Source organism: Lissotriton vulgaris, chromosome 3_1 (assembly GCF_964263255.1).
Source record: "Lissotriton vulgaris chromosome 3_1, aLisVul1.2, whole genome shotgun sequence".
NCBI classification, from domain to species: Eukaryota; Metazoa; Chordata; class Amphibia; order Caudata; family Salamandridae; genus Lissotriton; species Lissotriton vulgaris.
This window is the reverse complement of record NC_141689.1, coordinates 1,513,273,895-1,513,418,073: the sequence shown is the minus strand read 5'-3', so window position 1 is coordinate 1,513,418,073 and position 144,179 is coordinate 1,513,273,895. Positions and strand designations below refer to the sequence as shown.

The window sequence follows — 144,179 nt, the reverse complement described above, 5'->3', positions numbered from 1 at the left end:
GCTCATGTTTTCTTAATAGTTAATGTCTAGTGTGTGGAACTGAAAACCTGCTGTGATTTATCTTAACAGGTCTGGGGACAGGTCGTCACCACTCTGGGACATTTGGCCTCTGTCCTGCCAGAGGAGCAACTAGATAAGGAGCTTCCATGGTTGGTCAATTAGGTTAAAAGGCTCCAGCCCCAACTGCCTGCTGATATGGCATTTCGTTTGCTCACGGTGAGTGTGACCTCTATTTGCTGTCCATGCTTGTCACTTCAACCAATCCCAAGTGATACACTCATAATGAACACCGTATCCCATAGTGAGTGATTAGCTGCAATGAAACAATACATTATTGAGAAATGAGGGCTGAATACAAAACTAAAGGGTTCCATTGGTGAGTCAGTTACACCACAGTTAGAGTCTGAGATGGTTCAGGCCTCCATCATGTGACCATTAGGCCATCACATTGGTATTCCACACCTGACAGTACCAATGTTGCGGGTATCAATAATTTGAGATGTAGGAAAAATGCATGATTCCAAGCTTGCCCCTTAGGTACCCGTGAGAAATAGAAATACTATACAGTTCAGACTGTAGTACCCCACTATTTGACACATTCAAGCATGGTAGTTTCTTAAGCATTGAGCTGGTGTATTGTTTGGGGAGATTAAGGGATTAGGGGTAATATAGGGGCATATTACCAACAACTAGCGATAATTATCGCTATGTTGGTTTAGCGGCGATTTTTTTATCGCCGAGCTGCGGCGATTTTTATCGCTTATGAACATTGCTATTATCAAGGTATATCTCCTAAGCGATAAAAATCGGCCGAAATGCATGAATATCGCTGAAAAGTCTCCAAAAGTTGGTAATAGGAGATAGCGATGTTAGCAACTGTTTCCAGTCGCTAACATCTTGGCACGCCCACTTTGCATGTCACTTTGCAAGATGGTCGCTATCTCCTACTAGCTGTCGCTAACTGGTGTTAGCGACAGATAGTTATACGGAAATAATTTTATCTCCGCTGTCTTGGCTTTTAAAGCCAAAAAAGCGGAGATAAACCCCCTTGATAATATGCCCCATAGTTTTCCAGCATTCAGTCTAAACACTGAACTAAATACATTTTGATTTGTACACAATATGTGAAGGCAGCCTGAGAAGCAAACTTGCTTTTTTATTTGTTACATATGAAATTGGGATAAATAAAAAATAAATATGAACCAAACAGTGGTGTTGAAATTTAAATAAACATCAGCATTGCAGTATTTTTCTCCACCTGTTGTTGTGATACTGAGTAAGTAAGATGTGGTTATGGAAGTGAAATTAAGCATACTGACGTTCCATATTGGTGCGTTAATCACAACAAAACAGCAAATCTTCAGACACTAGAGGCCTGAGTTAGGTCCTGAGCAGTTAGGAGGCTTACTGAAGCCTCAGTGAGCTCTTGAAATTATGCTGTTTTAATTGTGCATACAGCAAGATCATTACAGCAGCATTTAACCCTTGTAGTTGATTTTATGAATAGCTTGGATCTGCGGCCAATTTTATTAAATCACGTTATGTACCTGACACTAAAGTACATAAAAAGTGCCACTTTTTGCCCCAGTGCCATATTTAAGTAAGGTGGATATCATAAGTATCATATTAGCTGGCAACCATTAGTTAAAAAGAAAATATGTTTCTTTATGAGAGTCTGTGCAGGTGTTAATGAATTCTCCTACTGTTTGTGCCACAAACCTCTGAAAATTATGCTGGATATATACAAAGGCAAATGCATACCAATTGCAACCTTTGGCAGTGAAATATGAGGTAATCTAATATAAAACAACTAATGATAGCAGAGAATAACAATCTCAGAGGACTTTTGGCATTGGGACAATATATCTCCACTGAAATTATACATGAGGAATTAAGTATCAGTTGCATTATGGATTATATTAGGTCACAGCTCTAACAGCTCTGGTGTAGCGTTTGGTTAATAGAAGTTTTAAGTCTGAACAGATTAATCATACTTGATTGCAGGAAATTAGGCAATATATGCAATATACCATGGCTGGTTTACATCAGAGATAATTTTATAAACTTAGAAAGACCAGGGTTATTTTCTAATCCATCCAACATTACCAAACAAGACATGACCTGGTTAAAGGAAGCTTTTAATGTAAGAATGGCTGCTGGGCGAGAAGCATGTAATCTCTTTATTGTTTAGTTAATTAAAACCATACCAATTTTTTCTACATGTTTCAACTTTGATTAAAAACATACATTGAAATTATTTCATCAACCCAATCTGGGTCAATCCGGTGAACCGGTTGCTGTAGGCATTGTTTCTTCAGTGGATGAACCCTCACATGGTGGCTTAGACTTCAGAGCCTGGTCATGTAAATGAAGAAACGTAACCAGTTTTCAGTTCATCTGAGGGTCAGATGGATCAAGCCTGTAATAACAGCGGACCTGCAGGATCATATTTCTCTAATCCAGAAGGCTTCCTTTAGTAAAGTGACACATGCTGGATGAAGTTTCTGACGGTACATATCAGGTGTGTAAGATCTTCCTGATGACTACCACACAAGCAACACATTTTTAAGCCAATGTTTTTCCACCTGGGAGAGCCTGATAGTGAGGGATAATTTCCAAACCGTAGTGCCATCAGCCTTTTTTTGTGGACTGAAAAAGTTAGGTCTAAATAGGCCGCTGATTTGAGGAATTTATAGTTGTTGAGTACTGTCCAGGAATGAGATCTTTGACTAAAAGTACTTTTGTTCAATCATAAAGAATGGAGTTTTGCGGCTTTGTTTGGTGCTAACTTAATTGTTAAAAAGGAAAGTTTTTATTCCAAAGGTCCAAAGTGCAAGAGGATTTAATTGCGTTGTGCAAAAAAACAGTGTATGGTGATTTATTCCCATTCTCGAGTTCTTGCCACAATGCGTAAAGTCGGCCCAGTGTTTAATTAATTTGGCCAAATTGTAGGCGCATTTGAGCTGGCGAAGCGGTTTAAGGGAGTTGGAAGACCTTTTTGAAAATAAAAGTTATTAAGTTATTTAGAAAAGTTGAGTCTTTTCCGTAAAGGGCGGCACTGGCATACATTAAAGTTGGGAGTGTTTTGGCTGCCATTACTGAAATCAGTGGTTAGAATGATTGGCCCTCCAGTTGTGTTAGACCTGACATCATTGGCCTGAGTCTCTCCTCCATTTTTTTCTGTTTGCCTCCTCTGTTTACGTTGTTTTTGCTGGTATATTGCTTTGGGCACTGTGCCACTGCTGATCAGTGCCACAGTGCAAGTGCTCCCTATGTAAAATTGCTGTATTGATTGAATTCCATGTTTGGCTTATTTGGTTTACTGTCAGTCCCTAGTCTAGTGCACGAGGAGTGCCAGGGCTTGTAAATACAAATGCTGCCAGTGGGCTTGCAGCACATGTTGTGCCACCCACAAGAGCGGCCTAGTAAAAGTATGTCTAAAGGTCTGCCATTGCTAGACCTACGTGCAGTCTGGTACTGTCACGCGGACCGCGCAAGTACACCTACTTGCCAGTCCCCAAACTTTCCCTTAACTTCATGTTAGTCACCCCTATGGTAGGCCCGAGGGCAGGGTGCATTGTAAGCCTAAGGTAGGACAAGCCTGACGAAGTCGGCATGTCCTAATAGTGAATTACCGCCATATTTGTTTTTCACTATTGTAAGGTTGCCTGCTCTCCATAAGTTAGAATGGGCTGCCGGGATTATTAATGGTATAATCCTAGCTGGCTCGGGGAGCATGGTACAATGTCGAGTTTGGTATCCCTGAACTCAGGGTTTAATAACGCATCCATTTGGGTGGATGGTTTTTGGACTCTGGGTTTGAAAATAGCACTTTTAGAAAGTGGCTATTTTCTTGTCTAACTATTACTGGTTTCTGCTGGTTTGGTGTGTGTGTGACAGGGGCTGGGTGGCTCCAGAGTTCTGAATGAGTCAGTGTGGGGTGAGTGAGGCATTTGCATTAAGAGTAGGGGAAGAGTAGCTCCTGATAGCCTGCCCTGCCCGATACAATGCTGGCTGCACCTCCTGCCGGGCGACTGATAGCTCTGCTCCTGCCAGTGACAATACTGGCTCCACCTCCTGCAGGGCGGCTGAGGACCCTGCCCTGCGCAGTGAATAGGCCAGGTGCCTCTGCCTGGCTACACCCACAACAAACCCGGGATGAGGGGAATTCCCCTGCATGGACAAAGGGATCAAAGCAGAAAAGGGGTATAAGAGAAGGACCCCTGAACTAAGACTTTAGATCACTTCTGACAAGGAACCCTGAACCAAGGACAAGAAGGCTGCTGATCCAAGGACTTGCCTACCTTTTCTGCCAGAGTGCTGTTTGCTGGGGGGAATCCTGCAGTCGCTTCTTTATTTTTGCCAAGGAACCAGGAGAGAGGAACTGAGTGTGTACTCTCAAGCTTTGCCAAGGAAATCTCCAAGGGCTGGAAGAGTGCCAGCCTCCCGTTGAAGTCACAGGGCTAAAGGACTTCACCATTTGCTGAAAGTGCTTGTTGCTGAAACCTGAAAGTCCAGCACCTCTGAAGAAATCCAGCAATCCCGACGCCGACGGATGCCGCCGAATTCAGCTCGACATCGTGAGCGCAGCTCCCGTGTCCCGCATCTTCGACGCGGGCCGCTGGGCCCCGATCGACGCTAGTAGCGAAGCCGCTGCCGACGCCTCGACCCGAGCCCTCTCGACGCCGTGAGCGCTGCTCACTCTTGCAACATCATCATCGACATCGACGATGACACCGTATCCCGCTTCACCTCGTGAGCGCTGCTCCTGATTGACATCTGTCGACGCCGCTGCAGATCGCCCCAACTCCGAGGCCTGATCGACGCCGAAGACGCGACGCCGGACATCTCGACGCCGCTGATCATCGTGTGCTTCACTTTTCCAAGGTACTGTGTTGTGGGGGGTCCGTGTGCCTCCGGGCTCGACGTAGCGCTCCTCGCGGTCGACGCCAAACCTTTGGATTAACTTTGCCTCGACGTCGTGTGACTCCTGTGGGGGTTACATTGTTGCCAAGAACTGTGACCTAAAGAAGAAGAGTTGCTTTTGTTACTAAAGACTTTGTGCTAAGAAGAAATTACGCTTGAAGCTTGAACTATTATTTTTCCTTCCAAGAGTATTTATTAAGATTGTGGTATATGTTTGTCGTTATTTGGTCTTGTGCTAAGCCTTATATAAACATCCTTATTTTTATAATACTACTGTGTCGTGTCCCTTTGTAGTGTATTCACTTTATTACTGTATGTGGTCATAAATGCTTAACGCAATGCCTCTGAGATAAGCCTGTCTGCTTTGCCAAGCTACCAAGGGGGTGAGCAAGGGTTATCTAAGTGTGTGATCCCCTTGCCCTGACTAGAGGAGGTGAGTCCCTATTTGTCAGAAGTGTATACCTCTGCCAACTAGAGACAGCCAAGTCTAACAAGTTGCTTTTGCCAGTGAATTATAAGCAAAAGTTAGTGCACTTTCCAGTTGAGCCATATAATTCTTCTGTTCGCAATGAGCCAGTATATTGCCAATGTAATATCCTAGATATTTGTAGCTAGACACATTTTCTAAGGATTTTTCTTCCAGACAGATGTTATACGGGCGGGCTGCCCGATGACTAATAAGCATGGTTTTCGTTTTTGTTGTGTTGGGTTCTAACTTGTTTGCTGTTAGAAATTGTGCAAGTTCAGTTAATATTCTGGTTAGGCCAATCTTGGTTAAGCTGATTAACACTATATAATCAGCGTGAGCAAGGTGTGATAGGGCTAAGGTGCCAAGATATGGGGAATGAGAGTTAATTGCATTAAGGTTTAATGACAGATCAGATATGAAAAGATTAAATAGATGTGGGGCCAGCACATATCCCTGCTTCAGGCCTTTGTTAATATATATTTTTCTTGAGACTCTTGAACTGTCCCCGTTATACTCTTACCCATGTATCAGTATAAAATAACATTTAGTCCATTTAGAATTCTTTCTGGAATGTTCCATGCTCGCAGTTTAGTCCACAAAAGATTACGGTCCACGCTATCAAATAAAGCTTTTAGATCAATAAAAACGAGATGCAGATTCTGTTTTTTTGTCTTGAATTTCCTGCAATTAAGAAGATGGATAAAATGTTAGATATAGTTCCTATCCCTTCTCTAAAGCCCGGTTGATTTGCAGCAATCAGATTGAGTTTGTTAGACCAATTAACCAGATCTCCCAGGATCAGGGAGGCAAGGTAATTTAATTCGACATCCAACAGTACTATTAGCCTATAGTTGAATGGGTTTGTTCTTTCTCCTTCTTTGTATATTGGTGTAAAAATAGATCATTGCCAGCTCTGTGGAATTTGGTTTAGGAGCTCAGCTTAAAAAAAAGTTTCTCTAGTGTAGAGCTCCAGAAAGCTGGGTCATGTTTACCAAAGGCTTGCGGGACACCATTGTGCCCCGTTGCTTCATCTCTTTTGCTTTTTTGCTTTTTTTTAAATACTTTTTATTGCATCTGCTGTGTAAGGGGAGTTGTTTGTATTAGATTCCGTCATTTGGCCAAAGATCTTGTTTGTCTCATTTGCAAAGGTGGGTTGGTTGTCAGCACCTGGTTGCTGTGGATGATTTAGGTGAACCTGCACTGTCTCTGTCTGTTGGGAAATATGGTGCTGTATTCCAAATTTCTGATTTATATAGTTTGTCCATTCCTGTTCCTGCATATTTAATGTTAGAGTGTTCCTTGGCCGATTCAATTTGTTTATTGTTTGCCAACATTTGTTTGAGTTATGATTTCTTGTGTTGTGTAATAGTTTTACCCATAAGTTATCTGCTTTTGATCTTTTGTTCCCCCATAGCTTTTTTAATAATGTTTTCTCTGCTCTCTTAATGCTTCCCATGCAGGGCATTACTGTTTTTTGATTGTAGCTTCCTTAGTGTTTTATATAAGTCTCTTCTTAATTGTGGTACCTCACTTGTTAATCCTTTATGTGGGTTGATGCATGGTATCTTGTGACGAGGTTTAATCCTTACAGTTGCTTGATTAGACTAACCGAGTTGCACTTTCGTTGTTGTAAACTGCAGCTGATTGCTTCCAATTGACGGGGTGAGGCATTTTAGTTTTATTGTGTTCAAGTTGCCTTACTGAGATGTAGAGGCTTGAAATCGTGTCAAGTTCAAGTTTAAAACAATGTGCTGAATTGAATGGTCGCTCAGTGTGGTGTATTCAATATAATAATGATCGTGTAATCAAGTGTCGGTTGTGACATTGGGCCGGATTATGTGTATTTGGGTGGGGTGTCTTCTTCCGAGCTTTTACCAGCTGTCGGCTGATTTTGTCCAGTTGAGTCGGCCTATTTGAGAGCTGTTGCAGTACACTCCAGAAAATATTGTCAGATCCCAGAATTTCATCTTCTTTAGGTGTGTGGAACAAGTTTAGTTGAAATTCCCAGTTAGAACTATATCCCATGCTGGTTCAGCCCAATGTTCCGAAATGGTTTTAAGTAAAAGTGCGTTGTTCTTTTTGAGGGGTATGTACGTTTAATATGTTGAATACTCTAATCTGGAGAATTCAACTATTCAGAGGTAAAGTTTAGAGCTAATACAAACTGTCAGGACCCCATTGTACAGCCATGTTGTTTGCATTTCTCTGCCACCTATGTGTAATGAGCAAATTCAACTATAGGAAGGTCTTCCAATGCTCTTGTAAGGTTAACTATGTCACAGAAGACCCACTCTTGTAGTGGAAGACCTTCTTCAAGAGATGTTTTTGCTCCAGCTATATTCCAGGATAGAATGTGAATCTCGTCCTCATAAGGATTTCTAGTTTTTTTTGTCCTTTGTCATTCTCTGTTACTGGGGGGCTAGTGTACCCGGAAGCCAGTGCCATTCATTTAAGCTTCAGCTTCAGTTGTTTACTGGGTGACGATCTATGGCTATTCTGTCCAATGTCGCATGTGAACTACTGCGTCCCTTAGCACTCTGCAGTATGGAATAAACTTGTTTAGTAACCAGAAGATTGTTGAGATCTTGTTTAGGTTGATGTAAGTGATTATCAATCAGTGGAGAGGGGTAGCAAGAGCTTGTTGGTATAGATAGTTTTATACCGCATCCGCAAATTGTTGGGAGCTGATTATTATTAGCTGAGCAATTTCTGCTGATTGCCATGTAGTTATCGTTTGTTCCCTATAGTCTTTTCGGTCTGCTGTAAGGAACTGGACTGCCAGAATTTTTGTTGTATGTATCAATTGTAGGTCCAGGATTACAGCCATGAGTCTTAGCATATTACTTCTGTTCAAGATATCATGGCTGCCTTGTGAATTATATTCGGGAGTACATATTATCTGCTGAGTTGTGCTGTTGAGCTTAGTTATATCCCTTAAGCTTACCTTAAGTGTACTCTCCTTTGATACTGGGTTTATCTGGCTTGCAATATGATATCGTAGTGGTACTTGTGATAGCTAGGTTCCCTTTATCGTTTCTTTGTTTACGGCAATGATTTTGGAATTCTCTGGTGGGTCTGTACTATTATTTATTTCCTGCTGCTGGGAGCCCAGTGTATCGTCAGAGTTGAGTGAGTATTCTATTATGTCTAAAGACTTGTTTGAATAGTTGACAGGTTAAGGACCTACTGTTATTCTGGGTAAAAGATTCCAAACTGGAGGCAGTGAAACTGCGGTTGATCAGAGATGCTAGTTTAAAGGAGCTTGGTTTCCCCTTTTTCTGATAGATACATCTGCCGTGTGGATTCCTCACCTTGTGAATATCCCCCTTGCGTCAGCAACGTTCGGAAATTTTCTTCGTAGCACGCCGTCGTGGGCGACGTCACAGGAGCACGGCATCGCGCGCGACTCCGTCTGACGTCACCGACTCCATATTAGGCCCACGCCGGCGTGATGACGTCAGTTCCCTTTTTTCCGCGTCTCCGATGCTAACGGTTTTCGGGATCTTCAGCGATACCTAGTATCTTTCTGGCTAATATTTGTCACTGTTTCTCTCTTGCGACTTTGTTCTTCTCCGGAGATGTCGTCGAGGAAAACAGGCTTTAAGCCATGTAGGTCTTGTGCCCGCATGATGTCTATCACGGACCCGCATAAGGATTGTTTGTGGTGTCTTGGATCGGGCCACGACGTCAAGAACTGCGAGTCCTGTTTCAAGATGAATCCGAAGGCGCTTCGGGAGCGTGAAGCAAAGTTGCTCTTGGCGAAGGTGAAAAAGGACTCTGGGCGACTTTCGAGATCTACGTCACGGAGATCGAAGTCGAAGCAAAGGTCTCGGTCGAGGTCGAGATCGGCGTCGAGGTCCAGAGCGGGTTCGAGGTCTGGAGACGACTCGAGGTCCAAGGCGAAGTCGAAGTCCAGAGAAAGGTCTAGGTCTAGATCTAAGTCGGCTTCCGGGCATGCTTCGAGCTCTTCGAGGAGAAAACATAAGAGGAGGAAGCACAGTTCGAGACATCATTCGGGGAAGGATTCCTCTGACTCGAAGAGAAAGTCTCACAAACACCGTAAGGACTTTGTCTCTCCTTCACCTGCTTTGTCAAGAGTGGGTTCTCCGGCGCCGGAGCCGGAGCCGGACCCGGAGCCGGTTTCCTCGGAGCATGAAGAAGAGGAGGTGACTCAAGAACCGGCTTCGGCGGAGACTCCTGTGAATCCAGAAGGTCAGGGTGAGGATGTGTCGGGTCGGCCTCCATTGCAACATCCGGTAGGTCCGTACCCTTCCTTCCCTGGTCCTGGGCAGGATCCCTCGCATTTTCTCAATGCGATGTTTGGAGTTTATTCTAGGGCGATGTACCCCGCTGGAGCGCCTGGTGGCCCCATGGGTCCGTTATCGTACAACCTGGGTATTCCTCAGTCGTATGCCCCTGCTCCATTTATGCCTTTCATGCCGGCGCCTGTTTCACCTTGGCTCGGTACGGCTCCACCGAGGTCCTCGACTCCGCATGCGGCTTCGCCGACTCCGGATCGACCTCGCAGTCGAGATCGAGGTGCCACACCTGTTCTTGACTCTCGTCCTCCTGCTTCGGTTCCTCGAGCGACGTCGGAACCGGCTCCGTCGGAGTCGTTACCGGATCCGTCGACTTCGATTCGAATGGAGTGGTCGAGGCGAAGAGCTCAGCGTCTTCTCGAGCAAAAGGATGATGAGAGTTCAGATGTGGAGGAAGGCGAGCTTCCTGATCATGGTGATGACTTCGAAGAGCTTCGGGATGCTAGTGGTCTGGAACTCTCTCCCGAGTGGGGTCTGCCTTCGACTTCTGATGCACCATCAAGGGACGTGGCTCCTTATCACGTGGTTATTAGGAAGGCTGCTGAGCTTCTTAACTTAAAGCTGCCCACGGTGGAGTACAAGCCCAACATTCTCACGGAAGTCCTGCATTCTCCATCCTCAATTGTGGAGCCAACTTTGCAGTTTACTGATGCCTTGTCAGATCCAATTAAGGAAATTTGGAAGAGGCCGTTGTCTGCTCCTGCAGTTTCAAGGGTTATTGCAAGGCGCTATAGGGTGGCTCCTGATGACCCTGCATTTCTTTCTACGCATCCGTCTCCGGAAAGTCTTGTGGTTCAGGCGGCTTGTTCTAATAGGGCGGCAGGCTCCTTCCCTCAAGTGCCTGCTGACAAAGAGTCTAAGAAAGTGGATCAGGCTGCGAAGAAGACTTTCTCTTCTGGGAGCATGGCTCTAAAGTCGTCAAATGCCACTTGCCTTCTAGGTAGATATGTGCACACGCTGATGGACTCAGTGAAGCAGTTGTCACCGAAACTTCCTGAGGAGGATAGAAAAAACTTTAATGAAGTCATCTCTGACACTCAGGCTGCGGCCCGCATGGTCATCCAAAGCGGCATGGACACTGTGGATTCAGTTGCCAGAATTATGGGCTCATCCATTGCAACTAGGAGAGCCGCATGGTTAAAGTCATCTGATTTCTCAGCGGATGTACAATCTACTTTGTTGGACTTAACCTTTGAAGGATCTGGCCTTTTTGGTAAGAAGGCAGATGTGGCCTTGGAAAGGTTTAAAGACAGCCGTGCCACTGCGAGATCGTTGGGTCTGCAGATGAGAGGGTCTGCAGCCAGAAAATTCAAGGGTTTTGGAAAATCTTCTTTTCGTCCCTTCAAGCAGGGCCAACAACAGCAGCAGCAGCAGAACCCTCTATATAAGTTCTATAGAGGTAGACAGAGGGGTCGTGGTCGTGGACGTCAAGTCTCCTCTTCCTCCACTTCCTCCAATAATGCCCAACCCCCACCCGCATCAGCAAAGCAGCCCTAGATCCACCATTCTGGATCATGTAGGGCCAGTAGGGGGTCGGCTTACTCACTTTCTACGAGATTGGGAATCGGTTACATCAGATCTTTGGGTTCTCAATCTCGTAGAGAATGGGTATGCACTTCCTTTTCAGGAGTTCCCTCCCAATTACCCTCCTTGCCAAGGTTATTGCTCGGAGGACCACCTGCTTCTCCTGCAGGAGGAAGTCCTGGCTCTGTTTCGAAAGGGAGCGATAGAGGTGGTTCCAGAGCAGGAGAGGGGTCAAGGGTGCTACTCCCGGTATTTCTTGATTCCCAAGAAGGATGGCAGGCTTCGGCCTATCCTGGATCTCAGGGTTTTGAACCTCTATCTCAAACAGGAGAAGTTCAAAATGCTCACCCTTGCTCAGGTTCTTCTGGCGCTGATGGAAGAAGACTGGATGGTGTCGATCGACTTGCAGGATGCGTATTTTCACATCCCAATCCTGAAGTCGCACAGGAAGTATCTCCGTTTTACGGTGGGATCGCAGCACTATCAGTTTGCGGTCCTCCCGTTTGGACTTACTACTGCGCCTCGAGTTTTCACCAAGGTGATGGCAGTGGTGGCGGCGCATCTCAGGAGGTCAGGGATTCCTGTATTCCCTTATCTAGACGACTGGCTGATCAAAGCAGAGTCGCCGGAGATGGTGCTCCATCATCTGCAGGAGACAACTCAGTTGTTACACAGGTTGGGTTTTTCGATAAACGTACCCAAATCTCACCTGGTGCCCTCCCAGCGCAACCTGTTCATAGGTGCAGTACTGGACACTTCTGTATGTCGTGCATTCCCTCCACCTCAAAGGATTCGCGACATACAGGAAATGATTCCTTTGTTTTACCCTGGAGCGGTCGTTCCAGTCCTGAAGGTCCTTCGTCTGCTCGGTCTGATGGCTTCTTGCATTCTGTTGGTCAGTCATGCACGCTGGCACATGAGGGCGCTCCAGTGGTGCCTCCGCAGGCAGTGGTATCAGCACAACGGAGATCTCAGGGAGTCTGTGAGGATCTCCAGAGAAACTGCAGCGGACCTGTCCTGGTGGGGCGTGGAAGGCAATCTGTCACAGGGAAAGCCTTTTCAGCTACCTCCATCAGTGGCCACAGTGATATCGGATGCATCCACTCTCGGGTGGGGTGCTCATCTGGGAGACCTGGAGGTCAAGGGTCTTTGGTCTCCGGAAGAAAGGTTGTTTCACATCAACCTTCTGGAATTGAGGGCGATACGTTTGGCGCTCAAGGCCTTCCTCCCTTCCCTTCGCGGTCGTTCGGTCCAGGTCCTAACGGACAACACGACTGCGATGTGGTACATCAACAAGCAGGGAGGAGTAGGGTCGCAGTGTCTCTGCAGAGAGGCTCTGCGTCTCTGGTCCTGGGTTCAGGACCATCAGATTTGTCTGGTGGCAAATCATCTGGCCGGGGTTCTGAACGTGCGTGCGGACAGTCTCAGTCGGCAGTTTTCTGCCGACCACGAGTGGAGGCTTCACCCGGAGGTTGTTCGCAACATCTTTCGGATGTGGGGGACTCCTCGGGTGGATCTTTTCGCCACTCGCGAGAATGCTCACTGCCCTTCATTCTGCAGTCTCCAGTATCCGATGCAAGGAGCATTGGGGGACGCGTTTCAGTTGAGTTGGGGAGGTCGACTCCTTTACGCGTTTCCCCCCATACCTTTGATTCCTCGGGTTCTGAGGAAGATTCGTCAAGACCGGGCCCAAGTCATTTTGGTCGCCCCGGATTGGTCGAGAAGGGTGTGGTATTCGGACCTACTCCACCTATCCTCTCACCAGCCGCTCCGTCTCCCTCACAGGGCAGACCTCCTCTCTCAGTTGGAGGGGCAGGTTCTACACCCCCACCTCCAGACATTACACCTTCATGCCTGGAGATTGAACGGGGCAACTTGAGTTCTTTTTCTCTCCCACACGAGGTGGTGGATGTCATTCTCTCTGCCAGGCGTGACACCACTAAGTCCATTTACTCCTATAGGTGGACAAAATTTGTTTCTTGGTGCAGGGAGAGGGATATTGACCCTTTGAGGGCTCATTTGTCTAATATTTTACAGTTTGCCCTTTATCTGGCGCGGCAAGGTTTGGCTGTGTCCACGGTCAAGGGCTATCTTTCGGCCTTATCGGCGTTTCTATGTTTGCCGGATCAGCCTTCTCTCTTTAAGTCTCCGGTGGTTGTGAGATTCTTGAGGGGTCTTGTGAATATGTTTCCTCCTACCCCTTTTATTATTCCTCAGTGGGATTTGAATCTTGTGCTGACCTTTTTAATGGGTTCTCCCTTCGAACCCTTGCACAAGTGTCCATTGAGGCTTCTCTCTTTTAAAACTATTTTCCTCGTTGCAATCACCTCGGCAAGGAGGGTAAGTGAGCTTCAAGCTCTAAGTTCCAAACCCCCGTTCCTGACCATTCATGCAGAAAGGATGGTTCTTAGGACCAGGGCTGCTTTTCTGCCTAAGGTGGTGACTCCTTTCCATCTTGGGCAGTCCATTACCCTTCCTACCTTCTATCCTCCCCCTCACCCGTCTAAGGAGGAAGAGAGACTGCATTGCCTGGACCCTAAGCGGGCGGTGTCCTTCTATCTGGACAGGACTAAGGACTTCCGGATGGACGACCAGCTGTTTGTTGGCTTTGCTGGCTGCAAGAAGGGCAGAGCGGTGCACAAGCGCACTCTTTCCAGATGGATAATCCTGTGCATCAAGATCTGCTACTCCCTTGCGGGTAAGGACCCTCCTGAGGGTATTAGAGCTCATTCAACTAGAGCAAAGTCTGCAACATCTGCTTTGTCTAGGGGTGTGCCTGTTGAGGATATTTGCAGGGCCGCGACTTGGGCCTCCCTCCACACTTTCGCGAAGCATTACTGCTTAGATACCGAGGTGAGGAGGGATGGCCACTTCGCGCGTTCTGTCCTCCAAGACTTCCTGGTGTAGCAGAGTAGACACCCTCCTCCGGGAGTGGGGACTGCTGTGGGAATCTATTCACAAGGTGAGGAATCCACACGGCAGATGTATCTATCAGAAGAACAAGTTACTTACCTTCGGTAACGCTTTTTCTGGTAGATACTATATCTGCCTGTGGATTCCTCACTGACCCACCCGCCTCCCCGTTTGTCTACTCTGCTATACCTGGTCTTTCTGTATATATGATTATAATACTGTTGTATTGATTTGGTTCTATTTGTACTGTGTACATTGTATATTTGCATATTTGCTATCGTTGGTCCGTCCGTGTGCCTCGAAGGCACGGAAAAAAGGGCGGAACTGACGTCATCACGCCGGCGTGGGCCTAATATGGAGTCGGTGACGTCAGACGGAGTCGCGCGCGATGCCGTGCTCCTGTGACGTCGCCCACGACGGCGTGCTACGAAGAAAATTTCCGAACGTTGCTGACGCAAGGGGGATATTCACAAGGTGAGGAATCCACAGGCAGATATAGTATCTACCAGAAAAAGCGTTACCGAAGGTAAGTAACTTGTTCTTTTGGATCCTTCTCTGTCTGTTCACCTCTTGAGTTTTTGTGCACACAAACCAACTCTGTCACCTGACTTGTGTATTTCCATTTCCTCCTGGAGGTTATAGCATAAACCGAGACAGTGGTATCAGTGGTTTTGTTTTTAAGAGACCCACAACCTTCAGTATTCATTCCTGCGGTCTCTTTAATAGAGTTGGTTTGGATTAGCGGGGGATTTGCAAGTTTGATGACGATAGACTTTCTTCTAAGTTTTTAGTTTGACATGATGTAGTAAAGATCGGGTATAGTTTGGTGAAGCTGGGCCCGATTCACAGAATGAACTTAAGACTCAATCCTAAACTTACTACTGTTTTGGTATTCACAGATTGCACTTACTACTTTTGGTATTCACAGAATGAACTTACTACTTTTGGCATTCACAGAATGAACTTACTCATTTCGGTTCATTCTGTGAATCGGGCCCGATTTCAGTAGGATGTTCCTTTATTCTATTTCTTGCTTTCCTTACTGTCTTTTCTTGCCTTCTGGATTGCAACAGGGTGTTTGGTTGACCTGGATATAGCAATGGTTTTGTTAATTGCTCATCATTTGCATATTCACCTTTTTCTGCGGTAGAAGACTGGGTTGTGCTATTAATGCCAAGTGCGGAGACTGGCACTAATTACTGAGGCTGCTTGTTTGAAGTTGAATTGGTATGATCTGTAATGATACTCTCCGGAAGGGGGTTAAAGTGAACCATGTGTTTGTTAAGACAAAGAATCTGTTCCATTAAAGTTGGTAGAAAGCTTAGCTTATCTAGTATTGGGCCGCATGCACATGAAGTGGGCTGGGTGGAGTCAATGGATTGTACTCTCATTATTAGATTAGTTAAGTTATCCAGTTTTGACTTTATACCTGCAATGTAAGATGCAATAAAGTTCATTAGGTCTATTTGAATGTCAAGCTTGTCTGACTGCATAATCAGAGTTTCTGTTGATGCTTGCAGCAACAGGGGTATGAGTTCTATCGGAATCTGTGTCGTGGTCCTTGCCCCGCTGTCTGTTAGGGGAATTTGTCTGGCATTTTCCTTAGGTCCGAGTGGAAAATGTGTACCTAAACTGGCTGGCAATTACAGTGAGCTCTGGGGGTGGGCAAGACTTAATAGCGCATTTTTGAGGCAACATTGTTTGTTGAACTGGCCGATTGTTATTGCTATGTAGGAATTCTTCCATTTCCTCTCTTCGCCACACCTCAGGAAAACCATCTTGCGAGTTTTGTTTGAACTTATTAGTGTGCGAGTAAACCTTGTCAATTTCTGGGATATGTACGTTTAGCCATAAAAGATCTAGGTCCTCGTTACTCAATTGAGACGTTTAGGAGATAAATATGTGACCTTGGTCTTGAGTCCTAGAGAGTGCCCCAGGAGGCATGTCTTGTTTCTCTTATTTAGTGACTAGACTTACTGGGATATTGTCTCCTTCAGTTTTTATTAGCCTAAGTGGCTGCACATGGGTTCCCCTTATATTGTTTTCTTTGCAGTCTGTGTGTACAAGAGCTGTTGTTGTTGAGATGTTATCTCCTGTTATAATTGGACTGAGTGGCAGCAAATGGCTCTCCATGTTGTTTTTTCTGTAGAATCTATATGTACAATTGCTGTTGTTGTAGATATATGTTGCAAGACAGTACCGCTATCAGGGAGTGTCCTGCTCTGACTGTCCGCTTGGAGACTTATCTCACAGGAGTCCTGAGCTGAGCTTGCAGTTTGTAGTGACATTGTTGATCCTATTGGAGTACTGGAAAGATTCTGGGCTGCTTGGGTAACCATCCGCTGTAAGATCTTTTTACGAGCCAGGGGAGTCACCAAACCTGGAGTATCTCCTGTTGCTGCAAAGATTACTGAACCCGGGTCCTTGAGCAATTGAAATATGAGGTGTTTCGTATTGCCTGAGTGCTCTTATTTGATCTTCCAAACATAGTGGCTATTGATGAGATCAATGGACTCCTTCATGTAGTACTAGCGCCGGTTGTTTTGGACGCTTCCCTAGTGTTTTGTTGTGCTTTAGTTCCTTTTTTGTGGGCTCCTGGTTTGTCACCTGGTCCTTCCTGACCTTGCCAGATCACATATTTATTTAAGGTTGTTACCTTCCTTGAGTTCCTGTTGAGTTTTCGTATTTGCCTTAATCAGGTTATGTTTACTCGTTTCTGTAGGAGAGTAAGATATGCTTACTATGGCACTTTTTGCTGGTGTTTCACTGTTTTTCAACTTAAGTCTAGCTGGGACCCTGCTATTCAGGACCCCAGCCCAGCTGCTTCCTCTCTAACTTGATTGCATGTACTTAAGGTACACTCCAGATTGGTTACTTGGTTACTCTTGTTAGTCCCTAGTATGTGGTACTTAGGTACCAAGAGGCCTACCAGGGGCTGAGGCATGTACTATGCCACCCCTGGGAAGCCTTCCAAAATGGCACCACGGGTCTGCTACTGCACCCTGGGTAAGGTGGTGCTTGCACCCCTTACTAGGATATAGGTTACCTATATCTACCTTCAATCACTGACACATAAAAACCTATAAGTCACTCCTACGGCAAGCCTTATCACTCCTGAAGGCAGAGTGCTTGGTTTTGTGTGAAAGGGTATCCAATCATGAGTAGAGCCACTCTGCAGCTTTCTGAAACTATTCTCTGAGGCTGTTCTGTGATGCAGCATGACCATTTACTCTTAAGTGCATTATAACCTTGCGGTAAATGCTAACTTTGGAATGGCTGCATGGAAACATGTGTCAAACACTTTGGAATCCTCCCCCCCCCCCCCCCCATCGGTCCTGGCGGCGGGGGTAGAATTCCACCCTTCTAGAGGGAGAAGACATGTACACACTTATCTAACCGGTAATAGTTTAAAAGAGCCCCAGCATCACAAAACGGATGCTGCAGCCACAGACACGGGTCTGACCTCCTGCTGCTGGATGAAACTCCGGCAGGGGAGGCCTGGACAATAGGTTTCCTGTCATGGGGAGGTGTAACCACCTTCCAGACAGGCTTTAGTGTATTGGGTCTGGATGGGTGCTTTCATAGAATGCTTTTCAGACAGTGCTGGGGCACACTTGGTGTCCCTGTGCATACCCCGGTTCAAACCGGTTATAGGGGCACTCAGCCCCTGCTCTGGCGCGCAACTGGACAAAGGGAAAGAGGTGTTACCATCCCCTCCCTGGGTCCTCCCATAGGTGGGACCCTAGAGTAAGTCCAACCCCTAAACATAGTATGAATTAGGAAACCATCCTTAAGACTTTAGATTATATCTGGATGATATTCTGCAACATATATCCTGGAACTTTGACATTCTATTTCGACTAGAAGACAGAAGGATCTCTCTTGGGGTCAAGGGGTGACTCTCCTGTTCAATCAGGCACCAAAGAAGCATCTTGCCAGTCTGTATTTCCAAGGCTCCCTCTGGATCCCAATGGATTTGTGACATAATACACAGACGTTCAGACTTCTCCAAAGCCGACACGAGATCCCAGCAAAGCTGAGACCCGCAGCCCTCACGAGTGACGTGGAACCGGAACTCCTGGACACCATGCACACTTGCTAATGCATCGACTTCTCGAGCTTTCCCAAAGTTGAACATTGGGCTAGTTATAGTCCAAGCCCAAGCACCATCTGCACCAAAGATTGTGTGCCTACACTCCATGAGTGTTCCGTGAGCCCGCTTCTAGCATTTCTGCTCGGGCCCCTACGCAATCCCTGGTCCATCGACTGGTGGGTCCCCACGAAGGTAACTCTTTTGTTTCTTGGGCTTCCCTGTTTGCTCTAGACATGCCCTGACTCCCCTCCAAAGGGTGAGTCCCTCAGACCTTGCTGGTCTGCACCGAAGCCAATCTTTGCTTTCTGCGTGGGATGCCAAGGCTTGTTGGGTGCAATCAGAATACTGACGGTGCAGTACTTGACATCCTTCGTGGGACAGCTCCGATCCAGCTCCTGATTGTTGTCGACACCTCCTGGTCCTTGTGGCTAAAGAGTCAAGCTTCACCTTCTGTACCTGAAATCACCCTACATCGGTGGGCATCTGCTCATCGCCTTTCTGGTCACTGGCTAGTGACCCAGACTCTGTCTCCTCTGCTTTCAGGTTCTTCCGATCTCCAATCCACCCTTGGATCAGTTCGGACACTCTCTACTTGGTTGCCTGCAGCACTTTTCATTAGCTCGCCATAGAAAACGGCGCGAAACCCGACATGAAAAGACACCTATGCACCCGGCTTCCCTGGGTGAGATAACTCGAGAACTCTCGTGCTCCCATGGGTATTGACTCTAGAACTGTCTAGTTCTGAAGGAGTTTGCTCCAAGTCCACTTTTAAGTGACCCTAATCTTTAAAAGTCTAATCACAACTTTCTCCATAGAAATCAATGGTGATTCTCTCCTGTGTCACTACCTTGGGTGGTTCCTGGTTGCCCCAGAGGTTATACAGGCCTGAGGCCTTGTCCCTATGTCTATCGTGGTTCTTATACTACTTTCTTAGTATATGGTTTGTTACGCCCCCTAGGGATAATCATATATTGTGCTAATTTACTCTGTGCTAAATGAATTTACAGAGTGTACTTTTGCCACTAGCCTCACAAGGAGACTAGAGGGATGTGTTTAGAATAAATGCATATATTTTATATACATATGCCTTGTGTGGTTCTCCTTTCATTTTGTCCTTCATGAGATTATAGACTGGTAAAACAAGCTGCTTTACATTCCTTCACGACTTAGCCTGAAGGCTGTTCCCCACAGCTACCACTAAGATAGCTTTCTATATAGGTTGTCTTTAAATCTACCATCAATAAGGGTCGCTTGGACTAGTGCAAGGTGCCCAATAGAATAGTGGACGGCATATGCCAGGCCAACTTCTCACATTGATGTGCAGCGTGTGGGATTCCAGCTTGCCATTGTTATACCAGAAAATCATAATCATTTGAAAACCACTAAAGGTACCAAAGGTACATATAATGCAAACTTAAATACAGTAAGTTCTACTGAACTTAGGGTTGTGTGTCAAGGGCTTAAGTACTCCCTTTCTACAACTCAAGAGAGGTTTAGTAGGTAAACAACTAGAGTAGGTAGTGCATACACCACACCTCACTAGTCATGACTTCAAGTACAGGACCTAGTGGGTTTCTGCCAGATGTCAATCAAGTCTAGACATCCAAACATGACACATTCCCTATTCAAGAGTTAAGGGCTCTGTGTGCTATGAGGAAGTTGAAGCCAGGACAAAATCTCAACACCCAACACCCAACACCTCATTGAGGCATTGCTGCTTGATGTCTTTAGATAGGCCTCAGAGCCTGAAAGGGTAGTCAATGGGATAGGGACAGCAGAGGCAGAAGGGCCCAGTGGGACAAACCAAACAGGACCTAGACTCTGATGCTGACCAGGCAGGTAAACATGACCTTGACCTGGACAATCCAGCTCCAACTGGAGATGTGGAAGGCCAAAGTGGCCCTCTCTTTGTCCCCCCAGGAAGAGCTGAGGGTGTGCCTAGAAGACCCAGATCACTTTCAGTGGAATCTTACCATTCTGACACATCTGTGGGGACTTCTGTCTCTTCTCATAGGAGGGACACCTCCCAGGAGAAGAGAGAGACAGCTGAGGCTTAAAGAAGCTCATCTGAGAATAGGGGGACAAAAGGTAGCCTTAGAAAGGGAGTCACTAGAGCTTGAAAAAGCTAGAAAAAAGATGGGACTAGAGTCCCATGGTGGCAGCAACTTCCCTAGTGGTAGGGAAAGGTCTTATGAACATAGACACTTAAAGAGATTCTCCCTCCCTACCAGAGTGGGGATGACATCCACAAATGGATACCTGCACTGGAAAGGGCCTGCAAAGTACAGAAGGTCTCCCAGGAGCAGTGGACAGGAATTTTGTGGCTCTCCTTTGCAGACAAAAGTAGAGACAAGCTCCTTGCTGTAGGAGAAGAGGATGCTGATATTACAAAGTCCTGAAGAGTGCTCTAATAGACGGGTTTGGCTTAACCACATAGCAGTATAGAATACAGTTCAGAGATACCCAGAAGACACAGACACAGGACTGGGTTGACTTTGTTGATTGTGCTACTAAGGCTCTGGAGGACTGGTTACTGGGCAGTAAAGTGTGTGATTATACAGGATTGTATAACTTGATCATGAGGGAGCAGATCTTTAATAACTGTCAATATCAGCTGTTGCATCAGCACCTGGTAAACTCTGATCTGACCTCTCCCCAAGAATTGGGAAAGGCAGCAGACAAACGTGTCAGAATCATGGCTACTGATGAGGGACAGGAGGAAGAGAGTGACCCTCTCCCAGACCTGTTCTCACAGAACCCTGATGATGGGTCAGTTGATGGTGTAACCTTGGCAGGCAGCCTCACTGACCAGCAGCAAACTGATTGCAGACAAGTTCTCAATCAGTTCAGACATATGTTTTCTCTGACTCCAAGTCAGACCACCTGGTGCACTCATGAAGTGGACACTGAGGACAGTCTGCCTGTTAAAAATAAGATTTACAGGCAGACTGATCATGTCAGGGACTGTATCAGGACTGAAGTCCAGAAAATGTTGGATTTGGGAGTTATTGAACCCACAGATAGCCCTTGGGCTAGTCAGTAGACTTAGTACCTAATCCTCACACCCAGGGTGGTAAGAGAGAGATGAGGTTGTGTGTTGACTACAGGGGTCTCAATGCAGTCACTAGGACCGATGCCCATCAAATCCCAAAAGCAGATGAGTTTATAGATATGTTGGCCTCAGCCAAATTTCTGAGCACATTTGATCTTACAGCAGGCTACTGGCAGATCAGATCAGCTGATGATGCGAAGCCAAAGAAAGCATTCTCATTCCCTGTGGGCACTATCAATTTCTGGTAATGCCCTTTGGTCTGCAGAATGCACCTGCCACTTTCCAAAGGTTGGTGAATAAAGTCCTAACATGCCTGGAAGACTATAGTGCAGGATATCTAGATGATATTGCTGTCTTTAGCTCCACCTGAGAGAATCACCTGGTCCACCTATGAAATGTTTTTGAGGCCCTGCAAAAGGCAGGCCTAACTATCAAGGCTACTAAGGGCCAGATAGGGTAGAGTCAGGTTGTGTACTTGGGCCACCTTGTAGGTGGAGGCCAGGTTCAACCATTGCAGAGCAAAATCCAAACCATCATTGAATGTGTTGCTCCTGCTACCCAGACTCAGGTCAGAGCTTTCTTGGGCCTGACTGGGTACTACAGGAGATTTGTCAAGCGGTATAGTTCCATTGTGACACCCCTGAATAACTTTTCTTTAAATCTTTTTATTAGGGTTTTACTTTACAGATTCCCATGTGGGACGTCAGACAGGTCACAGGTTAATCATCACATAAGTTATTGATTACATATCATCTACAGTTATAGCACATCATTATCATTCGGTTTCCATTCCTCCAAATATGGTTGCATATCATCTCTCAGGTATCTGTTAATAAATTGTCTCGCTACATGATGCTGTGCAGTATTGCGTCCGGTCCCTTGTGTTGTATAATGATGAGGACTGGTGTAACTTCCTCCCCTCTACCTGTGTATGATCACCCTTTACTGCATGTTCAATCAGTAGTACTCTGTGAATAGGTCGGCTTCCGAATCGCCGCCTGGAACTTAACTGGAAACTGTGGGAAGAAACGTCGCACAAAAGAGAGGAGAGGGGGTGTGCAAGGGGCGGGTGAGGACAGGTGGCCGTGGCGGCCGGTATGTGAGCCAGGTACTGGCCTGGGGGGTGGGGTCGCATGTGACCCGGGATGGGGAATGAGTGATCTGTTATGAGGGCAGACGATAGTCTCAGTAGTATTGACTGCCTGTCCTATTCTATCCTCTCACCGGGGGCTTCACTCGGCTGGCATTGAGACCTGTGACCTGGGGTGTTGGGAAGCGTTGCGGGCGGGGGTTGTGTAGGCTCCGGTGCCTCCTCTACTGTTGTCTCTTGTTTAAATTGTATTAATAGTTGCGCCCACTCCATAGAGATTGGGTGTTTACGTGTGCCTTTTACCTCTTCCTCTCTCAGGGTCTCTTCCTCCTCTGCCCCCCATTTGCTCACCGCTCCCACCCAAGCTGCTTCTGGGGGTTCTGTAGGGGCTCTCCAGTGCATGGCTATGTTTCTTTTTGCTAGGAGGATAGCTAGGGATGCGAATCGCCACTGCAGCTTATCAGACTTTTTTTTCAGGTAAATTCCTAAGGCGCATGCCTCCCATGTGGTAATGTGTGGCAGGTTGACTATTGTTTGTAGTGTGCAATGTATTTTGTCCCAATAGCATTGTATGGATGGGCAGTCCCAGAACATTTGTCTGAAGTTCGCCTCTAGTGTATGACATCGGGGGCATTTGAATTATGTGTCCGGATAGTACTGATGTAGTTTATCTGGTGTGAGGTATGCACAGTGAAGGATATTAAACTGTATGTTTTTGAAACATGCATTCCTGTAAACCTTTTTAGGGTATTCTAAGGCCTGGGACCATTGTTTGTCGTGGAGGGCTCGACCCACATCGTCCTCCCACGAATGTCTCAATCAGTCCAGGGAGACATTGGTCAATTCGATGATCGCTTTGTAGTGCCATGTTACCAGGTGTCTGCCTGCCCCTATTCGTAATATCGTGTGCAGTACAGGGTGTGTTGGGGGTTCCCCATCTCATAGGTCCCAGCATTGGCGACCGCTATCCAAGAGTTGCCTATGTGTTAGGAATTGCCCTTGCGGGAGGTCGTACCATTCAACCATTTGCTAATATGTTTTTAGTTGCCCTTCGTGGAACAGAGCTTCTACTTCCGTCACATCGTGATCGGTCCATACCTGCAGGGCTCTCGCGGTGTAGTAGACTTCCTTTCGGGGGAGGCCCACCAAGGGAAGCAGTGGGGAGTATCGCAGTCACCCTTTCGACATTCTGTGCACTCGCATCATGGAAGGAACGAGGTGGGATCACTGGAAGATTTGTGAAGTAATATAGCATTCTGGGAACCATAATCATTTTAGCTATAGCTACCCGCCCAATAGGAGCCAGGGGTAGTGTCTTCCAGAGGCCCACCGCTGATCGTAGGCCTGCTAACACTTTGCAATGGTTACCTTCGTAGAGGTCCTCCGGGGAGTGATGTAGGCGTACTCCCAGATATCTGGGGCCGCTTTGCTCCACTTCAATGTCTGTGTACCTATCTCTATGTTCTGTGGTGCCAATTGGGGACCGAGTGGGTAAACTATTGATTTTCCCCAGTTGACTTTGAGACCGGAGGTCTCTCCAAATTCCTGTAAAGCTGCCCATATTGGGGTGAAGCTGCCTGTTACGTCCCGAACTTATATCAGCAGATTATCTGCGTATAGCGATACGCAGTGTAGTGTTTCCGCTATCGGGATACCCCATGCTTGCCCCTCTTGTCTTAATCGTAATGCCAGGGGTTCCACTGCCAGTGCAAAAAGGAGGGGTGAGTGGGGGCACCCCTGTCTAGTCCCCCTCTCCACCGGGAATGGGACTGAGATAAGTTTGCCGACTTTCACCCTAGAGGTGAAGCCTCTGTATAGGAGCTTTGTGTATGCCATCAGTGTGGGGCCAATATCTATTTTACGAAGGATTTCAAACAGATGGGGCCATGTCAGAGTATTGAATGCCTTTTCTAAATCGAGGATCAGGCACCACACAAGTGGGAATCTGTCTTTTACCCTGTCTTGTATATGAAACAGTCTACGTAAATTATGCGAAGTATTACATCATGGCACGAAGCCGCATTGGTCAGGATGTACCAAGTCTGGGAGAATTTGACTAGCGATTGGCCAACAGCTTTCCCAGGATCTTGCAGTCTGCATTCAGAAGTGTTATCGGCCTGTAAGAGGCCGGGAGTGTTGGGTTTCTATGGGGTTCCGGAAATGTCACCAACACCGATTCACGGAATGACTCCAGTAGTATGCCTCTGGTTAGGGCGTCATTGTATGTGGATGCTAGGTGGGGCACTATCTGGGCAGCGAACGTGCTGTAGTACTCTAGTGGGAATCCGTCCATACCCGGCGCTTTTTTATTTGCTAACGGCCCGATTGCAGGCTTTATGTCGGAGGGTGTAATTTTGCTGATTAAATCATTCCTTTCTGCCAGGGAGATTGTGGGCATAGGCGATGGGTCCATAAATTGTGCCAGCTCACTTGGTGTCTCCGGTGTCGGGGTACGGTATACTTCTGTATAATAGTCCTGAAATATGTGCAAAATGTCGATTTGGGAGTGTTTTAGGTGCCCATTCCTGTCTGTGAGCTCTGTGATGGGATGTGACGCCGTGTCCTGTTTGACTACCCATGCCAGTAACACTCCCGTTCTATTGCCCTCCCTGTGTGCCCTGGTTGCATACGCGCCAAAGTTGTATTTGCGTAGGTCTCGTAGCGCCTCTGCGTGTAACAGTTTTGCCGCTGAGAGCTGCGCTAATGTGGCCCTCCCCTGGTCCGTGTCTCGGGACATGTCTGCCAATGTTTTCTCCGCTCCGTTTAGTGTCTGTTCTAGTGTTCTCCGTACCCCCACCACCTATTGGATACATTGTCCTCTGGCGCTGCCTTATATGCATCCCACTCTATTGATCTGGAGGAGCGTTCCGTAGAAAATGTTCCTGGAGATATTCCCCATGGATGTGGCGAAAGGCCTGATCAGTGAGACAGTCTTGGGGTAGTTTCCATGTTGAGACTGGGGGGGTGGGGCGGTCTCCATCTAAGGGTCACTATGTGTGCATCAAGGTCCGACACTATCCTTCCCATATAGTCAGCCTATTGCATCTTGGGTAAGAGGTCTGTGGAGCACAGGAGCCTATTAAGTCTAACTCACAAGTTGTGTGGGATGGAGTGCAAGGAGTACAACCTGGCGTCATGGTTCAGCCCCCGCCAGGCATCCACTAGTGCCCAGTGCTCTACCCATCTATGGAAGCGGTCAGTTTGTTTATGCGCAGGCCAGTATAGTGGTGGGGGATGAGACCTATCTAGGTGTAAATCTAGTACGCAGTTGTAGTCTCCCCCCAGGAGCCATGGGATAGCTGTGTGGTGAGCTAGCACGTTTGTATGTTTGTCCCAGTACTGGTCTTGTTCCACATTGGGGGCGTATATACATCCTATGAGAATAGGTTGACCCTCTAATAGCCCTGTTATGATTACATATCGCCCTTCCCTATCTATGTGTCGAGTTTGTTCCTTAAAGGGCACCCCAGGTCTTATCCATATAAGTGTACCTCTGGTGAAGGCGGAGTACACAGAGGCACAAGACTATGCCCCGACATTTTTTGTGCAGGTGGCCTACTTCCTGTTCTGTCGGATGTGTGTCCTGTAGGAGGACCCCTTGGGCCTGCTGCCTCTTAACATAGGCGTAGACAGAGTAACGTTTCGTGGCTGTATGCATACCCCTGACGTTCAGTGTGACAAATTTTATGTCTGTGTTTGGTGTTTTATGTGTCGTGTCACACGAACAATCCGCGTTCTTCTCTAGTTGTACTGTCCCCTTCCCCTACCCACCCCACCCGCCCCCCACCACTCACTGTCTCTGAGAACTCTGTATTGTCCAGTCTCTTCACATCTCACCCGCTTAATGATATCTGGGAAATTTAGGAAAGAAAGGGGGACAAACTGCAACTTCGGGGAACAATCCCAACTTGGGGGACCTACTGCTCGAGTGAATGTATGTAATTACATCGCATGCTAATACCACGCATGCCATTACAACGCGGGTATTACTATGCGATGTCAATGATATCGCATGCCATTACATCGCATACTTTTACCACGAGTATGCCTTTACCACGCATGCCATTACAACTCAAGGGCATTCGTGGTAAAGCTATACTTGTGGTAAAAGTATGCAAGGTAAGTGGCAACCCTACCACTACACCTACACAACACACTACTCCCACCCCTACACTACGCCAACCCAAAAGAACTACCACACTACGCTACCCACACTACTCCCACCCCTACTCTACCCTAAACTCTAAAACACTACTACGCTACCCACACTACTCCCACCCCAACACTACCCCAACCCAAAAACACTACCACAGTACTACACTACCCACACTACTCCTATCCCTATACTACCTTAAACCCTAAAACACTACTACGCTACCCACACTACTTCCACCCCTACACTACCCTAAACCCTAAAACACTACTACACTACCCACACTACTCCCACCCCTACACTACCCTAAACCCTAAAACACTACTACGCTACCCACACTACTTCCACCCCTACACTACCCTAATACACTACAATAAACAAACACTACAACACTACACTACCTTAAAACCTAAATCACTACACTACATAAACATTACACTACCCTCCCATATACACTACACTAAACAAACACGACAACACCACAACACAGACTAAAACGTGTTTTAAAAAACACACACAACACAAACATTACCACACTACATTTAAACAACCCTAAACCCTACAAAAGTAACCCTCACCCCATGCACAAACCCCCTTACCTCTCTCTTCTCCAGTGTCGCCGTCGGATCCTGCTTCCTCCTTCCTGCTTGCTTCACGTCGTTGTGAGGAAACAGCCTAAGTTTCCTCACAACGACGTGGATAGCCGCCCCCGCTGCCATTACACATTACATCTCATGCGTTGTAAAAGCGCATGCGATGTAATGGTATGCGTGGTTTTACTACGCGTTGTAACATCGCATGCGTTGTAATGCATTGAATGTAAAAGCAACGCGTGGTAAAACCCGCATTGTAATGGCTGTTCCCCGCTCGAGGCAATACGTTCAAACTGGTCATCATAGGTAGACTTTAGTTCGTTGTTGCGGGGTAGAGGCGGTTCCTCTCCCTCACTTCTGCTGGTGCGGCCGCAGATTCATAAAAGACTGCGGGAATGTGCCCCCCCGCATCACAGTGAGTGTTGATTGTTTTCACTGGATTGGAGTGACTCTTTGTGTTATAATCATCGTAATAAGTCCTGACGGTCGCCGCTCTACATCCCGGTGACTGGATGGCATTGCGCCTGCGCGCGGTTCAGTTTCGGGCCTTGCAACTCTCATCAATGTGTCATCTGTTTGAGGAGTCACTAATGGAGGCGTCATTGAGCCATCTCGGGACGCAGGTGCGTCACTGCCCTCATCTTCAGAGCTGAACAGGCCAGGGCCTCCCTCCACGTCCGATCCTCTCTCCGTAGGGTCCAGGGCGCGGCTACCGCCTGCAACGCCTTCCTGCGCTCAGCAATGATTTGTGAGAGGTCCGGGGTGCCGGTCCCAGTCTAGCTGGACCGTGCACTGAGCTGCGTGAGGGTGACTCTTCGGAGCCGCCACCCCAACCGCCCTACTGGTCGCCCTTGTTGTGTGTCTGCGGCATTCATAGGGCGTGAGGTGTGCTGTTCTATCCAGGCGTCTGCGTCTTTCGAGTCCGTGAAGAAGTGCGTGGTGCCATCATAGATAATTTTGAGCTTGGCAGGGAACAGAAGGGCATATTGTATGTTCTTTTGGCACAAGGTGCACTTAATCGCCTGGAAGGTGGCCCTCTGTTGTTGTACAGCTTGGGAATAGTCCGGGATTAGCATCACCTGCTTATCCTCTATTTGCAGCCTTCCATGTTCCCTAGCTGCGCGGAGAATAGTGTCCCTGTCCTGATAATGTAGTAGTTTCGTTAGGAACGGCCGGGGCGGCCGGCCCGACCTAGAACGGCAGGCTGGGACTCTGTGCGATCTTTCAACGGAAAAGTAGGGGGTCAAATCTTTGGCGGGTGTGAATGTCGCTATCCAGTTAGTGATGTATTTGATCGGGCGGCCCCTTCCGCCCCCTCCGGCAGATTAATAACTCGAATGTTGCTCCTCCGAGAGTGGCCTTCCAAATCGTCCGTTTTATGTTCCAGAGCCTTGATCCGGGATTGCAATTCCTTGATAGCGTGATGGTGTTGCTGTACCCTTATGCGTCCCTAGTGTATGTTACTCTAGGTAGCAAGGACATATGTACAACAGAGGCCTACCAGGGGCTGAAGCATGTATTATGCCATCCCTGGGAAGCCTTCCAAAATGAAACCACAGATCTGCTACTTCAGCCTGGGTAAAGTGGTGCTTGCACCCCTTACTAAGATATAGCATACCTATATCTACCTTTAATCACTGCCACCTATAAACCTATAAGTCACTCCTTGGCAGGCCTTATCAATCCTGAAGGCAGAGTGCTTGGTTTTGTGTGAGAGGGTGCCCAAGTATTAGCTGAGCCACTCTGCAGCTTTTGGAATCTATTCTCTGATGCTCTTCTGTGATGCAGCCAGATCATATACTCTTAAGTGCATTATAACCTCGCGGTAAATGCTAACTTTGTAATGGCTGTATGGAAACATGTGCTTGGTGTCAAACACTTTGGAATCCTACCCCCCACCAGTCCTTGTGGCAGGGGTAGAATTCTACCCTTCTAGAGGGAGAAGATATGTACACACTTACCTAACCGGTAATAGTTTAAAAGAACCCCAGCATCACAAAATGAATGCTGCAGCCACAGACACTGGTCTGACCTACTGCTGCTGGACCAAACTCCGGCAGGGGAGGCCTGGGCAATAGGTTTCCTGTCACAGGGAGGTATAACCACCTCCCAGGCAGGCTTTAGTGTATTGGGGCTGGGTGGGTGCATTTATAGAATGCTTTTCAGACAGTGCTGTGGACACACTTGGTCTCTGTGCATACCCCAGTTCAAACCGGTTGCAGGGGCACTCAGCCCCTGCTCTGGCGCGAAACTGCACAAGGGGAAAGGGGTTTAACCTCCCCCTCCCTGGGTCCTCCAGTAGTTGGGACCCTAGATTAAGTCCAACCCCTAAACTTAGAATAAGTATAGGAACCCAGTCCTTAACACTTTGGATTATACCTGGATGAAACTCTACAACATATATCCTGGAACTTTGACATTCTATTTCGACTAGAAGATGGAAGGATCTCCCTTGGGGTCAAGGAGTGACTCCCCTGTTCAAACCGGCACCAAAGAAGCATCTTGCCATTCTGCATTTCCAAGGCTCCCGTCAGATTTGCAACACCAGACACAGACTTCCAGACTTCTCCAAGGCCGACATGAGATCCCAGCAAAGCTGAGACCCGCAGCCCTCACAAGTGACGTGGAACCGGAACTCCTGGACACGTGCACATTTGCTAGTGCATCAACTTACCAAGCTTTCCCGAAGTTGCGCAATGGGCTAATTATAGTCCAAGCCCGAGCACCATTTGCACTGAAGATTGTGGGCCTACACTTCACTAGTGTTCTGTGAGCCCGCTTCAAACATTTCTGCTCGAGGCCCCTTTGTGATTCCTGGGCTGTCAACTGGTGGGTCCCCTTGAAGGTAACTCTTTTGTTTCTTGGGCTTCCCTGATTGCTCCAGATGTGCCCTGACTCCCCTCCAAAGGGTGAGTCCCTCAGACCTTTCTGGTATGCACCGAAGCCAATTTATTTGCTTTCTGCATGGGTTGCTGTTGCCAAGACTTGTTGGGTCCAATCCAGATACGGACACCACAGCACTCGACATCCCTCATGGCACAGCTCAAATCCAGCTCCTGATTGTTGTTGAGGCCTCCTGGTCCTCAAGGCTGAAGAGTCAAGCTTCACCTTCTGCACCTGAAATCAACCGACATCGGTGGGCATCTGCTCATCGCCTTCCTAGTCACTGGCTAGTAACCCAGACTCTGTCCCCTCTGCTTTCAGGTTCATCATCTCTCTGATCCACCCTTGGATCCGTCCGGACACTTTCTACTTGGTCGCTGCAGCTCTTTTCCACAGCCCACCATAGAAAACGACGACGAAACCCTACACGAAAAGACACCTATGCACCCCGCTTCCACGGGTGAGGTAACTCGAGTACTCCGGTGCTCCCGTGGGTATTGACTCTAGAACTGCCTAGTTCTAAATGGGTTTGCTCCAAGTCCACTTCTAAATGTCTCTAATCTTTAAAATTCTAACCTCAACTTTCTCCATAGAAGTCAACGGTGATTCTCGGCTGTGTTTAGACACTGCACGTGTCCCCAGTTGGTCATCTCTGTCACTACCTTGGGTGGTTCCTGGTTGCCCCAGCGGTTTTACAGGCCCTAGGCCTTGTCTCTATGTCTATTGTAGTTCTTATACTACTATCTTAGTATATGGTTTATTACGGCCCTAGGGCTAATCATATATTGTACTAATTTACTGTGTGCTAAATAACTTTACCAAATGTACTTTCGCCTCTCCCCTCATAAAGAGACTAGAGGGATGTGTTTAGAATAAATACATATATGTTATATATATACCTAGCGTGGTTCTCCTTTCAATTGGTCATTCATGAGATTATAGACTGGCAGAACAAGCTGCTTTACTTTCCTTCAAGACTTAGCCTGAAGGCTGCTCTCCACAGCTACCACTAGAATAGCTTTCTATATAGGTTATCTTTAAACCTTCCATCAATAAGGCTCGTTTGGACTGGTGCAAGGTGCCTACTAGAAAAGTGGACAGCATATGCCAGGCCAACTTCTCACAGTTTCACTTCCTGTAGATCTGCATGCTGGCTCTAGTTGCATCTTTGTGTACCAGACAGTTTCACCAGTAAAGAGAAATAGACGCTGGGATCAGAGGACAGCTGGTCAGCCACCACTAAGTGGACTGAGAAACACCTACTGGAACCCCTCTTGGACTAGGTGCAGTAAGAAGCCAGGGGCCCGAGTCTCTCAACCCCCAGCGACAGGACAAGAAAGAACTCTTAACCCCACAGAGCTGCTACCGTCTCTGGTTGTCTTTGTACACCGTTTTGCCCTTGTTTTATTCTCTGCTCTTAATCTGCTCTCCTTTCTGTTTCTGCGATGCTGCTCCTGAACGCAGGAGGAGAAGTGGGAGGCAATCGGGGCCAACAAGTGGGGACAATGCAGCTTGCTAACAAGCTGCACCCAGTCCTGTTCGGCCCGCTTCTGCTGGCTACCGGGTCACTCACTTAGCAGCTACCTACGAATGGTGGCTGCGCTTGTGCTTGGCTTCCCAAGTTGCTGGTCCCGTGACCCGTCTAATAAGCCTGACGGCCGCTGGACTGCGGCTGATGCTGCTGCTGAATCTCTGGATTTCAGGGGACTTAGTCCACCTGACTACCGTTTACTCCTCTGCACGGGCCCCCAGGCAGGAATTGGTGAAGAGTTGAGGCAGCAGGACGAGATAGAGCAATAGGGCCTTATTGCCATCAGGGTTTGAGGAGGGGCTGGGCAGAGTCAAGAGGGTCAAGTGGGAGTCGTGAGGGGGCCGCAACTAAGCGAAAGTAAGTACTTGACCACGGCTCTCCCCTCAGCTTAGCTCTCCCCTCTCCTCTCCTCCTGATGACATTGGTGCTCCGTGTTCTTTGCCGGCACAAGGGCTCTTGGCTCGTATCACTTCAGCTGCAACTGCAATTGCTGCCGCAAGAGGCTGCAAAAGGCAGTGAGCGACCGTGGCACACCACGCCTGGTTCTTGAAGGAGAAGCACCAGCAGCGGGAGCACCCAACACAGCCCTCAGAGGAGTGGCAGAGGAGTTACGGCTAAGGCTACAATGAGGCAAATTCCGCAATGCCACTTCCTAACGGCCGTTCCACTCTCCAACACCGCAGCCTCACTCGCTTGCTGACAAGAATGCACATGACCCCAGGGAGGAGTCCAACAGACAGTTAGTTCCAGGCTGCTGAGAGAGAAGCTCTATCACTGGCCAAACCATTATTTAAAAAATGTATCATGCTTAAGACAGTTCCAGGGATAGAGTCATACTTACTCTATGGGATGCCTGTTCACCAGTACTGTCTTTTAACTTTTTTAGGCTGGGTCTCTTTCATCAGTTTATGTATACCGATTCTCCATTTTGTTCCTGTAATTTGTCTTTTAAAAGTGATATTTTGCACATCGTGATGATATGTCCTATGTTTGAACAGCTCCGTCACAAAATTTTAAATCCCCTTCTTTTAATTGATTCCTTTGATTGGGTCAGGGCGGCTTTTTTTTTTACAACTTCTAAATTCACAATTAATATGTTATAAAGTATCAATGTTTCATATGAGGGGTTCATAAAGTGGTACAATAGGAGACAATACCACTTGTATTGTATGCCGTATAAATCTATTCATATACTTTTTTTTTTACCTTGATGGACTCTCTTATGTACTTGTATGATTGTATCGCAAAATCGAATATAAGTCTCCTATCATTATATTAGGATGAGCTGGGTGAAATGTATCAGTATAATGACATTCATTCATGTTTTATTGCTTGAAAATTATATTATTTCAATCATTGCAGGGCTCATTAGTACCCCACCTATTTTAGTGAATATTTTTGACCTGCCCATACTAGACAATAATATAGATAACACAGGTAACATAGGCGACCCCTAATGAGCCCAATTCCTAGAACTTTTTTCTGAGGTTTTTGTCTGTTCGGTTTTCATCTTAGTATTGTTTTAGCATTTTCACAATCAATGTATTATTAACGTAATTGTTTTATATATTACACTGCTATGACCCGTGATTCGTATCTATTGTGCTTTTATGTATTTTAATTGCTTTTGTCCTGTGCACTTTTATGGTTTCTTGAAACTAAATAAAGTCGGTTGAAGAAGAAGACCTCTTGGAACAAACAGTGTGCCATTGTATCTTCTCTAGTCTGAGGGGCTGCATACACCCTTTGAAATAAAAGTTAGACGGTCCAAGTAAATGTATAAATGACCTTCACTAAAGATCACAATGACTTTGCATTACACTCCTGGCGACCAAACAGGTAAAACAAAGCAGTCTTAAGAGGAGCCCTTGAAATGTACCATGTTGGAAATCAATAATGTGTTTGCATTATTGAATACTGTTTGTGTTGCGATGTGAACTTAAAAAATATTTTTGCAAATTAAATAGTCTACAGTTACTGGGGTGCGAATTGTATTTGCTGGAAAAGAAAGAGAGACAGACCTTGGTGGACTCGCTATAGGAATCATTACTTCTTGAATCTGCCAATTTTCATTTGCACAGAAATATTCTTTTATGAGCCTTGAGACTAGAAGATTAATGTTGAGGTCCTAAGTGAGTCAGTTTCTGCCTGGTCTGAGCTCTTACAGTTCAAAGGACAGGGTGTTACGATTCCCTTATGGGCCTTCTTTTGACAGCCTCCACTTAGAATAAAAATTTGAAAGCCAGCTACAAACCGAAAGCAAACGACAACATTTTGGTGTAAGCCCTACTGGCCATGCACATTTGAGGCTGTTCCCCTGATGAGTCTTCTGAGCCTTCACTGCAGGTGATCATTCTCCTCATTAACATCTGTGAACCTAAATGTGTTCCTAAACCTGCTTTCAGTCACCCATCTTATGTGCTGCAGCTACTGCCTCTAAGTCACCTTGGTGTCTCTTCTAAGCTACCCCTCCCCCTATTAGGCACATCTGCACTCCCTTGGTTCACAATGTGCAGGGCTGCAAGAGGGACATTGAGAAATCCCTTATCCACTAATGCTAATACTGAAAGAGGTGTAGTGGCACCTAGATCCAGGGTTTAGAGGAACATCCAAATTATGACTGCATTTTACTGTCTAAATGCAAACAAGGGGCTAATTTCCTTTCAATAGTGTCCATCTACCCATTCTCAATATTAGTGTGTCCTCTGACTGGAGGCTGTAACTGGTTGACTTTGGATGAGGATATATTGGTGAAGCACTTGCAGAATCAGGCAGATACCCAGAGGACCTGAGGGATGAAGAGGGAGAACTAGGGGGTGAAGAGGTTACACAGATGAGGAGGACAAGGGTACAATTATCTCACGAAGGACCAGCAAAAGGGCCAGTACAACCGAATGGAGGGGAGGCGAATTACCAGGTCCACCAGTAGGATTAGGAACTGGATGTCCAAAAGAAGGAAGAGAAAGCAATATCAGTAGGACCATGAAAAAGACCTGGAGGATCAGGCACCAAAGTCCAAGTGGGCCAGAATGACTAAGACCACAAGGACATGAGGACCAGCATGCCCAAGACAAAGGGGAGGATCAGAAAAACCAGGAGGAGAAGTAGAATGAGGAATACCAGAACCAGGAGGCCAAAGAGGAGGAGAATGATGGTCAAGTGGAAAACGTGGGCCATCAGGAGGACTAGGACACAAGAACAAGAAGGAAGAAGAAGGCCAGATCCACAAGGAGGACTTAGACCACTACACAGATCACACACAGGATGAGGAGAAGGAAGATGGCCATGTGGATGACTAGAGGAGTTGAAGGGGGTCCAGGACCACTAAGAAGTTTATGAACTCCAGGACCACCAGAAGGATTTGGGTCACTTGACCAACAGGGGGCCAATACCTTGTCCAAGTACCAGGGAAACCAAGAAGATCAAGACCAGGAAGACTAGGAAAAGGACTTCCAAGAGGGCTAGGAGAATAAGGAGGAAATCCAGGGGGAGCAGGACCAGAAAGAGGAGGAGAATTAGGAAGAGAAGGAGAAAGAGGAGGCCAGGAGGTACAGAACAGCAGTCACCATCCTGACCACCATGAGGGTCAACATCAGGACCGCTAGGAGAATTGGCACTAGAGGATCCAGAGGACCAGGAAGAGGATTACCAAGACTAGCTGGACCATGAACACAAGTCAAGCAAGATCATGAGGATCACCAGGACTGGGAACAGAAGGATGAAAAGTCCCAAGAACACCAGAAGAACAACAAGGAGGGACACAGCAAGAAGCACCATAGTAAAGATAATATTTACCAACAGGACAAGGGTCTCAGGAGGATAAGAGCCACTTATGACCAATTATCAATACCCAGAAAATCAGGACCAAGAATATGTGGATGAAGACCAGAAGTATGAGTTTGAGGAAAACTACGAAGTGGGACAGGGTAAAGTAGATTTAGAAGATGATCAGGAGGAAGAGATCTAGAAAGAAGGATAGCTTGAAATCCAACATGAAATTAGGAACACTAGGAAAAGGAAGAGCTGGTAAACCAGGAGCATGAAGAGGAAAACCTGCTGGTGGAAGACCAGGAAGAGGAGAATGACCAGAGGGACCAGGGTAGCCGAGAAGACCAGGAGCACTAGGATTCCCAGGTTCACCAAGAGAATCAGTGGACCATGACCAGGAGGACCAGGATACAAGCAACTAAGCATGGGCGGAAAATCCGTTATGCTCGCGGATTTTGCGGATTTTCGGTAAATTCGCAATCTGCGAGATCCGCGAATTTCCCGCAAAATCCGCAAATTCGCACGCAGCGGATTTTTTGCTGCGTGCGGTGTAAGTTCGCAATTGCGAACTGGTACAAAACCCTCGCGAACTGGCAGAAATCCTTGCGAACTGGCAGAAATCCTTGCGAACTGGCAGAAATCCTTGCGAACACAAAAAAAGCATTCAGCAGGTTCAAAAGTTCAAACTCATCATTAGTAACCATTCCCTGTAGTGCTTCCTGACAAGGGCCCCTCCAGAGTTCAGTTGCTAGTTGCAACAATTATATGACCCTGCTCTGACCCTCACAGCAGGCTCATAGAATAGCTACAAGTAGGCCACAAAGGTCCTGGAAAAAAAAATTGCACTGCAACAGAAAGCAAATTACAGATAAGGAAGCAGGTGCCAGACTGGAATTTTAAAACAGTGACACATTAATAAATCAACCCCAAATTAATTCATGTCAGTTGAAGCAGGCAGGTGTGCTTGCTTTCCCCCCCCATAATCTACAGTGATGATGAACCAGAGGGTGGCATTGATGCACCAGAGGATGGCATGGGTAAAACAGAGGGTGGCAGGGGTGAAACAGAGGGTTCTGGGAACCTGTGATGATGAACCAGACGTAGAAACAACATAATCGTGACCGTTGCGAGCCGACATGTAAGTTCGCAATTGCGAACTGGTACAAAACCCTCGCGAACTGGCAGAAATCCTTGCAAACTGGCAGAAATCCTTGCGAACACAAAAAAAGCATTCAGCAGGTTCAAAAGTTCAAACTCATCATTAGTAACCATTCCCTGTAGTGCTTCCTGACAAGGGCCCCTCCAGAGTTCAGTTGCTAGTTGCAACAATTATATGACCCTGCTCTGACCCTCACAGCAGGCTCATAGAATAGCTACAAGTAGGCCACAAAGGTCCTGGAAAAAAAAATTGCACTGCAACAGAAAGCAAATTACAAATAAGGAAGCAGGTGCCAGACTGGAATTTTAAAACAGTGACACATTAATAAATCAACCCCAAATTAATTCATGTCAGTTGAAGCAGGCAGGTGTGCTTGCTTTTCCCCCCCATAATCTACAGTGATGATGAACCAGAGGGTGGCATTGATGCACCAGAGGATGGCATGGGTAACACAGAGGGTGGCAGGGGTGAAACAGAGGGTTCTGGGAACCTGTGATGATGAACCAGACGTAGAAACACCATAATCGTGACAGTTGCGAGCCGACATACAAGTTCGCAATTGCGAACTGGTACATAACCCTCGCGAACTGGCAGAAATCCTTGCGAACTGGCAGAAATCCTTGCGAACACACAAAAAAAATCCGCAAATTCGCGAGAATTCGCGGATTTTGTGGATTGCGAGTTCGCAAATTCGCAAAATTCGCGAACGCCAGATTCGCAAAATTCGCCCATGCTTACAAGCAACAAGAGAATAATGAGAACAAGAATTAGGAGGACTAGGGATGGGTGTAGCAAATGCAGAATAAGGATTTGAAAAAGGAAAGGGAGAGCAACAAAACTGGTTAGTACCATCAAGACCAGCAGGAGGATGAGGAACAAGAAGACCATGACCGGGGCAGGGACTAAAATGGCCAAGAGGATCTAGACAAGAGTGCCATAAGAGGCAGGCATAGCAGACAACCCAGAGAACTAGAATCACCAAGAGAACTAGGACAACCAAAACAAGGGCCTTTAGCAACTGTGGTTAAGAATACAGGGCCCACAATGACAAGAAGTGATTCTAGGCTACATGCGTTAGGGCATGCCCCAGTTAAATGCAAAAGAAACAATTGATGGACAGAATGCTGGACAATCCAAACATTCACCCAAAGTCACAAGGACCTGGGTTAAATCCATCATTCTTTTGCTCACCACACCACCACACTTTGGACCCAGCCATATGCAAGTCAGTCTTAGACCTGTTCCTTGTGGGAACAGTCCAGCCTGAGCTGCCAAGCAAGGTCCTTCCTGGACCGGAAGCAACCATCCTAGGACCGGTTTCAGGGCATCACCCTTCATCAGCCAGGCTAGCTTGAATCCAGTGGTGAAGTGAGCACGGCACCCACGTCTGGGCATACCCTTCCCGCTTAGGGGGACGTTTGCAAAGGAACAATTGATGGGCGGGCTGCCGGGTAATGCAAACCTTCAACCCCACTTACAGGGATCTGGGTTAAATCCATCATTCTATTGGTCACCACACCACCCCAGTGTGGACCCAGCCATAAGCAAATCAATCTTCACCCTGTTCCTTATGGGAACCATCCAGCCCGAACTGCAAAGCCTATCCTCCCTGGCTGGAAACAAGCATCCTGGGACCCGTTTCAGGACATCATCCTTCTTCAGCCAGGCTAGCTTGAATCCAGTAGTGTAGTGAGCACCAGACCCACGTCTGGGCATACCCATCCCACTTGGGGTGACATTTGCAAAGGAGCAATTGATGGACGGAATGCTGGACAATGCAAATATTAACTCCAAGTCACAAAGATCTGGGTTAAATCCATCATTCTTTTGCTCACCACACCACCCCAGTTTGGACCCAGCCATATGCAAATCAGTCTTGACCCTGTTCCTTGAGGGAACAGTCCAACACGAACTGCCAAGCCAGGTCTTCCATAGACCAGAAACAAGCATCCTGGGACCGGTTTCAGGGCATCACCCTTCATCCTCCAGGCTAGCTTGAATCCAGTGGTGTAGTGCACACGGGATCCACATCTGGGCATACCCGTACTACTTAGGACGACATATGCAAAAGGAACAATTGATGGATAGAATGCTGCACAATGCAAACATTCACCCCCAGTCACAACGATCTGTGTCAAATCCATTATTCTTTTGTTAACACACCACCCCAGTCTGGACCCAGCCATATGCAAATCAGTCTTGACCCAGTTCCTTGTGGGAACTTTACAGCCCAAACTGCCATGCCAGGCCCTCCATGGACTGGAAACAAGCATCCTGGGACTAGTTTCAGGGCATCACCCTGCATGAGCCAGGCTAGCTTGAATCCAGTGGTGTAGTGAGTGGGAAACCTCATACTTAGGGCGACATATGTAAAGGAACAATTGATGGACGAAATGCTGGACAATGCAAACATTCACCCCCAGTCACAAGGATTTGGGTTAAATCTATCATTCTTTTGCTCACCACACCACCCCAGTTGTGACACAGCCATATGCAAATCAGTCTTGACCCTGTTCCTTGTGAGAACCGTCCAGCCCAAACTGCCAAGCCAGGTCCTCCCTGGACCGGAAACAAGCATCCTGGGACCGGTTTCATGGCATCACCCTTCATCAGCCAAGCTAGCTTGAATCCAATGGTGTAGTGAGTATGGGACCAATGTCTGGGCATACCCTTCCAACTTGGGGTGACATATGCAAAGGAAACCCAGATCTCTTGACTGGGAGAGAATGTTTGAATCATTCAGCATTCCGTCCATCATTTGTTGCAGTTACACTTATCGCCCTAAGTGGGATGGGTATGCGCCAGACGTGGGTCCCTTGCTCACTGTGCCACTAGATTCAAGCTAGCCTGGCTGATGAAGGGTGAAATAAAACCGGTCCCAGGATACTTGTTTCCTCTCCAGGGAGACCTGGCTTGGCAGTTCGTTCTGGACTGTTCCCATGAGGCACAGGGTCAAGGCTGATTGCATATGGTTGGGTCCAAACTGGGGTGGAGCAGTGGGCAAAAGAACAATGGATTTAACCCAGATCTCTTGACTTGGGGAGTATGTTTGAATCATTCAGCATTCCGTCCATCATTTGTTACAGATACACTTTTCGCCCTAAGTGGGAAGGACATTCACAGACATGGGTCCCTTGCTCACTGTGCCACTGTATTGGAGCTAGCCTGGCTGATAAAGGGTGACATAACCTGAAACTGGTCCCTGGATGCTTGTTTCTGGTCCAGGGAGGACCTGGCTTGGCGATTTGCTCTGGACTGTTCCCATGAGGCACAGTGTCAAGACTGATTTGCATAAGGCTGGGTCCAAACTCTGGTGGCATAGTGGGCAAAAGAATGATGGATTTAAACCATATCTCTTGTCTGGGGGAGCATGTTTGAATCATTCAGCATTCCATCCATCATTTATTACAGTTACACCAGTTAAATGCTGCATATGTTCTCTTGTGGTTCCTTGAAGGACTATAATCCAAAATCTGACTCCATTAGGTAACCTCTACAGAAATCCCTATGGACTTTAGAGATCTTGATTACTGACAGGCATTAATTATAAAAGGGTACTCCTGTGTGAGGCACTGTGAGTCATAAAAACAGAGGCATCAATGAAGAAACAATTAGACATATTAATGGTCACCTTTCAAAAAATACTTGTGGTCATGCGTATTTAGAATTAGTACATAAGAGAGCTTGTTCACACACAAACTCACTCTAGTATTCATACAGAATTTATACTTTGACGTTTGTCATTTACCACTGACCCTCACCATGTCCTCAATTTTGCCCTTTGGCCTCATCTCAATTGTCTTATCTCCTTGCAGACCCTTGAGTTATGCATGAAGGCAGCTGTTACCAAGAGTTGCAGAGCACTGAATGAAACTGTGCCAACCGTGCTTACGGCTCTGCACCACCTGGTAAGTATATACATGAGGACATACAAAGTATTTCAGCAGGAGACAACTGACATTTCCTAACAAAGAGGGTCCTGCATTAATCCAATTTATAGTAAGAGTATTTTTAGAGGGGAACATTTGGGAACTCGCTTGTATAAAATATTAAATTATCATCCATAAAGAGCCTACATGAACCAATTTGCTTCAAGGATGCAAAGAAAGAAGACAATGCAAATACCTCTGTCAGATCTTTCAGCGTTGAGAGGTCATCAGCAGGAACCACCCATAAGTCTACCTCTCAGCAACTCTGGCTCTGATAATAGGTAGCAGAGGAACAGCGTGGCCTGACAAGGGAAGGGACACAGGGAGGTACACCAAGGATGGAGACATGAAAAAGGAAAGATTTGCCCAATAACAATGGTTTACAAACAAAGATATAATCACTAACAATGATTATATCTGAGGGTCAATTGTCCATCTAGACTTTACTATATAACATATACTTATATATATAATGATAAATAGTATATATCATATACATCTGATTAATGTCATTGATCAAAGAAAATTCATTATTTATCCAGCTGGGGTTCCTAAAGTCAATATGTACAGAAACTACCCTACAAATGAGTTCAAACTATCAAAGTGCATAATTTTTCTGGAATATCCTTACAAACCAAACTTGGAGCTTTCAACACCTCGGACTACACAGAAGAAAGACCTAAGAACAAGCATTGAAAATGTAATCGGTCTCGCCTTTTATCAAGTTAAAGCCATTCGCTTTGCTATACAATATCATTACCAAAGCAAATGGCTTTAACTTCATCAAAAGCGAGACCTATTGCATTTTCAATGCTTGTTTTTTTTATTGTTGCTATAAGTACTTTCCAAGAGACTGGGAGCATACTACATTTACTCAGATCCTGCTAAATATCTTTTACTAATGCTGACCGATTATCAGGGACCATCTTTGGCAGTGATGGGGTGATGCAAATCCTTAATATTTAGTGTAATAGAAGTTATTTTTTAAATCCCTTCACTTCTGTTTGTGCAGGCATCAGTGCTAGTGTTTCAGATTTATTTATATTTAGACAAAACCATGCTATCCCATAAACAGTCTACTTTTCCGAGAGTCGTGTATCAAGTCTTGGAAAACCATTCCTTTACAGGTTCCTCTTTGAATAGTCTTCTGTTTGCTCCTCTCTGCAAGAATTAATTTATTCAGATGGTATGTGGATATCTTGGCAAACACAAGGAGATCTTTGTCAAAATGTCCTGAGGTCTAGCTTCGTCATAGAGATCTCTCTCTCCCCATTTATGGGCTCTTTCAATCCCTATAGGGAAGTCTAAAGAGCTGTTCAAGCACTCCACCACATATTCTCCTTCTTCTCCTTTTCCTTTTCCATATTACAGCCTCTTAGATTGCCTGTCTGGACCTATTTTCTAGGTCTTCACACCTATGAATTAGTTATATGATCTCGGTCACCAGAGTAACTATCGACATGGTGGCAACCTGGCTCATGTTACATGGGAATTGCATTTCAAAGACATGCCTCCAGCCTGGTATTATAGATTCTACCATCTAGTGCAGTGGTTCTTAACCTGGGTTTCGCAACACCTACTCAGGCTGCCCACAATAGAAAATCAAATCAAATATTAGCAATTTAATTAAGCAAACCTAGCTAAACATCGAAAATGTATTAATGTTCTATAAATTAGTAGGAATTTGCAACTGGGAGTCTAAAATTTAAGTTGGTACTGTTAGCACTATGCGTGGGAGCAGCACAAGAACAGCAACTAGAATCCAGTTGGACAAATGGTGGCCTCACTGGAGCACTGCTAGACACGAAAAAAGCAAGCAGTAGGAACAAAAAAGAAAGTGATTTGCAACAGTCTAGCATATTGTTTTGAATCTGGGAAATAAAAACACATTTTGAAAAGTTCCAACCTTCCAATTCAAATGTTAACTTTTCCATAGTTTTTTATTTGTAAGTGAAAGAATTGCATATGTTGTGTATTTTGTTTGATGTACACTTGTTTATTTATTTTTCTGTATTGTTTGGATGTTTGAATCGCAGCAATCTGAAAGAAACACGTTAGTGTTAGATTCCTTACCTTAGAATATCCCCAGGCGTCAGTCTGAATCCGGAAACTTTTGCGTAGCAGTACCCCTGCGCGTCGGTAGGCGTCGTCTGCAGGCGTCCCCTGCGGCTCCGCGTTCGTCGCCGGCGTCGTGCGCCGTGATGACGTCGCTGGAGTATATAGACGCCGCCTCCGCGCGCTGACGTCAGTTCTTCTTTTTTCCGCGCCAGTAAGCGCAGATCCGAAGAGCAGTACTCCGGTCTTTTGACCAACTTTGTTAAACTTTTTTGGTGCCTGGTAGGATGCCCGGTTTCAATTGTGATGGGTGTGACCGCACGATGTCGGTCACGGACCATCACCGACTCTGTCTCCGGTGCCTGGGCCCCGACCACGACGTGGACGCCTGCGTCGACTGCCGGGCTCTCACTAACAAGGCTAGACGGGAGCGGTCCCGCAAGCTGCTTGAGCTCCGGGTGTCGGCCCCGCGTCGGGAGCGGTCTCGGTCCGGCCGGAGGTCCAGGGAGCGTTCGAGGGAGCGGTCGCGGAGCCGCGCCGAGCGCTCCGGAAGTCGTCACCATTCGTCGGGCTCGTCAGGTAAGAAACACAAGAAGTCGGGGCGTCGTCATTGTACCCCCGACTCTCCACGACGCGGCCGGGGGTTCGGGTGACCCCAACCCCGCGGCTCCGCGAGAGTCGCCGGCGCGGCCTGCCCCATACCCTCCGGTCCCTGGGCACGGTGCGACGCCTGAGGAGATTGAGGCGTTCCTCATGGCCATGAGGGCGCTCAGTTCTCCGACGGGGCCTACGGCGCCTTCGGGCCCAGTGCTACCGTCTGGGGGCCCTAGCGGGTCGGGTGTCCCTGACTCGACGCCATCGGGTGCTCCGGCCTCGGTGCCGCCGACGGCTCCGACCCCGGTGCCGCAAGGGCCTTCGGGGTCGGCGCCGGCTGGCCTCCCGGCTGGTCCGGCACCGATTCCATCGGGGTTACCCCCGACGCCGCCCCCGCGCGGCGCCGGTTCTCCTGTGCCGGATTCGGCCGGCGCCGGGGCTCCGGCGCCGGCTCCGGGCGGCGCCGTCCCCATTCCCTCCCCGAATCCGGACGCGGAGTCGAACCGGCGTCGATCGACACCGGGCTCGACGCCGATGGGGCCTGTGAACCCCGAGGAGCCGGTCTACATCGTTGACTCCGAGTATGGAGATGATGAAGAGTACGGGGAAGGTTGGGAGGGGTCTGAGGACCCTCTGTCATGCGAGTGCCAGTATGACTGGGACTGGACAGGTGATTTGGGGGACGCCAGTGGTCTGGACGACTCTCCTAACCCTGGCTTTGTCTCTCCTCCTTCCGTGGCGTCGGAGGAGGGAGCTGCATATTCAGTGGTGCTGATGAGGGCTGCCAAGGCCTTACACCTTGAGCTCCCCGTCGCGGCCGTGAGGCCTAACATCCTCACTGAGGTCTTCAAACCGCAGTCATGCACACAGGAGCCACTGCTGCCGTTTAACGAAGCCTTGTCAGACGTTCTGTTGGGCACGTGGTTCAGGCCTGCTTCAGGTTCGCCTGTTGATCGGAACGTGGCTAGACGCCACCGTCCTTGTCCGGACGACCCCAAATTCCTGTCCACCCATCCCACCCCCGAGAGTCTGGTGATCCAGGCCTCTACCTCCCAGACTGCATTCCCGTCGGCCCCGCCCGATCGGGAATCCAAGAGGTATGACCAGTATGGTAAGAAGGTCTTCTCGTCCCTGAGTCTGGGACTGCGGTCTTGCAACACCGCATGCCTCTTGGGCCGCTACACCCACTCTGTGTGGGACACGGTCGCGGAAGTGCTGCCGGAATGCCCCATGGAGGTGCGGGCGAAGCTCGGCAAGGCTGTGGCTGAGGGCCGAGACGCAGCTAAATATTCCATACGGTGTGGTCTTGATACGACCGACTCGCTGGGCAGAGCTATGTCAACGACGGTGGCGATTCGTCGCCACGCCTGGCTGAGATCCGCCAATTTTTTGGCAGACGTCCAAAATGCCTTGATGGACATGCCGTTCGATGGCTGTCGCCTCTTTGGTGACAAGGCGGACCACGCGCTGGAACGCTTCAAGGACTCCAGGGTCACGGCCAAGTCCTTAGGTCTTTCGACCCAGCGTCAGCAAACGGGTTCGTTTTGCTCCTTTCGTGGCCAAGGAAGGGACGTCCCCACACGTGCTGCCAGCCACGCGCTGCAACAATCTTTTCAACGCGGTGGCGGCCGTGGAAACCGCCGTGGCGGCGGTCGGGGTCAACGGCGGGGTCAGGCCACACCTCCCCCCGCAGCATCTGCCTCCAAATCCTCCTAGTCCGTGCTTTCGGCCCCATGTGACGCCAGTGGGTGGCAGGGTTCGCCATCACCACGCTCACTGGCGCACAATTACATCGGACAGGTGGGTGCTGCAACTCGTCCGAAGGGGCTACTCCCTCCCCTTCGAGACTACTCCTCCAGCCATGCCACTGCAGAACCACCGTGTGTCGGGGGACCACTTGACACTTCTGCAGGAGGAAGTTACGGCCCTCTTGGCCAAGGGGGCCATCGAGCGCGTTCCTGGGCCAGAAGTAGGGCGTGGTTGCTATTCCCACTACTTTCTGGTACCCAAGAAGGACAAGGGGGGCCTACGTCCTATCTTGGATCTAAGGAACGTCAACGGCTTCCTCCGGAAGGAGAAGTTCAAGATGTTGACGTTAGCTCAGGTCTTGGCTGCTCTAGACCCGCAAGACTGGATGGTAGCGTTGGACTTGCAGGATGCGTATTTTCACATCCCCGTCCTGCCGGCCCACCGGCGTTACCTGCGGTTCACGGTAGGCCAGGAGCACTTTCAGTTTATCGTGCTCCCCTTCGGCCTTACCAGCGCCCCACGGGTGTTCACAAAGGTGATGGCGGTGGTCGCAGCCCATCTGCGAAGGTTAGGGGTTTCAGTCTTCCCCTACCTCGACGACTGGCTGTTGAAGGCGGGCTCGCCCCAGACAGTCGTCCACCACCTTCAGATGACGGCAGACCTCTTGCACGACCTGGGGTTCTCCATCAATGTGCCGAAATCACACCTGTGTCCCTCTCAAAAGCTCCTTTTCATCGGAGCGGTGCTGGACTCGGCGCAGTTTCGGGTTTATCCTCCGGAACGGCGGGTCCGGGATATACAGGCTTTGATTCCCATCTTTCAGCCGCTATCCCGGGTTTCGGTCAGGTTGACGCTGCGGCTGCTGGGACTGATGGCTTCCTGCATCCTTCTGGTGCATCACGCCCGGTGGCGGATGCGGGCTCTGCAGTGGGACCTGAAGTTTCAGTGGGCCCAGCATCAGGGCAACTTGTCCGACCACGTCTTGATCTCGGAGGGCACTGCGAGACAACTGCAGTGGTGGCTTACGGACCGCGATTGGGTCAGTGGCAGATCCCTCTCCCTTCCCCAACCGGAGCACGTTGTCGTGACGGACGCGTCCCTCCAGGGCTGGGGTGGCCACTTGGGAGAGGCAGAGATCAGAGGCATCTGGTCTCCGGCAGAGTCCCGGCTCCATATCAACCTGTTGGAGCTACGGGCGATTCGTCTAGCACTGAAGGCATTCCTCCCCTTTTCAACTGGAGTGTGGGGCAGGTGTTCACAAACAACACCACCGCCATGTGGTATTGCAACAAACAGGGCGGGGTGGGGTCATTGACCCTTTGCCAGGAGGCTCTGCGCCTCTGGCAATGGCTGGAACGTCAGGGCGTGACTCTGACGGTTCAACACCTGGCAGGTTCTCTGAACGCCAGGGCGGACGAACTCAGCCGTCGGTGCTCGATGGATCAGAAATGGCGTCTGAACTCGGACGTGGCGCAAGGCATCTTTCTGCAATGGGGAGAGCCTTGGTTAGATCTATTCGCCACAGAAGAGAACGCGCAATGTCATCAGTTCTGCGCGTTGGAGTTTCCAAGACGGCACTCGCACGGCGACGCCTTTCGGCACGAGTGGAGTTGCGGTCTGTTATACGCCTTTCCGCCTATACCACTTCTGCCCAGAGTGCTGAAGAAGATCAGGCGCGACCGGGCCCAAGTTATCCTTGTGGCTCCGGACTGGGCTCGAAGGTACTGGTATCCCGAGCTACTCAGCATGTCAGTCGGTCCCCCGATCCGCCTGCCCCTTCAGAAGGACCTTCTGTCGCAGCAGCAGGGGACGGTCCTCCACCCGAACCTGTCCAGTCTCCACCTCCATGCTTGGAGATTGAGCGGCGGCAGTTGAGGCCATTTGACTTGCCTCCTGAAGTCTGTGATGTAATTCTGGCAGCCAGGCGTCCCTCCACTAAGTCGGTATACGCCTGTCGGTGGAACAGATTTGTGGCATGGTGCACAGCAAAGGCTGTGGATCCTCTTTCTGCCCCTCTTTCAGAGGTTCTTCTGTTTCTTCTTTCTCTTGCCCAGCAGGGCTCTGCTCTGGGCACTATCAAGGGCTACCTTTCTGCCCTTTCAGCCTTTCTAAGGCTTCCTGATCAGCCTTCTTTGTTCAAGTCCCCGATTGTAACGAGATTCTTGAAGGGCATCACACACATGTATCCACCTGTTCCGTTTGTGATGCCTCAGTGGGACTTGAACCTGGTTCTTACCTTTCTGATGTGTGCTCCCTTTGAGCCCCTTCATTCTTGTCCTCTTCGTCTCCTGACTTTGAAGACGGCTTTCCTGGTTGCCATCACCTCTGCCAGGAGAGTGAGTGAGCTCCAGGCTCTTTCTGTCCAACCTCCTTTCTTGTCCATTCATCCTGACAAGGTGGTTCTAAGGACTAGACCTTCTTTCCTGCCCAAAGTAGTTTCTGCTTTTCACATCGGGCAGTCCATCACCCTCCCCTCCTTCTTCCCGCCTCCGCATCTTTCAAAGGATGAAGAGCGGCTCCATCGTCTGGACCCAAAACGTGCGCTTTCATTTTATATGGATCGCACACGCCAGTTCCGGGTGGATGACCAACTGTTTGTTGGCTACGTGGGTGCGAAGAAGGGACGGGCGGTGTGTAAACGAACCATCTCTCGGTGGGTCGTTCTGTGCATCAAAGCGTGCTACTCTTTGGCTCGAAAGGACCCTCCTGTTGGGCTGAGGGCCCATTCCACTCGGGCCACGGCTGCTACTACTGCCCTGGGCCGGGGAGTCCCTTTGCAGGACATTTGCCAGGCGGCTACGTGGACCTCGCTGCACACCTTTGCGAGGCACTACTGCCTGGACAGTCAAGTCCGGAGGGATGGCTTCTTTGGCCGTTCTGTCCTCCAGTACTTTCTGGTGTAGGAATGTATTGGTTCGCAGACCCACCACCGGGGTTGGTATTGCTGGGGTATCTATTCTAAGGTAAGGAATCTAACACTAACGTGTTTCTTTCAGATGAACAAGTTACTTACCTTCGGTAACGATATATCTGTAAGAAACATTAGTTAGTGTTAGATTCCTTAGCGAACCCACCCATCCTCCCCGTTCTGCGAACTGATACCTGGGTTAAGGACATCCCTTTCAGGGCCCTAGTTTCAAATGACACCAGTGTTGGTTCTCTCATGGCTCTGCGTTTTCTGGCGCGGAAAAGCTGTGTACAAAGAACTGACGTCAGCGCGCGGAGGCGGAGCCGCAGGGGACGCCTGCAGACGACGCCTACCGACGCGCAGGGGTACTGCTACGCAAAAGTTTCCGGATCCAGACTGATGCCTGGGGATATTCTAAGGTAAGGAATCTAACACTAACTAATGTTTCTTACAGATATATAGTTACCGAAGGTAAGTAACTTGTTCATTGTGCTCACTCAGGGGCTCCAGCTTCTAGTAGTGATTCAGTCGGTGTCTGTTTACAGATGTCAAAAGTTTAAACACCACTTAATTGTAGTGTCAATTCCGCCTCACTTCAACGTATGCAATGTTCCTAACCCCTTCCTACTAGTGTCATGCTTACCACTCACTTAAAGTTGTTCAGTATTTTCATGTGTCACGCTGTGTCTTCCCGGTAGCAAGCCTCAATGTGCAGGTGTTCCGCTACTAGCTGTTGTCATCATGCATCAAGCCGTCTCCCTTACGCCGTGTCAAAGTCCTCATGCACTAGTCTCTCTTCCTCCACCTATAACAATACATATAACCCTCATACACTGCCCTGTCATTCTTCATAACCCACCTTGTCGCACACCATACCCGCATGGTGTCAGGCTTCAATTGTGGTAGAACGCATTTGAGCTGGGTTTTGCTTCTAACATCTGAAGTCACAGGTTTCGCCTTTTCAGACGAACAGCCAAGGCTATTGTGAAATATCCTTCAGGCTTAAAGAGCATCTTCATTTGTCCCAGACATACCAACTTTCCATGCATGTACCTGTCTTGTCATTCTCTATATCTCCTATTGTGTCACAATCCTTGTCCCGGTCTCGGACTTTAACCTGCAAGCAGCATACCTACAAGCCAAGTTGTCAAAATCCCATGATGTCAAACTCCTAGAATCAAGTTCCCTGCATGGAACCTCGAACCACGTGTATCATAGGGTTTTACCAATTGTCTCTAGAAGGAAATGCCACTGTTCAGTGGAGTCGTCTATTCATTACTGTTTCGGTTTCATCCAATCACCTACGAGATGCTGCTTTAGGTTTCACACATGTTCAAAGATGACTTACAAAGATGTCGTGCTCATGCCAAAACATATCTGCTGTTATCATGGAATGTATGACCTTACTACGCGGTCTTTACACAACGATACGTTTACAACGCGGGCATTGCACTGCAAGTCATTACAACGACTTGCGCTAGAGGCGCTGGACTTAGGAATAGTATGATTTACTATTCCAACTCCAGCTATGTAACTGTAGGGAAGGTATTGGAATAGTAAATCAAACTATTCCTTACTATATAGCGCCATCCAGCGCAAGTCGTTGTAATGACCGCGTTGTAAACATATCGCGGTGTAAACACTGCGTTGTAATCGTTGTCTCCCATTATCATGTTCTTCCCTACTAACAGACCTACATAGTCATCTTCCGTGCGGCTTCTCACCCGCAATTATGACACCAACCAGTCATCACAGTGGCTGGAGTCAAAGACCAGTGCCACAACTCCTTAAATGAATGGTTCAGGTGTGGCACGTTCAGCCAGAGTGGCTTTTTAAATAAGAGCATTTAACATAATACTTCGACACTCAAGATTTAAACATTTACGGGGTGAAAGAGCTACTTAGCAGCTTAGTTAAAGTATCGTAGTGCAATGAAAACACCACAACTACACAAACTACTCAGTCATAGACCTAAGAAACGTGAAAGTGATTAATGGGTATGCACCCACTCATACTCGCGCTGTCGCACAGGGACCCTTGGGTCCCAAGTCTCACCCCAGGTCCAGGCTCAGCAGATAGGACTCCAGATGCAAGTCGCTCCAGCCGCTGCGACCCTGCAGACCTTACTGGCTCTGCCACCCTCCTCCTCTCCACCCGAGGCCTCGCTACCCGCCTCAGCCATGGCCCAGTAAGCTTCCATTCCTGGAGGCAAGATAGGCCATGGACTGGGCACAAAAGACTAGAATGGTAACGTTCAAGCTTGTAATGTCGATCAAGTAAGGCAAGCGTGGACGCCATGTTGCTTGAATAGAAGCAGAATAATGCCTGGGATTTGCTAGAGAGCAGCCTGCAGGAAATGAGTAATTAAAGGTTTGATGTGAAATGTCAGGATCCCTATTTCAAACAGTTTGTTAAAACAGGAGAGGAAAATGTGTTTTATTCATTTTTAAATGGCCAAACATAATTGATGACAAATCACCCTTAAAGTAATATTCAGTATTCCCTTCTACAAAAGTATGTGTCCCCAACACTCTGTCACTTAATAGCTCCTACATAAAACAAGCTTACAAAAATAAGTGCGTCAATGAACAAAATAAATAATTATGAGAGGCATACGCTTACTGTCATGGCGGCAGGGAATAAACAAGCTTACAAAAAAAGTGCGGCAAGCTGATAATATACCTACTGTGTCACGCCGCGGGTAAGAGATCCAATCCCGCTGGGCGTGGCTAAAAGGAGACAGGATGGCAACAAGTAGCGATTCACATGCCTTGCATGCAATCATTGCACTTCTATCGGCATAATTTGTGACGCCAAACGTCGCGCATGAATCAAAGCTGAAGGTGGAGCTAGGACGAGGCTTTTGGAATTGTATCAATTCCAAGAAGATTCGTAAGACGAGAGCAGCTCATGCGCTGCTTACGTCACAAGACCTAAAAAAGGAAGTACACAACTTGATGGCCATGGCATGAAATTCTAAATAGCAATGCTATTGTGCGGAATTTGCAATGAACAGGAACCAAAAAGACATGCAGCTCTGATGGGGACCAATCTGCGAGAACTGAATGCCAGCAAAGAATAAAAAATAGAAATTACTGCTAGTGGTATGGCAGAAGCAGCGAGTGGCGGTGAGAACAGAAAAAGACCCTAATGCAGGCACCAACAGAAACACTCGCTCCCTACTCTGCCGACCAGAAACTGGGGACGCAAAAGGGGGGAAAAGTGCACAAAAGAGGCCCGCTCTGAAAAGCATGCAACCCACCTTGCTAGCCAGACACTGTGCGATGCAAAGGGGGAACGCACTTACAGTCCCTGGAGATAAACAAAGTTGAAGTGCATCAACAGCCTCTGTCTTGATTTCCTTGAACAGCAGACGCTGTCACTAGTGCCAACTGTGTTAATTAGCATTCAGTACGACTGCCTGCTGCAATGTTGTGAGACTTCAGTCTCCAAACTATGCAGAAACCATAGGAAACTAAGGCGTTAATCTTAGAGTGGCAACTGAGAATTTGCAATTCCACCAATATCGGGCTCCCTGAATATGCTGTTTTCCACGTAATTGATTTTGCTGTAGCATTGTATTGATCATGGCCCCACAAATCCTGACAAACTCTTATGCTGTCTTTTCCCCACTGATTGGAATTTGCTTTCCAGATGTATAGGATTGGCTTTCAAATAGCCTAGCTTCCATTAATGTTTAATATGGCTTTGTTATTGACAGATCTGTGCACCCTACTGCGGAGTTTCAGATGAAAGGGAAGTGTCAGTCAAGGTGTCCACGGCCATTATCCTGTCACTGGGTGAGTTGGTCATAAATGTATATATGTATATATGGATCACTGAAATAATATTGAATTCCAAAATATCGACCTGCAAAAATATCGTGTCAAAAATATCGACTGACAAAATATCGAGTTTCTATCTACAAACAGGTAAGTACAAAAATATCGAGTTTAAAATATCGTTTACTAAAATATAGCTGTAAAAAATATCGACTTTACTAAAAACACTATTAAATTAAATTAATATTAAAAACTAAGTACTAAAATATACTTAAGAATACTTAAATTAACTAATGATAATTAAATAATTAATGAAAGTACAAAAACATTTTTTTTATCATATTTCTTAAAACATATATATATAGTAACTAAATATAATTAAATAATAGCCAATATTATTAATGTACAATAACAATAGAGTAAAAATTACTATTCCCACTCCAGTGAGTGCAACAGTAGGGAAAGCGTTGGATAGCGTAGGGGTTAAAACTACTATTCCCACTCCAGTGAGTGCAACAGTAGGGAAAGCGTTGGATAGCGTAGGGGTTAAAATTACTATTCCCACTCCAGTGGGTGCAACAGTAGGGAAAGCGTTGGATAGCGTAGGGGTTAAAATTACTATTCCCACTCCAGTGGGTGCAACAGTAGGGAAAGCGTTGGATAGCGTAGGGGTTAAAATTACTATTCCAACTCCAGTGGGTGCAACAGTAGGGAAAGAGTTGGATAGCGTAGGGGTAAAAATTACTATTCCCACTCCAGTGGGTGCAACAGTAGGGAAAGTGTTGGATAGCGTAGGGGTTAAAATTACTATTCCCACTCCAGTGGGTGCAACAGTAGGGAAAGCGTTGGATAGTGTAGGGGTTAAAATCACTATTCCCACTCCAGTGGGTGCAACAGTAAGGAAAGCATTGGAAAGCGTAGTTGTAATAATTAAATTAGTAAAAATCACATATTAACCAATTAATATAAAATTTGTAACAATTACTATTAAATTAATTAACACATATAAATTAATTATCAATTATTTACTAATTACTACCAATAAATATATTAACATATTTAATTATTATTAATTAAATTACTTCCCACCCTATTCCCCTATAATCCCACAACCCGCTACTGCATTAAATTAGTAAAATTTACATATTTACCAATTAATCAATTATTATTAATTATTTTGCAATTACTATTAAATTAATTAACACATATAAATTAATTAACAATTATTTTTAAATTAATATCAATTAATTAATTTACATATTTAATTAATTATAATTAAATTACTTCCCACCCTATTCCCCTATAAACCCACAACCCGCTACAGAATTACATTAAGCAATTATTATAAAAACAAAATTCATTTAATAAAATTTTTTATAACATTAATACACACTTTTCACACATATTATTACATAAAAATACACTATAAAATATTATATATTATTAAAATTTCGATATTTTTGCTATCTATATTTTATACAGTCGATATTACTTCACTTACCTTAAAAACAATATTTTTGTAGTCGATATTCTGTCCAGTCGGTATTTTGTCCAGTCTATATTATTTACTCGATATTATGTCCAAACGATATTTTAGACTCGATATTATGTCTGTGCACCGTATATATTTGTGATACTGCAAGTATATTACAGTCTTTACCAGTGATCGGGTCCTCCGAAACATTAATTTCTGTCCACTGCTCTGCACATCACTTGATCTTCTTAAAAGCTACTGTTGCTTCAGTAATTATCTCCCTTCCCAGTGCATTTGTTAGCTTGCTATTGGAACATGTTGTCCAATTTACTATATACAGCTATAGTAGTCACATGAGTACCATATGCTCCACCGATCATTATTAAATGTTGTAAACCATTGATATTGTACCTCCTGAGTATGCGTTGAACAATTTCCTTACATTTGGCCTTGATGACCTGCTCCCCTGCGTTTAGTTCCTCCGTGCGTGATTTTATTGTATGTAATTTTTCATCTATGTCTATTTTTCTCTTCACTTTACTCTTGCAGCCCATTCTAGCTCTAGTGAGGTCCTCAAATATTTTGAAAGTAGCTTGATCCATATGTGTGCAGAGTCCCGTGCCACAACAATAAAGCTGCTCTGCAAGCTTCTTGCTGAAACTGGTAAGCCTGTCAGTGGGTGGGTGGCAGCATGTGATTTCGATAGACATGGAAGGTAGTTAAAGTACTTAAATGCTTTTCATGGAATGTGGAGACCTAAGTTATAAACTAACTTAACCAACATGGCGCAGCTATGAGCAATTCACCTCAATTTCATATTCCTCAGCTACACTGACTGCCAACAGTTCCTGGTAGAGCACTGTAATGTAAGAATAAATCCTCCCTCCGTTAACATGAGTCGTGGTGAAGAAATAAAGTAGTGGTCAAACATTGCCACATCTGTCTTTTTGATAAATTGTTCCCACTGTGAGCCAATAATGGGACAGGGACACTGTGGAAAGAGATCCTGACATAGACTTTGGCCAGGAACAAAAAGGGACATAAAATATGGGGCAGGAAGACACAGACCCACTCAGTGGTACATGATGACACAGACATGCACAGTAGAACAGGAAGACATTGATAGGCCCATGAGGCTCTCAGTCACAGACTCACACACCAACACTTGACAGGACCCTCAGGTTGGTAGGCACAGTTATTAGTGGAAGCTTCATCTACTTATCTATTATTCCTGATCTTACTAGACAAAGATAATATCTATGTGTTATGAACATTTGATGTATGGCTTCATTTCATAGATTCAGAAGGTGCCTCTTATCTGGATGCTGTCTGTCACGTGCTTGAGGATGACAATCACAAGGTACCATCAAGTTATTATGTGTGCAGCATTCTGTGCTCAAGTAGTTTCATAATTAGCAACGCAATCTAATTTAAGTTATGCACTTTTTGAATAGTGCATTATTCTCTACTTACAAGGACTCATAGCAGTGTTGCGTATACCACAGTCTGTTGTCTTTTTCTAAGGCTGGTCTTCCGTGGAGGTATTGGGTCATGCAACCTCCATCCATGTGTGTCTCCTCAGTGTCTTGTGTTCTACTGTTTCCCTGTTCAAGTGGACATATCCAAGTTTTCCTGTCCTTCTCAAGTCAAATCATTTTCAGACCCAACCCCATAGAAAGTCCCTGTTCCCTAATTGTTGAATAAGTGTGTGTTAAGAAACAATTATTGTGCGCTGTCCACATGTTTGGTCTGTATTTCACATAGAGTTGATCTGTAATTCCCCTCACTGAAGAGAATGTTGATGATAAGGACGGGGGTTTTGAAGCTTTGTATATGAATATCTACCCAATCTTCAACAACCGGGGTGTAAGATATTTTATTGATGAGACAAATGTCTCTTCCAAGAATTATATCTTCAATATGTTTCAGCTAATTCTCACCAAACATAGTTCAATAATACAGGATAATATTCATTGTGCACATTTGAAAAGTCTGATTGTGATATAAAAGATGTATTGTGTGTAGAAATTGGAATATATGTAACTCTGTTGACTCCATGTATGTCCACAATGTGCCCAATGTCAGTGCAATTGAGAAAACAGGCAACTTCACCATCAGCATCACTGTGTTCAGCATGTAAGCAAGCACAGGATATATGCATGAAGGAAAATCAACAAAGTCATTTTGTTTGGCTAACCAACAAAAACTTGTATTTCCATGACTGGGTCTCTAGTGTATTCTCTTTGAGAGGTTTATTGGGTTGACCATTTTTTAACGTCAGGGCATGATATAAACCTTAGATTCTTGGTAGACTGAACCAGAAACATCAGACACAGAACTCTACCAGGAATATAAGAACCAAAAAAATAAAAATGGACGTATTCTTTTGAGGTTGAAGCCATTGGGTCCATCCTATGCAAATATGCTGCGTACAGAGCCATGTTAGGGATGTGAATTTTAGCCTGGCTACTAGAGGAGACTGTGACTATTTACAGTCTTGAGCCAAAATGATTTCTCAAAAGTGAAATGGATCAACCAAACAAACACGGTGTGGGACAATGGACTCTGAGTACTTTAACCCATTTGTTACCTGCTGGTCGTGTTGGGATGGTGTAGGTCTGCTAAATCCTGCAGGTTGAGTTAGACAGTGTGGTACAAAAGGGGTTGGTGATGGACGGAGCATCTGAACCAATCAAACACTCACACCCAGTCAACAGATCTGGGTTTAATCCATCACCGTTCTTTAGCCCACTCTGCCACCCCAGTTCAGACATGGCCATATGCAAAGCAGTCTGACCCTGTGCCTCATGAGAACAGTCCAGCCCGAACTGCCAAGCCATGCCTTCCCTGGACCAGAAACAAGCTTCCGAGGACCGGTTTCTGGTATTTCAGCCGTCCTCAGCCCGGCTTGCTTGAATCCAGTGGCAAAGTGAGCAAGGGACTCACGTCTGAGCATACCCTGCCAACTTAAGGAAAACAAAATGGTACAAATGGGGGTGGTAATGGACGGAGCATCTGAACCAATCAAAAACTCACACCCAGTCAACAGATCTGGGTTTAATCCATCACCGTTCTTTAGCCCACTCTGCCACCCCTGTTCAGACATGGCCATATACAAATCAGTCTGACCCTGTGCCTCATGGGAACACTCCAGCCCGAACTGCCAACCCATGCCTTCCGAGGACTGGAAACAAGCTTCTGAGGACCGGTTTCTGGCATTTCAGCTGTCTTCAGCCCGGCTTGCTTGCATCCAGTGGCAAAGTGAGCAAGGGGCTCACGTCTGAGCATACCCTGCCAACTTATGGCGAACAAAATGGCACAAAAGGGGGTGGTGATGGACGGAGCATCTGAACCAATCAAACACTCACACCCAGTCAACAGATCTGGGTGAAATCCATCACCGTTCTTTAACCCACTCTGCCACCCCAGTTCAGAAATGGCCATATGCAAATCAGTCTGACCCTGTGCCTCATGGGAACAGTACAGCCCGAACTGCCAAGCCATGCCTTTCCTGGACCGGAAACAAGCTTCCGAGGACCGGTTTCTGGCATTTCAGCCATCTTCAGCCCGGCTTGCTTGAATCCAGTGGCAAAGTGATCAAGGGACTCACGTCTGAGCATACCGTGCCAACTTATGGCGAACAAAATGGTACAAAAGGGGGTGGTGATGGACGGAGCATCTGAACCAATCAAACACTCACACCCAGTCAACAGATCTGGGTTTAATCCATCACCGTTCTTTAGCCCACTCTGCCACCCCAGTTCAGACATGGCCATATGCAAATCAGTCTGACCCTGTGCCTCATGGGAACAGTCCAGTCCAAACTGCCAAGCCATGCCTTCCCTGGACCGGAAACAAGTTTCCAAGGACCGGTTTCTGGCCATATGGCCATGTCTGAACTGGGGTGGCAGAGTGGGCTAAAGAACGGCGATGGATTAAACCCAGATCTGTTGACTGGGTGGGAGTGTTTGATTAGTTCAGATGCTCCGTCCATCACCACCCCCTTTTGTACCGCTTTGTTCGCCATAAGTTGGCAGGGTATGCTCAGACGTGAGTCCCTTGCTTACTCTGCCACTGGATTCAAGCAAGCCGGGCTGAAGAGGGCTGAAATGCAAGAAACCGGTCCTCGGAAGCTTGTTTCCGATCCAGGGAAGGCATGGCTTGGCAGTTCGGGCTGGATTGATCCCTTGAGGCACAGGGTCAGACTGATTTGCATATGGCCATGTCTGAACTGGGGTGGCAGAGTGGGCTAAATGAGGACGGTGATGGATTAAACCCAGATCTGTTGACTGGATGTGAGTGTTTGATTGGTTCAGATGCTCCGTCCATCACCAGCCCCTTTTGTACAGCTTTGTTCGCCATAAGTTGGCAGGGTATGCTCAGACGTGAGTCCCTTGCTCACTTTGCCACTGGATTCAAGCAAGCCGGGCTGAAGACGGCTGAAATGCCAGAAACCGGTCCTCGGAAGCTTGTTTCCGGTCCAGGGAAGGCATGGCTTGGCAGTTCGGGCTCAACTGTTCCCATGAGGCACAGGGTCAGACTGATTTGCATATGGCCATGTCTGAACTGGGGTGGCAGAGTGGGATAAAGAATGGTGATGGATTAAACCCAGATCTGTTGACTGGGTGTGAGTGTTTGATTGGTTCAAATGCTCCGTCCATCACCACCCCCTTTTGTACCGCTTTGTTCTCCATAAGTTGGCAGGGTATGTTCAGACGTGGAGTCCCTTGCTCACTTTGCCACTGGATTCAAGCAAGCCGGGCTGAAGATGGTTGAAATGCCAGAAACCGGTCCTCGGAAGCTTGTTTCCGGTCCAGGGAAGGCATGGCTTGGCAGTTCGGGCTGGACTGTTCCCATGAGGCACAGGGTCAGACTGCTTTGCATATGGCCATGTCTGAACTGGGGTGGCAGAGTGGGCTAAAGAACGGTGATAGATCTAACCCAGATCTGTTGACTGGGTGTGAGTGTTTGATTAGTTCAGATGCTCCGTCCATCACCACCCCCTTTTGTACCGCTTTGAGTTAGACAGTGGCCATCATTCTTCCCACAGACTACTCTAGGTTTTTTCATTTCCACACTATTGGAATCCACAGCCTACTGATTTCTCATTTGCATTTTTGTAATCAATACAAGGTCCTGAGAGCTTCTTTGCTAGTTGTAACCTACCTAGACATATTTTGCAATGTATCTTTCAATCTTTTACCAAGTTCCAATCACCTATAGAAGGCGTACACCACCTGGAATGTTTAAATATTCCCTCAATCTCGCTTCGGTCAGACATTCTGTAAAAACAGTTTAATTAAATTGATTCAAGTTTTATTCTAAGAGTGTCTTAATAACCCTTTTCCAATATTTTTTAAAAGGCTGTATCCAGGTACTAGCTTTCCACACATACAAGTGTATTTGTATTTCCTCTATGAACAAAAGGGAAGGAGAGATTGTATGGTTTTCTCACACTCCCGTGCTGCTCCCTCACCAGAATGTGGGATTTGGTTTTATTTATACATCAAAAGGGTTTCTCACTAACCATGCTTACCATTTTTTGCTTCATCACAGGTTATTCTTGCCACTTTAAGTTTAATATCCAATTTAACAACCAAAGGTTATTATGATATGAACGGAAGAGCTTTGATGGAATATGTGCTTAGGAAAAACAGTCTCATCATTGAAGAACAGGTAAGTGGCAGGTGTACATATTTGGGTGGGTGAATGTGTTAGGGGAGCAGCGACCACAGTCAGCCCAAAATAAATAAGTGGACCTTTTAGCCCCCTTGTGCCCCAATGTAGCTTGTTTGCCATGTAATACAGATCTGCAGTGTCGCATATTTGCCCCTGGTGTTGGAATATAGACCTTATGTACCTCTATTTAGTTTGCATAGGCCCACTTTAACATTCCATGTTCTCCATTTGAGCCTGATGTTCCCCACTTGTATTCCAGTGCGCCTTTCACCCTCCCTCAACCTTATGGGTCTCCTTTGCTCCATCTGGCTGCTTACATTTGAACCTGAAATTCAGCTGCTGACTGCCAGTGTTAACACTGTATATGCCTTTTCTTTATGTCTTGTTCTTTCAGGGTGCCCATGACATGAACCAAGCCACTCAAGTGCACTCCAGTATATTTACTTGTAGCTTCACTTGGACAGTCATCCTTTCAGTATACCTAGGCTTTCCTGTTTTCAGTTTCTATTTGTGGTCCATTCTGGTGGGGTTTTTTCAATGTTTTCAAGTGATTTCAATACCTTTAAAAAACAAGCATTGGCATAGCCAATGGATCTCGCCTTTGGGACCTTATAAGTGTTTCGTTATCCAGCACAATATCCTGGTGCAACAGCAAGTGTTCATGGCTAAACACTTATAAGGTCCCAAAGGAAACACCTATTGGCTATGCCAATGCTTGATTTAAAATTCCTTCTCAACGGTTTATACAATGATCAAAATTACAGCTTTCCTAGAAAATCTCATATCTCCACAATTTTCCCCAGCAAAACACCCGGTAAGTAGCGGTAAATGTCAATTCTGCTGTGCAAAGCACCAATATCCCTGTTATGCCCTCTTTTAAAGGGCACCACTTGTAACAGGCAAAAATGATGGCACCTTTTAATTTCCGATCCCCGTGGTGTCAGATGTAAAAGGATGCCATAATTATCACATCCCCAGCAGGCCACTCGCAATGAGCTCCTAAACCATCCTTTCCGATTGGGATGTTTAAGAACTACTGATAAAAGGGTTTCCAAAGGGAGTAAATGTGCTAATTTATTGAACAGAATGGAGCATAATGGTGGAAAGAATCATTCGAATTGGCAGAGGTGGGCTGCAGAGTTTCTCACAGAACGTTAGCAGCCTATAGCCATCTGTGGCTACACCAGGACTGGTAAAGGACAGGCTGTTGACGAGATAAAACTGGGCAAATGTGTCGGAATTATTATGATTTATGGAGTCCTGCAGCAGGGTAGCAGCACCGGCCCGGCTCGGAAACAACTATCTTGCACTTCCATGTAAACGAAGATGTGTGCCCACACTTTGCATCAGTTGTTCATGATAAATGGGCAGATAGTGCGGTTTTAATATTACATAAAGTTCCATGCAGCAGGACCATGACTCGCATAAGGCGAAATGAGGCAGCAACGTCAGGGTATTAGCACTAGGTGGAGCAATAAAGCAAGGAAAGGGCACTAAAATAGACGGCTTTCCTGCTACGAAATGCTTCTTTGCCTGGAGCACCCAGTATGCTAAACAACATGGACTACTAGTGAGAAACGACAGTGGCTTGTGAGTTACACTGCTACAACAATGCTTGTGTTCACTTTTAACAATAACGGGAAAATAAGAGACTATGGAGTTACGGAAAACAATATGGTTTATCTGTTAAACTTTTGTAGATCAGAAGTCTGTGTTGCACCTATAAAGCACTTCAAAATCCTAAAAAGGCGCCAAGATGCGCTTTGACAGACTGTTACCCCAGTACTGATTTGCTTGGGCTTGGTTGGAAGCTCTGTGGAATGCAATATTTAATTACTTCCAGGGCTTACAAGCCAAGCAAACACATTACGAATCTACGGTCACACACCCTGCACAGCTACAGTAAATATCTATTGCCAGTCTTTTACAAGACATACGTTAAGCGACGAGCGACCACGTTTACCCAGTCAAATGCAACGTTAAATAATCCAAACATACCAATGCTCGATTTAATAGGCAGGTTCTCTCTGCTTGCTGCCTCCACTAGGTGGAGCCTAACCTCGATCACAGCTTCCTTGTGCTTCAGACTGAGCATGGACTCCCACAGGGCCTTCTCGCCAAAGAATGTAAGAAAACTAGAAACAACCAGAACTAAACAAAACCATGCATTTGTATTCGACCATTTGGTATAGAATCCGCTCGGCACATAACAGAGAGCATACAGCTGCATGCTGGAAGAAACAGAGACGCCACATGTATCTCACTTGGTTTCATTATAGATGAACATTGAAAGTATAATAGTGAAAGAAACAGAAAAAAATACAAGCTTCAGCAGCACGCAAGTGGTGCGTGCACACGGCAAGAAGTAAACAAGAGGGAGGGGTGGGGGAGTGCCCGCGCGCATGCTAAACATCAAAAGGACATTTTTTAAAAAGCACGTGAGAGGTGCCTGCAAAAGTATTTTAGGTGCAAATGATATCTAAACATGAAGCACAGCAACCTAAAGTGGGTTATCGCGATCACGATCGCTGTGAAAGCGAAAGTGATCGCAATGACGCGCTAAAACACGCAAAGGATGCCCGCGCAGCAGGGCACGTGCTTGTGAGCATTCTAGCAAGCTGGTGGCCGCTTTGGGAGGGACATTTCAATGGATCGTTGCAAGCCGTTAGTCGTACATTGTAAAATAAAAGTTCCCGAATTGCTCTTCAACATTGCTTTGTTTACCATATGGCAAGCACTCTAACATGGAACATGTTGCAGTGCCAAACTCGGGTGTTTTCAGACTCTAGTTTTTTTTTTATGTCCACCACAGCAGTTATGTTTTCCTGTAAAAATATAAAACTTTAGTAGAGTGTACTTCTTTTCACATCACTAGTAATTTGCGAACGAATAACCTCACATTTCTTGCCTTTGGCATCATCATTCAGCAAAAATGTTGTAAACGGTTTCCACATGGGTACTATAGCATTTCACAGCCCCTTGGACCAAATACCATCAGCTAAGTGACACAGTTGTCATGATTTTTTCTTTGATGCCACACACAGCACAAAATGAGAAATATTTGTGTTTTAGTCCCCTCGCATAACAAAACAGTGCACACGGATGGACTAAAAAGTCAATAACATTCTTCATTAACTCTGAAGATTGTAAAGATACTTTTAGCATTCCATCTAACAAGTGGAACGGATCTCTTACAGGTATCAATTTTGAAAGGTCATTACACAGCTTTTTCATAAACGTAGCTGAATCACTGCAAGTACAATCAAAATCACTCCAATCTTTGTTGAATTTAGAAAGAAACATTTTGGAGCAGCATACCGAGTGACACTGCGATCCATGTTTCATCCTGTCATGTTTTCACCACTATCCCAGATGCTTGGCGATAGCACTATTTTCACATATACTTGTCACTATACATTGCATTAAATAAAGGGGGTAGCTTGGTTCAAGTGTCAAGGCAAGTGAAGGCTATTGTGTTCAGCCGGCTTCGACCCAATAATATCTCCTTGAACAACCACCAAAAAGAAGGACACCACACCACTGTTGTAGAAAAATATGATTCCTTTATGTAAAAATTCTCTGTTGTGAATGGGGATCAATTAGGAAAGCACAATTACATTTCTTTTGGGTCACAATTTGCTGGGTTTCGATTTTGGAATAGATTCAATAAATAAGCTTAGGAGTACAGTTCATCAATAAATAGATTAAATATCAGGCATAAATATTGTCAATAAATAGAATAAATATCGGGAATAAATATCTTCAATAAATAGCATAAATATCACTGTCTGTGTAGCAGAGTAAATACTGGTTCAGTTCAAGAACATCTACAGATTCATTCTGGTATCGCTGCCACCAATTAAATACTTCAGGAACACTACATTTGCAAATACATTTCAGGTTGGAAAGATTACTCTTACAGTTTATGACGATTTCACCATTAGTGTACACAGGCTTCTCTGGGCTTAACAGGGAGTGCTGGGACTCTTTAAGAACCACCCGGGGGTTATGCGCGTATATCTAAAAGGCAAGGAAAGACAGTGAACACTTCATTTACACTCGGCTGCCACCGGGTTGAGATCTCTGTTTGCCGGTGGGGGTCTAAGCGCGCCTAGAGGTTTCTGTCCCCGCTAGCACTCAGGCAACACCAGTTCCAAGTCTTTAGACTGCCGAACGGGGCTGCCGAAGAGGTCACACAATCTTCGCGCTCAGTCAAATAAATGCCGGTTCACAGTTCCTTTATAACAGCGCTTCCCACCTGAAGAAACGGGCCCACCTCACATCGGCTGCAATCGAAAAGCGATTCAGTCGGGTTCAGCACTTCTCTCGCCAGCGACGGGTTCTCAGGAGCTCCACGGACCTCCCTCCGACTTCCTCAAACAGGGATGGTTCCCGCCCACAGCTACAGCCGCCGATCAACTGGGGAGGGGCAGAGACAGTAGTCCTGCCCAACGAAGGCCGGCCTTTCCCCGCCCCGGCGCACCACCTCACCTCAGTCTGCGCAGGAAGCACTCTACGCCGGTGGAGCTCGGAGACGTCCGAGCTCCTCGCTGGAGGCGCCTGTCACACAAGGGGCACAGAAGACGCTCGTGGTCGCGGCGAACTTGCTCTCGCCTCGCGACCCGAGTCAGTCGTAATTCGCCACCGGGGGGGGGCGGAGAGGCACACGAAAAATCGGCCACAGTCTCTTGGGGGTGACGAGGCACTCGCTGGGCAGGCGCTGTAGGCGCGAGGTCACCGCACACACAGCTGACTGGAACGCCAGTCAGGATCCACGCCAGTGACTCTTGCTTGCTCTACTGCCACACTACCCGCCGCCTCAGGGGTCAACAGGGCAGGTGTCAATCTGGTGTCAAGTCTGGAATCTCCTTCTTCACCTAGATCTGGAACATCATTATCCTATCTAGTCTTTTGGTCATCTAAAATGGCCGCCAGGGACTGGACCTTATATAGCCAGTGCCCTGAGGTGCTGGCTCGTGCCAGTAGGTTCTAGAACCTTCTTTGGGTTAGGTCAATGACATGGCACTACTGGGGTATTTGGGTCTCTAACAACCACCATACTGGGGTTCTAGAGCAGCCATTTCGTGTACCTGAGGGAAATAAAGTAATTCCTGTCAGGAATGCGCACCAAGTAAAAGGGCGCCAAAACCTTGAAAGGTCAGGGTTCATGGAGGCTCCACAGGGAGTCACTCTCATGAGGAAAATGGATGGCCACCATTTTGAGGTCATTCATACAGGTTGCCAATCCCAGTCTATAATGTCACAGGTTTCGCCAGGTGTCTTGTGAATAGGTGCCAAAAACCTTGTGAACAACTGGGCGTCAAGGAACATCTAGCCCCATTGAAACAGCACACAAAAAGGTCCTGGTAGACAAAGAAAAGCGACAAATTTTGGGAGGTACAGGGGAACAAAAGAAATCATAGTGGTGAGGGGACTCTCAGAAGCAGACGGATCTAACACCCATTCTCTGTGTGTAAATGTGATGGCACATTTTGGGACAGATTTGTATGAAACCAGCCATTTTACCTATCAGTGAAAGAATCAAACACAGCTAAAATATCAAATATGATTTTGATATTTCCTGATTCTCTACAGTTTATAAAATAATTAAACACAACCTAAAACATGCTTCTAAACTCTGCATCTTTAGACCAAAGACCACAAAACTGCAAAAAGCAAAAGGAAGCAAAAACATTATTTCAGTGACATCCCTCAACAACAAAACTCAAGCAGAATAATGTTAGCCCAGTCTTTCTTGCTGCCACCTTATATAACAAAGTTATATTGTATAGGCCCCCTCAGGAAAAAATGACACTTTCACTCTCCTTTTCCTATCTTTGAATGGCATTTAATTAGTGTTACGCAGGTGTTTTTTCAGTGTTTATAAGTTTACACTGGTGAGGGCTATATACCTTTTGGTGGGGTTTTATCTGGTACTATAGGTTTAAAACTAAAACTGGGCAGCCAAAGTATACCCTATCCATGGTTTTTCAATTATTGCGAAACGTTTAACACAGTGTACCCTTACTATTGTGGGGTCCGAGTTTTGATGTCAAACACAAGTGTAGTCAATGTCCCCAAATAACAGTCATTGCAGCTGGTTTGAGTAGGACTTTGATCCTTTGATGGTTTTCATCAAGCTCTTGTGGTGTGCAAAATTGTTCAATGTTGTGAACAACGCACATCAGAAAAGGGTCCAATAATATCCTTTAGTTATTCTCATTCTACTTCTTTGCCCTCTTCTTCCTCCACAGAACCAATGTGTGATTTTGTATTGGGCACGTCTTCTGCCTCTTCTATTTTCTTGGACCTTCTCAAGTCCTATGGACGATTACACTTTGATACTATCTCTAGTCGCTGGAGGAAACACCTGTCATCTGACTAGGGGACCGGAATGAGTTTTGGATCAGTGCCGTTCACCAGTGTTTGTGGGGCTGCAGGTGATGTTGTGGAAGCATGGGCAATGGGAGGTGGCATGGTGTCTGAAGGCTGCAGCACTCTTGGCTTTGTCGGTGTCCCTGTAAGAGTCGGCCACAGTTGCTTATGCTCTCCCCAATCCCTCCATAACAGCAAACGTACCATGTCTTCCTTGATCACTTCCTCAAGCTTGGCCAATGCACCCATGTTAGGGACTAGTTGTACTAGGACACATAGCTCAAGTCAATGCCCGATAATATGTGTGGGGATTAGGTACCACTGTTGACATATGGTATACATCTACTTTGGGTCAAGCCATAATCTAGTGTCTATCCAGTCCACACATAGTCTTACTCTTGGATTCAAAATAAGCACAACTAACAGATAAGCCAGACACTGTCCATTGTTTTTTAACACAGGCCAGAGGTTGAAGGAAATAACCCGATTCGGGTCACCCAGGTCACTCACAACACCTCTCTGCCTTCTACCAATTAAAGAGTGGGTCAGACAGTAGAGAATACAAACCAATAATCGTTTTTTCAAGTACAATTAGAGCAAAGCCCTATCTGCCCAGTCACTTAGGAATGCTGCAGAGGGACTAAAATCGATCAGCATAAAGACATATTAGGTACATTTCATAACTGGACTAAACACACCCACAGTGGAATTTTCCAAGCAGGTACTGCTTAAGCACTGGAGTACAAAGAACATGATCTCAGCACACTTATCATTACATATTTTCAAAAGTTCAAGGCTGTTCTAGTCTGCCACATCACCAGACTAGTGGGAGAGGGCCTCTATCTAACAAGAAAGGTATTCACTAATAAGAACAGTCCATTCATTAATTAAGCAAGGAAGCCCGTTGAAGCCAGCCAGCCAGCCTTCACAGATGGGGGACTCTAAGCCCCAGGGTCCATAGCGCCTGGAGGCGCCGACAAACGCGATTGTGCCAGGAGCTTCTTAAGAATGCTCTGGGGCTCCCGCGGCTCGGGAGCCCATTGAAGCCAGTCCCCCAGCCTTCACAGTTGGGGGACTCCAAGCCCAGGGTCCATAGTGCCAGGAGGTGCCGATGCCCACGATTGCACCAGGAGGTGCTTAAGAATGGTCTGGGTATCCCACGGGACGTGTGTGGGCACACCGGTCAGAGTCTGGAGGAGACTGGGCTGGGCCCACTCTCTTGGTCCTCCAGCACTTTGCCAGACTCTTTGGCCCTGGAACTTCTCACCTCACAGGGCATAACCAAGGGAAGGTTGTGATAAGACCCTGTTTGTCAGACAGCTGCCTTTGCACACGGGACGGCAAGCATTAATGAAGAAAGGGCCCTACAATCTCCCGAGCGCCCTGCGGCTGGCACAACACTATTGACGTTGACCCACATGCTGCTAAACCCCAGAGGCCCTCATCGCTGCCAGTTATAGCCGGAAGGAGGCCGGGCTGGGCTACCTTCAAATATTCAATCAACTTGTTGCTCCCAAACAACTTAAGGTACTGTGCCCCCAGCAGTACTTAATTGTAAACCATCAGACGGTCCCTTACCTTTTGTAGATTCTTACGTTGTTTTATATAGGTTTACTTGCCCTTTTTTTGCAATGATAGAATTGCTTGTCGTCAGGACAGGATAGCAAACATCAAAAGAGGGTGGTTCAATGAAAATTTCTGGCAAAAAAGGAAGCAAAAGACAACGAGTCCGATGGCGGGCGAGGGCGGGGGGGTCTCAACCGCATTGATGATCTACTGGCTGAATGTGAGGTCCTTCTTGACCCCCCCCCCTAGTTCCACTTCTCCACTCATATCTGCCCTTGGGCATTCTTCAACAAGTACTGCAACACCACGCCTGATACCAGCTATGTTAAGAAAAGGTGGAGGTAGGAATTGAGCATCTGATAAGCCCCCCCTGCCATCTACTAGCCCAGAATGTGGGGTCAGAATTATGCCATCCACCACTGTGGATCTGTCTTTGTTTCCTTGTCATATTAATTTTTCACCATTGCTAGAACAAGATGATACAGATGAGGCTTCAGATAGTTTAGCTAGTTCAGTACAATCACCAAGATCACCGACTGATACAACTAGATTGTTGGCTGACTCATGCCTAAATGTGGATGCTTTAGCATCCTATAGGATAGCTATGAATTCCAACAGTGTAGCTGTAAAGCGTATGGTTAGTCCACCTAGTAATTTATCAATCCATGCTAATGAAGTCACAACACGAAGACCACTAACAATACAGATCATCGGCTTAGCCCAGGAAATAAAATAAATTAAACAGCTGTAGGCAACCTCACAGCACCCCTGAGTAAGGTTCATACTGATGTCCAGAGTATCCAGAACTAATTATGGGCAAAATCAGAAACACAGAAAGGCACCCACGGTTGCACTAGCACCACGAGGCAGCGGAAAGGGGACCATAACAGCTATAATAGTTTCGACCCAGGAAGGGCAAGTAGCGCCCCTGTAGACCAGACCCCTATTATTGCTCGATTCACTAACAGCCATCCCAGCTGTGGTAAGGGGCAGGCCAACTTATGCCAGGCAGAGCAAAGCTTGTTAACCTAAGTAATACTGAAAGATTAAGGATAGACCCTGTATGTCATATAACAAACTGCACCTGAGCACTAACAAGCTCACACACAAACAGACACAAGAAAGACAATCTATCCAGTTAATATCCCAAAGAACTAATCTATGACACAGACAGAGGACGAGTGCTCCTTAATTAATAAATGCACTCACTGGATATGGAGATTCAGAGGGTGCTGGTCTATTATAAGGGAAGGCATAACTGGGGCCAAAATGTTACCTGACCTGGGAGGATCTAAGGACGTACATGACGTGATAGCGCTTACATTACGGACGTGATCTGGTGGAAAACTTGGTGGCATTTGATTTGCGCACTGAACATTTGGTTAATACTAAATTATGATTCAAGTATAACTACTTAGAGTCGCCAGCTGAAACAAATCGATCATGCTGTGCAGCCCTCCAAAATAATGAGTCCCCATTGAATGAGATCAATTGGCCACCCACGCTTCCAGTAGCCCCCAAGTCCCAGGCCAGTGTCTTAGTACGGGACATAATACACCACTAGTTGCACCACGATGAAAGCCACTTAGTTGAGGAAAGCACCCTTGTAAATCTGGTGCATGTGCCAAATCATTCTGTAAGGCCCGCCGCCCCTATGGCTGAGCCTATATTGTCCATAAACCAGTCACAACGAAGTCTATCAATAGTATCATGGAACATTGCTGAGCTGCGGTCTAATGGGGTGTCCCCCGACTGGACTTCCTTTGTTGAGGCAAACGACATATGTATCTTTCAAGAAACATGGTCAGTTGAACCTTACTATTACCTGGGTTATTTACATTTTTACAAACCAGCTACCTAAGGCGACAAGGATGCCCTTCGGAGAGCCTCACAATCTGGGTCCGGCAAGGCATTGGCCTTACTATAAAACCATTACAGATGGCTAGCAATGATATCCTTGTATCCGTCTGCAGTGCAGGCCATATGGTGACATCGATATTTATAACATCTATGCTAGAGGACACATAGGAGGTTGTAGGTCGGAGACAATTTCTGGCCTAGATGAGCTTTTACATAACATCTCGTGGTCTTCCTCTGTATTTAGAGGAGATTTTAAAAATACCTTTGAGCCCTTTGATAGTGGGGAACTGGACCTAGCGGGGGTGGAGGACGAGCAGTGGGACATACCTAATCTGGAAATACCCCCAATCAGAAAGTGGACGGAGGCTGCTCTACAGATGAAGGCTTTAAGCCTCGAACATGGTCTAAGGGCAATTAACGGAAGAACAAGGGGGCATATTACCAAGCATGAGCGAAAAAAATCGCTCAGCTTGGTTAGCGGCCGAAATTATATCGCCGAGCATCGCCGATTTTTATCGCTTAGGAGCCTTGATATTATCAAGGTTTATCTCCTAAGCGATAAAAATTGGCCGAAATGCATGAATATCGCTGTAAAGTCAGCGTTATTCATGCATTATCGAGCAAATGCTCTTAGCCATGTTATCCACCTACCATTGGATAACATGGCTAAGAACTGCTCAGGGGCAGGTGTTAGCTTTTGGAGATATTCGCGCTTAGCGCGAATATCTCCAAAAGTTGGTAATAGGAGATAGCGATGTTAGCGACTGTTTCCAGTCGCTAACATCTTGGCACGCCCACTTTGCATGTCATTAGTGATAAATATCACTGACATGCAAAGCGGGGCCCAAGATGGTCGCTATCTCCTACTTGCTGTCGCTAACTGGTGTTAGCGACAGCTAGGTAATAGGGAGATAAAATTATCTCCGCTTTCTTGGCTTTTAAAGCCAAAAAAGCGGAGATAAACCCCCTTGATAATATGCCCCTAGATCGGATAAGCATGGGGCATATACGTTGTTGGACTTAGCCCGCAGGGCAGGTTCACCCCTAGACTTTTTGCCTTATTTGTGACCCTGTGTCAGTGATTTTTGGGTCTCTGCGCACTTTCCCCTGAGTCCCAGAGTGAAAGTGCGTGTGTGTAGTATGGCTGGCCTGCCCTCCCATAGGAATGCATGGGGAATGTGTGTGTCCCTGGTAGTTCCTGATGCGTGGGGAGTGCAGGCTCGAGTTTGGTATGCTTAAACTCGTGAGAGTGAATGCTGCAAGATGGTGTCTGCGGCATGTATGTGTCTAGTTGGGAAGTGCTACTTCTGGACATTGAGATATGTGTGCAGTGAGGGTGCTGGAGCGTGATTGGCTGGAGCTGGCTGGCATGCCAGGCTCCAGGAAGTCTGGATGGGTCTGCCCGGTGGTGAGTGGGAGATTAGCATGAGTGATGTGTGGGAGGAGTGTACCTGTGTCCTGGATGGGCTGGGTTTTCCCCACACAATGCTGGCTCCGCCCCCCTGTGGTGTGTCTAATGACCCTAGCCTCCCCAGGGAAAGGAATGGGTGGTTGGGCCATCAAGAGTGCTCCAGAACCAGCTGCGACTGGTTTTCCCCCCACCCTGCACATTGTAACAAAGGAATTTACAGTATAAGAAGGGGCTGTGTCCCCACTGAAGTTGTTCTACTTTGGAATCTTGCCAGAGGGGGCTTGTGCCGCTGCTGGGGCCAGAAGGACCGCCACTTGGGGAGTCTCCCTGCCTAGGAGACCCAGTGTGCTGGCTCTGGCCCAGCCTTGCCCCCCTGCCTGCCTCCAGCCCTGCTGGAGCCCTGTCCTGTCCTCCAGTGCTGGGGAGCACTGAGGACTTCGTTGCCTGCGGCCTGAGAGCGCTGCTCTCTGCCCTTTAGCGCTAGGAGCGCTGAGATCGCCTGCCTAGCGCTTGAAAACGCTGGATTTTGCCCGAGCGCTGTGAGCGCTGTACTTTGCCCGCCCCGTGTGGTGATTTGACGGCGCGGGTGCCACCCCGCTCATTGCCGCTGTATTTTGCCCGGTTTTTGGGTTTGATCTACGAGGGAGCCCACTCCTCGGATCATCTGGGAGCCCGCCTGCCTGCCTAAAGCGAGCCGCCGCGCTGCCCGTGGCGACCCGGAAGTAGTGAGGAGGCCCGGCCAATCACAGCGCGGCCCAGGAAAGGCCGACCGGAAGTCCCGCCTCCATCGCCGAGCCGCGAGAGAGCCTGCCGAGGCTCCCCGAGTGGAGAGGAGAGCCCCGGGACCAGCGGGAGAGACCCGCCGTCGCAGGAGAGCCCAGCGCGAACCCGGTGAGTGCAGGTGCCTGCAGAGGAGGGGGGGAGCGTCGGGACACATTGCCGGTGTCCGTCCCGCCCCCTCCCTGTAGCGCGACCTCGCGCCGGTAGCTGTTAAGAGCCCAGAGAGGCTCGGGGGCATTGCGTGTGGAAGAGCTAAGAGAGGCTCCATCGACGGGCGCATTTCTTGTTTGGTGAGCCAGAGAGGCTCACGAGCACATTTACTACGAGCCCAGAGAGGCTCTGAGGGGCATTTCGTCCGTGAGCCTGCGAGGCTCTTGAGGAGCATTTGTCTCTAATCCGGGTCCCCAGAGCGAGGGACCCCCCAGCCCAGCGAGGCTGCACCTGTTCGTTGCTGGAGCCCTGAGAGGCTCAGCAGCCCCCCCTTACTGGTGAGAGAGCCTAAGAGAGGCTCACCAGTGCCACAGTGGTGGTTCTTTGAGCCCAGAGAAGCTCCAACTTTGCGCTAACTTTCCCTGCTCCAGTTGCCCAGCACTTTGTGGGCAACTGCCACGTTTAGGCCCTGACATTGGGACACTGGGACAGTCACAGGTGGTGACTTGTGAGGTTGGGGAAATGGTTATTGATTCTGCACCTCTGAATGTATTGTTTATGCGTCATGTGCCTTTACACCTCTGAATGTTACGACATCATGTGTTTTGCTTTTACACCCCTACAGGTAGTGTGACATGTAGGTGGTTGTTTTCTCCCTAGTACAGGTGGTGCTAGAGAGGTCCTGTTACCAGTGATTACTGGTTGTATGCTCTACTTTTATATTGTGTGCTACAAGTGCTATTTTTGAAATATTATTCCTAAAAGTGCTGATACCCTTGTCAGTGGTCCAAGTGGCCCTGTCCTGTACAAATATCCCTTGTAAATTCCGCCCGTGCCTGTTGGCACAGTGTAATAAGATGTGTGTTTTATCTGATGTATATTTATTATAATACAAAGGCTATTTTCATATAACCTTGTGTGGAGTTTTCCTTTGTGGTGGGCCTTTGGTAGTTGTTGCTGGGGTGCGTGCGCAAATACTTAACCTACATCGCCTCCAAGTTTAGCCTTGACTGCTCGCGCCACGTTACCTAGAGGGCGAGTTGGGGTTGCCTTGGTGTGTGACTCCCTTGCCCTGACACCTAGAACTGGCGATCCCTGACTGACCTCGACGCGAGTCTTGGCCGGCCAGGGTCCCGGTTCTAACATTGGCGGCAAGCGGTGGGATAAGGATTTGTGTTTGCGTTGTACCACAGTAGCAACTGGCCACTACAAAGCTCTGCATTTTAGATGACCACATTTTTGGGGATTATTGTGTTTTTGGTAGAATTCCATTGTTTCTTCTCCTGAAAGGTATCATTGTGCAATTGTGTCCAGTACATTTGTTCCCCTCCCCCGCGCCCAGAGTTTGGTACCTGTGTCACGTGTGGTCAGGTTGAGGAATCAGGGGTGGTAGAAACTGCCTTACCAGTCCGAGGGGGGGGTTGTGTGTGAATGAATGGTGTGTGGCACTAGGCAAGTGAGTGTGAGTTCTCTGAGAGAGGGAACTTGCTGAACCTTTGTGAATTGTGTACTCCTGTGTAAGCTCAGACCCCTAGGTTCCCTGTGTAATCTCTTCTCTAGAACGTCCGCCAGAATGGAGCCTGCTTTTGATTTCTGTGATCTGTTTGGATACAGTATGGGAGAGTTGGTAAGGTTCTGTGGAGAGAGAGGCATAGGAGTGGATGAGTCAGATACTCAGTCTGAACTTAGGAGCAGCCTGATCCTATGGCAAAAGGGTCAGTGGGATCTTGCGCGCAGTGAGGAAAGGGCCCGGGATTCACACCAGGAGGGTGGTGGGTCTGTGGGGAGCCCTGAAGATTCAGAGGAGGAAGAAGATGATAGCACAGGGACGCCAGCAGAGAGCGAGTACCCCCGAGATAGGGAGTCCCTTGCTGGGTCCAGTGTCAGATGTAGCACCCCATCCCTTTCCCTGTCCCCAGAGGAGTGGGTGGATAGGAGAGAAGAGAGGGAGCACCAGCTGGCCATGGAGAAGCTCAGGTTAGAGCATGCCAGAGAGATGGCGCAGCTGGGTGTGAATGAGCGGACTGCAGAGGCTGAGAGGGCCTTGGCCAGGGAGAAGATAGCCCTAGAGTGTAGGTTATCCCCTGCCCGCATTCTTAATTTTCTGGATCCCCCAGGGAGGGTGGAGTCCAGTGGTGGCAGCTTTTTAAGTGTTGGTGTTGACAGTCCCACTCCCAGTTCCCAGAGTATGGTTTCTGTTTCTCCAGAGGAGGAGAATAGGTTGAGGTTTAGGAACCTTAGAAAATCGCCTCACCAGGAATGGAAGTATTTTGTGGATGACTGTTCAGATGCAATGTGGGACTGGCTGAAGGCTAACTTGAACGATGAGGTGGATGATGAGGTGGACAGTGTGGTAAATATGTTCCTCAAAGAGCAGTTGCTCAGTGTTGTCTGTCCAGAGTTGCGTCAGCACCTGCTGAAGTTGAAGTGTTTTTGTCCTTGGGGCCTTGCAGATGAAGCAGAGCGCTGGGAGAGTGCCAGAGGTTCTGTAGAGTCATTAGAAAGTGAGTCCAACAGTAGTGGTACAGGGAGCTTCCAGCCCAGCGTGGTGGAAGAGGCTCAGTGTAGCCCAGCTAGGTCCCAGTATAGTGAGAAGGGTGGAGGGGCTGACTGCCTGGCTCAGTGGAGCAGGAGTCAGTGGGTGGCTGAGAGCCCCCAGAGGCCCGAAGCCCTGTCTCAGAACTTGGGTGGTTTCTTGAGGGAACACCAGGTTGGGGACCTAGGCTGTCCTGTTAGTACACTTGAGGAGGATCTCCTAGTGTCTAGGGAACCTGGAGTGTCTGTAACCAGAACTCCAGGGGTTCCAGTGTCCGGCAGTGTCGCTCCAGTTGGGAGGGCACAGAAGTCCGAAGCGAGGAGTGATTGGGGGACGAGTTTCCCAGTGGATGCACCAGTGGACCAGAGACTAGCCAGTTGGGCTGGGTCTTGGGTGGACCCGGGTGGCGCCACTTCTGGTCTGGGGGATCTTTGCGCCCTGTCAGGTGGACAGGAGGCGGGAGATCTGCGCCAGACAGACCGTCACACGACACATGGGTCATGTGTCAGCCTCAGGGGGATTGCGTGTGAGTCCCCAGAAGTCCTGGAGTGCCAGGCAATTATTCCACCAAAGGTTTTAGACCGGAGGTTGGGAGGCCAGGTTCAGGTTCGGCCTGACCTGAAGGGTAGGACGACTGTAACCAGTGTCCTGACCGGTTCTTCCAGAGGAACTTCTCCAGTTGGGAGAGGGCAGACCTCTGGAAGGGGGTGCAGAGGGTGGGAAAGCCCACCTCTGACCCCGGCGCAACCTGAGGGGTTAAACCCTGGGTTGGAGTGGCGTTGTAAGGGTACCCCTCGCAGGAGAAGGAGGAACCCTGGAAGAAGAGGTAAGGGGAGGAAAGCCTTCTCTGAGACTCCTGGTCCGCCTGAGGTTGTAGACCAAAGGCTGGTGAACCAGTGGCAGTCTAGTCCTGTCTTGCAGACAGGGAGAGTGGAGAATGGACACTATGTGCCAGGGGTTACTACCCCCCGCTCTGCGAATTGGCAAGGACCGGTGGCACCTGGGTGGCCCAGGGCCTGGTCCTGGCCGCGGACAGCTGAGGAGTACCAGTGGGGTAGCCCAGTTGGTCCTTACAGTAGCTTTAGAAGGAACCCTAGGGGTTCACCGTGGCATAGAACAGGAGAGTGTCCCGGCAGTGGCGGGCCTGCGTCCGTGTTCTATCGCCCCAAGCAGGGAAGTACATCACGGTGGTGATTGTTCTCCCCTGCGTTTTGGCTGGAAGGGGGTTGTGTTGGACTTGGCCCGCAGGGCAGGTTCACCCCTAGACTTTTTGCCTTATTTGTGACCCTGTGTCAGTGATTTTTGGGTCTCTGCGCACTTTCCCCTGAGTCCCAGAGTGAAAGTGCGTGTGTGTAGTATGGCTGGCCTGCCCTCCCATAGGAATGCATGGGGAATGTGTGTGTCCCTGGTAGTTCCTGATGCGTGGGGAGTGCAGGCTCGAGTTTGGTATGCTTAAACTCGTGAGAGTGAATGCTGCAAGATGGTGTCTGCGGCATGTATGTGTCTAGTTGGGAAGTGCTACTTCTGGACATTGAGATATGTGTGCAGTGAGGGTGCTGGAGCGTGATTGGCTGGAGCTGGCTGGCATGCCAGGCTCCAGGAAGTCTGGATGGGTCTGCCCGGTGGTGAGTGGGAGATTAGCATGAGTGATGTGTGGGAGGAGTGTACCTGTGTCCTGGATGGGCTGGGTTTTCCCCACACAATGCTGGCTCCGCCCCCCTGTGGTGTGTCTAATGACCCTAGCCTCCCCAGGGAAAGGAATGGGTGGTTGGGCCATCAAGAGTGCTCCAGAACCAGCTGCGACTGGTTTTCCCCCCACCCTGCACATTGTAACAAAGGAATTTACAGTATAAGAAGGGGCTGTGTCCCCACTGAAGTTGTTCTACTTTGGAATCTTGCCAGAGGGGGCTTGTGCCGCTGCTGGGGCCAGAAGGACCGCCACTTGGGGAGTCTCCCTGCCTAGGAGACCCAGTGTGCTGGCTCTGGCCCAGCCTTGCCCCCCTGCCTGCCTCCAGCCCTGCTGGAGCCCTGTCCTGTCCTCCAGTGCTGGGGAGCACTGAGGACTTCGTTGCCTGCGGCCTGAGAGCGCTGCTCTCTGCCCTTTAGCGCTAGGAGCGCTGAGATCGCCTGCCTAGCGCTTGAAAACGCTGGATTTTGCCCGAGCGCTGTGAGCGCTGTACTTTGCCCGCCCCGTGTGGTGATTTGACGGCGCGGGTGCCACCCCGCTCATTGCCGCTGTATTTTGCCCGGTTTTTGGGTTTGATCTACGAGGGAGCCCACTCCTCGGATCATCTGGGAGCCCGCCTGCCTGCCTAAAGCGAGCCGCCGCGCTGCCCGTGGCGACCCGGAAGTAGTGAGGAGGCCCGGCCAATCACAGCGCGGCCCAGGAAAGGCCGACCGGAAGTCCCGCCTCCATCGCCGAGCCGCGAGAGAGCCTGCCGAGGCTCCCCGAGTGGAGAGGAGAGCCCCGGGACCAGCGGGAGAGACCCGCCGTCGCAGGAGAGCCCAGCACGAACCCGGTGAGTGCAGGTGCCTGCAGAGGAGGGGGGGAGCGTCGGGACACATTGCCGGTGTCCGCCCCGCCCCCTCCCTGTAGCGCGACCTCGCGCCGGTAGCTGTTAAGAGCCCAGAGAGGCTCGGGGGCATTGCGTGTGGAAGAGCTAAGAGAGGCTCCATCGACGGGCGCATTTCTTGTTTGGTGAGCCAGAGAGGCTCGCGAGCACATTTACTACGAGCCCAGAGAGGCTCTGAGGGGCATTTCGTCCGTGAGCCTGCGAGGCTCTTGAGGAGCATTTGTCTCTAATCCGGGTCCCCAGAGCGAGGGACCCCCCAGCCCAGCGAGGCTGCACCTGTTCGTTGCTGGAGCCCTGAGAGGCTCAGCAGCCCCCCCTTACTGGTGAGAGAGCCTAAGAGAGGCTCACCAGTGCCACAGTGGTGGTTCTTTGAGCCCAGAGAAGCTCCAACTTTGCGCTAACTTTCCCTGCTCCAGTTGCCCAGCACTTTGTGGGCAACTGCCACGTTTAGGCCCTGACATTGGGACACCGGGACAGTCACAGGTGGTGACTTGTGAGGTTGGGGAAATGGTTATTGATTCTGCACCTCTGAATGTATTGTTTATGCGTCATGTGCCTTTACACCTCTGAATGTTACGACATCATGTGTTTTGCTTTTACACCCCTACAGGTAGTGTGACATGTAGGTGGTTGTTTTCTCCCTAGTACAGGTGGTGCTAGAGAGGTCCTGTTACCAGTGATTACTGGTTGTATGCTCTACTTTTATATTGTGTGCTACAAGTGCTATTTTTGAAATATTATTCCTAAAAGTGCTGATACCCTTGTCAGTGGTCCAAGTGGCCCTGTCCTGTACAAATATCCCTTGTAAATTCCGCCCGTGCCTGTTGGCACAGTGTAATAAGATGTGTGTTTTATCTGATGTATATTTATTATAATACAAAGGCTATTTTCATATAACCTTGTGTGGAGTTTTCCTTTGTGGTGGGCCTTTGGTAGTTGTTGCTGGGGTGCGTGCGCAAATACTTAACCTACATCGCCTCCAAGTTTAGCCTTGACTGCTCGCGCCACGTTACCTAGAGGGCGAGTTGGGGTTGCCTTGGTGTGTGACTCCCTTGCCCTGACACCTAGAACTGGCGATCCCTGACTGACCTCGACGCGAGTCTTGGCCGGCCAGGGTCCCGGTTCTAACATACGTTTAGCAATGGCCGTAGTTCAAGCAGGATAGATTATATGCTAATTAGCCTACAAATTTGGCATACCCTGCAGGATATGGTCGTAATGGATAGACTCAAGAGCGACCATAACCCAAGCTGTACAACACTTGTAATTAAGGGCCAAAAAGAGCTTTCACAATCTTCAAATTTTTCACAGACAGGTGAACTGGCATTGACCAATGATATGCAACATCTTAAATGGGTAATGGTATTTGAACTCCCAGATATTCTATCAACTATTAACTCAGACCTGGAACATACTTTAACGCAGATGTTGTCTCTTCATTGTGACTCTTGCACACTGAAAGATACAATACTTTTACATAATACCCTTTTTGATATAAGACTCACATATTTTGAAACCCCTTCCTGATCAAAGGCCGAGGGAAGTCAGCAACATCCTCACAGGTATAATCGTGATTGCAAAAAAGCGCATAGAGCCTGGGGGAGTGGGGGGGCAATAAGATCAGGAGACTAGCTTAGAGTCCAACACCAACACTCAAGGAAGTTATACAAGAAGGTGATTTTGTCTGACAAAAAGGCCTGGGATGAGAAAAGATTGCGGGACCTTATTGAAGCTTGTAAGGAGAGGAACATGCACCACTTTTGGAGCCTAGTAAAATGATGGGGTGCAGGAGGCAGAGGTAATCACCGCAAAATCATGTGGAGCCTGCTCTGTAGGTTAGGTTTTTTTCAGATCAATATGCAACTAATCATAAAATGGATTATGACCTTTCTTGGGTTTGTTTTAAATCGTCGGATACTGTCTTCAACTTAGCTGATGTGACAATGGGGCTGAGCACTATCACCATTGGGAGAGCGCCAGGCATAGATAAGGTCCCCACAGATAATTTTCTCCAGGACAAAGCCAATGGAGTCAATACATAATGTTTTAGCAAATGCAATTGCTCATGGAGCTCCGATCCTGGATACCTGGAGAGGGGCAGAGATCAAACCGATTTATAAAAAAAGGAGATACATCCTTATCCGGGAACTACAGCAAATAAGCCTGATAAACTCAATCCAGAAAGTCGTAGCTCAACTTGACTTGGCAAAAATTAAAACCTGGATTGATGATAATGGCATTTTGAGTCCTCCTCTGGGCTAATATGAGCACTATTGATCAAGTATTCCGATTTATTTAAACTTATTGGCGGACATTAAAACTTGGAAAAGGAAGCTTTTATGCAGCCTTTGTTGATCTTAAGTCTGCTTTTGATTTGGTATCACAGCCCAAACTGTGGAGGGTACTGCAGGAACTCGGCTTGCCCTGACCTACTTTTCCTAATTGTTTGCCTCTACGAATACAACTATGCCCAAATTTGTTGGGGGGGGCGCAAGGAAAAAAGACTGACCAGTTCCCAGTAAAGATGGGAGTACGTCAGAGTTGTGTTTTAGCACCTACATTATTCTCACTCTTTATTAATGGTATTCTTAGCTTTTTGGCTTCCTTTTCCACAGAGGCTCCAGTTTTAGCAGGCACAAAAATTCCCATATTAATGTTTGTGGACGATACACTTACACTGTATAAAACACCGAGTGGGCTAAAGCATACTCTGTTGCATTTTGAAGAATTTTGCTTATTGCGCGGCCTAAAAGTCAATAGCTAAAAAAAAAGTTAATGACTTTTAACCAACATAGGTCATTTAATGGTGATAATGGATGGGTAACCCGTGGAGCAGGTTGATGCATTTACTTATCTAGTCATCACCCTGCATAAACGACTTAGCTGGACGCCGCATATTGACACTATGGCCTTAAAGCACATGCAGTTGGCCGGAGCCATGATAAAGGAACATAAAACATCACTGACTAAGCCCCTTTACCCCAGCGCTGCACATCTATAGTTCAAAGGCACTGAGCTTAGCTCTGTATGGTGTCGAGCTATAGGGCTTCGAGAAAATGCATCCTCTAGCTGTCTCCGAGAATCAGTTCCTGAGTGGCATAACAAGCCTACCTCAAAGTACCCCCTTGCTCCCCCTGCGCTATGATTTAGGCAGAAAGCCATAGTAGACCTTGCAAGGCTACGCCCTACTCTCTTGTGGCGTAGAATCTGGCGAACCCCAGAATTGGCCATCTTTGCAGACGGTCTTAAAGATAAAATGGTGGCAGATCACTTCCACAAGAATGACTGGCTACGCAACATCAGATCATTACTAATTAGCATGGGTATGCCATCACTGTGGGATGACCCTAGAGCTACTGAGTTCCTGCCAAAACATTTAATTAACCAAAAGTACTGGTGCAAGAAGCAAATAGAATGACCCATGCCACCTCTCTAACAGGGAAGTTCTAACAAATTAAACCAAATCCATGTATTGAGGACTACTGGGACGTAATTACTAAGCTACTAGATCGCAAACTATATTTTCAGTTTAGAGCAGGCTGCTTACTTTTGAAGTCCTTTACAGCTGCATGGTCCACTGCGGCCGATGACAAATGTCCAAACTGCACTGACACTGAAGAATCATACGTGCATGTGCTGTTTGTCTTTCCGGCGTACGCTGCTCCCCGCAAAGCCTGACTGACACCTATTTGTAAGAACATGGGTACTCGCTAGTCGAGTGTAGCAATGAGAATATTGTGTTCTGATCCATCAGTCCCGTGCGCAGTATCAGTGGCAAAGTTTTTTAGATGGATGTGGACAATTAGATCTAGGCTCCTTTAGTACCTCTGTAAATTAAGTCTCCTACCGATAATAATATTATGCTATATTTTAATGCTTGTACACTTTTTTAAACTATCTATCAATTAGTAGCATTCATTTTGTCTATTAACATATAGTATATGCTCTTTTAATGTGTTTGATTCTCTCTTTTTATTCAAATTTTTAATATATGTATTTTTTTTATAACTTGGAAAATCGTTTTGTATGTGAATTGCTTTTATGACATCTGTCAAATAAAGCTCATGTTGACTGACAGTTAAGCAAGGCCCAACATTAAAAAAAAACTTATGAAAAGCCGTTTTCGGAAAGCCAAGGGTCAGTTTCGGTCATGATTCAAAATGGTGGCCAAAGATAAAATGGTGCAGCGAATGTACATTTTTACATGAATAAGTGCATATTCAAAACAGCAACAAAAAAAATTATTCTAACATGGTCTGATGCCGGGGACAATTCAGATGCCTGTCCTTGTGTTGCATCGCACTGTAAGAATGATGCTTGAACACCTAGATCCCATCTTAGTTAACCTGATGCACATGTTGACTGGCTTGAGTGCAAAGAAATAAAATTCTCAGACACTTTGGGAATGGGACTGGCTCAACAGCAGTGCTCACAGGCAGTACAGAGGCGAACCACACAATCCAGCCTATGAGAGCCAACTGCCCCTTAGACTTTACCAGGGCTAACTGGGCTATTTCTGGGGTGATTGGGGAAGGCACATGGGCATTCAGCTATTGCACTGATAAGCTGGGCTTTTCACCGATAGTGCATTATCTAGTGAGTTCTTTTCTGTTGCATACCCCACTTTACAGTTTAAATGCCTAACAGGGCAAACCAACAAATCCAGCACAAAGTAGCACGAACATACTTCAAATCAGTATTTCATATCAGAACTGCCACCCATAAAGTTAGTTGCTGGTATTCTTTAGTATTTATTGAGTGTAATAAGTCCCATAAGGTATCACATACTTCTTCATCAAGTCATAGGGGAAGGGCAAATCTGTGTGGTGAGCACAAGATACTACCTTGTAGTGCCAGAGGCGCAATTTCTCAGGTGTAGTGTCCCATATATCAGAACATTATATATTATAAGTGAGTCCACCAGTATTTTGACAGTATATGAATGCTATACCCTCCCATGCCTAATGACTGGTTACTTTTATACTCAACAGAGCGGAGCATGAGAGAATAACCACATTTGTACATTTCAATTTACATGTTTGAGGCTAGTGGTTTTGCTTTCACATTTGGATTTATCAAGAGGTTCTCTTTGTGCTTGACACCCTTAATTAGAAAGTTGTGATGTTTTAACTCTCAAATTTCTTGTTCCTCCATAAGGAGAGAAGAAACAATTAAAATGATGTGAAAATCCATCGTATTTTACTTTGCTTGCTTTTCCACATTTCCACAGTTCGCTAGTCACATGGATGATGAATCTGATGTTGAGGAAGAGACCATCCTCATCCAAATCGCTCAGCTCCTGAATACATTTGCATTACGCCATAGAAATACTGATGAGGTAAGCGAGGAGGATGTGAAACAAGATGGGTCATTTAACTAGGTGTATAGAAAATATAAATTGCAGAATGTCCAAAGACTCCTAAATTCCCAGGTGATTTTCATTATCCTCCGGCTCACATACAAGCACATTTTTGTAAAGCTCTCTCTGCTACAGGGTTGGATGTTGGAACCATTCAGGCATTTATCACACCTGCCTTAACAACTTGTTCTGAACCACGATTGCATGTTTGAAACGCATTCCTTTACCACAGAAGTCCTTACAATGAATTGCCTTAGGGAAAGCGCTGGAGTTTGGAATAGTAAAATTTACTATTCCAACTCCATTATGTGCAACAGTAGGGAAAGTGTTGACCTTAAAGTCTAAAATTAGTCCAACAACCCTTTCCTTTAGGCAAGTCATCGCAACTATCTGTGTGGTAAAGGAATACATTGTAAAGACGCATTAGTGAGTTGGATCACATTGTTAACGCACACAGTGGTTCGAGACACGATGTAAAGGTTGTGTCCTCTGATGGAGGAATAGAGGTCTGCTGTCCCATGCAGAACTTACCAGGGTTTGGAGCATTTGTACAAGAGCACCAATTGAATCCTACCTCATTCATTTGAATGAGGCAGGAGGGTTTGCAACTACTTCTAAATAGACTGAAATGAGACTTAATGGTACATCAGTCATATTGCACAACATTGCTACTCAATTTGCATCTCCTATTTGCTACCTGCCCCATGATACATCAGGCACCAATATTTCATATCAACAGGGTTTTTCATTCCCAGCCATTGCTTTGCGTATTCTGGCACATTCCTAAAGATGATTCTATGAAGATTCCAACAGATAATGAGCTAATTTGCAAACTTCAGCTCACTTGTAGGGTTTTTGGAAAGTAACATGTTTCACACATTCTCTGCACATAATGGGTTCATTTTGATTGGATGCTGAATACCAGATTGTAGCATTAAACAGGGTTAGTGCTACATCAGTGTAATACTAGGCATCTGCCTTGGACCTCATCAGCGAGGAATTGTATCAGCAAGAGGATGAATCAAATAAAGCCCCATCTCTTGGAGAGGGGAGCTTGCAAAATGCCCCATGAACTAAATAAAATGCCAAAAACCCTCCCACCAGCCATGATTGTTTATCTGTAGGAATAAAGCCTTATTAAATGCTAATGATACAAATAACACGTTCACCACTCTTTCTTGCAGGAATTTTGGAAAGAAATTTTGCTCTACATGCTGGAAGAGGACTATACTTCATCTGTGCCAGCACTGTGCCAGATGGTACTTGTTGTAGATAAGAAAGCAAGCATCAACTTTGAGGAATGTGGTGAGTCTTAACCATCCTATTCATTGATACTGTGGGAACTAGCATTGAAGGTGGTTAATGCTTCCTCCACCTCTCCTCAGATTCCCTCATATTTAGTAATGATCTGGCATGAGGTGAGAAACCAGTCCATTAGCTCAGGAGTTTTGGTACTATGGTATGTGGGTGTCATCTTTTCAATAACAGTTTTTGCTCTCCTTTTAGTGATATATGTATCTGTGTTGATGTTGCTGCTATCTATATAATAATAAATCTTCATTCGGTAGTAGTCACATCCATAAAAGATTTAAAAATATATCAAATATAACTATAAGAAGAACTTCATTACATTTAAAGAGATATTGTTCAAATTTGCATGGTCCATGCTGACGTCAGTCGCATCTTGAGCTTCTTGATCTAAAAGCAGCCCTCGGGAAATTTGTGGCAACAAAAAGGGTATGGTTGTTAGGCAAAAGCTGCAAATACATTACTACAACCCTGGCTTGTCTAAATTTCATGGCTTTTAAAAGGGGCCTAAGAATCAATCTCCTGGGGTGGGGAAAATATTTACATAAGAAGAAAAAGTGTAAGGTGTCCTGTGGAGACCTGTCGTTGCAGCCTCAGGACCCTCTCATGTTTGCAGGTAAATAACCAGACTGGGTCAACAGTAGATGGTGGAGCAGATTGAATCTAAAATGGGTTACTAAAAATCTATCTAAGGGGTTTATGAGGGTAAATAGATAGTTCTCCCATCCATGCACTGACTTATCAAAACATGTCCTCTCACGGTTGGTTGCATAAGCTCAGTATTTTCGCAATGAGCAGCGGTGTGTTTAAAAAAAGGCTCCTTTACTATTCTCAGGTCCTGTGGCCACACTGCTTCACATTTCAGAAAAATATACGCCCTGCCAAGAGCCATAAAGGACTTTTTTACATACTGTAGCAATGGGATTTCAAGTGTATGATCTAGTGACAAACAGTATAAAATAATCAAGAGGTTAAACTCGGCCTCAACCCTAGATGTTGCTTAAAAATATATTTCGCTAGTTATGAAGACCCTATTTACGAAAAAAGTGAGTTTTTAAACATGAACTGGGAATTATTACTGCTCCTGCCCTAATGACAATGCTTTTACTGAACTAAGAGGCAAGCCAGGCATCATGTTCACCCTATTAATGGCCTTGATTATTGTTATACAAGGAGAAAACATTTTGTCTAGTGAATAAAACGTTTTTTAGTACATCAGAAAAAGGGAGCTTGCATATTTGAAGGTGTTTTCTTATGTGATAATAACGGAAAAGGCGGCTCCTTAAGACAAAATATTTGTCCAGGATCACACAATTTGAGACCAGTTCCCGGGTCAAGTACATTACAGTTAGGTCGAGTTGTTTATTAAAGTTACTTGACCTGTAGTTCTAGTAACATTTTTATGATTTTGTGAGCCCTGCTAGACCATATCTTCACCCAACACAGCAAAGGTTTCACTGCCACCAAATCCGCGATGTAAATAACTCCTAGTTTTTCATGTGTGGCAAATGAATGGGTGCCCTGTGGGACCTTCAAAATTTGTCTCAAAAACTTATTTTGAGCGACCTCTAACTTGCTGGCCGCAGTACACCACCAAACCTCGCTACAGTAAAAGACCTTGAAGACACATATAGACTACTATACCTTTAAAATCACATTAGGGGACCAAGAACCCAATCTGTGGACATAGTTGGCAATAGCTCCCAAAGCTTTGTGCATGTCGAACAACTTTCCCTCCATCAGTTGTCTCCAGTTGAGTTTTGCGTCCAATAAAATTCCCAGGTAATCAAAAGCCGGGACCTTCATTGAAGTGTGAACACCTGCCTTAAAAGTTTTAGATCGAGTTGCCAGAAAGCCAACTTCCAAAATGTACCATTGATAAAGACTTGGAGGCCCATTGGTGTGCGGTCCTTCAGCACTGCATTGTCAGCGCATAAAAGAACTGCCTGCTTTCCTGCCCACTGGCAGGCAATTAGGCAGTAATGAGGACAGGGAGGCTTATAAACGATTAATATAGACAGTTAAAAAAAAGGGGGGCAAGAACTCAACCTTTGTGGACCCGCCTACTGCAGTTAACATACTCCTAGAGGTTCGCTCCCTGTGAATATCTGACTGCTGCTATAGTGTGGGCATGAAGGTTCATTAGTAAAGTTCCGATAGTGGGCTTGACTCCCAAGGAACTAAGTTGACCCGGTCAAAGGTAGACGTAAGGTCCATGAAGCCTAAAAAACTGCGCCAGGTTGAGCTACCATGTATTTGGACACTAATAAATAGAGGTTAAGACATTGAGCAGTGGTTGAGTTTCTCGAACTTAAACCAAACTGCACCTCAGAGATTATTCTGTTTGTATAGGCCCAAGCAGAAAGCCTAGTCAGTAAAACCCGACCCAGGCCCTTAACTGTGGAGTCAATGAGGAAAATGGGGTGATAGCAGTAGGGGTTATCCTTATCCCCCTTCTTAAAAATTGGTATAATGGTGGATGTTGGCTAAGAAGGCGGCATCCCTTTACTTGATACTGCGTTTAACACCCTGGTCAAAACTGGGGCCCACACGTCTATTTTCTCCCAGAAAAGATCTGGAGGGATCAAATCGCGTCCAGGCACCTTTATCCAGGACAATCCCTCGATGCCCAGGCATACTTACTCCAAAGAGAAAGCCCTTGATGTATCACCCAGGCCGGGTTCTATCTCATTAAGGGGCTATTCAATATATCCAAAGAAGTACACCCTTTCAAAGTGATCAACCCATTATTCCGGGGTAATGTGATGGCATAGCACAGGCCTTGATGCCTCCGCAAAACAGGGCCTATTTATGATCGGCCAAAAGAGTTTACTATCACCCAGCTCAGTCAATTGGGCTAATTTGTCCCATGCATGTCTTTGCATTAGACCCCTCCGCTCTTTCAATGACTCCTTGCAATTATTACAGCAATTTGCCACCCATACTCTATTTCATGGAGGACTGCTTAAGATCTTTCTTCAGGAGGCCAAGGGCCCATGAGCACTCAGCATCAAACCATTTCGGGTGTTCTGAGGCAGTGCCGGATATGGGCGTCATAAACAAGTCAGCGACCGACTGGTCGATGCTAATAAATGTGCTTGGAGTCTCTTCACCAGAGGCTAGGGGTCTAAGCAGGTTAATATCTCCTGGCCTCAAGTTTTAAATAGGGTACAATTAAAAGTCATGGCTTCTATCTGTGACCAGCATAGATGCCTCCCCTTGTCGCTTAAAGATAATGTGCCTGGTGATATGGGAGGGTCCGCCGCCTTGTTCTCTATATACTTATTGTAGTTTGCCAGCCATAAAGTTACTTTCTGTTGGTTTCAGCTCTTCATCTGGTTATTACCCTCACCACTTAAATGCAATGTGCTAACTGTCTCAGTTTCCACACTCTGTGAGGCTACTCAGGCCTCTAAAGGTCCTCTTCAAACCTAGGAGTATTCTTGCTCGCCATGGAGTTACCTATCGCTGGTATGGTGATCAGACCTTTCTGGGTATGGTACCTATTTATACGCTTTTACTTTAGTCAGCCGCAACATGGATGTATTTTATTTTTTTATGGAGTTACTTTTAGTTATGATATTTGTCTCTTCAATGTTTTTGGTTCATCATTTTGGACTTCAGATCCAGACTAAATTGCTAGCTATTGGCTTTCACTTGACATATGGACCTGATACGCAGGGAGGACTACTCAATGAGAGTAAATTAAAATAACTATTTGGACTGACTCCAAGGTCAAGAAGTAGATTTGCATCTGGTGGTGAGAACCTGTAACTGAAGTCTACATTTCCAGAGCTCCAATTAGCACTCCCCACTCAACTTTCAAATGAAAATGTTGATAAAGTGCAAACAACCTGGGCAGATGGTATCATAGTCTATTTCTTTGTCACTCATGTAAAGGGTCCTGAGCAGAACAGAAGAGGCAATTATGTATTCATTATAGCCTGCTCCCCAGGTGGTTAAAATGATTAGAAAATGGATATGCAAGAACATGTTCTGGTGTCCTCTTTCTTCTGGGATGTCCGCTGTCGCAGAATGACTTCCTTTAGCATGGTCCATTCAAGATGTCAGGCTTGTCCACGGCTCCTGTTGCATCCTCTTTGGCCCACTGTAGTCTTCTGTTACTCAATGACAGCTGAAGCAGGACCAGTGCATGACAGCTTAGGTAGCACCTCCTGCGGCTGTCATTCCTTGACAGCAATTGTTGGGATAGGGAGGTGGAGCATTGTAGCACAGACCATTGAGGTACTGTATACCATTAGCAGCACCCTTTGTGGTGGGGGTGCCTTTGTCAGTATCTGCAGGGACATTAAAGCATCCTCATGACCTCTAGTGCCTAATTGAAATACCTCCAATCACCCCATCCTCTTCTTTGCAGATACTACTGAGTGTCTTAAGTGTGTGTGTCAGCCATATGTCTTCCTTTGGCAAGTGTTGCTCAGTATTTTATGGACTAAGTATGACATGTCTTCTTTCTTTTGTATCTAAACAGCTAAAGGAATTCCAATACACAGCCTCTTCATAAGATTGCTTGTGAGTATCACATTCCACCCCCACCATATTCCACCAGATCCCTCTCCTCAAGTTCTTTGCTGGCATTTCTATGCAATCTGCCCATAAATGTCTTGCATTCAACTTAGCTTTTATTCTTTTGAACTTGATGCTTTTATTTCTAGTCAATTGGTTATCAGTAAGACATACTACTTACATCACACAGAAACAGCCAAAATGCAGTATTAAGTACTGTATAGAAAAAAAGGTAGCATTTCCAGATGCTTTAAAGACCAGTGAGTATTCACTTGCTGAATTCTTTGTTGTGGGTTTTCAGGTCATTTCTTCACATCCTCGCTGGTATGTCGAAAAGGGAACCGCTGTCTTGGCTCTTCTCGAGCGCCTGATTCCTGCAAACTACCCGTTTTTAGCAAGGCTTATCAGAATGAAGATCCCCCCGCTGATAGCATATTTGGAAGGTGAGTTCCTCAAAGCACAAGTCATTGAGCACCCAATTTAAACAAGCATTAATGGCATTTCAAACAAGCATTGACAAAGCTAGTACGCCTGGTGTTAGGTGCTAGTTTTTAGATCAAGTTCAGGGTTTCTTCCTTATATAAGAGAAAGGCTGTTAACAACATTGGTTTGCCAAAAATCACTTAATTACAGCGCTTCTGCCATGATGCTCTTCAGTTGTCAGACGCAGCCTTGATCACATGAGGAAGCTGCATCTTGATTCAGTGTATATGTGCTAAAAATTCCATAAACATAGAAAAAATACTTCTTCAATATATCCAAAGTCTTCATGATTATTACACTTCCCATTTCTGTAACGTCTTTTATTTTAATTGTGTCTTATTTGAACAACACAGCAATACCAATTCTTGTAATTTTTAGAGCTTGAAACAAAGAACCCAGGTGGCGTCAATACATAAGAGACTTTGCAAACCACATTTATAAACACCAAACACTCTCTCTGCTTTTGTATTAGAAGCAGGTATTAATCAGGGTACATGGTGGTTCGATTAGCCTATTTGGGCATTGCATTGTTTGTATGATGAGTAAGGCTGAACAGGGCATTTCACAGCAATTAATATGAAAGAAAATAGTAGGTCTCTGGTCAACCATATGTTGCAGCTAAAATTAATGTTTATAAATATTGCATAATTGAATCCTACTATGTGAGAATTTCATAGTGAGGAACATTTAAAAGAGTTGGCGATATTATGTTGTTAATGAATAAATTGATACGTATTTCTGTTAGGTTAGACATCCTTATTGTCTTAAACAGAAGACTTATATTTCAGCTTGTGTATACCAGATATCATGCAGAAGTGTTTTAATGTGTTTTTAAGGAAGATTTCATTACAAATTATAATTTTGCTTAGATGAATTATGAAATGTTATAATCATTTTGGTCCTGGATATAATAAAGGAGTATTTTTCTATATGTATGTAATTTTAGAGCAGGTATGCACTTTTTATCTCTGAACTACGACGGCCATCCCTTGTGTGATCAAGGCTGCATCTGACAGCCAAATGCTTAAAGACTAAATCTCTGTAAAAATAGATCTTCTGCAAACAAGTGGTGTGGCAGCCTTTTGGTTATATAAGAAAGGAAACTAAAATATATAAACCTAAAATTACAACCAGATATAAGGATGTAAGAGTGACATAAAGGGCACACGAACAACTGATGACATGGAATTCAAATCCCAGGATAGGCTGAGCCAACAGCCAGATTTTGCACAGTTTGAATTGTGTGACTCCACATCTGCTAGTGCTTGGTATGTAAGCCCATGGCATTTGAAATGTTGCCTGCTGTTCACTTTTACTTACATATATTTATTTTTTCCCAACTGCTATTTCAGCTGCAACTGAAAGAAACTTTGACTTGGAACAGTGGAAATGCGCGCTTGTTTCAGTAAGGATTAATTGCTAATGAATGTCACACATGGCTCTTAACTCATTGTCTTCCATATCCACTCATTTAGAGAGAATATATGCAGATATTAAATTCACCCCATCATAGTGCTGTTCTGCTGTGTGGTTGAAATATTTTCACCATATGCCTATTGTTTCTCTGGATTATAAAACCTTTTTTTGACCTTGATTGTGAATGGGCACAGAGAGGGAGAAGCCGAACTCGGTACACAACATTTTCCTAGAATGCAATATTTACCAGAAGCATTTAAAACTTCATTGGCCATATTCACACTCAGAACCTTGGAATTACCTGCTTACTGCAGATAGTCCTGCATGTATCAGATTTTATCTCCATGTTTTACCCACATAAATTACAGGCACTGCAGTGATTGCACAGGGTTAGAAATGTAGCCCCATGTTGGAAATCAGGTCCTCTGACTCTTTTTGTCCCCAGGATAGTCACTCTAGCACAACGTTCTTCTTTCCCTGGATTGTCACAATATCAACTGCTTTTCACATCATCATAATGTTTATATTCTGCAATCAGTTTGGCATGTGATCAGATCAGTGCTCCCCATATTCATCTGAATTGTTACTCTGTCACTGTTCTAGTTTCACCTTGTAATGGTCATGTTATAACTATCTCTATTCAACCCTTGGTTATCACACTCCTATTTGATTTCTTTGTAACAGTGTATTCTTTGCCAGGTCATCACACTTCACTTTGCTTTCATTGTGCTCCTGTGATGTAATTTTCTTTTCCTTGTGTTCAGTCTTCACCCTTATTGACACAACATTTTCATTCAGCCCTAACTCTGGTGATCTAAGAGTATTTGGAGCCGATTTACAAACCCCTTTCGCCACTTTTGCGTCACTTTTCCCACTTTTCCCATGTTAAAAGTGGCTCATGGGGCTTGTAAATCTGCCACTAGCAGTTTGCATTCTGCTCCTAAGTATATGATATGGCTGCAAAATCCCCATGTGTTTTCTGTCTGGATGGTTGCACTGTAACTCTTTTCACAATAATTTGCAGGCAGCATGCTTTTGGTGCATATGTTTCTGTGTAAATCAAGGCCACTGTAAAGGCCTCCTGTTTCTTCTGACCACTGATTTCACACCACACTATTTACGTGCTGCTCTATGTGTTCTCTGGTTCTTCTGTCCACATATTATTTCATCATTACTGAGGTTGTTGTCAGCTGAAGTTTGTTTACCCATATCTTCTCAAAGTCACTGCAGATATCAGCTGTGGATACTGCATTTATGTTTCTGTTACTGCATTAAAGTCTCTCACTTTTTTCTTTTTAGTTCCTGGGGACTATCCTGAAGCAAGCACCGTACAGAAAATGGCATGCCTTTTTTATGGAAGAACTCACCGCACAGATTGACAGTTTTTCCCATCATGAGAATGAGGAGGTTAGTGCTCTCAATGGTCATTTGGAAACGCAGTTTAACACAAAGTCAGAGAAGGATAGAACTTTGCATTCCAATCGCACTGTGATTGGTAAACTTCATATGTATACTATGGGTGCATAGCACTGGAATTAGACAGTCGGGAAAATCAGGTATGGTTCTCCAACTCCCTGGAAAAGCCAACATTCTTAGAGTCAGATGGAGATAAACACCTAATTCCTCTCCACTTGACTCGTTAGGAGACACCACATGCCAGGGCTATACTCATTGCCCTAGTGGATCTTCTTTAGCCAATAGGTATTCTTCATGTTAGATCCACTCCCCATTCAGTGGATGTAAGGTCATATTCATGCAAAAATCAGTGGAAATATTGTTCCTATTAAAAAGCAAGGATGAAAGAAAGGCAGACAAGAAGGGGGAACTCTAAGGATTATTTCTTGGTGCACTCACACATTAACGAGGATGTCATGCTTCATAGTGGGCGTGCTCCTTTAAGGCCAGCACTGCAATGCTCTATGGGCCCCACGAAGAGTCACTTTAGAGGAGATCTTTTTATTTTTGCTGTCTGATGAAAAGTGTCTGTGTGAGGGCATTTTGAATGTGAGGGGTGGAGTGAAAGTATATAGTGAAGGGAAGGGAGACTAAAACTATCTAAGAGATACCAAACTGGACTTTAATGTGATGGGTCCCTTGCAAGGATTAAAAAACATAACTTAGTAGGGTTATGTACCCAAGTAGCCTAAAGTGTGGGCAGGTCGGTATGTTTCAAGCCCAATGGCCTAAAAAGGATCCACAATGCTTCTCCAGTACCTAAAAAACGTGTGGATAACCCTTTCCCACACCTAGGACGTGACATCCAGTATAGGTATTCCCTCAGAAGAAAATACCTGGTTCAACAAGTTAAAAATTGATCATCCAATCTAGAAAATAAATGAGAATATAAAAATAACACACAGTAAGCAAATGTTTTGTATATACGGTCCAATGATTACCTGGAATCGCTTTTCCAGCTCACTGTATCAGATTGCTTCCAAAGGTACAAATGTGCATGCTATTATTGGTGCTTATCAGTCATCACAACGTGAAAAATGTGAAATACACATTGTACTTACAATATAACAGATAAAGCAAGTGGTCATACGTGGAACAGACAACCTAAAACCAATCTCTGTTGATGTTACACATCGCATCATGAGTGATTGGTTGCCCTCAGGTGTGAGTGCAGGATCTTACACTTTGGTTCAATGTATTATGCCCCATAGTTCAAAAGCAGAGAGTAGCACTCAGGTGCTAACTGTGGAAAGAGAAATGATAGGGAGTATTCTAGAGTAGCAACCATACTCACATGGTTTCTGCACGGAGAGCACAAGAGTCTATCCTCCTCTGCTTTAAGGTGCAGGTAATTGGAGTGATTTTTTCCAGGTGTGGTGTGTGTATTTGCGGGAAGAAGTGATGACTAAATTTCCAATGAGGAGAGGAGGGGTAACCTTGAGCCAATAGGAGCAAGCCCCTCACATGCTGGTGTAACAGAGGTATCGTCCCTCAATGGCCGACATCTCAGAGTGCGTAGTGCTGAAATGCTGGCCGACCCAAAGTCAACCATAGTTTTTGGAAGGTGGCATCTAAGCAGTAAACTAAGACAGTTGACGGTTTTCTTAATGGAAGGTGATGGTAAGAGAAATGTATGGGGCACCTAAGTGCTCACGCATATATAGTTATGGGAAGCAAGTCAGGTGCACATAAGTGCTTGCCATCCCTCGTGGACTAATCTAGGCATATTGGCATCTATGTTCATCTTGTAAATATGGGCTGTCACATTTAATAAGTAACGGGCGGCTAAGTGGTCCACAGCCAATGGATTTGCATGCTTGGAGAGCACTGTTGGGCAAATGGCTAATGAGGATAAGAGAGAAGAGCAGGGGTATGCTGGAAGTCATAGGAGTGAGACCCTCATGTGCTGGTGTAGCAGAAGTATCATCCTTCAGTGGCAGCTATCCTGGAGTGTGTGGTGCGGTTAAATGTGGGCTGGCCCAAAGTCATTAATTATATTAGTAAAGCGCCGTCTAAAACAGTAGACTAACACAGTTAAATATTTTCTTATGGAAACATTTGTAGTAATGAAGAAGATACCCATGGCAAATCGCAAAAGGCTTATCACAAGCACTGCTTTTTGTGGTGTATGAGACTCCAAAGCAGGGTGTTCCATATGTTACATGATCTCAATGGTGAAATGGTAGATCAGATCCCCTGTATGACCGAATGTCAATAAATCCATTGTAAGGGAGTATCTGATTTCGCAGGAGACTGACCTGGGAATTACACCTTGTACTGAGGGATTTCATCATTCAGACCTTTGCTCTTCATGGAGAGGCAGAAAATACACCACTTCTCACTTCTGAAAAGGTTAACAGGGCTACATGAGTTACTTGCCATACATGAAACAAATTTGTTTACAGTGTGTCTTCTTTATTTTATCATTTAGTTTCTAGGTTGGATGATCAATTTTAAAGTTTTTGAACAAGAAATTTTCTTCTAGGGCAATACCTACACTGCATATTACGTCTTAGGTGTGGGGTAGGGTTATCCCTCCCCTTTTAGTTTCTGAAGAAGCACTTTGGATCCTTTTTTGGCCATCATCCGCGAAACATGTTGACCTGACCACACTTACAGATTTAGGCTACTTGGATACATCACGTCCCTGTAGCAACCCCTACCAAATTACGTTTTTTAATCTTGCAGAGGGAACCATCACATTAAAGTCCAGTGTGGAATCTCTTAGACAGTTTTAGTCTCCCTTCATTTCACTATACCCATTCACTCCACCCCACACATTCAAAATGCCATCACACTGGCACCTGTCATCAGATAACAAAACTAAAAAGGTGTTCGCTAAGCGACCCTTCGTGGGGCACTGCAGCACCAGCCCTATGAGGAGAACGTCCTATGATGATACAGTACATCTTCATGGATGTGTGATGGCACCAAGAAATAATCATAGGGATTCTACCTTCAGTGTCAGCCTTTCTTTCTTCTTTGCTTTCTGAAAGGAACAGTACCTCCACTGCTTTTTGCATTAGCAGTTTCGGAGCCTAGGTACTGGACCTTTACTGGCTCCCAGTCCTCCCTCTTCATTGTTTTGAGTCATATTCAAGGCCATATTCAAATCTCTACAATGTCCAGAAGATATAACATGACATAACATAACAAACATTTCGCTCAACTCATTAAGAGCTGTTTCATAATGTGAATTGAAGATGTGTAGAGTGATTCAAAGAGGAATACTCCTCTATAAGTTTTACTCTCATAGGGTAGGCTGGAGTTTCTTTTCATTCTTAAATCGGACTGTCTTTAATTTACTCCCGTATTAGGGTTTTATTTTCCGGTGCCTTGGGAAGTGCCTCGCCGCATGCGATGATATTACGCTTATCTTACGTTACCTTCGAAAGATGTTCAATTCTACTAAGTTTATTGCAACTCCTCACCATGCAGTAAGTATCAAGTGTATTTCTATTTCCCTTAGGTAAAATTTCACCCTGTATGACCTGAACAAACACATGGAGTCTTACGGGACTGAAGAGCATCTGGTTTTTCATTGTTCTGGATTGTAACTTCATTAAAGGAGCTTGATGGTAAATTAAGGAGACACCTTCCTCACTCAGCACATCCTGTCACCCAAAAGTGTGATATCTACCCCATGGACAACCAAATCATATCAGAGTGGAAACCCTCCGCAGAGTGGATGAAGATTAATCTTGCTGAAACTAGAAGTATAGCGCTTTTGTTCAGGTTACCACTGCTGCATTTCATCAGGGATTATTTTTGCCTCTTTAGGTGATCCGTCTTGGTAGACACAAGTGAATTAATTATATAAATCAAGCTTAATCAATGTAGCAGATAAATGGGATGAAGATATAAAGCTTTGTGAAGCTTTCAGAGAGACCCAAATAGATAACAGAGCTGTCTGTTTCTACCTGTTGTCAGAGGGGGGCGATTTCTCAAGGAATGAAGGACAGAGCAGAATCTGTTGTAATCCCTGCACAGTACCCTTGAGGAAGAGAGGATAAGCATTCTTCTAAATAAATCGCACTCCTTCTTCCCAAATGCTTGTGTACTAAAAAGTCCTTGCAATTCCTTTAGGTGAAAACCAGAAAGAACAAGTTACAGAACACAAATAGTGACTGAACTCTCTTCTTATTGTCCATAGATGCTTCTTCAGTAGCATGGTAAGGACACTCCAGCATAGTTGTATAGGGGGTATCCTTACATCATGCTTTCTGGAAACTGAATATATTTGCTTTACTAGTGGAGAACCATTTGTGATTCCCAGTTGTAAACACTGAAGGTCCAATCAAGAACCGTATCATTATCATTTCTTTCTAATATGGAATCTCTATTCCTAAATGCCTGTATTTGGTTAATGTTTCCCTAATGCTGTGAGTTGTTTTTCACTCTTTGCAGGATATAATAATTGGATTTCAAACATGTGCCAAGACTCATCCATTTGAAAGCCGTCGGGTGATTGAAGAGTACAAAGGCTATCTTTTTGCTATTGACCTGGTAAGAACCATGCATCTCTTTTTGTCTCATATTTCCAACTTTCCTTAGCAGTGGCGATTCACATGTATAAAAGTGTAATTTGCAATTAAATAACAGTTTACAAGAAAGAAAAGCAAAAATATGTCTACAGGCGTAGGTGGTCTACAATACCGAAAGCAAAAGAAATTTAGACATTTATTTTGAAGGGGCTTATGATACCAAATGCCACAATGTCTTAAATTCACTATAAACAACAAGAACATTCAACCTTTACTTCCTCCTTTGCATTACTCATGACTTCAGAAGTGATAGAGCACAAAGGGAAAGGCTGCCCTCCAAGGCTACTCGCATTTAGGAATCAATACAAGACCGGGTCTAAGACCGGTCCCTGCACTCCGAGGTGGCGGAGTACTCAGGAACAAACACCAGGCCTGGCTAAAGGCTGGGCTCTGCATCCACAGGATATACAATACAGTTACATTGAGGAAAGGGGAGGGGCTCTGTTCATAACTCCAGTTGAAATAGTGACTGGCCTAAGCCAGGAGGCAACCTTCACTGTCCCTGGTGTGTTGTGATACATTCAGGATATGTTGGGGCCGAATATCAAAGGCAATCTGAGACAAAAGTCTAACTTTATGACTTTTGGTATTCACAGAAGTTATTTATGACTTTTGGTATTCAAAGAGGTCATTTATGAGTCGTATCTATACGTTTGCAGTCGGGCCGGAATCTTCGCCTCTGTGCCAAACTCTCCACACCCAGGCCTTACTCTCCGGCTGGGGCCGTACTCTCCAGCTGGGGCATTACTCTCCATCTTGAGTCGTTCTTTCAAGCTCAGGCCGGATGAAGTGTAATCAATGGGCTGGAATGCAAAATGTACAAAAAGGAACATTAGGAACATGTGATAAATTGTAGAGAAGGTCATTTAAAACAGTCGGGCAGGGAAAAGGGTATGGCCAGACACTGCATCATGACCTAGATAAGTTTGCTCCTCTGTATCATGGTACAATTTGTGCTTCCCTCAGTGTTGACTGTAGTGTAAACACTACAGTCAACACTTAGGGCGCTCCCCTTAGTGTTGACTGTAGTGTTAATACCAGAGTGTGTGTGTGTGTAAATAAGAGTTACAGTAGGAGTAATGGGACACATTAAAGTTAGGTGTAGTGATAGACTCCAGGTTGTGTATATTGTGCCAATTAGGAAACAGTTGTTGTTTAATTTTAGTCTTAGGGGTACCTTTATGGCTAGAGGTGGAGTATGGGTTTGATATAGGATTAAGGTAAATTATTTTCTTAAGCTTAAGGTTACTTTGCAGGATTGAACTAGGTTTAGGTTTATGGAATGTAGGCGTACATTATGCTGCTAGTGTTAGGGGTTTTGTGTTTGGGTTACATTGCATAAGAGTAATGGGCAATTGTTGAGGATAGCGTTATCGTTAGGCCTAGGATTTGTGGTTCGTGTACCTTACAGCAAGAGTTAGATCCTCTAACATCAATTTCTTATATGGCATTTAAATCTTAAATATCAGTTTCTCACTTTTCTTTTTGTATTTCTTTTAATTTAATATTTAATTTCTAAATTTTAACCGAGATACCTGTGGCAGGGTACAAGTATCTTTTGAGCAGACACGTGCAGGAGGTAGTGCTACTAAAAAGGTATTTGACTCCATAATTCAGCCTTTGAGTGAATGGTCTATCTTACCTCTGTCTCCCCAGCTGTCTAGCACAGAAAAAGAGTTGTGTTTAAACTTTATCATAACCAACAGCCATTACACATCCCTCACTTCTTTCACAGTACATTACGTACCTGGTCAAGTGGAAGACGCACTCCAACAAATGTGCCAATGGCAATGAGAAAACATTGGGGCATATAAGCAAGAACCTCGTTCTCATTATCGCCGGAAACTGCAGCTAAAACGGCTATAATGGGCTTGCTAATATGCGTTATAGAATTCCAAATGAAGCCCAGGTTAGATGTCCTGCGCTTCTAACCTGGGTTTCTATTGGAATTCTATAATGCATATTATCAAGCCCATTATCGCAGTTTTAGCGGCAGTTTCCTGCCGCTAAAACAGCGATCATTTTAATGAGGTTCTTGCTAATATGCCCCATTGTTTGTTAAGGCAGGAAACCTATGAGCTACCAGCCTTTAAATGAAAAAAAACTAGCTGGCTAATTTTACAATTGTCATTAAGTGTGATGGAGCACTACCCAGAAGCTGCATGAAGACAGCACTAGATGGATGATTTTACTTTTTCAGACAGTTCAAAGATCCAATTTCTGGCAAAGTTCTTAACTTAGAATAGTGGTTGCTTTTTAGGTCTCGGCTCTAGACGGCACACATGCGTAGTCTCGACCCAACACTGCTATATCTACTGTATGGGCTTCAACCTGCCCTTAGGGTTCCTATTTGCTGCTACAATCGTCACTGTTCAGTTTTAAAACTCCATTCATTCATTGCATGTACTCTTCATGCCTCATCCTGTGTTGAACCCTCTCGAGAGCACTAGCCAATTTACTTGTCTTTTAATCAATCAATCAATCAGGGATTTGTGAAGCGCCCTACTCACCCGTGAGGGTCTCAAGGCACTGATGGGGTTGGAGGGGGGGTTGTTAAAGCAGCATCGTCTCATCTGAAGAGCCAGGTCTTTAGGCTCTTCCTGAATGCTTGCAGTGTGGGAATTCGTCTGATGCTGAGTGGGAGATTGTTCCAGGTCTTCGCTGCAAAGCAGGTGAAGGCTCTCCCTTCCGCTATGGCTCTGTGGATGAGTAGGATTTCTTGGGTGCGTAGAAGGCTCTCCCACCTGTTCTGTGGATGCGTAGGATTTTGGCCAGGGCAAGGTCGGTGGAGAGGAGGCTTCTCTTGGGTGAGTAGAAGGAGATTCTTTTTTTAAGGTATTGAGGTCCGGTGTTGCGGAGGGATTTGTAGGCATGAGTGAGGAGCTTGAAGGTCACTCTCTTTTCGATGGGGAGCCAGTGGAGCTCTTGTGGGGGCTGGGTAATGTGATCTTGACGTGGGATGCCTAGGACAAGTCTGGCTGCAGCGTTCTAGATTGTCTGGAGTTTGAGGAGTAGACATTTGTTGATTCCGTCATAGAGGGCATTCCCGTAGTCCAGTCTGCTCGTTATGAGTGTGTGGGCGATGGTCTTTCTGGATTCAGGGGGGTCCATTTGAAGGTCCTGCGGAGGATGCGCAGGATATGGCGTTGATCTGTCGGTTTACGGTGAGGGAGGAGTCGAGTGTGATGCTGAGGTTGCTAGCTTGGTCCATGGGTGTCAGAGGGTTGCTGAGGGCGGTGGACCACCGGGTGTTGCCCTATGGGGAGGGGGTGTATCCAAGGATGAGGACTTCCATTTTCTCTGAGTTGAGCTTCAGGTAGCTGCTGCTCATCCAGGAGGCAACATCTTTCATTCCTTCCTGTAAGCTGTAGCTGGTGGTGATCTCTGGTTCATCAGTGAATGAGTAGATGAGCTGGGTGTCGGAAGCGTGGAATACTCTCCTGAGTCTGTGTTTTCTGACAATGGTGTCAAGATGGGCCATGCAGATGTTGAGGAGCGTGGGGCTGATTGATGATCCTTAGGGTACTCTGCAGCTGATCTCTGTGGGTTCAGAGAGGAAAGGCAGGAGTCTAATTATTTGAGTTCGGCCGGTGAGAAAGGAACGGATCCATTCCCCTGAATTCTGGCGTCACAGAGTCTGGCGGTTATTGCATGGTGGGAGACAGTGTTGAAGGCTGCTGATAGGTCTACTAGGATGAGGGCAGTTGTGTGTCCTTGGTCGAGGAGGGTGCGGATGTTGCCTGTGGCAGCTATAAGGGCAGTCTCGTGCTGAGGTTGCTACGGAAAACAGATCAGAAGTGTAGAGGATCGAGTTGGATTCTATAAAGTTTGTGAGCTGGTTGTTGACGATCTTCTCAGTGACTTTGGCTGCAAAGGGGAGGAGAACGATGGGTCTATAGTTCTGGAGGTTGTGTGCTCTGCGGAGGGCTTCTTGAGGAGGGTCTTGACATCTGTGCGTTTCCAGTCATCGGGAAACATGCCTGTTTTGAGGGTGCTATAGGGGATGCGGCTCTGTGGAAGATGTATGTCGGGCAGGCATCAGTGGGGGCCCCTGAGTGTATGCTTCTCATGGTCTTAGCTGTGTCTTCTGTGGTGACAGGGGTCCATGCGGTGATGGTAGACTGGTTGGCATTGCTGGTTTTAGGTGTAGTAGCAGTGCCTAGGTTCCGCTTGTCGGAGAGAGTCCTGATCTTGTGATGGAAGTAGGAGCTGAGTTTGGTGCAGAGGCCTTGGGAGGGGGGACGTTGGAGGATTCGCTGGGGAATTTTGCGAATTCTTGTATGATGCTGAAGAGTTGCTGGAGTTGGAGAAGATTCTGTCCTGGGTTAAATTCTCCTGTGTTCTGTCATGGCTGTCTTGTAGGCGGTGCATGCTTCAGGTGTTTTGCTGTTCCTCCAGGCTTTCTCGAGTCGTTGGCACGCATGCTTGGATTCTCAGAGGGCGGTGGTGAACCAGGTGCTTTCGTGGTGCTTTGCCCATCAGAGTTCTGGAGGAGGACGAGTGTGTTTGCACAGTCGGTGATGCATCTGTGGAGTTCATTGGCTGCAGAGTTGGCATCGGTTGTGGTGGAAGAAGGAGTGCGGTTGAGAGCAGAGTTGAGGTACTCTTTGGTAATCTTGCTCCAGTTCCTGGGCGTGGAGTAGACTTTTGTGTGGTGGATTTCTAGAAGGAAAAGTGGATACAGTGGTGGTGTGTCCAGGGGGTTGCGTGGTGTGGCGGAAGCGAATGTTGTTTCCTTTTGTAAAGATGGGGTTGAGGGTGTGACCTGCCAATGTTGGTGAGGTTGTCCAGGAGGGCGGTGGAGTTGGGGGTCGCTGAGGTTGGTGATGTGGAGGTTCAGGTCTCTGAGAAGTATGTAATCCGTGGATGCGAGGGTGAGGGGTACGATGAGTTCACGATGGTAGTGCTGAACGTGGCACGTGGTCCAGGAGGTCTGTAGGCAGGGGTGTGCATAGAGTCATTCTGGTGTTGATCTGGATCTGGAAATGAAGGTGTTCCATGGGGGATGAGGAGTCAGTCGTGCTGGCTGTTGGAGTTGGAGGGAGTTTTTGTGTACAACAGTGAGTCAACCTCCAAGTGGTTGGGGCTATCCTTCTTCCAGCTCTTGTACCCGTTAGGGATGGCGGTTGCGATTTCGGGTGCAGAGCTGGTGTTGGTCCAGGTCTTTGTGAGGAAGGCGACTTCGGGCGAGATGGTGTTGAGGAGGTCCCAGATGTCTACTGCATGTCTGTGCTGGGAGCATATTATGCTGAGGAGGATGCAGATCAGGGGGATGGGTGTGCTGGCGTCCGGTGGGTTGGCGGTAGCAGTGGGGGTCTAGTGGTGGGTGAAGATGCAGCAGCGGTGTCGGCAGGAGGACTGGCCTTGGGTGGTGTTCGCCATTGACAGCTGGCAATTGTTGTTTCTTCCGGGGTCGAGGATTGAGTACGTGGAGGGTTGCTGAGTCGTAGCAGCGGGGGTCAGTGGCCCAGGGTCCTTGGTGCTGGTCGCGCCCAGTCGCAGACAGGCTTGCCTTTGGTGTGCCATCGCGCCCCAACTGCTTTCCTGCTGCGTGCCTACTGTGCGGCTACACAGCAGCTGCCATTAAGTAGGGGTTGAGGAGGGAGAGCAGCTGGGAGGTAAGAGTGGAAAGATGCAGGAGGGAGGGTCGACGGGAGCAGCAAGGGCGGTAAAGGTAGCGAAGCAGAAAACTGGGCTTTTAAAATAAGGCACAGAAAGGGAAAAAAGACACAATAAAGGCACAAGGAGGGAAAAAGAGAAAACAAGGCACAAAGAGAAGAAAGAGAAAATGCACACAATAAAGGCACAGAGAGAAAAAAGACAAAACGAGGCGCAATAAAGGTACAGAGAGAAAAAAGGCACAGAAAGGCACAGAGGGGAAAAAGGCAACAGACGGAGCAGTGCTAGGTGAGAGCCGTTTCCCTGACCTGGAGGCCAGAGGTCTTTAACAGCTGCCATTTTAGATACTCATGTCCAGACTAATTTTTTTATTGCATAATACTGTTGTACACAGTGAGTGCAGACGTTTCTATCTCGTGGATCTTGAAAATGCTTTTTTTAAATTATTGTCTTGTGCTTTTATCCCGACAAATTACTGACTCAGGTTTTTTCTTTTTTACATTTGTGGCGTTTCCATTGTTCAGCATGTGCCCCTTCATAACCGCTGTTTTATTGATCTAAGCAGTTTGACGACAAAATTGGAATTGCAACAGCATGCAGCCTGTCGTTTTAAAAGCTGATTTCTGCAGGGATAGCATTCTTCTGACAGTACCCAATGCTGTGTTGGCTAAAACATTGCTTCCAAGTTGTTAAAATCAAATAGAAGCGCTCAATCAGATCTCATTAGAAGCAAGCCTGCAGTGAGATCTTAGATGGGACTTAGAGGGGCTGCAAGTCATACGAGGATCCTTGGGGTAAATTATGCAGAGGGCTGCAGTTTTCTCTACATGTTTCGTCCTCACCAAGCAGAAACATTCGGTTTACTCGTGTACTTTCCTTCTGGTCTCATTTTTCTGACTCTGCGCACATGTTCATGTTTAACAGCGTGAACACCGTAATAATAATAATAAGTTACTTTTTCATTTATAACTCTTGTGACCATAGTTTCATCGCACTGCCACATGTCTTGAAGATACTATTTTTAACAATTCAGGCACGAATAAATATCACCAAGTCCCAGTGCTTTTAGTGGGCCGGGTCTTGCCGGTGCACCAGCAGTACTAAAAAGCAGGTGCTGAGATGGGTCCCTATTGGGCTTTTACATTTGTATAACGTGCCCTGGCAGGGGGTGGCGCACAATTGTTTATGTGGCTAGTCTTATTTATTGCTCTCTGATTATAACTCCTGGGGCTAGGCACCCTCTCACACTGCAGTGGATTTGAAAATGCAAACGCTTAATTGTCCCTTGCCACTGCCCACCTGGGCTCTCTGCAGGAGGGGCCTTAGACTACACAGTGTGGGCCTCACTTAAGCGACCTCTCAATCCGTGCGCCACCTCTTCAATAAAACAAGAACAACGCCTAATTTTCTCAGAATGTAATTGTGGGCCAAAAAATTGGTATGTGATCGAAAAGAGTGGCAGATTGTAAGGTACTACACTATAAGCATTTTGGGAATGATTTGAGTCATTTTACACTCATCTAATGTGAAGAAACCTGTTATATATGTTTCTTTTATTATATTGGATTACACCATATTTGAATGTACATGTGATTTTCCTAGGATTACATTTGAACATGTGTGCTACTTTGTGTGCATACCCCCAAGGGCAGGATGACATATTGCACATTTATTTCTGCATCTACAAATTTGTCCACTACCCCTATACCGTGGCCAAAACACACACAGCCATTTTCGTTGTCGGGCATACTGCTCCCACTGACTCATAAACCACAGTGTCTGATTGGTCAGTCTATCTTGCTCTATGCCTCACTCTGAGAATGCGAAGAGAACACATATGCGTTGGTACAGGCAAAGCCTTGCACCGCTATTCAGGTATCTCTCTGATGGTAAATTACACAGCTAGATTAAGTCATGTTTTTAGGTCTCGGCTCTAGACAGCGCACATGAGCTGTCTCAAACCAAGAAATACTGCATCTTCTACATGGGCTTCAGCGTGCTCATGGGCTTCCCATTTGCTGAAACCTTTGTCACTCTTAAATTCAATCCGCATAATTCCACAGCACACCATGCCACATATTTCCACTAGGCAACTTCACACTACGCCACACAATTCCACAACAAACAATTCCAATCCAACACTTGTACTGCCACCAAACCTGTCATCTCTCCTCCACATACCCACAGCCCCTCTCATCTCTCCCTCACACTCACAGTACCCACTCTCATCTTGCAATACCACTAACCTCTCATCCCTCCCTCACATTCCCTCTCTCCTCTCTATACTGCCTGCTCACACACGCTACCTTCCTGTACCTCCTCACGCTCTGCACTGGTCCACCTCTCGCTTCTCCCCCATGGGTGCCCCTTCCACTCATGCCTTTTCCTCTCTCTCTCTCTCACTTGTATTCTCTCTCACCGCTCTCTCTCGCTCCCTCACACACTCTTACCGCCTCTCTCATATGGTTCACTTCAGGTCTTGAAGCACAGTTTCTTTCTCGTTCCTTTTCAAAATTTCAATCCCTCAAACCCACGCTCTCCTCCTCTTCTTTGGGTGTCTTCTGCTTACACATGTGCTCCCACTGTATGCATCTGTGGCCTGCTCTCCCCTTCTTTCTGCTCCCAATATCAATCACCACTTCCTGCACAAACTACCTATTCCTCTCGATCTTCTTTTTTATCTATTCTGTGCAGCTCTCATCCCCATCTATTCACCATGCCACAAAATTCCCTTTCACAAATACACAACACAATTTCAAAACTAACAATGTCCAATACAACCCACATATTTCTACTCCACACCACATACATCCACTTCACTCCAAACCAAAACATATAGGTAAAAGGCATTGTCTTGTATGTCAATTGCTCTAAATATCGAAAATCTGAGACATAATGTATTGCAAATGTTTGTTAAATTATGCAATCCAATAACTGTGAAGGTCTCTGCGCATTGGCTGAGGAATATGAAAGGGATAATGTAGATGATCAGTGGCTAATAAAGCAAGACAATGAAAGGCTCAGACTAGATGAAGAGTTTAGAGAAATGCAACAGCACTTAAAAAGGCCGAAGTGAGGTGCCTACCTTAACCAATAGTTGTCAATCTAGAAACATGTAATATGATTCTCTTAGAATACATCAGTCACAACAGCAGTCCCACCTCTTGCTAGGTAACCTAACACTCTACACTGATATTGGATGTATGTATGTATAGATATTTCTATAATCTGAACTTCATAAATATTGTAGTGTTGATGGATAGGCCAGACCATCAAGTAGTGTACTCTGTTTGGACAGGGCAGTGGTGGCATGTACTCTACTACCTGGCAGACATACAGCCCACCATATTGAGGGATTTCTTCCCGCCTGAAAATCCCATGCTAGTTTGTAGGACTTGGGTTAATAATACCAAAAGTTGTGAAGAAATTCAGCTGGCATAACTGCAGGCCAGCTTTGACCGTGATGTGAACAGATTGATGGAGATTCATTGCTGCATTTCACCCTGATTCAAGAGCAGCTATTGCACAAGAGATACTTCTTGTTGTATTTCCTGTAGCTGGATAGTAATTTATTTCTTTAAAAAATAATTTTTATTTAGTTTTCAACAATTTTAATATCACAATACTGTGACACTGCTTCGCCATCCACCTGATTCTCCCCTTTCTTAATATCCCATTTAGTTCCAAAATACCATGAAGTAGACCACAGTCAAGTCCACTGCAACTACTCCGGTGCCCCGGTCAACTGCTTCCTATGGGTGGGCCTCTCTGGGTATTTTGTGATGTGCTTTTCACTGTCCCCAGATGTTATCATACTTTTGTGGTCCCCCTCTGGACCTATACGCTGCTTCCTCAGCTGAAAAGAAGAAATCAATCCTCTTAGCTACTTTGAGATTGGGAGGCCCCCCGGATCCTCAATGGCCCGCTATGTGATGTTTAGCCAAAAAACAACTGATCCCAACCATCAGTTTTTGTCCCCTTACCTGTACCATTCCGGGAATAGGTTCTGAGATCTATGTAAATGGCATTCAGCTTTGAGATGGTCAGAGAACATCATATGGTGTGTCTGCCAGACGTCTCCCAATTTTGGGATCCCCAACTTATTTCAGTGCATTTGAGCCCTACTGTTTTCCATAGCCATGTACCCTTCCACAATGGCTTCTTCCTAGTGGGCACCCTCCACTATCATATCCATTGCAATGCCTCTTTCCAGCTAATCACTGGAATGGCTGGAATGGCCGGGGGAGTGGGTAGGAGGGACTCCCCATACAGCCAAAACCCTGGTGCTTGCCTGGTAAAGTCCACGTGCGTCTCGTAGTGGGTCCCCCTGCACCAAAGATCCAGTCAATAACCACAACCAGCTGGGCAGCCCAGTAAAGTAATACAGTCTGATGTCTACTGCCCCTAGTCCACCATCATAAGGGGATTGTATTCAGTTCTTATGGGAGATTCACAGCGACGATCCTCGCTACTTGTAGCTATTGAGGTTGGCCTGTAGGGTTGTAAACCAAAGGCTAGGGATTTTGTGGGGGTAGTGTTGCAAAACATACAACAGCAGTGACCAGGCCACAATTTTGAAGAGGGTTATAGACCCCATCATGATCAGGGGGAGAGAGCTCCATCTTGCCATATGTCCCTTCATTTTGAATGTCAAAGAGGTTATATTCCTGCCCCGGCGTTCCTCTGGGTCTCTTGATATGCGCATGCCCCAGTGTTTGAAATTTGCTTTCTGGTTGGCAAAGGTACGCACCCTATCCAAGCAGAAGCCATAATTGTGGTCAGGATAAGCAAGATACACACTAAAAGATAATCTGTGCTCATCTTGGCACAGAACAGTCAGGGGTATCCAAAGAGTCAATGTACAAAGTATGTGTGCAACACAAACACAGGCACAGTAACACAATGAATACATCACAACAAGACTCTAGACAGGTTTAGAAAAAATAGACAATTATATTATAACCAAAACAAGCCTAAAATGACAAAAATCCAATGTATAGAAGTTGAGATATATAACATTTTTAAATGAATAAAGTGCGTGGAAGAGCAGGCCAGCTACAGGACCCATGCAGGACACAGTGAAAAAAGTACCTTTCCTGGTCTCAAACAGTGAGATGTGTCGATCTGCTCCACGTAGTGAAGGCGATGCGTCAGTTCTGAAAACGGGTGGTATGTGTGTCGAGTTATGTGCCGCATCGTATTCTGCCACACAGTCGAGGGTATGCATCGGTCTCACCAAGCTGCCGCTGAGGCGATACGTAGTCTAATGTATCGATCTCTGAGGGCAAAGTGCTAGTTCTGATGCGCTGTGCCCATTTTACTCCTGCAACTGGTTGATGCGCCAGTTCTGTTAAACACAGACTTAAAATTCATCAAATTCCATGCTGCAAGTGTCTGGGCCACTTCCAGTGAGTTCAGGCACTAGAGCAGGGATAGAGACTTTGATGTCCCTCAGTCTCAAGCAATAGGAGGCCAGCCAACAAGCCTTTGGAGATCACTTGGAGGAAAGGCAGAGCCCAGCTCCCCTTCAGCACAGTCAGAGAAAAGCAGACAGCAGAGAAACACCAGAGAAAAGCAGGCCTTCCAAACATGCAAGCCAAAGATGAGTCATTTAAGCAGAACAGCAGTCCTTCTGACATAGATTCAGGTCAAGATCCAGAAGTGCCTGATTTTGAGTGGGGCGGGTTGGTCAGAGACCCAGGACTTATAGCCAAAAGTGCCTTTCATGCTGGTTGGTGAATTCAAAGCAGCTCTCTGAAGTGCACAGCTTCCTCTTTCCGTCCAGTCCTGTCCTCCAGGCTATCTTTAGGGGATAATCAGTCCTTTGTGTGGGGACAGGTCACTGCCTATTCAAGTAAAGTGTTAGACCCTCTGTTGCACTCTGCCCAGGTAAGGCCATCAGAATACAAATGTATGTTGATGGCTACTCAGACACACCTATCCTTTCTGGGCTGTGGCTGTCAAGAGGGAATGCAAAAAGTGTAGCTGTCACTTACTCCAATTATTGGGGATGGGCTGTCAGGCACACAAACCAGTAAGTGCAGATAAATGTCTACGTTCTTATAGTGAACAAAGCAAACACAAGGAGATGATGTACGGAGTGCTGAAACTTTTCAGACACTCACCCCCAGTCACAGATTGGGTTGAATGTATCATCATTCTTTAGCTCACTTCGCCACTTTAGTTCAGACCCAGCTATATGCAAATCAGTCTTGACCCTGGCTTGGCAGCTCGGGCTGGACTGCTCTCATAAGGAACAGGGTCAAGACTGATTTGCATATGGCTGGGTCCAAACTGGGATGATGTGGTGAGCAAAAGAATGATGGAGTAAACCCAGATGCTTGTGACTGGGGGTGAATGTTTGCATTGTCCAGCATTCTGTCCAGCAATTGTTTCTTTTGCATACTTTCTTATAGTGGCGTTTGTAAAATAGCAATCTTAAATTCAACTTCCCCAGTAAGTAGGATTTATCACTACCATTCCAAACATACGAAACACGAAAAGCTACTCCTCTCTGATCAGGAAATATAGCTTAAAAGTGTATTAAGAAATTCCTGATGCTAACCTATGAGAGGAGTATGCCTCATTGTAGTGAAAAGTGAAATATGCTGTTTGTCACTACCAAGACACGTAAAACAGAAAAGTACATGTCCTACGTTTTACTTACATACGCTGTGCCCTTAGGGCTACATAGGGCCTACCTTAGGGGTGACTTATAAGTAATAAAGGGGGAGTTTAAGGCTTGTTAAGTAGTTCTAAATCTATTTATCTCTATTACTCTTTTTTCTCTTTTATTAAAGCCCTAACAGACAATTCCCATAATCATCTTTTTCACCCACCGGATTCCCCGGTTTATTTCCATGCTTGAGGCTCATGACGCCCTTGCAGTGTTACTATCACTGTCTCCACGAGGAGCGCCCAATAAAGTTTCCAGGCCGAATCCAGCCTTGAAAAGAAACACACCGAACCCCGGTGCTCCCTTGCACGAATTCGCTGTCAGATTGCCCTGACAACCAGTGATGCGCTGTGAGCCTACACGCCGATCCCAGTCTCCGGTTCTCGCAATGCGCATTGGCTGCCTGATTGCCAATGACGTAAACAACTGAACCACGCCCATCCCGGAAGCAGTCGCCTCCTTTATGCCATTCGTCGGAGCACGTCAGTCCTACCTATGGGGCACCCGCACGAACCAGCATAGGTGCAACAGCCGCTCTTCACTCCTCCACAAGTAAGGGTTTGCACGCCCGATCCATGTCGATCCGAGCTATGGATGTATGCTTTAGCCCCTCCAAGCTACACCGCGCTCATTCGATCCTTCTCTTTCCACCCAGATCGTGACGAGGATCTTGATTGCAGGTTCGGGGACGCCCATGGAGCCATTAATGACAGTGCTCCCAGTAAGAGGTTCCATCTTACTAGCGCCCCTTTTTAAAACTTTTCTAGCACTTTTTCTTACACGGATAAGAGGACCCTGGGGACCTCAGGTTTTTTTGGTTGGCGTTTTTACATGTGCAGATGTGAAAGCGTTATTGTATTTACGCGTTATACATAATTACCACTATCACGATAGCCTCGATTTCGAGGCAAGACACCCCCAGTTTCCACTGTATATCGAGACCACCTCTGACCAGTGTCAGTCGCACGTGTGTATGATAGCTCACGTGTAGTACAGTTCTGTGTGGGCTGCACTAATTCTGATACAGATGCATGGCTGTTTTTTAACAGTACGAGTGCCTGTGCTTCTATGGGCCGTAGAATATGTGAGAATAGCAATAGAAAGTGTTAGAGGACACTCCTTAAGACAATATGACCTATTGTCCGGGAGCCTCACGAGGTGCTCTAGTCACGATAGCATATATGTGTGTTTGTCTCCATGTACATATGTTTGTTATCCACAACCCTGTTTCCCCTATTTTCCCCACAGGTTTTTTCCAGGAATCCAGGAGAAGAATACAATTTTGATTTAGGATCACATTTTGTGATTCTGTATTTGTTGTCGACGTGGACAGGGTGCGCCTTAGCGAGCGTAGACCATCCAGTCGGCACAACATTGGTCCTGACGAAAACCTTATATTGACACATAGGTTGAAACATGTAGACCTCTTTTTAACTAACACAACAAGACTTGTTTAAGCACCAACAGCCCACCGAACCGGGCAAAGGCGTTCCACTATTTTCTACTAGTATCCAAGACGCTCCAGAATAAACTCTACGAGAGGGTAGTACTGGATACTTTTTAAACACTCTGTTACCTCTCTTGTACATATAAAAAAGAAAAACTAGCTCCACTGTAGTCAGGTGTCGCAGCACACCTGGATGGCACTCGGCTGTCCAGATGGGACCCCTATGATGAAGCATTTCACCAACTAGGTTGGTGAGTGAGGGGTCTTCTAAGGACAAAGGTTGTCCTATCACGGGTTGCGAATAAGGCACCTTGCTGTCCTCCCTACCAGAGGTAGCCTCCTACCTGAAGGGAAGGGTCCTTATTTTGTTGGTTAATAAAAGTAGTGCTAAATGCCAATTCGAAGTGGCATTAAACTGCAAACACAGGCACTGCAGTTGCAGGCCTGAGAGAGGTTTGAAAGGCTTCTTCTGTTGGTGGCACGATCAGAGCTGAAGCCCACTAGTAGCATTACATTTACAGGCCCTGGGTATATGATATACCACCTTACAAGGGACTTAAAGTTAATTAAATAGGTCAATTAAGTATACACCAATTGTACACATGTTTAAGGAAGAAGCACCTGCCCTTAAGCACTGATTCAGAGTGGTAAAGCGCTCAGAGTCTTAGGACCAACAAAAGATTCAGCCAAATGTGGAGGCAAAAAGATTGGTGAAGACCACCCTCAGGCTGACAGGTCAAACACCAACTATTTAAATGCTCCAAATCAACTGGAAGTAACTCTGGAGGAATGGCCACCACAGGGATTATGACTGATTTCCCCCAGTTCACCATCAGGCCTGTTTCTTCTTTGTAGATTTCTAGAATGCAAATCAGCTGTAGGATCAGTTGGTTTAGGTGCTGAATATAAAGGTGGACATCATACCACATACAAAGAGATGCAGTCCCCTAATTCTACACCCCGTCTCAAGCCCCACACCTGTGCATCCCCGATCTATTTGGCCAGTGTTTCAATCACAAGAGCGAATAGGAAGGTAGACAGCAGGTCGCCCTGCCAGTGGCATCTGCCTATCTGGAACTGTTGTGAGTAAATGGTGTTCACTCTGACCCTATCACATAGCACTGTGTATAACATCTTTACAGACTGAAGGACTTTAGGGCCAAAATTAATCTTTTCAGGGATGGCGTGGAGGAAAGATCATTCAACTGAGTCGAAGGCCTTCTCTAAGTCCAGTTGCATCATGGCTGTGTGGCCAGATGTATGAGGTAAAAAGGCCATATATATCCCCCTGAGACAAGGCAGTGCCTCTAGTGGGAGTAAGCCATTTTGATCGCAATTCACTGGTGATCTCACCTGTTTCAGTACCCTGGTGCTACGCCTTTGCAACTATTTTGGCTTAAATATTAATTAGGGGAATCAGGCTGTAAAATGCACAGTGTGTAGGTGGCCTATATGGTTTGGGGAGAACTACAACTGAGGCCACCAAGATATCACAGGAAAGTATCATAGCTGTCCCTGCAGCCTTGACCATTGTAAAGAAGTGAGAGAGTAGTGTTGGTGCAAACTTTTCTAAGAATTACATAGGTAATACACTTGAACCGGGCCCTTCCCAGAATGTATCTCCTGCAAGGCTGCAAATAATTCCTCCTTTGACAGAGGTGCATCCAAGTCCTGCAGCATGATCAGGTCCGCAGCTATGGGATTTTGTTGCTCCACTTGCCTGACGTGTTTGATTGGTAACGTTTCTCATAGTAATGTGCGCAGTCATTGCCGATTGCCTCAGCATCGTGGGTCACCTCACTGTCGGGCCCCGTGTCTATGGGATAAACCTGTCTGCCAGAGTTAGTACCATACCTGTGCAACAATGTTCCCATATACTCTCTGTTTTTGAGAAAGAATCGGACACCGCTGCCCCTGCAGGATCTGCTATTGTGTCCCCCTGAGGAACTGCTTTCCTCCCCTCCCATAATGTGATTGGGGAGACATCTGTTGTTGTTTTTTCTCTGAGGTAGAGTTATATCTTTTCCTTCATGTGTTCCAAAAATCTAACATACTTCAGTCACCCAACCTGAAGGCTTCAGTGCGTATTAGACCTAGGCATCCCCAATTAATTCAATCGGTCAGTGGTCCAATGGTACCCTTTTGTGAATTTGGAGTCCAGCAGTGAAAATAATACATACTGACTATTTTTTTGCTTTCCATGGATTGCAAAGCATCAGGGACTCCACCCATGGCACGAGGGTCGAGCCTCTCTTTTCACATCAAGTTGTAGATGCATGACATTATTGAATTGACCCGCTATGATTAGGTCCCACTCCGAGACTGTGGTGATAACTGTCATCAGATCTTTCATCGTGGTCGCCTGCAGGTTCAATGAAATATACACAGACATCACCCTCCATAGGATGCCATTCAGGAATCGAATAACCACCCCATATCTATCCATGGTGTCTTAGATTGCATGCGTGACCATCAGGGGAAAGGTAACTTTTCTTGAGCACCTAGTGAACCCGGCATGATATATGCAGTTAAAGCCATGCTGTCCCAAAAAGGAACCCCTACTCCCAAGCAAATATGTATCTTGCAACAATAGAACCACCAGGGTCAGCTTCTAGACCTATTGGGAATTGTTGTGCATTTTATTTTATCCAGCAACCGACTGACATTGCAAGACAACAGCTTTTAGTGGATGGTTTTGTTGTCAGAGGTCTTGGTGAGTCGTTGAGCCCGTTTGACTAGGGTCCGTGGCTGTGTAATGTGTCTTGCATGAGGCATAGTGTTGCGACCAAAATCAGCCCTATAGTACCCAACTTCAGGCGCGGCTGGCATAGGTAACAGCGGTGGGGTGTGAAGGGATGGGAGGGGGAAGTCCTACGTCTGTCCTCTGGTTGTGACCAGAGTTGCCCTCCTATCAGTCTGCTACACTTCTTCTTAGGGTGGGATGGTTGACCCACTACAGTCTCCCGAGATGTCATTGGTTTCTTTGTTTATATGGGCAGTTATTTCCTCTCCGCTGCTCAGTCCCTGGCCTCTTCTGGGTTCTCAAAGAAAATGGTTCTCCACTGAGACATTAATTTCAATTTGGCAGGTTATATCAGCATATATTGAATGTCCACAGCCCTGACTTTCTACTTAATCTCTAAGAAAGATTTACAAAGGAGCTGCACTTTAGTTGTGTAATCGGGGAAGAAAATAACCCTGGAGTTGGTGCAATGGATGTCTAGATGTTGGCGTACCTGCCACAGGATATATTATCAGTTCACAAAGTTCAGTACCCTGATGACAATGGCTCTAGTGGGTCCCCCCATCGGAGGCCTTAGGGCAACAACCCTGTGTGCCCTTTCCAGAACAAAGTAGGGGGAAAACTCCAAATCCAGGGTCTGAAGAACTACATGAGGAATTTCTCTTGGTGCTGGTTGTAGATGCCCTCGGGCAGTCCCACCAGCCATAAGGGCAGAGGAGGGTCACCCCCTACACCTGCAACAGGGAACATCTGCCTACGCTTGTCTCTGTGATGCTATGTCTTGAGGGTCCAAGACAGGGCCCACCCCCTCTATCCTCTTGAGATACCACAGTGAGGTTGAGTATTGCTGTACTTGTTTGACCGTCCAAGCCCAGTGTTTGCTGTAGTAGTCTCCCAGGATCTCTGGGCTCCTGGGGGGGTCACCTCCTGAGGGGGAAGCTGTGTGCCCATCTCCTACTTTTGGGGCGAGACGTCTTGTGTGGGTTTCCACCCACCCAGGCTGCAATCGTAGTCCTGGATTCTCATGCTGCTCAGTCTGTCTCATCTACTCTTGTCCGCCATTTTGGCTGGCTGTCACAAGCCCATGTGGCTGCCTAGGTGAAAGGGGGTCCCTACCTCTCTTCTCCTTGTGACTGTCTCCTCTGACTCACTGTGCCCCAGAGTGAATGCTGAGGTAAACGTGGGTCCCTGCTGTGGGATTGCAGCTCCAGGTTGTGTCCATTGGCATCATGCCAGTCTCACGGCAAGGCGTTGTTTGACTAATGCGTTTCTCTTGTCCCCGGCTCCCTGCATGGGCTTGGGTAAGCTGAAGGGGACAAGCGTAGAGGCCGCCTCATGGATTTTTGCATCAGAGAAAAGGTCGCCCCATAGTCGGCTCATCCAGGCTGCAGTTGCAGTCCTGGCTACCTGTAGCGCCCCATGTCCTCCATTGTAAAGTACCCGTTCCGCTATTACGGGCTACCACTTGGAAGTGAAAACAGCTTTATCCCACACCCCAGCTAATCAGCTGTCTTCACTCACTCACTCATCCCTGGAATCGATGCAAAGGGGGGTTCGCCACGGTGGGTTCACAGATCCAGGTGGAGTTTCCCACCGGCAGGCCGTCTCTCGGCAGGTCATAAGCACACCCATGTTGTCGATCACCAAAATGATCTCTCTCATCCCGGGCTCCCTGGATGGGCTCGGGTGGGCCAAAGGGGGTGAATATAAGGGCCATTGTTCAGGTGCTTGCGACTGAAAAAAGGTCGCCGAAGGGTCGGATTCAGCGCGATTTTCTAAGCTGACACCAGCTCGCTTAAAATGTGGCCACCATCCAAGGATGCTTGGCCACACCCCCCAGTCATTTCTTTCCTGATGCTCTTTACAATGTAGCGGAGGAGAGTGATATGTCAATGGTAGGTGAGCCCTTTGGAGCCAGGATGGTATTTATCAATAAGGTATAACATGTATTTTTTAGAAGGAGTCATACAACATTTCTTGAGTAAAGAGCAGAGTGAGCAATTCTGGTAGCAGTACACTTGTACACCGCCAGCTCACCATTATTCACTGTTTCTGCATCTTCGATCTATTACTCACAAATAGAAATATTTCACTCACACATATCTTCTACTTTAAAAGGTCATGAACACAAGGTGCTATGGATGTGAAATGGCAAAATAGGAAGCAAGCATAGTATGCAGTTACTTGTACAAATGTTTTTTCCATTTGTAGTTGCTTGAGGTGTGCATTGTTGACAATGGTCTGGGTAATGCTGATCTTTTTTATTATATTTTCAGTATCCATATAAACTACTTGAAGAAGTGACACCACCAGAACACAGGGATTCCTTCAACATCCCCACCTTAGCAGCTGAGAAACACGTGAGTCTTCTTTAAAATACCATACCATCATGTTTATGTGCCTCCTCTCTCGGACTCTGTTTCTTCCATTCCATCTTCACAAATCAAAGTAAATCTGCAAGATATCACAGGAATAATTGCCTGTGGAAAATGCACTCCATTCACAGAAACAAAGGAATTCTATACGATACTAGCAAGGAGTGAATGGTTTAGCAACTCAATCCGTCTCTCATCCACTGGTACCCTTAGAAAGCTAGAGCTGATTTCTTAATTTCAAAGATGGTTTTAGTGCACAGAGTAAACAGACAGAGGTTGAATCTATCTCCTGCTGGAAACAAGAATTAATTAAAACAATCATCCTTCTGACTACTACACTAACCTCTTCTGTGAGAGATGAGAACAAAATACACGGGGGTTGATCCTACTTGTGTACAAGCAAGAACTTATGGGCTCAAAAATTCCATTTAGCTCTACGATCAAATTTCGCCTCACTTCTAAATTAGGCAAAGGATTCGGCTGGCATTGGCTTTGAGCAAAGAATACAAAAATCTCCTTCTGTTAAAAAATTGGTCACTCACAGATTTCACAGGTGCAAGTGGGGTGGCCACTCCGTCTCTGTGCTAGCCGTAAAACTCTGGAAATCTTTGCCCCTTTCGATATCCAATGCAAAAATAACAGTTGATGGACAGAATGCAGAACAATGTCATACATTCACCCCAGTACAGGGATCTGGGCCTAAATCCGTCATTTTTTGCACTCCACACCACCCCAGTTCACACATGGCCATATGCAAATCACCTTGACCCTGTGCCTCATGGGAACAGTCCAGCCCGAACTGCGAAGCCATGTCTTTCCTGGACCGGAATCAAGCATCCTAGGACCGATTTCTGGCTATCAGCCATCTTCAGCCAGGATAGCTTGACTCCAGTGGTGTGGAGAGCATGGTACTCACGTCTGAGCATACCCATCCCACTCGGGGTGACAAATGCAAAAATAACAGTTGATGGACAGAATGCAGAACAATGTCATACATTCACCCCAGTACAGGGGTGAATGTATGGCATTGTTCTGCATTCTGTCCATCACCTGTTGTTTTTTGCATTTGTCACCCCGAATGAGACGGGTATGCTCAGACGTGAGTCCCGTGCTCTCCATGCCACTGGAATCAAGCTATCCAGGCTGATGAGGGCTGAAAGCCCGAAACCGGTCCTTGGATGCTTGTTTCCAATCCAGGGAGGACCCGGCTTGGCAGTTCGGGCTGGACTGTTCCCATGGGGCACAGGGTCAAGACTGATTTGCATATGGCTGGGTTCAAACTGGAATGGCATGGTGAGCAAAAAAACGGTGGATTTAGGCCCAGATCTCTGTACTGGGGTGAATGTATGGCATTGTTCTGCATTCTGTCCATCACCTGTTGTTTTTTGCATTTGTCACCCCGAGTGAGACGGGTATGCTGAGTCCCGTGCTCTCCATGCCACTGGAATCAAGCTATCCAGGCTGATGAGGGCTGAAAGCCCGAAACCGGTCCTTGGATGCCTGTTTCCAGTCCAGGCAGGACCTGGCTTGGCAGTTCGGGCTGGACTGTTCCCATGGGGCACAGGGTCAAGACTGATTTGCATATGGCTGGGTTCAAACTGGAATGGCATGGTGAGCAAAAAAATGATGGATTTAGGCCCAGATCTCTGTACTGGGGTGAATGTATGGCATTGTTCTGCATTCTGTCCATCACCTGTTGTTTTTTGCATTTGACACCCTGAGTGAGACGGGTATGCTCAGACGTGAGTCCCGTGCTCTCCATGTCACTGGAATCAAGCTATCCAAGCTGATGAGGGCTGAAAGCCCGAAACCGGTCCTTGGATACTTGTTTCTAGTCCAGGGAGGACCTGCTTGGCAGTTCGGCTGCACTGTTCCCATGGGGCACAGGGTCAAGACTGATTTGCATATGGCTAGGTTCAAACTGGAATGGCATGGTGAGCAAATAAATGATGGATTTAGGCCCAGATCTCTGTACCGGGGTGAATGCATGGCATTGTTCTGCATTCTGTCCATCACCTGTTGTTTTTTCCTTTTGATATCCAAGGCAGACTCCTTTCCGGTCTTTAGGAAGCTCTTGAAGACCTGGGACCAGATGTATGACCCATTTTTACATGCGCAAACGGGTTAGAGACCCGTTTGCACATGCAAAACCTAATAGGGCGATGTACAAACCCTATTTAGCAAGTACCAATTTATTTGCAACTCGCTAAATAGGATTTGCAACTCACAATTAGGAAGGGGCTTTCCAAGGCTTTGCCTTCCTAATTGGGACTTGCTACCCTACGTAAGAATGTTTTGCGACTGCAATTGCGGTCACAAAACACTCACAATTTACCGACCTCTTCAAGAGGGTGACAATGCACTCTCAAATGAGAAGGTGTCCCCAGGGGACCCTTCCACTTTGCAAATGCAGGGGAAAACAAAAACGTTATTTTTTAAATACATCCAGTTTTCCTTTAAGGAAAACGGGCTGCATTTAAAAAAAACCTGCTTTATTGAAAAGCAGTCCCAGACATGGAGGTCTGCTGAGCCGAGCAGGTCGCCATACATGGGAAGGCCAGCCATTCCTACTGGGGTCGCAAACTGCGAGCGCCTCATGAATACTGATGAGGCATGTATTGTGCAACCCCATTGGTAATCGCAAACAGTGTCTCTGACACTGTTGTACATGGCATTTAGCGACTCGTAAATTGCGACTCACAATTGAGCGTAATTTGCGAGTCGGTAAATGCCCCGGTCGTACATCTGGCCCCTGGTTATTCGCCTCCTAGCAGGTTGTTGGTGCTGTCACTTCTCCAAGTTTACTTAGCGCCTTGACACTAGCTGGTATAAGTGCGCTTTACAAATACTATCCTATCGTATTACCTAGGATCAACCGGTTATTGGCAATGCCCACAGTTTGCCATTTTAGAGAAAAATATATCAACAGTTTTACATGTCTAAATAGCCTTCTTGTTTCCATTCTCTCTATCTATCAGCTTGAGAACATGATCAAAATGATGAACAGCACTCTCAGGTTATGCGAGTTCATACTATCTACAGAGGGCGAGGTAAGATTTTGAAGCTTTTTTCTCTCAATGTGAGAGAGAGTGTGAGTACTATCTAATTGAAAGAATCACACAACTAACCGTCGCTAATCAATGGGGTCTCTGGAATGTAATGTAAATGTAAGGTGGGTTTGTAGAGCAGTGCTTGTCACCCATGAGGGTATCCAGGGGCTTCTTCCATCCAATTATGGGTTTGCTTTACTTGCCCAATAATCCATCCTAAGATACAAACTTTGCAGTTTTCCACAAATAAATGTTTGGCTAGTTTAGAAGGATCAAAAATAACACATGGTGCTGAGCCGTGGCAAACGTTAACTACTCACCTGATTGTTTCACCCAAGTGTTATATTGGTACTAGAGAGGCAGAACGTCTTGCGAGAACAGCATTAATGTGTGATGAAACAGCAAAATAATATTGTCACAGAATGCACTACATTAAGGTGCATCATTTTCACTGTGTTCCATAATTTGGCCTCCCAAATGTGTCTCTGAATATCAATATTGTAAGGCACTAATATCTTTGACAAAAAATCGAGAGACAAAATGTCAAAAGATATTTGTATAGATTTTCTGTACCTAATTCCACATCTGTGTACCAAAAAAAAAAATACACATATATCTTCATTTATGTGGTGTTAAGAATGGCAAATGTATACGTCCCTCTGTGCATTTACCATTCGATATTTTGTCCCTCTATATTTTGTCCACTGTTTTACTGTGCCACAATATTCTTGTCCTAGATATTCAAGAATACAATCGGCCCTTCATAGTCTTAGAATTCCAGTACCACTTCTGATGGAAGACATTTGATTAATGTTTTAAATTACATTACAGTTAGATAATAGGTGTGTAGAAAAAGAAGGAAATACATAGGTTCTCAAGAGTCTTGGGAAAAGGTTTAATCAACATACAACATGGAGAGACTGAGGCTCACATCCCATTGGTGCTGTAGAAGGAGCGTTTCTGTGGTAGGGTCATTCAAAGCAGTCCTCATCATCTAAGAAACACTTTTATGTTGATTAAGATTGGGTGCAAAACCTTTTAAAAGAGAAAGACTTTGTTTATATTAATTCATTACGTGCATCATGTGAGAATAGAGCCCCCAAGAGCTTGGCTGTCATCCCTATATGGATGCTTTGGGATTGCCACAGAAGAGCAAAATAATTCAGCAAATCTAGTTCAGATGCAAGGGGGGCCCGATGGGTAAGTATTATTATCTGCCCCCTAGAGTCCAAGACTGGTGTTTATCAGGTCGTGGTCACATTGTTATAAATAATCTGTATGAGTACAAAACACCTACTGGCTGTTTAGAGACTTCCAAGAGTGCTAGAATTCTGTGGAGTAGCTCCTGCGTGGGAGAGGTTGTGACACTGGAGAAGAGATGAGGCCGCTACTGGAGTACAATATTGTACAGCAGCACATTTTTATGAACTGTCTTACCTCTTGTAGGGGCATATTTACAATAAGTGGCGCATCCCTGCATATCAGCAGGGATGCGCCACTTATTGTGCGCCATGCCTCCGCCACCATAGTTGCTCCGCAGTTACAATGCGGCGCACCTTAGAGCAAAAACGGCACAGATGTCACGCATCTGTGCCGTAAAAGTGGCGCATTCTTTAGTTGCGTCGCAAGAGCGACGCAGCTCCAGCAATGCTCAGGGGGGCCCTATATTGTTAATGCTGCGTCAATCCTTACGCCTGCTTCAAGCAGGCGCAGGGTTTTGACGCATCATGGGCCCCAAAGTGACTGAGTGAAATCTTGTAGATTTCACTCAGCCACTTTTAGGAGGCGTTCCTGCGCCGGAACGCCCCCCCCCTGCGCAAGAATGCCTCCTTCTGGTACAGGGCTTTACAACGTGACGCATCTCCCAGATGCGTCACGTTGTAAATACCCCGCACCATGGTGCATCTTTTGCGTCGCCGCTGCATCACAAAAGTGAGGCAAAAGCGGTGTAAAAGAGGCGCAAGGGGCTTGTAAATCTGCCCCTCTGTGTTTAAAGAGGCATAATCTCTTCACAGCTAACTCCCCATTTATCTTGCTTAAATTTATTCAAATTCTTTGCAAGCCAACATTTAAAACAAGGCAAAAGATACTTTATGAGCACATTGTGCCTCCACGTTGCTTGCTAGACTGTGAGAATGGGCAATTGCCTGCTTGACCAATCTGACCTTGTACCTTTCAACTTTCAGGTTCCAGCCTAAATACCATCTTTTGATTCTGACCACTCTGACTGATATCACTGACAACATTTATGGAAGATCCCTCACCATTTCCTTTCTTTACTTATTTATTTAAATAATCATTTATTATATACCTATTTATGTATTCCATATTTATTTGTTTTATTAAACAGCAAATGTTATACCTCCATTGATATCTTTTATTAGTATTGTATTTATTAACCACTTATTGATGCCTTATTGTTAACTTGTATTATATGATAAAACTCAATACAAATTTTCAACACAAAAAAATATGCGTAAAGTGAATGTTCTTAGCCACACTTTACTGAAGGTAAACATTGTACATTTTTTGTTTGTTATGCATTTTAAGGGCCCTTGGCACTAAATCAAAAAAAATTAGAAAATCAATACTCTTGCCTTTAATGAGAGCTATCATAAATTCTTGGCTACATGACTGGCATAATCCTTCAAGATAGAGTTTTAAAACTAAGTAGGTGTGGGGCATATTGCAACATAATGCAACACTCTTGAAAAATCACACTCAACAAGGTTTTTTTATGCAGAATTTAAGATTTGAATGGAACATGTTTCTTAAATCACATTCACAAATTTGAAACACATGGTCACACTGGTCTTTGTTTATGAATTTGCTTAGCTCAGACATGTGCAAGAGAAGCAACATGAAGAAAATAATTCTGTTTATGAGTTGGGCAGTAAAGAACCAAGTTACTTACCTTTGGTAAAGCTTTTTCTGGTGGATACGGTATCTGCCTGTGGATTCCTCACCTTGTGAATATCCCCCTGCGTCAGCAACATTCGGAAATTCTTTTGTAGCTCTTCACGCCGACGTGGACGACATCACAGGACGCACGGCTTCGCGCGCACAGCTCCGCAGACCTCACTGACTCCGTCGGAGCAATTACATCAGTACCGCCTTTTTTTCTGCGCCTTCGAGGCACACGGACGGACCGACAACAGTAAATGTACAGACAATGTACACAGTACCAAATAATCAAAATAACACACACGGTGTGTAGTCAATGCAGGAAAGCAATTATAATAACACATTTCCTTTGACAATAAAATATTTACATTAAAACAATGACACTAAAACAGGCATAGAAGAGTGGACAACAGGGAGGCGGGTGGGCCAGTGAGGAATCCACAGGCAGATACTGTATCCACCAGAAAAAGCGTACCGAAGGTAAGTAACTTGTCCTTCTGATGGATACATCTGCCAGTGGATTCCTCACCTTGTGAATAGAGTCCCACAGCAGTCCCCACTCCTGGAGGAGGGTGTCCACTCTCCTATACCAGAACATCCTGGAGGACAGAACGCGCAAAGTGGCCGTCCCTCCTCACTTCAGAATCCAAGCAGTAATGCTTCGCGAAAGTGTGGAGGGAAGCCCAAGTTTCTGCTCTACAAATGTCCTCTACAGGAACACCCCTAGACAAAGCAGATGTAGCAGACCTTGCTCTAGTAGAATGAGCTCTTAAACCTTCAGGAGATTCCTTACCCGCCAGAGAGTAGCATATCTTGATACACAAGACAATCCATCTTGACAACGTGCGCTTGTGCACCGCCTTGCCTCTTCTGGCTCCAACAAAACCCACAAAGAGCTGGTCATCCACTCTGAACTCTCTGGTTCTGTCCAGGTAGAAGCTCACCGCTCTCTTAGGGTCCAAGCGATGAAGTCTTTCCTCCTCCTTGGAAGGGTGAACGGGAGGATAGAAGGTAGGAAGTGTAATGGACTGCCCTAGATGGAAGGGAGTTACCACCTTAGGCAGAAAAGCAGCCCTGGTCCTGAGTACCATTCGTTCAGCATGAATGGTCAAGAATAGGGGCTTTGAACTAAGGTCTTGAAGCTCACTTACCCTCCTTGCCGAGGTAATTGCAATCAGGAAGATTGTTTTAAAAGATAACAGTCTCAAGGGACACTTGTGCAAAGGTTCAAAAGGTGAACCCATCAAGAAAATGAGCACAAGATTCAAGTCCCATTGAGGCACAATAAAGGGAATAGGAGGAAATGTATTTGTAAGGCCCTTTAGAAACCTTACAACAATAGCAGATTTAAATAGGGACGGCTGATCCGGCAGACAGAGAAATGCCGACAAGGCCGAAAGATAACCTTTGACCGTAGCTACAGCAAACCCTTGCTGAGCCAAAGAAAGAGCAAACTGAAGTATGTCAGACAATCGAGCCTTCAAAGGGTCAATGAACTTCTCTCCACACCAAGAGACAAAATTAGACCATCTATAAGAGTAGATAGACTTGGTGGAATCACGCCTGGTCGATAAAATGACATCCACCACGTCATGTGGGAGAGAAAAAGAATTCAGGTTGCCCCGTTCAATCTCCAGGCATGAAGGTGTAAGCTCTGGAGGTGGGGTTGTTGAACCTGCCCCTCCATCTGAGAGAGGAGATCTGCCCTGAGAGGGAGACAGAGCAGCGGGCACGAGGAGAGGTGGAGAAGATCTCTGTACCACACCCTTCTTGGCCAATCCGGGGCGATCAATATGACTTGGGCCCGGTCTTGATGTATCTTCCTCTGAACCCGAGGAATCAAGAGTATGGGAGGAAATGCGTAAAGGAGTCTTGAGTCCCAAATCAACTGAAAGGCATCCCCCAAAGCTTCCTGCATCGGATATTGGAGACTGCAGAATGACGGGCAGTGAGCATTCTCGTGAGTGGCAAACAGGTCCACCTGAGGAATTCCGCACGTCCGAAAGACATGACGAACCACTTCTGGATGAAGCCTCCACTCGTGATCGGCCAAGAAGTGCCGACTGAGACTGTCTGCAAGCACGTCCAGAACTCTGGTCAGATGATTGGCCATCAGACAAATCTGATGGTCCTGAACCCAGGACCAAAGACGCAAAGCCACTCTGCAGAGACACTTCGATCCACTCCTCCCTGCTTGTTGACGTACCACATTGCAGTCGTGTAGTCCGTCAGGACCTGAACAGACCGACCGCAAAGGGAAGGGAGGAAGGCCTTGAGCGCCAAACAAATCGACGGAGGCAGTTGAAAAGGTTTCCCTTGAGACAGATAGCCTTCCATGCCCCACCAAGACAGATCTGCTGCAGCTTCTCTTGAGATCCTCACAGACTCCCTGAGATCTCCTTTGTGTTGATACCACTGCCTGGGGAGGCACCACTGGAGTGCCCTCATGTGCCAGGGTGCAAGGTTGACCAGGAGAATGCAGGAAGCCATCCGACCGAGCAGACAAAGGACCTTCAGGACTGGAACGACAGATCTATTGTAAAATAAAGGAATAATTTCCTGTATGTCGCGAATCCTTTGAGATGGAGGGAATGCCAGTACAGCACCTATGAACAGTTTGCGCTGGGAGGGCACCAGGTGAGATTTGGGTACATTTATCGAAAAACCCAATCTGTGCAACAACTGAGTTGTGACTTGCAGTTGATGGAGCACTTTCTCTGGAGATTCTGCTTTGATCAGCCAATCATCCAGATAAGGGAATACTGGTATCCCTGACCCTCTGAGATGTGCTGCCACCACAGCCATCACCTTGATGAAGACTCGAGGCGCAATAGTAAGACCAAACGGAAGGACCGCAAACTGGTAATGTTGTGAACCCACCGTGAAATGGAGATACTTCCTGTGCGACTTCAGGATGGGGATGTGGAAATATGCATCCTGCAAGTCGATCGACACCATCCAGTCTTCTTCCAGCAGCGCTTGAAGAACCTGCGCAAGGGTTAGCATCTTGAACTTCTTCTGCTTCAGAAAAAGGTTCCAAGATCCAGGATTGGACGAAGTCTACCATCCTTCTTGGGGATCAGGAAGTACCGGGAGTAGCATCCCTGAACCCTTTCCTGCTCCGGAACCACCTCTATCGCACCTTTTCTTAATAAAGCCAGGACTTCCTCCTGCAGAAGTAGCAGGTGGTCGTCTGAGCAAAACCCTTGGCAAGGAAGGTAATTTGGAGGAAATTCCCGAAAGGGAAGAGCATACCCATTCTCCACAAGATTGAGAACCCAAAGGTCCGATGTGAACGATTCCCAATCTCGTAGAAAATAGGTAAGCCGACCCCCCCCACAGGACCCGCATGTTCCGGGATGGCAGATCTAGGGCTGCTTTACTGAGGTTGGACGGGGGTGGGAAGAGGAAGAGGAGGAGGAGGAAGAGGAAGCTTAACGACCTCGAGGACTAGCTCTTTGTCTGCCCCTGTACGATTTGTACAGCGGATTTTGCTGTTGCTGCTGCTGTTGCGGCTGCTTGTAGGCTCAAAACGAGGACCTTCCAAATCCCCTATACCTTTTACCCACAGTTCCTCTGGACTGTAGACCCAACGACCTGGCTGTTGCTCTGCTATCTTTGAATCTCTCCAACGCAGCATCAGCCTTTTTCGCAAAAAGGCCCGAGCCATCAAAAGGCAGATCCATTAAGGCAGCCTGGACATCAGCAGAGAATTCGTAAGTCTTCAGCCAAGCTGCTCTTCTGGTGGCAATAGAAGACCCCATGACTCTCGCCACAGAGTCAGCTGTGTCCAACTCACTCTGGATGACTTACCGAGCAGCAGCTTGAATATCAACAAGCACCTCATTAAAATTCTGCCTGTCCTCCTATGGAATTTTAGGGGCCAACTGTTTCACAGAATCCATCAGAGCATGGATTTAACACCCCAAGAGGCATGTGGCGTTCATTGATTTGAGTCATGCTCGATAAAGAAAAAACTTTCTTTGCAGATTGGTCTTGTTTTTTAGATTCTTTGTCTCCAGGCACCTGAGGGAAAGCACCTGCAGGTTTTTTGGAGCAGGCTGCCTGTACCACCAAGCTCTCTGGCAAAGGATGAGAAGATAAAAAGTCTGGGTCTCCAGGAGCCACACTATATCTTCTTGCGACAGCTTTCGAAACTGCTGGAGCCATAAGAGGCCTATTACACACCTCCAAGATTCGCTCAGTCAAAGCTTCCTTAAAAGGAAGCATAGGCTTTACCACTGAAGATGGAGAGTGGGGGTCTTCTGTTAATAAATTTGACTTGTACTCCGCAGTGGGCAGATTTAAATTCAACAGTTCTGCTGCCTTCTTGATGACCACATGATTTGGCACCACATCTTTTGAAGGGGCATCTGGGACAGAGGATAACTCCCAATTCGGAGACAGTTCCAATCCACTAGCCTCCATTAGGTCATCAAAGAAATCTTCAGATTCCTGCAGCTCACCTTCTTACATCTCCACTTCTCTGTACCTCTGTTCCTCTAGATGTCGCTGAGCCTCACGTCTCGACCTCTCCTTCGGGAACGGCGTCTACGGATCTGCAATCGACTCCGATGGAGCCGGAGCCGGCGTCGAGCTCGGAGCCGGAGGAACAGGCAGCTGAACTCAAGGTTGAACTGGAACCAGCGCCAGTGATGAAGGAATAGTCGTCGAAGACCTCGGCGGCGCCGTGAGATGCCAAGGCGGTGTCGGAGCCGGCATAAATGGCATGAACGGCGCCGGAGCATACGTCTGGGGGACTCCCAGATTAAAGGCCATCGGACCCATGGGACCAACCGGTGCTCCAGAGAGGTACATGGCTCTCATGAAGACACCATACATAGCATTTAAATACTGTGTAGGGTCTTGTCCCGGGCCTGGAAATGGAGGGCATGAACCCACAGGCTGCTCTCGAGGAGGCACGTTGTCCACTTGTTTCTCGAGTTGGTGAGTCGGAGTCGTCGAACCCTCAGGCAAAGGAGCCTCGAGTTTGATTTCGAGACGGCGCCGGAGAGGGATTCGACACCGGAGCCGATGAATGCTCCGGCGACTCCATGGGCGAAGCCTCACCTTCCGGATCCAGAACATTTGGAGAAGGAGATACATCATCCTTACGATGTCTTCTACCTGGCGACCTTGGCCTCGAATCCAAATCCTTCCCAGAATGGTGTTGAGATCCGTGCTTCCTCTTCTTATGCTTCTTTTTTGTCGACCTGGAAGCATGCCATGATGACGACCTCAAAGGTGACCTCGAACGGGACCACTACCTCGACCACCTCGATGGTGACTTCGAGCTCTTCCTGTCCTTTTTACCCTTCATGTTGGCATCCAGGAGCTTCACCTCTCTTTCACGAAGGGCCTTGGGGTTCATCTTCTTGCAGCATGGACACCCTTGGACATCATGGTCTGAGGACAGGCACCATACACAATCTTCATGCGGGTCCGTGATTGACATCATTTTCCTGCATTCTCCGCACGGCTTGAATCCGGTCTTCTTTGAGGACATCTCGACAGGCAACAAAGAATCAAGAAAAGACTGAAAGCAACAAACAGTAACAGAGTTACTCAATAGCTACAGAGGATCCCTCGAAAAACGTTAGCGTCGACGACGCGGAAAAAGGGAACTGATATCATCAGGCCGACGGAGTCCTATTATGGAGTCAGTGATGTCAGCAGAGCGACGCGCGTGAAGCCGTGAGTTCTGTGACGTCATCCACGTTGGCGTGAAGAGCTACAAAAGAATTTCCGAATATTGCTGACGCAGGGGGATATTCACAAGGTGAGGAATCCACTGGCAGATGTCTCCATCAGAACTCTGCTGCACTTCCGGAGTTTTCAGAGTATTTCCCACTCTGCGTTCCGCACAGAGCACGGAGATCCGAAAAACTCTGCATAGTGGCATGGAGTGGAGTATTTCCTCTCTCCCCGTTCACCAAGGCTAGACTATTTCCCGGCGAGAATCCTCAACATGGGTGGTCACAGCAGATCGTTACTGCTCACGTTGAGAAACCGGCCACTTGCATTGAGGAAGCTGCCACTCAAGTTAAACATCTTTTCAATTGGCAGAAAGAAGCTTGCTCCTCTTGCGCTGCTTGTGGTGCTGTTCACCCTGTTTTACTTCATGTGGTAAAAATCAGCAGTGTGACTTATCTCACTCTGCTGCTTCTGGACCTCCATGGAGCGTTGTGGAATTTTTTGTCACTCAGGCCTACAAATTTGTCCCTTGTTTATGTAAACGCTTATGCCAGCCATTAAAAAGCCATGAAGAATCTAAGAAACCACATTTACACAAATCACCATAAAAAAACAAATCCATGCTGATCACATTTATGAATCTTCTTCAACTATTCTCAACCATCTTCGTTATTTGAGATGTTTCAATGGACAAAAATAATCTCACTGTTTTAATTATTATGTAGTGTCCTTGAGCAGGGTAACGGGCACATACATCTTTCTTGAGGAAATAAATAACAAAGTTAAAAAAAAGTGAAAGAGTATGTAAGCCCCTAACTCGCAGGAGATTTTTTGCTTTTTACCCCAAATGATTTTTTCGACTCCTGACTCATTCTAAGAAGGAAGAGATGTAACTGAGGATCATATGGCTTCTCTGGCATAAGTAAGAGAAAAGGTAATTATTAAACAAACCCCGTAGCTGTGTGTCTCAAAATGTCTTTTCTTATTGTTAGATTTGGGGGTCTGTAGTTGGGACAGGTAGGTACTTGTGAAAAATAGGGCCCCTTGCCTCTAGTCGAGGTAAGGGGGTATACTCCTAAAATAACCCCTGCTCACCCCCTTGGTAGCTTGGCACGAGCAGACAGGCTTATCTCAGAGTCAGTATGTACAGCATATGTGAACACATACAGTAATCAAGTGACAACACTACAGATGGACACCACACAGGTTTTATATCAAAAATAAGTATTCTTTATATAGACTTATCACAAGACCACAACCAACAAAAATTCACAATACTATAATTAAGGTGGTAGTTTTAGCTTAGTTCTCTTTAGTTCTTAAAATGCGAAAGTCTATGTACCTGAAGATGCGACACGCAGGGCAACGAAAGTGTTGCAACGATAAAAATGCGGCTAAGATCCGGTGCAAAGAAATAAAGATGGTGCTTTCTCCTTGATACGACACGCTTCCCGGTGATGCGGCAGCATCTGCTGCAAAGTCGATCTTCTTCTCCGGCGATGAGCAGAGACAGGCCCTGTGACATGCTTCTCGGAGATGCAGCGGTGACTGATGCAACGTCGATCCTCTACTCCTGCAACATGCTTCCCGGTGATGCGGCGGCGGCGTCTGCTGTGACGTCGATCCTCTCCTCCGGTGATGCGAGGCACTTCGTGTTGTGAAGAGTCAGCTCTGCGACACGCTTCTCGATCTTGAGTCGTGCTACCAGCTCCTTGCGACACGCAAGTCCCTAAAAAGTCCAACACAACTGAAGGCACTTCAGGAGAACTCTTGAGGAGCTGATGGGTAAAATCTGTTGTCCCTGAGACTTCAGCAGGAGGCAAGCTCTGTTCCAAGCCCTTGGAAATCCTTACACAAGTTAATGAAAGTACACACAAAGCTCCTCTCTCCTTTCTTTGGAAGTCAGGCAACCACTGTAGGCCAATCCCCCAAGCAGCACTTCAGCTTAGGGATAGTCTCTCCTCAGTTTCTTCAGGATCCTCTCCTCAGCAAAGGTTTCTTCTTGTTGTCCAAAAGTGATCTAATTTCTTGGGATCAGCGTCCCAATATTTATACCCCAAAATTATTTGTACTCTGAGGGCCGAGGGGGCTTTGCCTAGTCCAAGCCAGTTCTGGGGCACTCAGTTTACATGGCTCCTTCTTTCCTTTCACAGTGCAGGGCAGAAACATCAGACGCCCCACAGGAGGTGGAGCCAGCATTGTGGAGGAAAGGCACAGCCCTGGAGCACTCTGTTGACATGATTCCTTCTCTTCTTTCACAGTGCAGGGCAGAAACATCAGACGCCCCACAGGAGGTGGAGCCAGCATTGTAGAGGAAAGGCACAGCCCTGTAGCACTCTGTTGAGATGACTCCTTCTCTCCTTTCACAGTGCAGGGCAGAGACATCAGACGCACCACAGGAGGTGGAGTCAGCATTGTGGAGGGAAGGCACAGCCCTGGAGCACTTTGTTGACATGACTCCTTCTCTCCTTTCACAGTGCAGGGAAGAGACATTAGACCCACCACAGGGGGTGGAGCTGGCATTTTGGAGTGAAGGCACAGTCCTATTCAGGTCCCAGGTGCAACTCCTCCCAGCCATCTAGATGCAGATCTCTCTATTCCCCACTGGGCCGACTCATCCTGTCTCCTGGAATCCCCCAGCCCTGTCACTCAAACTCCAGACAAGGAATACACAACCTAGTAGATGGAGGCTTGGCTAGTTAGACAAGAAAATACCTACTTTCTAAAAGTGGAATTTTCAAACACAGAATGTTAAAACCAACTTCACTAAAATATGTATTTTATCATTCTGAGTTCAGGCGTACTAAACTTGAATTTCTACCATGTTCTCTGAGTCAGTTAGAATTATAAGATGTAATAATCTAACTGCCCATTCTGGCATATAAAGAACAGGTAGCCTTGCAACAGTGGAAAACGAAAATGGCTGTAATTCACTATTAGGACATGCCACACACAACAGGGCTTGTCCTACCTTATACTTACAATGTACCCTGCCCTAGGGCCTACCATAAGGGTGTCTGTTATGAAGAAAAGAGAAGGTTTAGGGACTGGCAAGTGGGTGCACTTGCCCAGTCAACATGGCAGTACCAGACTGCACACAGGCTCTGCAATGGCAGACCTGAGACACACTTTTACAGGCTACTTCTGTGGGTGGCACAACCAGTGCTGCAAGCCCACTAACAGCATTTGGTTTACAAGCCCTGGGCACACTCAGTGCACTGTACTAGGGTCTGACAAGTAACCCAAATCAGCCAATCATGGAATCACTAATCCATACATCAATTTACAATAAGGAGAGCATATGCACTTTAGCGCTGATAAGCAGTAGTAAAGTGCCCAGAGTCATAAAACAGCCAACAACAGGTCAGAAAAATAGAGGAGGAAGGCAAAAGGTTTAGGCATGACCCTGCAAAAAGGGCCAAGTCCAACACTTATAGAGAATTTTCTTGTTGTTTATAAAAGTGGAAGGGATGGGATCAGATGAGCAGAATGAGGGTTTGGTGCTTTTTATGGCAGGCTTAATACAGCACGCTCATGAGGGATTTCTATCCTCATGATGCGCCTTGTTAGTGAGAAAGTGGCTCTGTATATACTGGACTAGAATGAAGTACAGTATGTATAGAGTCCACCAACCACAGAGGTATAACAGAGGTTAAAGTCAGAACTGACCTTACTCTCCAGGGTGGTAGCTTGGTGAAGAAGTAAGGCAGTATCAGAGGACAGTGTAAAGCATTTGTTGTACACACTCAGTCAGCAAAAGGTTTCACACACTCAAGAACTGAACTCCAGGCCAATTGTTGTTATATCCTCAGATATAGTTGCTTTATTATTAGAACCAACAGTTATAAAAATATCATATTCAAGTTATGGGCACTCTCATGTAAATACTTTGCAAAGGAGCAATAAGGTTTGTGCACACAATAATTACAGGATAGATAGTAAGCAACACAGTTCTGAAACAGACTCTAGCATTGAGCTCTATGGGTTTTTCACAGATAAGTACAGTTGATTACTTTATGGATTACTTTGGTAGTTCCAGGACCAGATCCTAGATTCAGTCCTGAGGTCTAAGCTGAAACCAGATTAGCAAAAACGTTTTAGTTACTGTGATGAATTTTCATGAATATAAAGCTGTTTTAAAAGTTCACACTTAGAAACCTTTCAATGTAAATCTGACAATGTTATTCAACGGGAAGAAATTCAGGTTGCAGGCAAAGTATGATCACGTTACTTTTGTAACCCAGCACTAGTCTCCTAGGGCCAGCACTGGGGGCTTAACTCAAACCAGGTAGGTAATTGCGTTTCAGTATTTCGTACGATTTTTAAAGAATATTTGCAGTTTTCAAAAGTTGACACTTAGAAGAAATTTCAAAGAAAAGCAGACAAAGGGTTCCTAGATTACTAGTAAACCCGCAAGGGATTTTTTTTAAAGTTCAGTACTGGGCTGAAAGGTACAGTACTGGCTTGTCCCCTGATAACAGGTGAGTACTTTTGATTTCGGACTTCGGCTGATTTTATAGGAATATTTTCAGTTTTCAAAACTTCACACAAAATTTTCGAGTCAAAATGGGTCAATGTTATCCAATGGCAGGTAAGTGAATTACTGGTTTCCAGGTGAGTACTTGGTTGGTGAAGTTAAGGTTCTGGGTATAGACTCAGGGGTCCCCCAGGGTCAGGTGAGTACAGTTAGTTCAGTCCCAGCGGCACAGGGGCGGCCGGGTACAGAGGTAGGTAGGCCCAATGATATCCAATGAGGGAAAGGGGGCCTTCGGTTGGTGGCTGCTGGCTAGCAGGCCACGCGGCTCTGGTAGCGGGGCTCCTGGTCACTTGCTCAGGGCAAGAGGGGAAGTAGGATAGGACAAAGGGGTCACAGACAGCAGCACTCGGGCGGCTGGGTGCAGGGTGCTTTTGAGCCGCCGGGCGCTCAATGTTATCCAAAGAGGATCTTGAAAATGGAACAAAGGCTGCAGGCTCAGGGACGGAGACTCTCCATGTGCGACCAGCACTTCGAGAGGTAAGTTGGGACGCTGGAGCACAGGTAGGTACCCCACAGGTAGGCACAGGGGCCCACGGGGCGCCGGTGCAGGGGTGTATTAGGGAGTCGGAAAAGCTTACCCTAGGCTGGTCACGGTTGGGCCCCTGGTTCTGAGTCTGCAGGCGTCGACCGGTTTGTCGAGGAGGGTCTTTGGGCACTGGACTTCGGGTCCCAGTCACCGGGGGGACGTCCTCGTGGTCTTGGTTCACGTTGGCCCGGCCCGGGCTCGGCTGGTGAAGAGTGGGCTGGTCCGGAGCTTCTTGGTGAGCCCCAGGTCGGTTGTTGCAGCAGAGAATCTGCTAATGGGAGTCCCAATCTTCGAGAGGGTCAAGGCAGGCAGGTCCTCTGGGTGTCCCAAGGTTGCTGTCCGCTGAGGTCACCGGTATTAGGCAGGAGCAGGTTCCAGGATCAACAGGCTGGTAGGGATGGGGCCAAGTCAGTTGTTGTTGTCCTGTTGTTAGCAGCTGCGCGGTGGGTCTTCTTCTTCTTGATCTTCTTTCTTCTTTTTGATATCGGGATCTGAGGAAGGAAGGTTCAGGGAGCCACTAAATACTAAATTTAGGGGAGTTACAGGTAGGGCAAGGACAGGGACCAATGGGTCCCTGTCCTGGGGTGAGAACACCCCCTAGCCTGCTCCTCTCCTGTGGGATTGGGCAGGGCTCCCCATCTACAAGATGGCCGGGGCCCGAGGTTGTGCTTCACCTCGCCTCCCCCACCTGAGGGGTGGGGTTGGCACAGGCTCGCACACTCCCCTTCCTGATGTAGTTTTTCCCGCCAGTCTTCCCGCCAGAGCAGGGGTCAGGACGGTTGGGGGCTGTTTGCTGGGTACAGCAAATGGTCTGGAGAAGCTCACAGAGGTGGTATGCCTTTAAAGCTTCCCCCTACCCTTCCTGGGGGAGGAGACCTAGCACCTCGCCCAGGATGTGCATTGTTGCAGGCCCAGGAGAGCGGGGCTCCCCTACCCAGGGGTCCAGCAACATGTCTGCTGTGTAGCATACTCTGCAGCCACTCAGCCAGACATGGATTGTAGGTTAGGTTTTCAGGGGGGCATCTCTAAGATGCTCTCTGGTGCATTTTACATTAAATCGCACACTGGCATCAGTGTGGGTTTAATGTGGTGAAAAGTTTGGTACCAAACTTGTCAGTCTTCAGTGTAGCCATTATGGTGCTGAGGAGTTCGTAATAACAACCTCCCAGCACCATATACTCTTAATGGCATCACTGCACTTACAGTGCCCAGGAATGGCCCTGGGTACTGTAGGGGCACAGGGCTCATGCACATGTGCCCACACCACTGGCATAGGGCACCCAGCTAGAGGGGTGACTGATGTATGTCAGGGCAGTGGGTCTGTGGGCATGGCACACAGGGATGTGTGCAATGTCGACTCTTTGTTTAGTTCTGTACTTAGGCACTCACCCTGCAAAGGCAGTGTGTGGGTACCAAGGTACAGGGCATCTAAGGGTGGCACAATAGGTGCTGCAGTCCTTAGGGGTCTTCTCTGGTCACCATGCCCTGGGGACCTAGGGTACCATTTACTAGGGACTGATAGGTGGCCAGAGATGCCAATTGGGTTTTGTTTCAACACAGTTTTTAGGGAAGGAACACAGGCCCTGGGTACCTGGTTGGCAAGAGCCCAGGGGACACTTAGTCAAAGCACATCAGCAGTTCAGAAAAATGTGGGGGCATACTAATGCAAGAAAGATGGCACTTTCTCACATTGTTACTTCGTCTTTACTTGATATATGAAAACTCATGTTATAGAGTATAGAGCCTCACTGAAGGCCCATATTAACTGCCTCCTGGGCTACCCGTCTTTAAGGCCTAAGGAGATTTGATTGTGCGCAAATTGTAGACCAATATGATAGTACTACGTTTTTTTGACAGAGAACTGTACAGTATACACAACCTATAGTCTGTTCACAAACAGTGTTAATAATCTGCTAAAGGATGTTGCCCTGGATCCCCATATGAACTCGCTGTAATATGACAGTTGTAATGCGACCTTGCCCAGCATAAGATTGCTGAAAGACTCGACCTTGTAATAGATAACTTGTAATAGATAATAGATCCCCCTATATATGGGATTTATTCTTATTGTACATGGAGAAAACATTTAGTCTAGTAAATAAAAAGTTTTTTTTGTACATCAGAAAAAGTGAACTTGCATAGTTGAAGGTGCTCTCTTAGATGATAATAACGGAAAAGGTGGCTCCTTAAGACAAAATATTTGCCCAGGATCACACAATTTGAGACCAGTTCCCGGGTCAAGTACATTACAGTTATGTCGAGTAGATTATTAAAGTTACTAGACCTGTAGTTCTAGTAAAAGTTTTATGATTTTTTGTGCTCTGCTAGACCATATCTTCACCCAACACAACAAGGGCTTCACTGCCACCAAATCCGCTATTTAATTAACTCCAAATTTTTCCTGTATGGTAAACGAGTGGGAACTTCAAAATTTGTCTCAAAGAGCCACTACCTACACCTCTGAGGCGGAAGCCGGAGGCCAACTCTATCGTTTTTTTAAAATTGTGTATTTTGTGTTTCACCGCTTTTAATACTTACCAAACCTCTCCCTGAGCTTAGATAGAAGTAAGCGCCTAGCGGACACCCCACGAGCAGCGGAGCTAGCGCTGCATCGCGGGACAGCTGGTTGAAAGGCCGCCATCGCTGCACTCGCGAGGCCACGCCCATCCCACTGGCCACGCCCACTCCCCCGCCTATAAGTAGCGCTGATTGAAAGCGCAGGTAGCCACTACCTACACCTCTGAGGCGGAAGCCGGAGGCCGACTCTATCGTTTTTTTAAAATTGTGTATTTTGTGTTTCACCGCTTTTAATACTTACCAAACCTCTCCCTGAGCTTAGATAGAAGTAAGCGTCTAGCGGACACCCCACGAGCAGCGGAGCTAGCGCTGCATCGCGGGACAGCTGGTTGAAAGGCCGCCATCGCTGCACTCGCGAGGCCACGCCCACCTCACTGGCCACGCCCACTCCCCCACCTATAAGTAGCGCTGATTGAAAGCGCAGGTAGCCACTACCTACACCTCTGAGGCGGAAGCCGGAGGCCAACTCTATCGTTTTTTTAAAATTGTGTATTTTGTGTTTCACCGCTTTTAATACTTACCAAACCTCTCCCTGAGCTTAGATAGAAGTAAGCGCCTAGCATACACCCCACGAGCAGCGGAGCTAGCACTGCATCGCGGGACAGCTGGTTGAAAGGCCGCCATCGCTGCACTCGCGAGGCCACGCCCACCTCACTGACCACGCCTACCCTCTCCCTAAATGTGCCATCCACGCAAGCGCAGCGGACGAGCGCAGCGGGAGCGCCTAAGGCAAGCCCGTCTGCGCCCGTCCGCGCACGGCCGGGCCTAGGGCCAGAACCCCTGCTGGATAAAGCTGCCCCTAAGGTAAGCTACTCACGTCGGGACCTCCTAAGTCTCAGACCCCCCATCGCCTCCTCCTGTGAGTATGTTCATGACCTGAATGGACCATTCATCAGCTGTACTTACTGCCATCCAGTCCAGCTCAAACTCCCTACTCGACCCCACAAGCCCTCAGCCCTTAAACTCGCTTCGCTGAATTGTCGCTCTCTCCCCAAACACGCGATGCTGATTAACCACCTCATAGAAGACCATGACATAGACGTCCTCTTCCTGACGGAAACGTGGCTCTCCCCACACTCGGAGTCAGATATGGTGCTAGCAACCCCACCGGGCTTCCTCATTCAGTCCCTACCTCGTCCCTCAGGTAGGGGTGGTGGTGTCGCCATTATCCACCGGGATCATCTCCTCTGCAAATCCAATGATGCGCAGATTCCCGACTCTGAAAGCCTGCAGTTCACAATTAAGTTAGACCCGACTAACTCACTCACAGGGATCCTAGTGTACCGCCCCCCCGGTCATCCAGGTCCTTTTGCTACTACTCTCCTGGACACAGTAGCTATACAGGCCCACTCCATCACTAATTTCATGATACTAGGAGACCTGCATATTCATTTCGATGACCCTTTAGATTCTGGGGCAGTCGACCTGATCACTGATCTGGCGGCTCTCGACATCCGCCTCCTAAACTCTGGAGCTACTCACAACAAAGGTCACTTGCTGGACCCTGTGTTCACGAGCACCCCCACTATGCAAGCTAGTGAGTCCCTTCCCCTCCCCTGGACGGACCACTTTTTAGTCTCCTTCCAACTACCAGGAACTTTTAGGAAACCTCAAAAACCGCCCACTTACACCAGGGACAGGGCCTGGTCCAGGCTCCCCACTGAAGAATGGGCCAGGACCCTAAAGTCAACTACCCCTGCTTACGCAGAAGACCCGGCTATTGCCGATAGTAAATTTAGAGAGTGGATTACTACCTCCCTGGACTCCGTACTCCCATTTAGAACTCGGGAGGACAAAAATGGGAAACCAGGTTCCGCCCCATGGTACACCCCGGAACTTCGATTACTGCGCAAAAATTGTAAGAGAGCCGAACGACTTTGGAGGAAAGACTGGCAGCATGCCAGCACGGAAGCCTTCCAAAACTCAGTTAGATTATACAAAACTGCCATTAGGCGCTCTAAAGCTTCCCATTACGATACTCGGATAAAAGAATCCACTAACTCAGCCAGGGAATCTTTCCTAATCGTAAAAGAGCTTCTGAAAGTACCAACCACTCCTTCCTCCAACATCCCCCTGTGGACCGAAGCAACGAATTAGCCACCTATTTCAATGACAAAATTGCCCGCATCTTAGCATCCCTTCCCCCTCCGTGTCCCTCTAGCCACATGGACAATGATTCACCCCCCAGCCAGACTGGAAGCAGCATACGCCCCCAACTTGCGACATTTAGGCCAGTAACCTGCAACGAGGTAGAAGTAACCATGACCAAAATGAAAAGCGGATCACCTTTGGACCCTGCACCCATTAGATTCCTCAAAACCGCAGCCCCCGTCATCATTCCCACGATCACGGAGCTTATTAACAGCTCACTTGCCCAGGGATCTGTTCCCGCTAGCTGGAAGAGCGCAGTGGTGAAGGCACTCCTTAAAAAACCCCAGCTAGACCCAGCAGATATGGCAAACTACCGGCCAATCTCACTCCTCCCTGGCATTAGCAAGGTAGCCGAGAAATTGGTCAACGGACAATTGTCTCAGTTTCTCGAGGCAAATAACATCTTACGGCAATCCCAAACTGGGTTCCGCCCGGGCCATGGCACAGATACTGCCCTTCTTGCCGTCATCGAGGAAGCAAGGCGCATTTTAGATTCAGGAGGGTCAGTGGCAGTGATCCTCCTGGATCTTAGTGCAGCCTTCGACACAGTCAACCATCATGTCCTTCTCCATCGGCTGGCGGCAGCAGGGCTCACCGGGACGGCACTCAGATGGATAGAGTCCTTCCTTGCCGGGCGCACGTTCCAGGTATGGGACGGCAATCACCGCTCGTCCACCCTCCCCCTCACGAGCGGGGTCCCTCAGGGATCGTCCTTGAGCCCGACGCTTTTTAATGCCTACATGGCCCCCCTTGAAGACGTGGTGACACCATTCGGTATAAAAATAGTGAGCTACGCCGATGACACACAGCTGGTCGTCTCCCTATCCCAACTAGACGACCACCCAGACAACCTAGCAAACTGCCTTACGGAAATCCACGGTTGGATGTGTGATTCATCACTAAAACAAAACGGGTCAAAGACCGAAGTGATGCTCATGGGAAAGCAATGGGTGACCATCCCCCCAGTGGTCTGGCCAGACGTGTTCGGGGAAATTCCCACCCGAAACATGAAATTAAGACCCTAGGAGTATGGCTAGAACCCGAGCTTTCAATGAAAGCGGCCAAAACTGCAGGAACCTGTTTTGGGCTTATGCGCACCACCCGCAGGATTCTCCCCCTACTCCCCCCGCATCCAGGAAACTACTAGTCCAAGGGCTCATACTGTCACGATTGGACTATAGTAACATGGTCTACCTGGGAGCCCCTGAGGCCACCCTGGCGAAACTGCAACGAATACAGAATGCAGCAGCCCGTCTACTCATGAACCTTCCCTCCAGAGTGTCAGCGAAACCTGCCATCAAGGCCCTGCACTGGCTCCCTGTGCGCCAAAGGGTGGAATTCAAAGCCATGTGCACGGCATACAAACTGATCAATGGAGGTGGCCCTTCGATCCTCAGCGACCTGGTTACTCCTTATAAAGCACCCAGATCCCTGCGGTCCGAGAATGAGCACCTAGCCAACATCCCCAAATTTAAAAGGACACGCACTGGAGGCCGACGCTTCTCCGTGAAAGCTTCCACTGGATGGAACTCCCTCCCACGTACCCTTAGACTGGAACCCAATTATTTGATTTTCAGAAAAAAATTGAAAACACTTCTATTCCCTAAATAACGTCACCCCCCTCTTTTCCTCCCTCTCATCTGGATAACAAATCTTTATAGCGCGGGGATGCGCTTGGGTCACCAGGCGCTTTACAAGTCGTTAAATAATAATAATAATAATAAAACTTATTTTGAGCGACCTGTAACTTGTTGCCCACTGTACACCCCCAAACCTCGCTACAGTACAAGACCTTGAAGACACATATAGACTGGTATAACTTTAAAATCACATCAGGCAACCAAGAACCCAATCTGTGGACATAGTTGGCAAAAGCTCCCATAGCTTTGTGCATGTCGCACAACTTTCCCTCCATCAGTTGTTTCCAGTAGAGTTTTGCGTCAAATAAAAAATTCCCAGGTAAGGTAAGAAAAAGCGGTGACCTTCGCTAAGATGTGAATACCTGCCTTAAAGGTTTTAAATCGAGTTGCCAGAGAGCCAACTTCCAAAATATACGATTTTATGAAGTTGGCCTACAGGTCCAACCCGTCCATAAAAGAAACAAACCCATTGATAAAGACTTGGAGGCCTTCAGTACCGCATTGTCAGTGCATAAAAGAACTGACTGCTTTCCTGCCACTGGTGGGCAATTAGGCTGTAATGAGGACAGGGAGGCTTCAAAACCATTAATATAGATAGTAAATAAAAAAGGGGCAAGAATTCAACCTTGGTGGACCCCCCCTACTGCAGTTAACATTTTCCGTGAGGCCCACTCTCTGTGAATACGTGACTGACTGCTGCTGTAGTGTGGGCATGAAGGTTCATTAGTAAAGTTCCGATAATGGGCTCGACTCCCACGAAACTAAGTAGATTTCACAATTTCTTGCGGGTTAACCTGGTCAAAGTTGGACGTAAGGTCCATGAAGCCTAAAAAAGGGCACCAGGTTGAACTACCATGTATTTGGTCACTATTAAATAGAGGTTGAGACATTGAGCAGTGATTGAGTTTCCCAAACTTAAACCAAACTGCTCCTCAGAGATTATTCTGTTTGTGTGGGCCCCAGCATAAAGCCTAGTCAGTAAAACTCGACCCAGATCCTTAACTGTGGAGTCGATGAGGAATATGGGGTGATAGCAGTAGCGGTTATCCTTATCCCCCTTCTTGAAAATCAGTATAATGATGGCAGTTGGCCAAGAAGGTGGCATCCCTTTAATAGCTGCTGCATTTAACACCATGGTCAAAACTGGGGCCCGCACGTCTATGTTGTGCCGGAAAAGATCTGGAGGGATCCAATCGCGTCCAGACACCTTAATCCAGGACAATCCCTTGATTCCCAGGCATACTTTCTCCAAAGAGAAAGCACTTGATGTATCACCCGAGTCGGGTTCTATCTCATTAAGGGGCTATTCAATATATGCAAAGTTGTACATCCTCTCAAAGTGATCAGCCCATTATTCCAGGGTAATGTGATGGCATAGCACAGGCCTTGAGGCCTCCGCAAAACAGGGTCTATTTATGATTGGCCAAAAGAGTTTACTATCACCCAGCTCAGTCGTCTGGCTAATTTGTCCCATGCCTGTCTTTGTATTAGACGCATCCGTTCTTTCAGTGCCCCCTTGTAACTATTACAGCAATTTGCCACCCATAATCTATGTCGGGGAGGACTCCTTAAGAGCTTGCTTCAGGAGGCCAAGGGCCCGTGAACACTCAGCATCAAACCATTTCGGGTGTTCTGTGGCAGTGCTGGATGTGGGCGCCGTAAACAAGTCAGCGACCGACTGGGATGTTAATAAATGAGCTTGGCGTCTCTTCACCAGAGGCTAGGGGTCTAAGCAGGTTAGTATCTCCTGGTGTCAAGTTCTAAATAGGATACAAATAAAAGCCATGGCTTCTATCTGTGACCAGCATAGATGCCTCCCCTGGTTGATTAAAGATAATGTGCCAGGTGATATGGAAGGGTCCTCCGCCTGGTTCACTGTATACTAATTGTAGTTTGCCAGCAATTAAGTTACTTTCTGTTGGTTTCAGCTCTTTGACTGGTTATTACCCTCATCCCTTAAATGCAATGTGCTAACTGTCTCAGGTTTCCACACTCTGCGAGGCTACTTAGGCGCCTCTTATGCTCCTCTTCAAACCTTGGAGTCACCTATCTCTGTTATGGTGATCATACCTTTCTGGGTATGGTACCTATTTATACGCTTTTACTTTTGTCAGCCGCAACATGGATGGATTTTATTTCTCTACGGAGTTACTTTTAGTTATGATATTTGTCTCTGCAAAGTTTCTGGTTCATTATTTCGGACTTCAGATCCAGACTAAATTGCTAGTTATTGGCCCTCACTTGACATATGGACCTGATACGCAGGCCTACTCAATGAGGGTAAGTGAAAATAATTATTTTGACTGACTCCGTGGTCAGAAAGAAGATTTGCATCTGGTGGTGAGAACCTGTAATTGAGGACAACATTTCTAGAGCTCCATTTAGCACTCCGCACTCAACTTTCCAATGAATATGTTGATAAAGTGCAAGTAACCTGGGCAGATGGTATCATAGTATATTTCTTTGTCACTCATGTAAAGGGTCCTGAGCAGAACAGAACAGGCAATTATGTACTCATTATTGCCTGCCTCCCAGGTGATTAACATTATTAGAAAATGGATATGCAAGAACATGTTCTGGTGTCCTCGTTCTTCTGGGATATCCGCTGTCGCAGAATGACTCCCCTTTACCATGGTCCATTTAAGATGTAGAGAATACTATGAAAAGGTTGACACTCTGTACACCTATTTACGAAACAAATTCTCTGTAAAGTATACACTTGCTCCTAATGGTTCCTTGGTGCTGCCGCTTAAACTGACGTCAGTGTGAAAATCAAATGCCCAAACAGAGACTGTTTGAAAGCGACACACTGTACACAAGCCCCCGTGGAGTGCTCTTTAAACCAAACTTAGATATGACACCACATTTCAATATCTCAAAAATAAATCAAAGAATAAACAAACATTCATTCTACTAAGATATTGTCCATGCCCCTCTGTGTTGGGGTTAAAAAATTAAAGCAATTCAATTGAAAGACATTGTAGTTTTAATGCCAATTTTCTTTCTTGTATACGTTCTTTCTTCATTTGGTACATTACATCATGTACATGTTCATCTTAACATCATTCGCAGTTAGTCCCAATGCATTTCGGTATGGGAATACCTTCATCAAGGGAATACTGTAAGTAAAGCCAACACAATGACAATAATCAGAGTTTAAACTGAGGGAGCCAAGATCTCCACCTCGTGTGCATGCGAATCCTAGTGCCCGTTTGTCATAACGAGTCCCATTGTTATCTACACCATGGTGCCTATGAACGGTAATCTCAAAACCATCAAGTGACACTATGTGACCGTATCCACATGAACTTAAATGAACTCAAATGAGCCTACCTGACTAATGATAAATATGGCTGACAACTTGAAAAGTGAGTTTATCACCTTCCTGAAATGATAAATGAAAATCTCATGACTGTCTGCAAAACGCCGCCTCTCATCCACATCAATAAACTATGTTGTCAAAATATCGCCTACCTCTCCTGTTAGGCGTGTGTCCCGTATGTTTAAATTCCCTGTGATTGAACTCGGTGTGGAATTCGCCGCCCGTGTTCTAAACAGTGGAAAATGCAATTTGCGTTACAATCCCGCCCTTACATCTGCAAACTCCGTCTATACACTCCACTACATAATGTCAGTATCGCCTACCTCTATAGTTTAGTGTTGGTCCCGTGCTGTTTAACTGCCCGTGGTAGAACTCTGTGAAAACTCGCCGCTCCTTTTATAAACTGTGGAAAATGCAATAGCGTTACAACCCGCTTTTACATCTCACTCCCATATCTCGCACCCAAACCTCCTCTTACCTAACTTTGTCCGGTGTAACCGCTCTCTCGTCGTCTTGCGCTGTGCACGAAGGGTGTGTTATGATCTTATAAGCTACCGCCTCCTTCAAACTAAACACTGCAAACGGGCACAGTGTATTTCATATGTTAACGGGCGCCATCTTAGATGGTCTACGGACAATGAATGCAGTGTATAATCATGACTCCAGTGTGTTGTGAAATAAATAAGAGTGAATGTGAAAAATAAATAAGGGTGAATGTGAAATAAAATAAATAAATAAATAAAGGTGTAGATATGATTCGTTCCCTCCATCCTGGAGACAGTGTGATGGTTAGACAACTATCGTATTTGGATCCTTGTTATGACAAAGTTGCTTTGCATGTTATTAAAGGTACGCATTATAACAGTCCTAATGAATACAGATTATAGAAAACACATAAATTCAATTTTGTCGTTGAGCCCACATGGTTCAAGCGTGTTCATACTGCGGATCCAATGTGTTTCTCTCTGAGACAATAGGCGATTGGTGTCAGCATGTACCTTCTCATCTATGCTCTCTAACACTGTGAATCGCAATTGTGGAATGGTATGCTGCCTCTCTTTCCAATGCATGGCTAAGTTGGACTTCAGATAGCTGGTTCTAATCATGCTCTTATGTTCCGTGATGCGGACTTTTATTTTTCTAGTGGTTTTCCCCACATATACCAGCCCGCAGGGGCATTTAATAGCATACACTACCATACTGGTGTTGCAATCTGATGTGTGTCTTAGCTGTATATGTTTTCCTGTCTGTGGGTGTAGGAAACTATCCCCTACCATTACATTACCACAGTGGCCACAGTTGTGGCATTTCACCATGCCTCTGTGTCTAACATTCCCTGTTCTTATCTGAATCTGTTTCAGTATTTCTTTTAAATTCTTGGATCTGGTGTGGGCAAACAGCGGTTTGCCAACAAACACTGTTTTGAAATCTGTCTCTTGTTCAATAACCTCCCATCTATTTAAGATGCTCTTCTTGATGGATCTGCAGGTTGTTGAGTATTTAATGACAAACACCTCCCTCTGAAGTGGTTGTTTGGTAGTTTTGACTAGTAATCCTTGTCTGTCTTTGAGACTAGCTTTAGATTTTGCCTGTTGTAGTACCTCTTCTGGATACCCTCTTTCTTTATATGCCTGAGCCATAATCTCCATCTCTTGGAAACCCTGTGCTTCTTGTGAACAGATTCTACGGGCATGTAGAAACTGTGAAAAAGGTAAATGATTTTTTAAAGATGGGGTATGAAAACTGCTGTAATGTAATGCGCTGTTGCGGTCTGTAGACTTCTTGAAAAGTCTTGCATGTAGTTCAGCTCCCTTCTTTTCTATGAGTATGTCCAAATAGTTGATTGCTTTGGCATCTATTGAATGTGTTATCTTAATTTGATCATGACAACAGTTCAACTCAGTCAACATGTTTTCTAAAACTTCATGCGTACCATCCCACACCATTAGAATGTTGTCGATATACCTGACGTAGCTTCAGGTGTTGTGTCCATTGGGGATTCTGCAAAATGTTTTCATCCTCATACTTTGCCATAAATATATTAGCTAAAGTCGGTGCCCCTGTAAAACCCATGCTGGTTCCTGTTCTTTGAAGATAAAAACAATCTTGCCATTTGAAATATCCATGGTATAAACAGAAATGTAACAGCTCTAGAAGAAACACATTGATACCTTCATCATAATCATGTCGTAACAACATCCATTCTACTGCCTCTATGCCCTCCTGATGGGGGATGGAGGTGTACAAAGCCGTTATATCAACAGTGCATAACAAAATGTTTTCCTCTGGTGTTATAGTGATTTCACTAATCCTCTTCAAACAGTCTGTGGTGTCCTGTATGTACGTGCTCCATTGCTGTACTAAAGGTTGCAAGTAGTGGTCTAAAAACTTGCCTAGAGGTTCATGCAGTGACCCACATCCCGCCACAATTGGCCTGAATGGTGGGTCCACTGCGTTCTTGTGCATTTTGGGCACCATGTATATGTGAGGTCTTTTAGGGTACTGAACAGTCAAGAATCTGCTTGTTTGTTCGTCTATCCACCCCATCTCCTGTGCTTTGTCAAGAATGGTTTTCAAAATGGTTTGGAAACGGGCCGTGGGGTCCGTGTTCAGTTTAATGTAAGTGTCCTCATCGGTAACATGCTGGTTAACCTTTGCCTGATAATAAGAGTTATTGAGCACGACCAATGCTCCTCCTTTGTCTGCTGGTACAATCTTTAGGTTGTCATTCTGTGCAAGTTTTTTCAAGTCTGGTGTTCTAGTTTGGTTAAATTGTTCTTCCTACTCTTAGTGGTTGATACCTGTTCTATGTCTTTTCTCACCAAAGTTTCAAATAGATCCAGAGTCTTATGAGAGAATGGGGCTATGAATGTACTCTTGGGTCTAAAGCCTGTGTTGGGGTTAAAAAATTAAAGCTATTCAATTGAAAGACATTGGATCATTGGTCGTACTCAATAACTCTTATTATCAGGCAAAAGTTAAACAGCATGTTACCGATGAGGACACTTACATTAAACTGGACACGGACCTCACGGCCCGTTTCCAAACCATTTTGAAAACCATTCTTGACAAAGCACAGGAGATGGGGTGGATAGACGAACAAACAAGCAGATTCTTGACTGTTCAGTACCCTAAAAGACCTCACATATACATGGTGCCCAAAATGCACAAGAACGAAGTGGACCCACCATTTCGGCCAATTGTGGCGGGATGTGGGTCACTGCATGAACCTCTAGGCAAGTTTTTAGACCACTACTTGCAACCTTTAGTACGGCAATGGAGCACGTACATACAGGATACCACAGACTGTTTGAAGAGGATTAGTGAAATCACTATAACACCAGAGGAAAACATTTTGTTATGCACTGTTGATATAACTGCTTTGTACACCTCCATCCCTCATCAGGAGGGCATAGAGGCAGTAGAATGGATGTTGTTACGACATGATTATGATGAAGGTATCAATGTGTTTCTTCTAGAGCTGTTACATTTCTGTTTATACCATGGATATTTCAAATGGCAAGATTGTTTTTATCTTCAAAGAACAGGAACCAGCATGGGTTTTACAGGGGCACCGACTTTAGCTAATATATTTATGGCAAAGTATGAGGATGAAAACATTTTGCAGAATCCCCAATGGACACAACACCTGAAGCTTTACGTCAGGTATATCGACGACATTCTAATGGTGTGGGATGGTACGCATGAAGTTTTAGAAAACATGTTGACTGAGTTGAACTGTTGTCCTGATCAAATTAAGATAACACATTCAATAGATGCCAAAGCAATCAACTATTTGGACATACTCATAGAAAAGAAGGGAGCTGAACTACACGCAAGACTTTTCAAGAAGTCTACAGACTGCAACAGCGCATTACATTACAGCAGTTTTCATACCCCATCTTTAAAAAATCATTTACCTTTTTCACAGT

General features: G+C 46.3%; 1 protein-coding gene across 1 annotated transcript; it reads left to right on the top strand.

Moving 5' to 3' along the window:
* Nucleotides 1-31,119: 31,119 nt before the first annotated feature.
* On the top strand, nucleotides 31,120-123,554 carry LOC147728098 (maestro heat-like repeat-containing protein family member 1). The gene is made up of 17 exons (XM_086963730.1): nucleotides 31,120-31,140; nucleotides 40,289-40,381; nucleotides 51,430-51,508; nucleotides 53,514-53,627; nucleotides 54,263-54,324; nucleotides 58,521-58,640; nucleotides 81,125-81,232; nucleotides 82,438-82,558; nucleotides 87,054-87,094; nucleotides 87,390-87,531; nucleotides 88,924-88,976; nucleotides 90,287-90,394; nucleotides 93,760-93,879; nucleotides 94,850-94,948; nucleotides 113,748-113,831; nucleotides 116,825-116,896; nucleotides 123,438-123,554. The coding sequence occupies exons 1-17, from the start codon at nucleotides 31,120-31,122 to the stop codon at nucleotides 123,552-123,554; spliced, it is 1,554 nt and encodes a 517-aa protein (XP_086819856.1).
* The last annotated feature ends 20,625 nt before the right edge of the window (nucleotides 123,555-144,179 follow it).

Bases quoted from the DNA above. Each gene is read 5' to 3' on its own strand.
- LOC147728098 (XM_086963730.1), top strand. From the start codon at position 31,120: ATGCCAGGCCAACTTCTCACA. The intron at 53,628-54,262 runs GTAAGCCTGTCA...TTCATTTCATAG, and splicing joins CAAGCTTCTTGCTGAAACTG to ATTCAGAAGGTGCCTCTTAT. The intron at 58,641-81,124 runs GTAAGTGGCAGG...ACATTTCCACAG, and splicing joins GTCTCATCATTGAAGAACAG to TTCGCTAGTCACATGGATGA.